The sequence below is a fragment of the Semicossyphus pulcher genome, unplaced genomic scaffold, assembly GCF_022749685.1.
Source record: "Semicossyphus pulcher isolate SPU_LCO1_2020_fin unplaced genomic scaffold, fSemPul1.0.p SCAF_10, whole genome shotgun sequence".
Taxonomy (NCBI): Eukaryota; Metazoa; Chordata; class Actinopteri; order Labriformes; family Labridae; genus Semicossyphus; species Semicossyphus pulcher.
In genome coordinates, this window is record NW_027211604.1 from 7,770,516 (window position 1) to 7,914,694 (window position 144,179).

The 144,179-nt window shown below is 41.6% G+C and overlaps 2 protein-coding genes across 2 annotated transcripts; one reads left to right on the top strand and one right to left on the bottom strand.

Moving 5' to 3' along the window:
* Positions 1-12,041: 12,041 nt before the first annotated feature.
* On the bottom strand, positions 12,042-104,521 carry LOC138605613 (roundabout homolog 1-like). The gene is made up of 28 exons (XM_069677987.1): positions 104,461-104,521; positions 81,675-82,001; positions 38,602-38,759; positions 33,000-33,120; positions 31,356-31,494; positions 31,126-31,253; positions 28,817-28,941; positions 28,544-28,715; positions 25,061-25,266; positions 24,885-24,966; positions 24,628-24,796; positions 24,363-24,529; positions 24,124-24,245; positions 22,403-22,637; positions 22,126-22,247; positions 21,836-22,007; positions 21,546-21,743; positions 20,863-20,889; positions 18,659-18,698; positions 18,317-18,471; positions 17,847-18,200; positions 17,640-17,762; positions 17,412-17,547; positions 15,633-16,213; positions 13,823-13,963; positions 13,513-13,734; positions 13,267-13,421; positions 12,042-13,177 (listed from the first exon to the last, which is right to left on the bottom strand). Exons 1-28 carry the CDS (start codon positions 104,519-104,521, stop codon positions 13,172-13,174), a joined length of 4,644 nt encoding a protein of 1,547 aa, XP_069534088.1. The 3' UTR covers positions 12,042-13,171.
* A 17,851-nt stretch (positions 104,522-122,372) lies between these two features.
* On the top strand, positions 122,373-130,715 carry LOC138600768 (protein phosphatase 1D-like). Its single transcript, XM_069672269.1, has 6 exons — positions 122,373-122,973; positions 125,254-125,482; positions 125,665-125,789; positions 126,479-126,660; positions 126,785-127,012; positions 128,261-130,715. Exons 1-6 carry the CDS (start codon positions 122,457-122,459, stop codon positions 128,696-128,698), a joined length of 1,719 nt encoding a protein of 572 aa, XP_069528370.1. The 5' UTR covers positions 122,373-122,456; the 3' UTR covers positions 128,699-130,715.
* The last annotated feature ends 13,464 nt before the right edge of the window (positions 130,716-144,179 follow it).

Here is a 144,179-nt window from a genome sequence, read left to right on the forward strand (position 1 = left end):
GGCTCAGTCACCATTGTGTTACCTCATTCGGCGATAGATAGAGACTTTGCAGACATTTATTTACATGAAAGTCTTCAAGATTATTACTTAAACCAAAATGAGAAAAATGAGAAATGAGCGTGTTACAAGCTAGTTCTTCAGTCTGACTTACGCAACACTTTGTTGTTTTAGTTGACCAATATCCTTAGTCATAAAAAGAAGAAAAAAATGCCTTCATACTTGGTCGAACAACTTTCACATTCAACTTTTTCCATCCCAAACGAGCCAAGAGAGACAGAAAGTCATTCTAGCTGTTATCTCCGGAACACCTGACAGCTTCCCCCAGCACAGATCCACACCACATTTTTTGGGGAGAATAGCCTGAGGCGATGGTGCAATGGTGCTATGCACAGTGTTGGACACCCTGTCAATATTTATATCTTGACACAGATAGACGGGGATTAGGATTGTGTGCAGATATTGTGCAGACAGGGGGCACTGTGTGCAATCCTCCGTTTAAGCTTTAAATCCGACTGGCTGACTCTCCAGAAGTGCTGCGGGGACAGAAGAATTGCTATTGCGGTTATCAATTCTTTACCCACTTGGACACAATTTGTCTGCCCTATTACAGAGACCATTCTCCACATCCCCTCCACCTCCCACCACCACCCAGTCCCCTCCTAATTTACCCAGCTTGTAGTACATGTGAATTTAATGGAAGAACAGAAATACACAGCCGAGCCCGCAGAGGCCAATTACTGGGCTCCACCTGCGTCCGCAGAGCTACAGTAATGTTTTTTATATAAAGACACAGCTTAATTTACTGATTTTATAATGCTGTGGTCACTTTATGTGTTGTGGATGAAAAAGCAGTTTCCTGTAACTGTTACTCAGAGAGATTTTTTCAGCACTCAGGGGAACAATTTGGCCTCAAACTGCTGCACTTCTTTCGACATCGGTTGTAAAAACGGGAAAAATATTTGTAACAGGGATCTATGTTCTACAGAGAGCACTGCTGGTTATAAGGACAGTAAAGCACAGAGGGCCGTGGTTATTAAATCTGTTATAAAATGTGCTTACTATTTAGAAGAAGATGATTCACTCTGCACATTAAGAGACTTTATTATAGTGGTCATGATAACAATGAGAGATAGACTAATCAGGTGTGAACAAATGGCTTTAATTCCCTTTCTTCATAATTGTAGGTAATAAATGGACTAAAAATTAATGGTGTTATTATGTAAGAGTGCATGGCTCATAGGGTGTAAGATTCTTCTTCTTCTTCTTCTGTTATAATGTAAAATTCATGCTGCTCCTATAGAGCTGCCCTGTAGCTGACCCCAACACTTTTTTGTGTAAGCAAAGCAAAAAGACAATTTTCCCCTCAAGGCTTTAATGCGAGAGTGCCAGGTTTAGGGTTTCATATGTATCATAATCAAAAACACAATACTATGGAAGCCCAAAGTGGACTTACATTTTATTTACTCTTTTTCTGGTTGTTTTCCTCGAAATCTCGACTTTTTTATCTCGTTATCTCGAGATAATAAGGTAATTTTCCGGCGGTCTAGGAAACAAAACAACAGGCTGGTCGCTGTGATGTTACACACCAGGACATGCCATGCTGCCGTCGCCCACACTACTGAGGTAAGTTAAGCCGACTTCTTCTTCTTTGTTTGTTTTGTGCTTTTGCAACTCTGGGGATACGAGTTATGATCATCTGACGCCACAGTGGTGCAGCTATCTTGAGATAATGAGATAAATAAGTCGAGATTTCGTGCAAACAAACCGGAAATCTCTCATTATCACGGGAAACAGAGTGAATTCCGTATTGGTCCGAATATGAGACAGGTTTTTTTCCCTTGATATCGGGGGCTAGACTTTTAAAAGCCAATATAAAGTATGTTTACAACAGTAAATGGCGCTACTTATCTGTAAAGTAAAGTGTACCCCTCATTACTGAGGCCAGCCGTCACTCACAACTACAGTGCCAGCCCAGCTAGCAGGGAACGTTCCCATAACATCGACTAACATTACCTACAAGTTCTAATAACGTTTGAAAGAAAAAATTTTAATCTAACATTCAAAGAACGTTTTAAGTCTGTTTATCATTTCAAATAAAGTTCTTGTGACGTTAAAACTTAAACTAAGACAAAACGTTTTAACTGCAACGTTCTGAAGGTATTTTCAGGATGTTATTGAGGCCCGGGATGTCAGAACGCCTTTTATAAAACATTTGCTCGATGTTACATAAAAACAAAGATCGAACATGTTTACTACAACGTTCTGAGGATCTTTTCAGGATGTTAGTACGGCCTGAACTGTCAGAACGTGATTTATAAAATGTTCCTGAAATATGATTTGAACACACTCACTCACTGCAACTTCCTGAAAATGTTTTCAGAGAACGTTCTCCTACTATTAAAAGGAACATTCTGGGAAACATATACAAACGTCCTCGTCAAAACATTACCAGAACATCGCACGTAACATTCTCAGAATGTTTGGAATTTCTAGCTGGGAGGGGGATGAAAGATGGAGAGACGGCTTGTCGTGGTGCTCCATGCCCCATCCTCCTGTGTTATCAGTGGGCTGAGCCCGGCCCTCCACGCCTTCGTTAAGCTCCTGGGAGTCCCCCAGAACCACTGAACCACCACATCTTGAATATGTCTTACCTAATAGATGGTAACAGAGAAAATGGTACCACGGTACTTAAAGTGGCCGCTTACAAGAGATTGACAGGAGAGTGTGTGCGTGTGTCTCTATAAATAGACCTCACTTTGATGGTTTATGATTTATTAAAAATATAAAAGGCATTTTATTTAATTTTAATGTGACAATTTAATGTAAAATATATTAAAACATGATTTTATTCAAAAGGTAAAATAAAAATAATAATAATAAAAAATAAAAATGTATGGATTCTTGTCCGCTTGGGCCTTCCGTATATATAGAATAACAATAGCAGATGTCTATGACAGATACAAATTGACATAATTACATAATAAATCTAAAGAAACTGTGAGTACCCTCTTCAGAGTGTTCCTGTCGCTGTGCTGGTGGAACTGACACCACAGATGAAGACAAAACAATTAAAGTAATCAGTCCGCGTCCCCTGCAAGAGGGCCTCTCTGATTGTGGCTGCAAAAACAGAAAAACACTCTCTGCAGACAACACACATATTTATTCAAGATATAACAACATTATTAGCATATTCACGTACAGGATATTTGTCTGTGTATTGACACCAGCCCGCCGAGGAGCCAATTTTAGACATAACAAATGTCAGGCTGGTACAGTTTCAAAGGGAGAGTAGACAGTGTGATTACAGAGCTGCACTGTATATTGAAACACCAGCAACATTATGAATTGCAAAGTAGGTTTTTATATTTCTCAGTGTGAGGCTCAGGCTAGAGACTTACTACATTATTTATACTGTGTTTTATTTAGTCTTTTAATACTGCACATAACAGCCACACTCTGTAAGAACCGCAGTAATATTTCTGCCTGTTTTTTTAGCCTCAATCTTGCGTGTAAGTCTCCCATCATGCGGTGGAGGACCTTTTCAGTATGATTATGTGTAACTTTGCCTCCAAACGCTGATTTGTGACTCATGACATTTGGCTAATTGCAGCATTTGAACGGTGTGGTGGTTAACATGAGCCCCACCTGAGACCGCGGCTCCCGCTCTGTGGCTCAGCTACCCTGAGGGTAAGCTAAAGGCCAGCGGTCTCCTGGCCCTCAGCTCCCTCAGTGACCAATTTATTTTCATCTCGCTCGTCCTGATGGTTGTTTGCTGCTTTCATGTTGCCACTTCACATTGTGCAACTGACATGATGCAGCGAGGCCTCTCTTGGTGGTCTCTAATAGAGGGCACTGAGGTAAATGCGGGAAGGAAATTAGCACGCTGATGTTGATGTGTTCCTTTATTCATACCTGATCTTACTCATAATCCAAATAGTATCCAGGTCTCACTATAACTAGCGCTGCTGTTAAATCCCTGGAGAGTGGAGTTTTACAATTGTAGCTGTGTCTTTCTGGCGAGGACAGATTGTCTCCGCTCTGTCGCTCAAAAAGTTTCCTTCAAAAGTTTCGTCATCGTTACTCCTCTGCTGATATTGTCGAGGGAATCTCATTGATAAGATCCCTCAAGCCAATCAAACAACAATCCCAATTAAAATAGCAGCCAGTGCTTTTACAAACCAGTGGTTAGGTGACAAAATGTCTCAGATTTTATCTGGAATCTCATTAATTTGAAATAATAACACCTGTCGGCCATGTTCCGCTAAGAGCCCCCCTATTCTCACAATCTGATCCGCTTATTGATGCTTCATTTTGATTATTAATGTAATTGTGCAGAGTTTAAAACCAGAAGGCAGTTTTTAAAGTTATCTGCAGAGGGGGGAAAGTTTCTCTGGGCTCTACTTAAACAGGTGATAAACACTTTGATGTGTTTTTTAACCTTTAAACTAGATAACACGACAGTCGTGTGATGAAACATATTTCGTCTGCATCTTTTAGGTTGGGTTATAAATGTCTCAATATTCCATCGACTGCTTTGCATCAGCTTTCCACCTTACAAGGCCAAGGCTGACATAGAGTCAACCATTTGCATGTTCTCCCCCGTGCATCCGTGGGCTCCTTTCAGGCTTCCTCCCACAGTCCAAAGACATGCCTGTTAGGTTGATTACTGACTCTAAATTGCCTGTAGGTGTGAGTGTTAAAGGTTGTCTGTCTCTATAGCTGTGTCCCAATTCAGGGGCTATGATTGCTTTGAAGGCTGTGCCATTTCAAAGGTTCCTTCAGATGCGGCCGACAAATGCGTCCTCTTTTTCCGTGCCATGAGGGATCTAACGGGTGAATCCCATCATGAGATTAATTGCGTGCCAATTCAAACGAGATGGCGGACTCCAAAGCGGCCGAGGAATACATTTTTAAATGTAAAAGTTTTTGATTTCAAATCAGTCAAATAACTAGTGAAACAAATGTTAAACATAAACAAAAGGGGCCTTGAAACTAATTACCTTTAGGTCACAATAGTAATGTTAGCGAGTTAGCCAGCTTGCCATCCGTGCTAGGTGACAGGAGCTCAGATGGTGACGCAAGGGTAAGGGCGGGAACAGCTGGTGACGCAGACAGTAAATCCTCGGGAGAGCAGACCGTCACATTTCAGTTTGGCTTTAGCGGTCTACACAGGCTACGAATGTAGCATCCTTCATAGCCAGTGTCCTTTGAAGTATGCAGCCCCTGAATTGAGACACAGCATATATCAGCCCTGTGATTGACTGGCGATCAGTCCGGGGTGTAGCCCGCCTCTCGCCCAATGTCAGCTGGGATAGGCTCCAGCCCCCCTGCGACCCTGAACAGGACAAGCGGTATAGATAATGGATGAATGTTTATGCCTTCTGTGAATTAAAGTTTACTCTTTACTTAAAATGTATTTTCCAGTTACCTAGGAGACATTTTTTTTAATTTTACATAAAATATGTTTTGATATTTATACATTCTGATGTTTTTAACGAAGGAGACGAAGGATTTTTAAGAAGGCAACTAAATATAGCATAATTTACAACAGACATAAACTACTTTAGAAAGCAGGTTATTTTTATGTGTCTTTAAACATGTCTCTCTGATTTCATTGCAAACTCTTTGACAAGGACGAACCACACACTAATAGCGTTGTGTATTCTATTGGCTGCATTTAACTGACGCAGCACCACAACTACTAAAATTATCACCACACCCTTATAATGCATGCGTACAACCTACTTTCTGCAAACTACAGACGTTTTACTTTTCATTAATTGTGTGACATCATACAGCTTTTTTGCCCTCTCTCTCTCAGTGTGCTTCAAATCTCACTCTAAAATCTGTCAAACTTACTGTCAGCATCCGTGCAGCCAAAGTTACCCCCCCTCTCTCTCCTGATGTCAGATAAGGCCACCGCATCCTTCAGTGCAGCTTTCCACAACTTAGCATTCCTCCCTCATGTACCCGCACTAAGTCCTCTATTGGCACCGTCGGACACATCCTCCCCCTGGTTGGCAGTCAACTTTTATAGTGACAGGCAGTGATATATCTCCATAAACTAATTTGAATTTATCGCTGCTGGATGGAGCTCCACCTCAGCACCAGATTCATTATCTCTGACACCTCCTAATTCCTCACCAACTGCCTGCTTTAAGAGAAAGTAATCTTCCTCAAACACAACTGCAATAAATCTTAAATCATAAATTTGCACTCATTACTCCCGCTCTCTCCCCCACCCCTCCTCTCATAGCGTCTCACTCAACACCAGCGTCACCTCCTTCTTTCAGACTTCAACCTTGACACCCTCCTTGGCTATGAGGACGTCAATGACGCAGGTAAACATCACCTCGCAGAGCCGAGGAACGCCGCCTATCTCTGACACCACCTGTTTGTGAAGCTAATCAATGTCTTCATCACCTCCAGACTTCAGCGCACCTCCTCAATAAACCTCCATTATTTTGAACATCCTGTTGCCTCATTGATTACACATACTAGTTCAACAGACCAGAGCGTGCCAGTCCTCCAAAACCTCAGAAGACTTTCAAAACAAAAGCAGAACCACATTTTTGGATGACTTCAAGGAATCAACATTTGGCGCGCGATAATGGGAGGAAATTGAACACCTACATGACATATGGTGCGGTTCAGCTGCTAGGTCAGAGGGGACACTTTCATTCGCAGCACAGCCTCACTGCCTCCATAGATCCGCCCTCCTCACAAAGAGTTGCTCTGGGTTGACAGCCGTCAGTTTCACTTCTCCGCCACGTTTGCCCTAGCTGTCATGGCCGCCTCTTTGTCAACAGATTGCAGAGAATCTGCTGGATAAACACAGCAAAATTGAAAATGAAACTTGGCAGCACACACACACACATTCACACGCGGTATCTTAGAAACCAAGGCGAACACTTGTGAATAACCTACTGTAGACAGTTGTCCTTGAAAAGGAGGGAAAACGGAGAAGAAATAGACGAGGATGAAGGCAGCAATTCACGGTGCAGAGGAGCAGAAAGCAGCACAACTCACGCCGCTGAATCTTAGAATTACAATAAAGTTATTGGAATAATTCATGAGGAGGCTGATTGCATGAATGACTCGGTAAACATGATGTAAAAATACTGCATATTCATGTTTTTACTCCAGTTTTACAGCAGCTTTAATGTGATAAACACCTCTGAGGCATTATGAGGAGGTTGATGTTCCTTGTTATAAAAAGTAAATAACATTTTTTATTCTGCAAGTTAGATTTCACCCACCATTTCATCGCAGCAGTCACATCAATCAAGCTTGAGCTGATAATTGCACAAAAAGGTAGATGACACCGTGTCGCAGCTGCTGACAGCCGTTCAATTACTAAAGAGGTTGGACATTTTGCACATGATGTGAACGAGCAAACATCATAAATACAGGCATCACTTTTAATAAAATGTCAGCATTTACATGTGAGAATAATGACTTTTTTTTCCCCCCTCACAGAAAACATCATCCATGTTATTATGTTGTTCCTCACAGTGTTCGGCACTTCTTTGGCTCATTGGGTTATCAGTATTAAAATTGGTAAGTTATTCTTCTGCAAGTTCTCAAATACAGCCTGACTCAATATGTTTGTGTTGCACAAGCAATTCAGCCACTTTACCTACTTTCAAAAGCAAGTGACTGAGAAAAGTTGATGGAGTGGAGAAAACAAACTGCAGCTGAGAGTGAAAGTCTGCTGCGAGAAGTGACTTGAGTGATGTGGGTTCTTGTGGATCAATGCGTCTACAGGAGGGCTGGTAAAATTCTGCATGGCTCTCCTCATTGGTTATTTCTCCAATAAACTTTTTAAACTGTGATGTGTTTATGTAGAAGTAGAGAAACCGAACTGGAACTTCACTGAGATATGATTCTTGGCAGTATACGGTGGCCAACGGGGACAGTCGTGCTGCGACAGCCCCGACAGTTTCCATCAGAAGAAACAGGCCGCACTTTCAGGAAATGATGCCAATTCAAAGACATGTGCAAAAGTCCAGAACTGATGCAACTACAGAAACGTTCTGCGAATGAAAAAACAAACATGCTGCAAAAGGCAGTTGCAGCGCAATTGCCCTTGTCGGCCACCGTAGTATAGAGATTTGAGATCCACATGTATTAGGAAGTTACGTTTCTAGGTTGATGGAACATGACTGTGAGAACTCAATTATTTACTGTAATAGTTACTGAAAAAGTATTTTAATATTATCCTCATGTCTGTGTACCGGTCCCCCCACGGTGGTAGACCTTCTGAAATGTCTGTGATGACCCTCAAGCCAAAAGAAGTCAGTCTGATGATAAAATAGTTTGAACACGTTTTATTAATGTCCTCTGAATAAGTGTTAAGGCTAAATGCCCCAAAAAATACTTCAAAAAAAGAAACTTTAAAGTGCTAATGTCAAAGATCTCAGTTTTGTTCTCTTTGGCAGCACCGGCGATCAACTGTAATTGCGGGAGCACACTTCCCAGATATCCAGACAGTGTTGCATGTGTGACGTCCACGGTTGGCTCCGGTTGTAACTCTTTTCCTGGCTGACGGCTGCTTTCCTTTTTAGACTGTTTGCCTTCATCTGAGCGTCGAAGTTTCTGAAGTTGTATCTGTAGTCATCGATCTTTTCTTTGTTTGTTCAGCCATAGTAGATTACAGTTTACTCGCAACACTTGCAGAGACCGGAAAAGCAGCCGCTTAGCTCCGCCTACCCTCTCTGGCAGACCATCCAGCAGTGGCTGATGGAAAACGCGTCACTAACTGGGCGACGCTTGTGATTTTTTTCCGCCACAGACACCAGGTTCGTAATACTGCAAATGCAAAGTCTTTCATCAGTGGGCCATAGGCTAAATCACCATTGTGTTACCTCATTCAGCGATAGATAGTGACTTAACAGACATTTAATTAAATTAATATCTACGAGATTATCACTTTAAGTACTTGCATTATTAAGGATTTATTAAGCGTAATTTTTTTGGAGGGGGGGGGGGTTGCTTTTGTTGATAGGACAGCTGAAGAGAGACAGGAAACATTGGGAGAAGAGAGCGGGGGATGACATGCAGCACAGGGCCGAAGGCGTCGAGGACTGTATCCTCTGTATATGCAACGCCTGCTCTACCAACTGATCTAAACCAGCGCCCCACATGTCTCTGTTCTCACTATGGATCTGATAGCTGCAAAAATGTTAGTTATTGCTAATAATGCATAATAAAGTTTGTATTAATTTGAATTACACAACAAAAAAATCTAAGCAAAGTACATTTTTGTGATGCTATAATGAACAATTACAAGAAATCCGTGGCCTTAATTGATTTTCTTCAGTAGTCTACAAGCATTTACCAAGTTTCTTATGCGTACTAATGTACATACAATAAATATGCTGGTGGTGTTATTATAAAAAAAGTATTTTAATGCACAGAAAGCATTTTATTCGGGCTTTTAACTGCAAGGACCTTAATATAAAGTGTTATCAGTTTGTCGTTTACTAAAAGTGTTGCTGGAGTTCAGACTTACTGAACAACCTTGGAGATAGTTTCACACACTGACAGCTTGACAAGTTAAACCTGCAAAGAAGGAATAAATGAGCCGCAAACACAACTTGTTGATGAGACGATTTTGTCAGCAAACAGTTGCATATTTACATATTCAGCAGGTATTGGAGTCACGTTTCTTGCAAATGTTACTCTAACTCTCAATCTGCCTTTTTGGTCTTCACCAGCTCCTGTGGGAATTTTGTGTCTCATAGTCTCAACAGCTTACTGCTAACTTTGTCTGTTGGCGCTTTGGTGATTGGCAGGTGGCATACAGGAGGTTTTAAGACTTTTGATGTTGATGTGAGCGGTGAAAGTGAAAAACTAAAACAGAAAAGTTGCAACCAAAAAGAAAGATCTGGAGTACACATAAAGGCTTTGTGGAGCTTTGGGGACCTGCAGAGTCGGGGGATGAATTCTCTGTGGATTTCTTAACTACAAGAGACACTTTTACTTACAAGTACATGACACACTGTTAGGAGGAGAATATTGACATCTTTATAAAACATTCTCAGTTAAATCTGCAACTAAGATCATCCTAAGTTTGTGTCTTCTCAAAGGGTAAACAATCACACATTAAAGATGGCAAAGGTCACAGTACCTACTGACCTCACACACCGCTGCTGAGTGTAGTTATCTCAGGTTAAACCTTGTTAATAAATCACAATGACGTCTATATAATTATAAAATCAGTTTGATTATATGCAGATGATGCACCCCTCACTGTGAGCGAGTCTCACACATGCACACACACATCGAAAGACATCTGTGAGAGACTTCCTTCCGTTTAACAACTCACAGCTGCTGTGTTGATGAAGGTTCATAAGTGAGGTTAATTAAACAGCGTGTCTCATCACATCATCGCCGTGTTCCCCTCTTCCTCATCCACCTCAGCGAGCAACCGCAGAACGGGACGTGCTTACCTGTGAGGCGAGCTGATAGACTTTCAGCAAGACTCGAGGAATGAAACCAGGAACTGGACCAATAAAAACATGAATGAACAAATATTTGAAGGTGTTTTAATTATAAATAATGGAGCAAAAATGTATAACTTTTTCTGATTAAATTAACAACTTTCTCATAAATGGCTGCCTTTAGGAATACAGGAATTTAATTTGCTTTTAAGCAACCCAGAGTTCATGGTCTGTTCACCGAGGGTAACAGAACATTCTGATGTTACTTGCTGAAAAAGAGTGCAGTTTTTCACATCTCATTCTCTATCCAGAACATTTTCATATTTCATAAAGCAGACACATTCAATAATGTTTCCTGGAGCATGAATTTCATGAACTGAAGTATCATTCATGAGTGGTTCAAGAAGGAAAAAAAAAGGCTGCATGACATTAAGTCTTTGAAATTGTAAAATTCTTACTGCATGTGCGTCATTTGCTTTAGAAAGTAGTTCAGGTTGTTCAGGTTGTTCAGGTTGTTCATGACTCAGAGTTTAGTGTTGTTTTCAGGCAGAGCAGAAAAAAGCAGAAGGAACCTCATCAGACGTCTCTTGTTCTAACTTCAAAGGTCCAACTTTAAAGGGCCAGTTCACTGATTTTCAGCCTCAGTCCTATCATGCTATTATGGCAAGCTAATGCCATTATGGTAGAAAAAATATGCTATTTGGCTCTGTGCCTTTGGAGGACGCTATCTGCTTCTCCAATGAGGGAAAACCTCTGCCAGACCACGGTGGAGGCCAGGGAGCTTGCTAAACTACACTTCCTCAATCTAGGACGCCCGCCTCCGTCATGTCTCATTTGAAATCATGAGGTTTGAAATGTAGACTGCAGACATGAACAATTTCTGCTCTGAGCTATTACCTGCAGCGAAACGGTTTCACTCCAGCGTCTCTCGCTGGGCTGTTCCTTGTAGCATGGGCGAAACCACGAGCTGTTTGTCGTCTTTCTCCACAGCTATGGCGCCAATTTCAAATATTACTGCTTCTATCGATTACAGAGAACACCAGCTTTGACTGACAGTAGCTTTTTCCGGGTGCGAACTGCTCCTTTAAAGAGGAGGAAATGATTCATTTTCACGTTTTCTTATGTCATTCCCATCTTCATTTCATGAGCTGGATGTAACTGTGTCTTATTATTAACAGCCGCACTGATTCACACTTGACGTGCGTCATTCTCCACAATCACCTGACAAACACTTCCTCCCCTTTAAGCTGCCAGATTTCCGCTCTCTCCCTCTGCCCTGTCATCGCCACCACTGCCCTGCATCAGTACTGCACTCATACTTTCAGCCCCACCACGACATCAGCATCCACCTACAGGCCCTGGCTAGGGGTCTTCAAGATATTACCTCATCACTCCTCAAACTTCTGCATGTAAAATAAATCTGCGAGGAGTGACGAGGTCGGAGCCGAGATGCCGAACACAAGCTATGTTCTGTGTTGAAACGTGAGTTGTCTGACTGACTTAAGTTAAAGAAATGAGTTAAAGCATTGTTTGTTGTTGCTTAAGGAACAGCAATATTTATTCAAACAGAGTAGTTAAAGTGACATATTTGTTCCATATATAACTTGCAGAATAGGGCTGGACAATGGAACCAGAATATATACCACAATGTTAACTTTACATTATATATTTATTATAAATAAACACAATGTATTTTTGCCTTCTGATATTTTTACAGTTGAGAGGTTTTCACTTAAATTATTTTGGATTCACTTTTATTTTGAAAAATTCTTAATGAGTAAATTTACATCTGAAAGAGATTCTTGATCATTATACTCAAAGTAAGGCGTATTGTCCAGCCCCACTCCAGAAATTATGGCCAAGGTGAAGGGAACACGGGACTAAATGAAATGGACTCAGTGTAGAAACAATAAATGGAACCAGTCCATGACCAGATTGTTCATCATCCCGACGCGAGGACAGAGCAGTCAAGATGTCCAGTAAAAAAAACCTCCCACAGGCGATTCTGCATGCAATTCTCTCAGTACACACAACAGATAGTTTAAATCTGAATGAAAGCAGCTCAAATGTATACGCAACCGAATGCACAATCACAATCAACAATCGTCTTCTCAGCCTGACAGGAAGTGATGACGTGATTAACAAAGACCGATTTCCTCCAGACTGAAATCCTCACAATAAAGACTTAGAATAAAATTAAGTGATTGTGCTTTTATAACCAAAGTAGAACAAATAATACAAAGACAAGATGTACATCACTTATAAAACATTAACACTGTTATATAAAATTTGAATTTGAAGCACTTCTGTGGCAGTAAACAAGTTCAAGAATTTACAAGATGGCTGGTAATGACTGAAGAACAGTTACAATAAAATAACCAGACAAGCAGAGATCATGTTTGGACCGCATCAAGCGGTCATCAAGGACGATATTCGCGTAGACACTCACAGCCGCCATCGAATGTGCATTCATCGTACTTTACCGAGCAACCAGCACGTTAGTTTCCTGGAGGCTGGCCGCAAACAAAGCAAACAATAAACAGTGCATCAGATTGAAGTCCACGGACTAAAACATGGGAGCACTTTTTCTTTTTCCAACACTTAATGGGAGATTTAAAGTAGAAAAATTGTATTGTGCAGTCAGTATCGTAAAGGTCATAGTCCTTCGTCTGAAGCAACCGGTGGGAAACTCGGTTTGTGCTTGCGTTGCTTCTTCTTCTTGCTTTTCAGGACTGCGAAAACAAACAAGTAAAAGACACATTTATTTTGGTTAAATACATTCACAAGAAATAGGTAACATGGATTCTTGATTTTTACGTACCTCTTCCATCTGTCCTATAGGTGGCGCCTGTCCTCTCTGTTTGGTCCTCGAGTCTCCACACGACATAAAGCTGGCTGAATTAGTGCCGTCAGGCTGCCTTTGAACCTGACCTGATGGGAAAGAGGGACGACTGTACAGAAGGATGTCCCCTAATTCTGAAAGAAAAACAAGACAGCAAACATTTTAGTTGGAGGTCACAGAATATTTGATTAAACTTCTGTACTGTGCAGATAATCCGCGCAGAACCTGAGTGCTCTCGGCTTTTGCTGCTCCCTTTCCCTCCAGCTGGAGTCTTGTGCTTGTCCTGGCCTTCTCTCTGCTCATGAGGAGCCTCCCTGACCCTGTGAGTCCCAGCGCTGCCCCGCCGACCCCGCGCCTCCCCAGAGCCCATCCGAGGCAGCGTGGCCCCCCTCACTTTATAGTCACCGTGGGACATCTGGCTGGAGAAACTCAGAGGCATGCAGGAGTCTGGGGACGCAGCATGAGATAAAATGTTAGAGCTCTTAGGAGATAAGAGGGAGGAAATTCATAATGTCACTTATGATTCAGCCTGCACCATCATTGAAGACGTCTTTGGGTTGGTAGTCCTGTTGACCCGCCTGGTTCTGTTTATGCCTCCTGGGCCTTTTCTGTGTAATAGCAGGACTCATGTTGCTGTCGGTGGACATGGGGCTGCTGGGGCGCTGGTGCCGCCGGCCTGAAATTATCACACACATTTATGACAAACATGAAATGCTTGGATCAGATATTATGTAACCGTAAACTTAAAGTGTCTGAATCATATTTCAAAATGGGGCTGATCCCTGACTGCTCCCGTGTTGAAGTGTCCTTGGGCAAGACACTGAACCCCAAATTGCTCCCAGTGGCATAGCCGTCGGGTATGAATGCATAGATCCTGACTGGAAATTGGCACTTAGGTCATTGCCATCAGTGTGTGAATGGGTGAATGTGACATGTAGTGTAAATCGTGGTTGGAAGACTAGAAAAGCTCTGTATAAGTACAGTCCATTTACAGTTTAAAGAATCATAATTGATGAAATATCTCTTGGAAAGGTGGTGTTTTAAATATCATATTTAATTAAACTGAAGTAATAAAGGTACCTGTATTAGCCAAATATTATCTTAATTTGCTTAATAACCTATTTTCTTAATAAGCTTCTTATTATATGAATGTGAAATGTCAGGTTCAGGGCTGCACGGTGATGCAGTGCTAAGCTGGTGCGTCACAGCTTGAAGGTTACTAGTTAGAAGGTGCTTATTTTACATTATATTAAACTTCCTAAATTAAACTGACAATCTACAGGATTTCAGTTTAGTTCTTTGGGACACCCCCTCATGGCAATATATGGTAATTTCAGGAGGACACTTCCCAATTTAAACAGACGTCCACGGTTGGCTCCCTTTGTTGCAGATGTAACTCTTGTTTACCTCGCTGACGGTCGCTTTCCTTTTTAGACTGTTTGCCTTCATCTGAGCGTCGAATTTGTTTCTTTTTCTTTGGATTTTCACTTATTTTTGAAGTTGTATCTGTAGTCATCGATCTTTTCTTTGTTTGTTCAGCCATAGTAGATTACTGTTTACTCGCAACACTTGCAGAGACCGAAAAAGCTGCCACTTAGCTCTGCCTACCCTCTCTGGCAGACCAACCACTGCTGGGTGATGGAAAACGCGTCACTAACTGGACGCCGCTTGTGATTTTTTTTAGACAGACATTTATTTACATTAAGGTCTTCGAGATTATGACTTTAACTACCTAACTCCAACCCTGTTGATGCTTATTTAGTCATGGACAATTAATTATGTTTAAGTAAAAAAACATACATTTAATAACAGGTTTTTAATTTTGTGACAGATTTGAGAATCTCCTTTTAAATCGCTTTGGTTGACTGAATAATGGAAACCAACATACATTACATTAGATTCCTTATTGTCTTACAGCATTATAATCTATTATGTAGCTGCTCTCTGAAAGATCAACATGTATTTGTCATGTTTTAAGTATTATTTTTGATGTGCTCTGTCTTTAATTCTGGAGAGTTATGATATTGATTAATTACATTCTAGAGATATGATATAAGAAAGAAGGGAAGTAAAACCTGATTTAAGCTTAGAGCAGTTTCTGTCAATGAACAAGGACATTTCTTCAAGCCAGTGAGATTATGATGATGAATGACTTGATTGCGTAATTTGCATAGCATCTGTTTTCTGTAACTATATTTTCAAGTTTAATCATCCTACTCCTGCAAAGAAATCCAACATTTAGACAAATGTGTTGCAGTCACGCTTAAGGCTGCGTGAGGATAGCATCTGTGTGGCTAACACATGTGAACACAAATAAAACCTTTCTCCCCCTCAAGCTTTCTCACCTGACTCCTCCGGGTATCTGTACATGCGGAGGCCGACAATATCCCGCGAAGAGGCCACTGCCTGGTTGAAATCGCCGTCTGTGAAGAAGGATCCCTCCGAGGTGCTGACAACACTGGACCTGCCTGATGAGATGTTGTCCTCGGATGCTGAGCCCCAGCTGTTAACCATGGACCCTGTGACCGATCTGTCCAGATCTCCCGTGCTGGAGGCCGGGGTCTGCTCCAGCCCGTGGAGGAGCAGCTTGTGTGCAGAGGGATGGTGCAGCTGGTGTTTGTGCTTCTGCTGGTTGTGGGGTTGTTGGCTGTAGTGACTTTCAGCCAGCTCCGCGTCTGTCTCCTCCTCTGCTTCTTCCTCCTCGTCCTCCTCTTCCTGTCCATCGGCATCCATGCACAGCGGGATGGAGCTGTAGGTGTGTGTCGGGGAAAGAGGGCCAGGTTGGCTTACATCGTGCAGGCCATTGCTCAGGTCTCCCTGTGCTGGTGTGGTGGATGGGTGGCTATAGGAGCCTTCAGTGGGGGATGAAGCGGCCCCTCTAACTGGTGGAGTCGGGCAGCTTTCTATTCTCTCCTCTGGATCAAACCTGATGAGAAAAGGACAACTGACGTGAGGTAATGGCTAAAGGAATGAGGGGTGCTGGCAGTCCTTACACATTAGTCACAGCCCATTAGACTTAAATGCAAATCCCTCGACTCCATTGAAAAACACAAATTTCCATCAGAGAAAAACACACAAAGATGAACAATAAGCTTTCTGCACCATCTGTTTTTTACTGCTGAAATGCAGCACTTCTATTGAATGCATGCCTGTTTACAATTCTGTGCATTTCATTAAGTGATTTCAATTATATAAAACCTGCCGTCCTAATAAACCGACTTTCTAACAATGACAAAAACCTGGACTGTATAATTAGTTTGGTTAAAAGCGTTGGCTGTGACAATAAGGCCATGTTGTTGCACAAGGTTTGCAGGCATATACAGCCCCAGTTACGCTCCTGTGAGTCTGATAATGTTATGTATGATTGTTTTTTTTGGCATACTTTGCATTGAAATAGCTGTTTAGAGGGACAGTTTGCCGATTTTCAACCTCAGTCCTATAATGCTATTATGGGGAGCTAATGCCATTATGGTAGAGAAAAAAAAGCAATTTCGCTCTGTGCCTTTGGAGGACGCTATCTGCTTCTCCAATGGGCCCTGGAAAACCTCCGCCAGATGACGTAAAATGCGTCATCTGGCGGAGGCCCAGGAGCTTGTTAAACTACACTTCCTCAATCTAGGAGGCCCGCCTCTGATGTCATGTCTCGTCCAAAATCGTCAGGTTTGAAATGTAGACTGTAGACCTGAAGATCTTTTTAGACGATCCACCGGTATATTCTCGTCGTATTTCAGATTCTGTACCGCTCTGAGCCATTGCCTGCAGCGAAAATGGTAGTGTTTCACTCCAGCATCTCTCGCTGGGCCAGTCCGTTCAGAGGGAGGGGGGCAATGCATGCTGGGTGTTGTAGGAATGTAGAATGAGCGACACCACAAGCTGTATGTCGTCTTTCCCCACAGCTACGGCACCAAATAACATTGCTTCTAATGATTACAGAGAACACCAGCTTTGACTGACAGTAGCTTTTTCCAGGGGCGAACTGCTCCTTTAACATGACACATTCAGCACACTTGCTAATTTTATTTAATGCACAAGACAGTCTGGTGTAAATAAAGCAGACATTATGCAAACTGGGGCATATTTTCGTGCATTTCAACATGCAACTGTGTGTCTTTCCCCCCCATTACCTCCTATCCATCGGTAGGCTATACTCGTCACAGACCCAGGCATTAGCATGAGCAGGAGGCGGGGCTTCCCCCCAGCTTACTGCATTATGTTTGGGGATCTTCGGGGCCCGCGTTCCCTTCTTTTGATTTTGACTCCCTGTGAAGTGAAAAGAAAACATCTAGGTTAAAGAGGACTTATTGCTTGGCTCGGTTAAATCCACCACTGTACAGAGTAGCTGTCGGCCTAACCTGAGGTGCTGCTGCTGCCTCTGTCTGAGCTGTGGTGTGAACCTCCTGTGCTGTGATCTCTGACTGTCTGGTTGTAGGGGATAGTTTTAGGGTGGATCATTCCTTCGCTTCCTTGCAGGTGATCTGAAGACAAAGAGGCGAGCAAATTCACAACACTTTTTTTTTATATAAGTGGTGCCAAGCAAAGTAAATTTAACCTGACTTTACCTTTATTTAGCATGTTTTTCTCTATTATGTTGTACTGCATCTGTGCTGCCATCTCCTTGGGTATTGGAGGCAGATTGGGGGGCTTGTTCCAGCAGGGCATGTCCAGAGGCTCTGCTACAGCCCCGCCTGTGGCCGCTTTATTCTTAATGCTGGCCTGGATGAGCTGTGTGGTGGCGTATGGGATGGGCTCGTAATCTCCTCCAGGACTCACATAGCCCAAGTTGGAGTTGGTGAACGTTTTAATCTCATTGAGCTTGTTGGAGAGGTTCACGTCGCTGTAAATGGCCGTCTCAGAGCCAAGCTGTCCGCCCTGTTTGTTTTCTGGATGGTTTCCATAGTTAGCTATGCAGTCGGCTGAGGAGGACATGGAACAAAGCAGCACATGACAAAGAATCAGTGGAAAGCAATTTTTTTTAGAATTACAAACTTTATCTCAGAGCTCCTGAGCGATGACATGAACTGGCACCAACCTGGTCGGCTGTATGTTGTCATGTTGCTGTCACTGGTGCCGTTGCCATTATTGCAGCAGTTGATGCTACAGTCCTTGTGATTGGCACATGCATTGGGCCAATTGTCTGGCAGCCACAGCTGGTTGAGAGGTTCACCCATGCTGAGAAGGCCAGGTCTGCAGAAGGAGGATCACAGAGCTGTCAATCAAAACCTGCTGTCCTCATAATCCGCTGATGAGCGGGTGTGAGGTGGCTGCGTGTGAGCCATCATTTAGAGAAGGGAGACAGCTCCCCCTAGTGTTTCCACAAAGTTATTGCTCGTCTCCTCTTTATATAACACAAAGGAACAACAATATCACTCACCTGCCAGCACTGCACACAGATTCTCCTCTTTGATACGCCACTGCAAAGAGAAGCAGACAAACATTGGAAGCTTGATGAGCTGTCAGAGAGAGATGAGCTAAAGGCTGAGAAAAAGCAGGCAGATACTCGAAGGAAAAATATTAAGTCCATGCTACACCCACAACAATGCATGCCTCTATCAATAGGACACAAAGCCTGCCTGTATGGTTAAGTATGTGTGAAGACAACAAAAATAATTGCCTGTGCCTTCACCAATCTCAGCATAATGTCAAAGCTTATTCAGGAAAGCAGTTTGAGTCGATTTTTCCTCCACCACCAGTGAAACATCAAACAAATAAAACATGTCCTGTGTTATTCATTCCATTGCTTCTTTATTAAAGCAAATGAGCCAAAGCTAGGGAGCAGGTGGGCTTTGCACACCATCGTCAAAAACACATTTATGCCTAATTAGAATCAGCTAAATAGACACAACAAATATATATTCTTATGATGGCACTGCAATCATGTACTGTTCAGATAGTAACAGTTACTACTTAAAGAAGGAGCTATTAAAGTTAGAGTCGATCGTCTCTGGGGGTCCAATCTCTGACTGCTACAGTCCACATTACAAAGTGTCCTTCGGCAAGACACTGAACCCAAAATTGCTCCCGAAAGCATAGCCTTCAGAGAGCATAGCTCCTGATGGGAGGTTGGCGAAGTAGCCATCAATGTGTGAATGTGAGTGTGTAAGGGTGAAAGTGACATGTAGTGTTAAAGCGCTTAGAGTGGTATAGCGCTATATAAGTACAGTCCAATTACCATCTACTATTGATGGTGCTTCATTTAATCTCACTTCATTCTTCTCCTAAGGTGTAAGTTATATCACATGTATATGTTCTATTTGCATTGTGTAATCCAGTGGTTCTCAAAGTGGGGTACCATAGCCTGGGGGGTCTGAGAAAGAATTATAATGAATTCATAATAAATTGTAACATTGTGCTGCATCCTTAAAAACTGCAAGTCTACAGATTAGAACATTTTGCACCAATGAAACAAGCATATTGTGTACATTACTCCCTCCCATGTTAGCTTTGGACCAATAGAAACTGATCTGATCGTCACACATCAAGTCAATCTCAATCATGAATCACTTAAACTCAGGTCGCAACAAACTGTTCCTTGCTACTATTCATTTTGTGAAAGAATCTCTGTAGTGAGGGTCGTGTGCTGTGAAGTGCTGTTTACATGTTTCAAATTGAAATGTGTTTTTTCTGTTTATCACTATGAAACAGGTCTGAAATATTTAGGTTGATAAATTTTACAATACAAATAGTTCCAATGGCATCTAAGAGTGCAACTGGTATTAAGCATATGCTTAATTAGCGTTACGATCATGAGGGGGTCCTTGAAAAATATTCTCTCCTGTAGGCGGTCCCTGGCCCCAAAAAGTCTGAGAACCCCCGGTGTAATCAGAATCAGAAATACTTTATTAATCTCCGGGGGTAAACTTGGGCGTTACAGTTGCTCTGACACAGAGAAAGCATAGAGAAATATAAATGTGGCATAAAAAAGTAGAGAAAAAATGCCAAATATGTGCATTCTATATAATAACATAAGAGATAAAGATTAAACGTTGAGAAGTGGATCTATGGTGATTTAAACATCCATCCATTATCTATACCGCTTATCCTGTTCAGGGTTGCGGGGGGCTGGAGCCTATCCCAGCTGGGCGAAGGGCGGGGTACACCCTGGACTGGTCGCCAGTCAATTGATTTAAACATGAATGCCAGAATTAAATATAATTGTCAGAATAAAGTTAAATGCAAAAATAATGTTCAATACAAAATAAGAGTTACGATGCAAAAACAGTTATATACATAAGATATATAACTTTTCTGCATCGTAACTCTTATTTTGCAGTAATCAGTAATCGGTACTATAACGACTATAGCAGTTTATGCAATGGTCCAACACCATACTTTATAAGCCTTGAGAAATCTACTTGTTTCACAAGATATCACTTCATATGGATCACAGTTAGGCAGAAGCCTGCACAGGAAGTTGCACCTTTCTGCCACCCATGAATTTGTTTTGGCTGCCACTGGCAACTACTGTTTTAGGGCGGTGAAGAGGAACTGATTTCAAGTAATTTATGACATGACAGCAAACATAAAGCCAGAGGTATAAAAATGTAAAAAATGCTCAGTAAATTGTAAAGTACATACCTGTAGGTGTGAAGGTGAAAGATGGGACTGTAGGGATAGACAAACACAGGGAGGGAGGGGGTTAATATGAGTAAACTGAAATTATTTCAATGTTGTGGTTTGCATGAACTCTCTGCTCTCTGATCTCCTCATGAAAAACTGATACAAAGATTTAAATAACCGCATGCCATCGGTGTCAATGCTGCCTCTGACTGTGACAAGGGTGTCCAGGTGAAGGTTAATGGGGGTGACAGGTAGCCGTAGACAAAGAGGGAAAATAACCGCAGTACGGTAGCAGACATGTTGACAGGCCTCTGCCTCTAAGAACCGCGTGCGTTGAGGAAATGACACTCTACAAATGAGCGACTAAAGGTCAGCCTTTGACTGTCTGCTTTGTGGCAAATGCAAATTTGTTTCTGAAGTCTTTGTGTCAGAGGGAGATTAGACCGGAGTATTTTTTGCCCTTTGATGTGATCTGCGTATCAGCGTCTATAAAAAAATCAAATCCTTAATATCACTGAGAGGAGGTCTGCTGTTTCCTGTGGAGGGAGCATGTCATGGCTTGATCTTTCCTTTAATCAAATTGACCTTCAAATGAGCGGTGACATGATAACCTGTTTTAGCTACATGTTAGCATCTTTAACATACATACATGTGTGTATCTACCTTTGAAAATTATACACACAGAAAAAGGGAACATGCACCTTTGCGGATGCCGGTGTACGTGCTGCTGAGGCCACTTCTCTTCTTGCGGTGACGGTAGAGCCACACACTGAAAATCATCAGGACCAACCAGCAGGTGGCGCCAATGCCGGCAATAAAAGCAGGCTGCCTCACCACATCTGAGATCTGAGACAGGGTGTCTCTTTCCTCACTGATATCCATCATCTGGCCTGCAGAGTCTGAGCAGTAAAAGAGGGAAAATCAGATATTATGATACCCTGTGATTTAAGGTATAGCCTTTTAACATCAAACTAAACGAGAGGTCTCTTACCTAACTGAAAGAAGGTGACATCACTCTTGACCCCAGGTCCAGCGCCATTGCTGGCCGCAACCTCTACGCTGTAACGAATTCCTGGAGCAAGACTGGGAATGAGCACAGAGAAGGTGGAGCCGTCGACCGACTGGTTTACATGATAGCGACTCTCATTGCCCAGGCACCAGATCTAAAGGAGAAGGTGAGGAAGATGAAGGAAGATGAACAAAGATCTCATTTACAGTTTAACTGGGACACACATGATTCAGAGGTAAGTTCAGGTGAGGGCGGGGGCCTTCTTTTCTTACCTTGTACTCCTGAATGACTCCTGCCTCCTCCCGTTCTGGAGGCGGTTTCCAAGCAACGAGGATGGCAGTCCCGTTGGCATCACTCTTTGTCACTGTAACGCCCTGGGGTGCTTTACTGGGGGCTAAGACAGTGACACACACAGTTAACCGTGCAGATATAAACACAGTCGTACCTCATGCTGTTTTCTGCATCTCTAACATCTCTGGATATAAAATTGCCTACCAAAGTTTTGTCAGTTTCTCTGATTTATTTATAGATATATTTAATATCAGTCACCTTCTTCCAGCGTCCTGACCACCTTCACCTCGCTGTCAGCTCCCTGGAACTCATCAAAGAACGGTCGCACTTTGAACTCGTAGATGGCTCCTCTCCTCAGCTGACCGATCACCACCCCGTCTTCCCGGGGGGCTCGCACCTCCAGGAAACTCCACTGCCCCTCTGGCTGTCCGTGCTCTGCAGACGGCCTGTAGAGCACCTTGTAGCCCTGGATGTACGGGGACTGCTGCTCGACCTAGCGGAGATACATACATAAAACAAGCTGCAAATACCGCATGTAATGAGTGTGAGAGCCTTTATTATATATCATAAGTGTCTGAATCAAAGAGATGTGTGGGTGTGCTGTAGTTTTTATTCTTGTAATGCGAGTTAAGTCCGAGCTTCACAAAAGCACTCGCATGTGAGTTAAAACAACACAAATCAAGACGGTTGGAGCTCGTGTGAGAGTGAACATCCTGCAGGAATGATCTGTTAAAACTCAGTTAATTCCTCTTTCCCTTTAGGGTGATACAGATGAACATTTCCGCATATCTGTTAAATCTCGCTGCAAAACCACAACATGAGGTCATTAATAGTTTCCCTTCAGCACGGTTCTGGTTAAAATCCAGCCGGCAGATGGATAAGCACTTTCCATTTAAACCACATGATTGTGACTAAAGATGCCTCGAAAAGATTGCTGTGGAAACACACACACAAATCCGAACAAACATTCACGAAGAAAAATAAATGTGTGTTTGGAACAAAGCGAATGTTTCACATGAGATAAATTCTCTCCTCTGTGCAGTGGATGAAAAGTAGGATGACAAATGCGTAGAGAGAAAACCACATAATTTGGACGTAAGATGAATGTTTGAAACACTTTACTTCATTTTCTACGAGACAGATTGAACCTAACATGCTCCTCCTGAACTACTCATATTTGTTGACAGTGTTTTTGATCATTCATCACTTCCTTGAAAAATAAGGGGAAAATATACCAGAGGGTTTAAGTCTGTGCTATACTGATCCCTGACTCTGTCTCTATATTAAATTCATAACCCTCTGACTTTTATATCATCTGTCGGTGTTCAGTATGTGTTTACCTTCACTGTTGAAATTGCACTATTGACCTTTTCCCATATTAGCCCTAACGGTGACATCTATCTCGTTCCCACCAAAAGTAGCGCTTTGACGCAGGATTTTCAGACTCGGGAAGACCCACTAATAAATGCCAATTGTCTCTTTTCTCATTGCCAGTGAAGTATACTCCTGTCTGTCTCTTTTCTCCATGTGACGTCACAAACATGCCCTAAACAGTACGCACAAAGCTTACATTATACTCTGTGGTAAGCAGCATGAAGGCCAGTGAAGACGGGGTTAGGTCTTTATTGTATCATTACTCATTCAGTCTATTTATCAAACTCGGTGCCGACAAATTTGAAACGATGTTCGAGCGCTGCTCGGATGGAGATGGGTGGAATTTGTAGCTGAGATGTCAAGGAGTTACATCGATGCGTGTCATAGCATCGTGCTAGAAAGGGGGCGGAGATTAGCGTGTCATTACCCGGGTCTACTGCAGAGTCATTTGACCTGGGTCTGAATCCCAATTGTAACCTTTCCCACTAAGCAAAAAAGCTGAGTGTTAGCGGGCTCTTTGACCAGTGGGAAAGCGGCTATAGTAGGGTAAAAAATGTAGCAGGAAATGTTGACTGTGTGCAGGACAGTCATCATGGTTCGCTTACCATCCACTGCACCCTGACAGCAGATGATGAAAGCACAGTTGCTGTGTGCAGGTGGATCACCACATCTCCCAGCTCCCTCTGGATGTGACGGTGGTCCACCCCCTGCATGGTGGAGGTGCTGTCTGCTGTTAAAGGAGAAAAATAGCAACATCCATTCAGTCCTTTTTCAAACACAGCTTTTCTGCAGTTCAAAATATGAAGTAAAGCTTTAAAAGGGAATGAAAAGATGACACACTGACCCTGTGTTCTGACAGAATCCGAGATGGGGCTGGGGTCACTGAGGCCGTGGTCATTCACCGCTCTGACCATAAAGAGGTAGACGGTTGCAGGCTTCAGGTTCTTCAGGATAAAGGTCTGTGTCTTTATGTGCTCGGCGAGGGTCACCCACCTGCTGCCCAACATGTAACTGCAAGCAGAGGAGAAATTAACACACTGGTTTTTAGGCTTGATAAATGTGACGTACAGTAAGAAGTTAAAACATGCTGTATGCTACATATGCCTTACCTGAACGCCTCGATTAGATAAGATGTAGGTGGTGCACCAGCACCGGTGCTCGATTTCCACGACAGAGTAAGGGATGTACGGCTGATGTCAGTCACCTCAGGTTTGGATGGAGCGCTTGGCATCAGGGCGGGGTCCAAAGGTTGATTGGTCTGAACTATAACTCCAAACTCTGCCACAGAGACACCAACAAATTCATCAAAGTACATTAAACTGAATGTGTTAACCACCTTTAAGACTACTAGTACTTGTGTACCTACCCTCCACCTGTAAGTAAGCATTCCAGGAAGCCTCTCCATTGGGGCTCGAAGCTACACATGTGTAGAAACCTGTATCTCCCAGCTGAGGAGAGGAAGTGCAGTGGCACATATTAGTGGCTTGTTTTGCAGTTGCTGTTACATTTAACGGCTAACTGCTGAATGGCTTCATCCTCTACCTTAGCATAGCGAATCTCTAGGGATCCTGTGTTGGTTACAGACATGCGGGAGTCCACAGGAGAGACCACCACACCGTCCCTCTTCCAGTGGACTGTAGGCGGTGGAATACCAGCTGTTTGGCAGCCCAGGACCACTGTGCTGTCCACAGGTACCGTCTGATTGAGTGGGCCCTGCCTGATCACAGGAGGAGGGTGGTCCGACCCAGCTAATTATCAATGAAACAGAAGCAGGGAAAAGAGAAATAATGTTAGCACTCGATTTATTGCACACTATTAATTAAATCCCCAATAAATTATAAAGAAATGCAGTTGTTTTATTTTTGGTTTGCTTTTAAAAGCACTTTCAGCTTTAACAGTTTGAAATTTTTTGTGTTGCTCAGGCAAATACAGGCAGCTGTTATCGGATGGACAAACATTAAGGTCATAATACGCACAGTATGGACACAGGTAGGTAACCAGAAACACTTGATTTGTGTCACTGGAGGTGTCTCTCTGGTTACATGCTCATTTGCTTTGTACACCTCATGTATAGAAGAAACTGGGTCCCTTAATTAAATTTGTATGACAAACAATAGGAGGACATCATCATATCCTGTTTGTACAACTGTAAGAGTACTGTTCAGGCATCCGGTCGCCAAGTGGTTAAAGCCCTTTTTTTTACATTGCAATTCTGGCACAGCGCCGTAATGAAGTTCAACCCATTTTACATTGGACCAAGCAATGCTGGCGTAAAGCTGCCCCAGTGTGTGTTATTACATAGCTTTCCGTGCAAGGTGTAAACAAACAGCGCGTGCTTCACATACACACACGGCGCTGTTCGGCCCCGCCGTTTCGCCTCAGTTACTAGCTCCAACGCCGGCTCAGAGGCGGAACGACTTCAGCGTAATAACCCCGCCTTGAACTGGCAGCGTAAAAGGGGCATAAGATTCATACAATATAGCTGCAAGGTTCCTGGTTTGATTCATCATGGTGACCTTGCCCGTCATCCCCCCTTCTCACTTCCTGCATCCTCCTGTCTGTATCTCTACTATCACAGCCAAATAAAGGCAAAATGCCAACAAACAGAGCATGGTCAACCGTATATTAGAGAAATGGAAACCTTGGATTGATGTCCTCTAAAAAAATCAAAGTTATGAGTTGAGAGAAATTAAAGTGAGAAAGGAGGAAGTGTGGAAAATAAAAATGAAATGCTGCCAAAAATGGAGGACAGATAAGATGTGAGAGATATCGAGAGGGAAATTGGTAAAAGAGAGAACAATGGCTTTAGGTGGCTGTGCAGGCAGTGGAGGAAAAAGAAATCAACTTTTCCCCTCCAGCGGAGAGCAACTAATCGTTCACTCGGCAGTAGGTTCTGCTGGAGCCGACTCCAATCACGGCGGCAAAGCCCAACTAATAACAACCCCACTTAGATAACAGAGCTCTCCTTTCTCCCTCTCTCTCTCTCTCTTTCTGTCTTTCACACATTTTAAAACCCTGTGGATGGGGGCAGGGGTTCTAGATAACTGAATAAATAAAAATACCAGAAAAAAAAAAAAAGGTGATGGAAACACGCCTTGAAAACTGCCGCAGGTAATGCGGACCAGTTATTTCCATACAAATGCACCACTCCAAACGGGGATGAGAGGAGAGTGGTGGGATGGGGAGAGAATTTGGGGGAGGGGAGAGTAGAGAGACACAGGTACAGAGGGAAGAGTGTAGACTGCTGCAAAAAATTACATAAAACATGACCCCATCTTTTTTATTTCCATTAGCTGTAACAGTTTTTTCACTAAGTGGATGCCTCTCATTTCATTTTTAAGGCTGCTGCAGAACACATTACCAACATGACCAGCAGGTAGAACTAATAGCGCTCCACTTAACGACTCAATGTGTATATGCAGGAACTGTCGGTTTAAGCCTGGAGCAATTATCTTCATTAATTTAATATATATAGAGGGTACAAAGTTACCCAGACATGTATTCATGATCACACAGGTCATTTAATTGGGAGCTTGTAGATTTTGCTGGTGGTGTGTAATTACTGGTGCGGGCCTCCGAGCACATTTAAATTGCTTTTTTTAAACAATTAACACATTTTTTTTATCACCTCGGATTAGGATGGCAGCGCCTCAGAACACTTTCAAAATAAAAGTATTTTTAAACTATAACGTGCCAATTCCTGCAATCTGAACTCCCAAATATGTACAGTAGAAACACAGATGTTTTGTGTTAATAGAAACTAAAGTTACAATGGATAATAATTAGTCAATTCCCCCCGGTCCTCTTCATTTAGAGCAGCAGTTCTCAACTGATCTCGCCTCAGGACCCACCACCACCACCTTAATGACAAATCGCGACCCAAATTTCAGATTTTTCCAACCACTCAAATGTGTTTAATGACAAATTGTGCAGTTTGGACCTGAGACCAAATTAAACATCACAATGTGTCAACATCACAAAAGACGGGGTGCTGATTTAGCTCAGTTGGTAGAGCAGGCGCAACATTTACAGAGGCTACAGTCCTCGACACACTGATCGCAGGCTCGGCTCCCGGCCTGCTGATCATATGGTGCATGTCATCCCCTACTCTCTCCTCCCAACATTTCCTGTCTCTCTTCAGCTGTCCCATCTAATAAAGGCAAAAGCCCCCCAAAAAAAGAATCTTTAAAGAAAAGACAACAGTATGATAGTCAACCAAAATGGTGGCTGTGGACACTACTGCATGCACGACATTGGAAACCCATGTCCTTCAGAATAAAAGCGCAGCATCGACTATTTGCACACATCCACGACCCACTGAAAACAGCTCCGCGACCCACTTTTGGGTCTCGACCCACCAGTTGAGAACCACGGATTAAGATGACATTGATCTCTTTTACATAGAAATGTAGGATCTGTAGGCAGCAACGGCAAGTGTTCTGTTTTCCGTTTTTAGTACGCTTGTAGCCCGAGTAATATTGACCAATCACGTATCAGCAGTCCATGCGGAGAGCAAAAGCAGGTGGAATTCTACTTGAGATGAATTCCCTGACACTGTCATGAAAGCCGTTCAGCGTTCAGATTTCCTGACTTCCTCGAATGCATCAGAAACGATCGATCTGACCTCCTTTCAACAAACGAGCATTTTAAAAGTTGTTTTCTTCTCCTCTTGAGGACAGACCTGACAAAGCTTCATTTTTAAGTCTGCAGACAAGGCCCGTTTGTAGCCTAATACAGTGAATTTAAAGGTTTTTTTTCACACAAATATGTGAGATTTTGTCCATGTCTTATCACAGAGAGTGTATGAAACCCATGCATTCTGTCATTGTGTTACTTATGGTTGGAATTATAGTCAAAGAACCACCTTAAGGACCCCACTTTGTGAACCACTGGCCTAAAACACGCACAAAGTAAAACTGCAGCAGCAAGGCACTCTGCTCGGCCAAAAGAGAAAATATTGAAGCTAGAACCGCGCTGAATAAAAGTCCCCTCATCTGCCCTCCACCACTCCTTCCCTTTACTCACAGTCTGTGACCTCCAGCAGCGCTTTTGTAATAACACTGCCGGCGATGTTGAGAGCCTGGCAGCTGTAGAAGCCTCCATCAGAGCGCTGAACATCCGTAATGGTCAGACTGCCCATCTGGGAGACGGACATGCGGCTGAAATGCTGCGGCGGCTGGTAAGAGAAGAGGAGACTCTGGAGAGGGAGAGAAAGATCACAGTTAGAAACACATACGCTGCTTTTATTTGCAGTAGAGCTGTGATTCAGTGTGATGGCAGACTCAGGGTCAATCTCACCTCGCTGCCCTCCCTTTGCCAGAAGATAGCGGGCTGCGGGTTGCCGGTGGCCTCGCACTGGAAGGTGACCGTCCTGCCCACCGCCACCACCTGGTTCCTGGGGCGCATGGCAAACGCTGGGGGCACTGCAGAGAGGAAGTGAGGCACTAATTACCTGGCAGCCTGACACATTCCGACCATCCCAAGTTTTAGATAGATGCATAAAAAGCCCAAGGAATAAAGCCTAAGTGCAAATGTAGCAAGAAACAGTCATTATTTACCTTCTTTTAATGAAAAAACTGCTTATTTTTAGTCATATACCCACATTTAACATGGATTACATACTGTATTGGTGGATGGAATAAGGCAGATAGGACAAAAACAGGGGCTCATGATTTCCTGTTGCTGTCTGATGGTGGATGAGGGATGGATGACAACTTACCAGTGTTGACTACAGGGGAAGAGACACAAAAGAGAGCAGTGTAATGAGTAAGGAAGGCAGGCACACACAGGGACATGATGCACTCAACAGTACTGCACAATGATATTAGTATGACAGAACAGTAGACAGACAGTAACACGGGGGACAGGCACAAATGTCCCTACAAGTACATTATCTTTCATAGTGTTTTTGTGTTTGTGTTTTAATGTTCTCGGAAAGAGATTATTTTGGATTGAAAACTTAAATGCCCCTTCAGTTGCCTTAATTCTAATTGCCAAAAAAAACACAGGTGTCAAAGGACAAGGCCTGCTGTTTAGCACCTATTAAACCCAGCAGACTATAGCTGACTCAGAGGTGTTAAAGAATATATAATTGCTGGTTTTAGTGACACAGCCAGCCAGCCTTGAGGCGTATTTGACAAAGATACAATCCCCTAATGAGGACCTGAACCTGTGAGGGGGTGGGGGGTGGGGGGGCATTGTGTCTGGAAAGAGGGTAAAGCTGCTAGCGCACTGCAGACGTCTGCTGTTCTAAATGTGCTACACAAACAGAGACACAAATTCAGATGGGAACTACTGTACATGTTGACATCTGTAAACTAGATTTATAGTGAAATGAATGGTTAGCTAACCAGCTGCTTTTGGAACAAATGCGAGAGGACGACTGCGGTTATTGCTCAACATTCTTGTGTTTGAAGAATGCGCGCAAAAAAACCCCCCGGTAAAGCATGTGATTTTGCAGAAAAAGCACCCTTTCTGAGAAGACGAGTATCATGTGTTATTTAATTTATCTATCTTCCAAGTTAATGTCTCAAACTGAAAAAACAGACAATTTTAATGATTGCAGCGCTGAGGAGGGATTTGATCTCATACTTGGGACCTGTGCAAACCTTCCAGTGAGTAAGCCTCTTGGCCTTCTGCATCTGTTTAAAATGGCAACTGTTTAATATCAACCAAATGCTCAGGAAGTCAGTCAAAATGACTCTGTGGTTAAGACTACAGCTATGATTGAGCCTGACAGTGGTTGAGACAGAGAGCATTTTTTTCTTATTTAATTCTAAAACACACATTCACTTGGAAAGCTCTCAGTTTCCTCCCATAACACAACTTCACCTCATCTCCCACTTATTCCTGCACTTCTCCGTTTCCCTGCCCAAATTAGCTGTGGTCCCCCTCGACGCTCGTTTTCTCAGCTTTTTTAGAGGGAGAGGAAGACTATGTAATTGGAACCATGTCATTTCCCAGCATGCATCCAGCCCTGCCTTATCTTTAATTAAGTCCTACTGTCCTCACAGTGCCGTGTGTGTGTTTGTGTTTATGTGTGTGACTTTGAGAGGTGTCTTTCTGCTCATTTCCCTCCACTGATTTAAGAGCTAAAGGGTGTCATTGTGGCAGGACAACTGCGACCAAATGAATCCATTTTCTGCGGTCACGTAAACATTTACTTTGCACGCTCTTCTCAGTTCATACACGACATTACTGTGAAAAGCGCTGTAAACAAGCTGCAGTGATGTCCTATGCTGCTTGTTATTGAGAACTGGAGGCTGCTGCAGACATTATATGACCTCCAGTCAGGAAGCAAAGAGAAAAATAACACCACAGACAAAAGCCCCGGAGATATTCTGCCTGTCTGTGCTGTCTTCAGAGCAACATCAGCCTCAGGCACAATAATGAAAACTAGGTCTGGATAAAAGGTAGAAGTCACTGTCTGCTGATTTCTGACACTATAAGGCAGAGATTGTTCCCCTGTTTGGCTGGTAGCAGCTGGATTACAAATATTTCATCCCCCGAAAAAAAAAGAAATCTGAGGCCTGAAAAAGTGTGTGATATAGAAGAGAGGTGGTGCTGCGGTTAGAGGGCGTTTCATGCGAGCGTGAGGTTGTACTGACCGTGCACATTGAGTGTGGCGGATGCTTCAGACTTCCCGACCATGTTCTCCACCACACATGTATAGGAGCCCTCATCTGTAGAGGTCACTTGGCGAACAATCAAAGTATGGTCCTCTAGGATTTCGAATCTGCAGGCAGCACGGACAAACACAATCAGGAGATGAAAGGAAAAGTTGAAACGGTGTGATTTCATGGTGAATTAATGTGTATAGAGGGCCTTTGTGTATTACCTGCCCTTAGGCAGGTCAGAATCATCTTTCCTCCAGCGGACAGTGGGAACAGGGTCTCCTTGAACGACGCAGTGGAACTCCACGCTCTCGTCTGCCAACACCACCACACTGCTGGGCCTCTTCACAAAGGTCGGACGCTCTGGAGGTCAACGGGAAAAATGTTCAGAAGTGCCATTTATATTCTGACACGTTTTCTTGTTCTTATAACATTGTTTACTTTTCTAGTATTAGAAAAAAAGGTATAAACTGCTGGAAATGTTAGTAATTACAATGTAAACTTCACTCTACCAGGTATGATTAACAATGGAAAATTGACCCCTGATCATATGTTTATTTCTTGTGCATAGTTTAACAATAACATGCACTTGACGTGAGTAACATAATGTAAGGAATTATAGTAAAATAATAAAGTTTACTGTAAAATTCACATGTTAAGTTTAAGTTTAGTCAGTGGATTGTCTTGTAGGCTTCAGAAAATGGTAAATATATTAGTAAAAAAGCAAAGTTATGTTGTTTTTTAACTTTAAAGTAGGGATGCACGATATTGGATTTTTTGCCGATATCCGATATGCCGATATTTTCCAACCCTTTTTGCCAATTGCCGATTTTGATAGCATTGTACAAAAGGTCACTTGTCTGATCATTCACGTTTCTGAGCGCACCTGAATGCAGCATCCCCCCGAAACACGGCAGTGAAGGAGAACATGCCCGGACTTGATAACTGCACCTACTACGGAGACATCAGTGATTGCCGATTGACTCTTTTTAACGTGTGTGCGTCCATGAATATGTAAGTTTTGTACTGATTTTTATGTTACACTCTGTTAGCGTCGGCTTTGGCTGAGAGTGTATTTTTGGCATGTCTGGTAAAATGACAAGAATGTGAGCTAACTGTTAGCCAGTTAAGAGTAAGAATAAAGCTTTTTAAGGGAACCATCGAGCATTATTAAAGCGTTGTTTTATCGTCGGAAAATATCGGCAGAAAAATTACATATCTGCTGATGTCGATATGTCATTTTCAAGCCATTAACTGCAGATACAGAGAACATACCGATAATATCGTGCATCCCTACTTTAAAGTAGTAGAAGAATTAGGAAAATTCATATTGCAATTAACATAGAGATCTTGGAAACACTGAATATTCCAGTGATAATTATCTGCTGTCCTCCAAAGTCATTTGTCATGCACAACCTGTAGAGCAACATATTTTAACCTATTTCTGCATTCAGCAGGATTATTCTCATAGCCTTGAAAAGCTCAATGAAGCCCTTCAGTGTATAGTCCTAACCTGAACCAAGGTCACCTAACAATGTGATACTGATAAGAGCTCTATTCTGATGGTACATGTTAGGAAAATAAGAGGAGGCATGGAGAATAAAGGCTGGGAAATGGGAGTGTTGGAGGTAGCATGGGGAGATTTGAGGGGTGGATGTTCAGCACGTGCTTGGTTGGAAACCTCTCCACAGCGGGCAGATTGGATGGTAGTGCTGCATAATCAACGTAATTAATGGGCTATTATACCCCTGTGACAAAGACCTCACATAGCGTGCTGGCAAACTAAACTGCTGTGAACTGAGAGGCTACTCAGACTAAGTGAAGCACTGCGATGTTGTAAAATGCAATCACAAAGCCGCAAATGTTACCTAGCACAGTGAGTTCAGCGATCTCGCTCTCTCTCTCTCCCACCATGTTGGTTCCGACACATATGTATTTCCCCGCATCACTCTTCCTGGTGTTGGTGATCATCAGCTTGCCGCTGCGGATCTAAAAGAAAGGAGAAAACCATGTAAGCACAGCTGTATTCATACAAGACGAGACAGAAGTGTAATTGTGTACGATATAGAGCGCTTATCATGACCATGATAAAAATGTGCACATTTTGTGATAAATGGGTAGCCAAAACAGTGATTTGCATTTACAAATCATGCAGTCAGATAACATTTACATAATGGACCTAGAAGTAGAAATGTAATCTTAAATGCTCAAGTAGTAGCATTTAGCATCTACCCTCTATACCCCATGGTGTGTTCTGCAATGTAATCATACTGACAAAAATAGCTACAGGTGGGTTAATCTTAAGTCAAAGTAAGAATGCAGATATTACATTAAAGTTGAGTCTCATTTATCATCCACAAACAACTGAGTGAAAATGACTGTTAGAAGAGCTAGTCACAAAACAGTTCATTTTGCTGTTCAGACCAAGACTTTGTGTGTGCTGCAGATCAAGTTTTTATTGACATTTGCCTGGTTCGGCACACAGCAACAGCACATGTGAAAATCAGTGTAGTGCAGGCCTAAACAGTAGTCGTATGAGGAGTAAGAAGAAGCCCTGCTATCAACAGCTTTGCTATCCTTATCATAGTTAGCTGTTAGCATACACCTGCAATGTTAGCTAATATATACCAAGTATTTTCAAAGCTTTGAAGGCAATGCTAATTGCTGGCTGTATAGCATAAGCATGTGCTATAATATTATGGCGCTAAACTCCCTTGCCAACGCTCAACACCTGCCGCCAAAATAGGTTATCAATCGCCAGAACTAACTTGGGTGCGCACTCAAAACCCAGGGCGGTTTATAATCACCATAGGATGACGCTAACGCTGGTTGTAGCTAAGCAGCAGAACAGCTGTAGTGTGACTATTCCCATGACTAGTAGGAGTATCTAAACTCTAATTTAAACCCAGTATCAGAAAGGCTTGCTGAAACTTGAATGAAAATATTTTGAATTTGGATTGAAACTTGTTTTGAATACTTTTAGATGCCTACTATTAGCCAATGTACAAAAGACCCTAAATTATATGGTTAGAAGGCTAGTGTATGGGTTTCAAGTTGCTTTAAAGAGTAATTCCTCTGTCCAGAGAGACAACAACCACTGCCACGTTAAAAAGGTCTACCACAGAGGATGTACTTGCTGGCGACAGCAACCCAGCTTGCTCTTCCAAGCCTACCGCAGATCATGCTAGCAGCTAGCAGCAGTAGGCCTACAGGTGTTGCTAGCCAAGCTACTAACATGGCCACTGACAGAAATGAGTCAGCAGAGCTTCGAACCCCGGACCTGGTTGGCATGCACGTGAGGGACAGGGAAACCACATAAAAAAAAATGATGCAAATATTATGGAAACTACACTGACTTATGAAACAGACTTTGTTAAATTCATTAAAAATGAGTTATTTTCTAATTAACCCTTGATCGAGTTGCAATTTTAGTAACAGGTGGATGTCTGAACGGGTTCACTGGTTTAATGCACAACACTAACCTCCCATAATCACATTTTTTTCTTTCATCCACATTAAAATATTCATTTTTATGCACTTGGTGGCATAGCAGTAGGGTGTACAGTTGTGTATGTATGCCAGTGTGCATCTGTATGCATTATCCAAGGAAAAGCATGCGCGCTGCCTTTCAAGCTACACAGAAGGTCACACATTATGAAATTACATAATTCATATCTGGTGCTACATTAGCACAGAACCCTGGGAACAAAGACGCTGCCTCTTTGTAGAAACTTTCCTCAGATCTTCAGTCAGCTTACTTTGTCTTTCCCAAACTTTTTACCTTCTCTATACACACGCACACAAACACTCACACGCACAACAGAGAGGTGGTAGATATATGCACTCCACGCTGTTTTCTACCCTTTCATGTCCTCTACAAGACACGCCTGCACAGACCGTGCCAGCTGCCTTTATGGTGCTTTGTATGTGAGTTACTGTATTGACAGTCTGCAGCTATGCTGTGTTAAAGGTGATAGCAGAAAGCAGCAAGCAGATGTGATACTATAGCTGGGACTGTGATTTCCAAGACCTCGAAACAAACACAAGGCCATTCCCTGCACCCAGACATCCGAAACCTACTCCCAGGCGTCGACTTCAATTAAACTTTCAGGCTCTGTATTATGATTTGGGAAAGCTCTTTTCTCCGACTCTCACAATCTATTCATATGTGCCTGTTAGAGGCACACACAGCCTATAATAAGACAGCTAGGTTTTGTGAGCAGAGGTCAGAGGTCAAGGCTGCCTACAGTGCTGCGTCCATGAAGCAGCGAGGGATTCGGCGTCATGCTAGAAAGCACCTGGCTGGGTGAGCACTCTCCTCTTACCAACCTTTAGATGGAATACATCATTAAATTGTTGCTGCAGGGACGAGACCAACAGCCTTTCATGTATTAGTCAGCCTCGTCCGGGCGAACCTTCCGCCACAAACAGCTCAAACTGTACAGAAAAATAAATAACAACTAAGAGAGGCTTAACTATGGCTGACATTCCAAATCTGTTGCAAATGATGTGGTTTTAAGAGGAAGATTCAACAAACTGTGGTTGTGTGTACTTTTCATACACAATGCTAACCGCTAGTAATCACAAGGAGCAAGTGGGGGAAATTTGGGAGCTGGTATTGCAGATTCAGCTTTTCCTGTCAGTGTTCAGTGGATTAGGTTTGGATGTTTGGAGAGTCAATAAAAAATGTCTATATATGACTTAAGACATAACTGCATGATTAAATACAGCAACAGGAGTGTTTATACTGTTATGAATGAGCCATGAATGTAATCTGACATCATTGTTGGACTTCTTTTAATAGAGAAATGCTGCCTTTTACAAACGGTTAGAGTATTTAACCGCATTTTATTAGACCAAAACAAATGTTTTTTCTTTCTTTTAAATGGATATTCTCATATTCTGCATGGGTTTCACATTTTTTGGTGTTTATTGTTCACAGTGCAAAAGTGAAAACTGCATAATTCTGTGTTTTTCCAGAATTACATTTTTAAATGGGAAATGGGCCGTTCAGAACAGCTACAGGTTTCTACATAGAAGCTTGCTTTCGCTGAAATCGACCAATCGTCATTCACCGTCATTCACCTCAGGCTGCCTTCTCGCACCAGCTTGTAGTCAAGTTGTTGTCAAGATTTCAGCTTACCATTCCAATACCTCCTGGCGATTCTGGCTTGTAAATCTTAGGCCAGATAACCGATCCTAGAGCAGCTGTGTTTTCTACAACTTTGGAGTGACAGTGCGGTGCGGCCGCTCCCCCATGTGGGGGAGGGGCTACACGGTCGCTCCAAATACTGTCACACAATCGTGGCTAAGGTCTGACCTTTGAATGGCAAGACGGCTTGTTCGTTTCAGGAGGAAGGAGAGGCTCGGAAAAATAATTTAATTAAATATGTAAACCATTTTTAAAAGAAAACAAACTTTACCAACGTGATTAGAAAACACGTTAGAATAATAGAAAATTGATTACATGGCTAAAATATGTCCCCTTTAATTTCTATAGTTAAGAATCTGAGTGGCTTATTTGTACATGACAGATAATAGACTGGCATGAAATTAAAAGTTAAACAATATAGATTGTAAATAAGGGAACCTATGACCTGTAGATAACAATAAAGGATTCCTTTCCAATTACTTAAATGTCAGAGGATAGATTTATTATAGGCTCATAGTCATTCCCATTATGTAGTTTTCCATGTCATAGAATAAGCACTAATATTTTCATTAAATGCATATTAAAATCAGCTGATTAAGGTCGCGCAGTTCACCCTGGATGAGGAGATGTGCGGCTTACATTCGTCGTGCATCCTTTGGCACTTGCACTGCTGAGTCTACCTAATAACTGTCCCTTGACGCACCGATATCATATTCTGTGGCTTTTTTTTATTGCCAGTTAAGTATTCCTCAAGGACTGCAAAGAAGACTTTTGCTCTAACCGACGCCATGACTGATGCCATACTTCTGTCCTGCAACGTTTCGCTGTAAATACTGCTGCACTCGTAACTTTAGCAGCTGATTAAAGAGCAGACCAAGAGCTTTTTTATTTCCTGCACTGACCGCTCCTCGTTTTTAGCAGCAGTTGCTCTGCTAAAACATCCAACTGTGGTTTGTCTGTCCTCCATCTCGGACACTGAAACCTCAGCTTTCGTTTCTGCTCTGTCTCAGTGTGTTCTCTCTCTTCTTCCTCACATAGCCTCAGATGCCCTGAAGGCACACATACTCTGCAGCTGCTTGTAGTGTTATTTACATGCATCTTTTCTGGCATTTATTAATCAATCCATGATTAAAATGTTTCCTGTATGTAAGCGGTTTCCTTAAAATCGTTATTAAGAATTAGCTCACACCTTTATCTGCATATCAGTATTAATAAATGATGGTCCGGGCCACTGGGGAAACTCTCCAAAGGACGGGAAGTAGCCACGCATCACTTGTGTTGGACTCCTTTGGTCTTTGTACAGTAAGCGATGTCTTTGAGTGAACTCTCACAGCAAAGACGCATTTCCATACAGAGGAGATGATTAGGAAGGACAAAGACAGGCACGCAGGAAGTACAAAGCGAAAAGCAGCCTTTGTATTTCCCTCAGAGGAGCCTCCCCCCCTCTGGCTCTGATCCACTCTCCTTAAATCAGAGATAGCTGCTCTGTCCATCACAGTCCCCCAGAGAGCCTCTACCTGTCACTCCACACTAACGTGAGCTTTGAATCTGCTCTTGTGTGTCCCCGGGAGCACGCACAGACATTCAAATAAACAAATCACAACACGCACGCAATCAGATGAGTTACTGAAGCCCGGGTGTACTCTTGAGTTAAAGGGCTGAGAGGCCTTTTTTCTTGCCGTGACCCTTCAGACGCTTCGGGGTCTGAAATCGGTTTTGTTTGTACAATATGAAAAGAAAAGCACTGCTGTGTCCTGTTGCAACTTCATGTATGAGATTATCTGCATGCTATTGCTAAGGTTTTTTCCATCACACATACAGCAATTTTCTGTGCCGTACAAATCCTCTTAGTTTCCACCTGACATTTACAGTTCTGTACGACATCTCAGAGACGACATGGGTACAGATTGTTATTTTGTAGAGTACTCATGACTACAAGGGAATTGTTTAGTTTTTGACATAACAAGCCTCCTTCTTCCTACGTTAGAAATACAACAGTGAGAGGTAAGTGGTTCTTTCGCATTCTGAAAAGGGCAACTAAATACCAACGATTTACTCTACATACATGGTGAGTCTAAACTGCCTGTAGGTGTGAGCGTGAAAGTTTGTCAGTCCCTATGTGTCAGCCCTGTGATTGACTGGCGATCAGTACAGGGTGTACCCCGCCTCTCGTCCAATGACAGCTGGGATAGGCTCCAGCACCTCTACAACACTGAACAGGATAAGCATTATAGATAATGGATGGATGGGTTATGTTTTATTTAGGTTTTTAGGTCAGAATAATATGTTATGATTGAAGTTAAATTGGTCACTCTTACTGTGATGCGTTCATCTCTGTCGTCCAAGTTGGCCCCATCTTTCCTCCAGGAGATGGTGGGCTCAGGGTGCCCTCGGGGCGGCTGGCACTCCAGCACCGCAGGCTCACCCACCGCCACCATGACGTCCACCGGGTTCTGTCTGAAGTCGTCGCGTAAAACTGGAAAACACACAGAAAATCAGAATAATCAAAAGAGTGGAACTTCATATTTGATCGTGATTTTCAGACAGTTAATACAATTATTCGCTCATACAGTTGTCATCTTCGAGTGGGTTAGTGTTTACTGTGTCACTGAGAGACTGGTGTGGTAAATGTAATCTAAGAGCTCTGAGTTCAGGAGTGACATACTGTGCACTGATGTTCTTTTTCATATGTCAGAGCAGAGGAAATTGCTTTTTATTTATTATTTTATTATTTTTCCTGACGTCTACCCTTTTCTTGCTCCTAGCATGGCAATGAAATTATGAAAATTATTGCGACTTTTTTTTATTGCAAGTCACCTAGCAACAGTGTACTCAAGACTTAAACCCCCTAAATGGCAGGATATTGAGCACTTGACTTCCCAATTTGAAAAATATGACTGTATGACTTCCTTTTAAAAGCAGCATTATGATAGATTACAGCTAGCTTTGTCCATCATATGTTTAAGAGCAGCTCTAAAATACCTAGATATCTTATGATATAATACTTTTTAACATTCATGTAAAACAGAAGTGACAAAATCTCCCAGCATCCCTCATGTCTCCCTCACTCAAACAGCGGATAAGGTCTATTGAGTCAAGCTGCTGAGAAAGCTGTTTGCCCTAATGGCTGACAGTAAGACAAGAAGATACACTGCTACAGAGAGCAACGCTGAAAGGTGAGATCCAGACGGCTCCGCTAGCAGACAGCGGAAAGCTACCACAGCAATTTATCATCTTTCCACAACGAGTAGCCTGCACGCAGAAAAACAGACCAGAGAGAAGCTGAACTGGAGACAAAGCAAACTGAACAGAAGAGTGTGATTTCTGGTGGCCACAGGCAGCTCCTTCCTGTCCGCACCATCGACAGTATATAAAGGCGTCCAGTGTAAAGCCTCAAGCTCTGAACAGCACGAGGAGGAGCACATTTGTTTAGTGGAAATTGTCAAAGAGAATCAACAAAATAAACTAAAATTAGACTTTTATTTGCAGGATTACCACAAGAATAACTGGGATTTGGATTTGTGAAGGAAAATTGTGAAAAATTGGTGCACCATAAATGAAAACAACCTTTTGTCCTTTACAACCGAGCTGATTTCTGCTCCTGATGAGGCGAAAAACATGTGCTAATGTAGACGCCTTTGCATGAGTGACTGCTGTTAAGCATTCCCAGTCTTAAATTACAGAGGGGGGCTTACAGAACCTGAACAAGCCAAGGGAGCCGCGCCAACATAGAGAGAGCAGATCAGCAGAACTCAGTGGAGCTGGGTTGGGGTGAAAAGACAGGAAACAATGAGGAAAAAGGCATAATCGCTCCCAGATGGCGGCAACCCGTTCACCTCTGGCTGCAGATTTGTACGTAACACTGGACGAGCGGGGCCCGGGACGCGCGATGAGCGGCGTGGATATGGGAGAACAAATTGGGATGACCTTCTAATTGGTGGTTTTCTGGCCCCCGCTCTTCTTTAAAGCTCCACTCTGCTGCTCTGGCCCCTGTGATCCTCTGTGCCGGGATTGCGACTGCATGACTGCAGCCGACTGAGTGCTGATGGGAAACAGCTGTCTGGCGACCCCACCCCCACCCCCAACACCGCCGCCAACACCACCGTGTCACATGATAAAAGGCATTCCTCATGGGACGCAAGAACACGGTTGAGGTTACGACAGACAGGAAGAAATTGAGACCATCACAACTGAGCGTACAGTGTGTGTGTATGTGTGAGCGCATGTTGATTGATCGACTGATGCTATCTAATAATTCCAAAAGCAATGAGGCTACACATCTGTTTTTACTATCGTGTGAGGTCCACATGTCTCCATAGGATTTAAAAAGCCTGGACGACTTCCTCAAGCCCGCTTTGTTATAGATGTATTTTCAGTGATAGCGCTGGAGTAAGTGTAAGGAATAAGATGAGGCGAGATAAGGGTTAAAAGCAGTAGTATGGAGTTTGGTTGAACGTTCTAATAAGTGTGCATGTTTTAGCGTGTGTGTGAACAAGGAAAAGTTGGCACGTTGTTGCATGTTTAACTATTGTGCACTCACATAATCTGGAACATGTGTCTGTGTAAAGCTCACTGTTTACACTCTCAGAAGGGGGAAATGTATCTGCTTATGAAGATGTAGCGAGAAATGATGCATGCCCAAGTAAAAACCGTGCAAGCATATACAGATGTACGAATGCTGTGAGGCTTTGAAAGCCAAATTAATGCCAATTAAGACAGCTGCTCACAGTCTGGGATGCCTTTTCTTTTCATCTTTCAGCTCCAAACAATTCAGATCATTTCCTCTGATCTGTACACATATCCGCACAAGCTAACATCTAGGAGGAGAACACTAAGTCGCTTGAGTCAGAGGCATTTGCAACACCAGATTCTATAAGGCAGGGAGAATAAGGGAAACATTTGCAGGATATTTGTATGTTTAAGTGTTGCAAGATGATTAACAAACTTTCTATATCAGTACGACTGTCAACTTTTCGGGGCTGCCGGTGCAGCCAGCATTTATTGAGTAAGCTAAAAAGGATATCTGGGCCTTAAGGAGTTAAATAATATTTCTTTTTTTTTAGTTTTTGCTGACTAATGATGTCACTTCCTGTTGGGTCTTATCCGGGGTCTGCAGTAAGCTCAGACAGACAGTGCATTAGTGCAGACAGACTGTGCTGTATCGTAGAGGCAATGCTGTAAGTTGTTTTATTTGACAGTAGAGGTGTTAAGGATATCAGTAGTTACTTGAACGAAACTCGACGTTTGCTCGGTTAATAGGAAAATATTCTTGTTATGAAAATGTACAATGTAACCTTTGAAAAAGAAAAAACACCAGCATGTAAATGAGGAAGTGCGACCGTAAAAAATGAAACTTACTTGAACTCTGTCGTCAGTGACGACGGTTTAACTCGATATTTAGTCTGAGCTTCGACGCACTGCATGACAGCTATAACTTCCTTAAAGTCCAACTAGCATCTTGGGACATGAGAGTGGAGTTGGACTGGTGAGAAGACTTTTAGCTGCACTTCTGTGCAGATTTCTGTTTCTAGAGATAAATAAAAAGCTAACTTATTGTCAGACAATAGCCAAAAGGGGCAGGGATTGGATTATGTCTGATGTGTTTTCACCTCTTTTGCTGTCCTGCTAATACTTTGTTGGACATGGCCACTCAGACCACAAACCAGAACACTTAAAACACCAAAAATCATGTCCCCTCCCCTACAGATTTTGCAGAATTAAGAGCTATATAAACTGCAAATATTCTGCAAGATTTCTCTGGTTTCAGACATGTTTCAACAATTGTGCAGAGAACAATCAACACAAATGAAACCTCTGCTCTAAACACATCTTCCTGATCATGCTTTGATTGCAGGATCATTATTACTTCTCCTGCATCTGAATCCTAACAGCTACACCTTTACTACTATTACACTTTCTCTCTCGCTCCTGCATCTGTATTGGAAGGCTTTGTAAGAAACCGTGTCTCTTTTGTTATTCTCAGATCACTCTTGTTTATTTCACAAGTTACACACGTGTGAATTTCACAGGTTGTCGGAGCCAGTCATAGCATGTGGGCTCTGGCTCCTAACAGCTAAGCCCACCTCTACAGCTTGAGAAGCCTTCCCAGCTTGCCTGTTTAGCTGGAGCTTTGCACCTCTCGCTGTCTTCTTTTCTCCCTCCAGATGAGAATCTCATAGCCAACTTCAAAGCATCAGCCCTTGGCCTCACTAGCCTGGATCTGACAGTGTCTGACTTGTTGTTAGTCCTCTGGAGCCTGAGCCAGAGCTTGAAAGGCCTACTGCAGCCCGGTTCCAATAATCCTCTCTGCGGAGTCCAACTGGACCAAAAGGGAACACAATCTAACCCTACAGACAGCGGCGGGATGGGGCACACAGTGTAACCTTATCACACTGCATCGCAGCATGAGACAGCCAGAGGCACCTTTTGTCACCGCAGTCAAAACTAAGCCTCCCTTGTTATTCCATTATGTATTCAAAGTGCTTTTACATGCTGCAGTTCCAGCTGTTCAGCTATGATTGGGCAGCATATATTTACATGTCCCAAAGTCAACATTACTGCAAGGCACTGATGGTGTAACATCAGTCACAGCTAAGATTAGCCAAAAGCAGGACAACAGCTGCGCATACTTCTGCTTTCAACACATATTTTAGAGAAGGAATACAATTAGCAATCAGCTTACACAAATGATCGTTTACAGAGGAGTGACAGAGTGGAGTCTTTAGGAAGAGGAAAGAAGAAAACTTTGGCATCTGAAACTCTTATTTTATATCTTTTATCTTTTATCTGAGCCGTTAAAAGCAGAGCACAAATGAATGTAGGGAAACTTGCCATGGCGTCTTAGTCAATGCTGGCTCAGAGAATTACATTTAAAGAATTAAACCACAATTTTAGAATCAGCAGGATTTGTGCATGATGAGCATATTAAGCTGCCAACTGTAAAACAAATACACTTTTCTTGAGAGAAGATTTAAATGGCAGAACTTTTAACCCTGATTGTAAAATAGTCGATTCTGATTGAGTTGCCAACATGTATGACTGTCAAAAAAAAGGTTTGGTGAACATCTACTGCGTGAGAGTCCACGAGAAAATTGTGCTAAAGCTAAAGCTAGCAGCACCTTTAAATAGCTTTAAGATTGGAATCAGGTGACAACAGCTAAACTGGCTCTTTCTAAAGGGTGAAAATCCACCTACCAGCAACACTTGCGCTAATTTATTAACACAGAATGTCTTCTTTGTTTAATCTGTAACAAAACCAATGCATACAAATTATAAACTGTGGTTTTGTGTGTGGGACTATTTCTTGGCAGGGAGCAGTGACTTTCTGGAGTCTCCTCCTGGCAAACTCATGATGATGACAATGTTGAACTGTTCCAATAGAGTTCCAGTGAAATAGAATTAAAATAAAGTTAAGATGCTTATCGCACGTTTAAACATTTGCAAGAAGTTAGCAAGCTACATGAAAAAGTACGGCCAAATAAGTAAATGTTTGGTATTTACGTAATATATAAATTATGTAGTAAGAGTTGGATGTTAATGGGAACTCTATTTAAGTCTTTTTTAAAGGTTTTCATTAGATACTATATTTGCATGGGTTCAATGGAAGCCCTTATATTATTTCATTGTGACATCCATCCATCCATTATCTATACCCCTTATCCTGTTCAGGGTCACGGGGGGCTGGAGCCTATGCCAGCTGTCATTGGCCGAGAGGCGGGGTACACTCTGGACTGACTGCCTGTCAATCACAAGGCGGACGCATTAGCTGTGTCTGAAGGAGGCGGTCTACAGAGGATGCTCCATTCACAGCCTGAGTAGACAGTTAAAGCTAAAGCTAAAACTGAAATGAGACGTTCTGGTCTACCCTTGCGTCACCAAACACAGCTCCTGTTGCCTAGCAACAGGTAGCTAGCGGGCTAACTAGCTAGCATAACTTATAAATAACCTCTTATTTTAAAGATTATTTGTTTCAAAGGCCCTTTCGTTTTCTTAAATGTGCAATGCTAGCTATTCGATTGAGTTGAAACCAAAAACTTTACTTTTAAAGTGTACTTCTCGGCCGTTTAAAAGTCCGCCATTTCATTTGAATTGGCGCACAATGAATCTCGGGATATGGTGGGCTGTGAACTATGCACCCACTGGACCCTTCGCGGCCCGGGAAAAGGAGGACGCATTTGTCGGCCGCATCTGAAGGAGCCTTCGAATTGGGACAGCCTTCGCCGCGCTTCTGTGACGCAATCGGCTGTCAAATGCGGCCTTCGAAAGGCTGCAGCCCCTGGATTGAGACACAGCTATAGAGACAGACAACCTTTCACGCTCACATTCACACCTACGGGAAATTTTAGAGTCACCAATTAACCTAATGAGCATGTTTTTGGACTGTGGGAGGAAGCCGGAGTACCCGGAGAGAACCCACACATGCACAGGGAGAACATGCAAACGCCACCGGGATTCGACCTTCGAGCTGCGAGGCAACAGCGCTTACCACTGCACCACCACACAGCCTCATTGTAACTTCTTTAAGTATATTACACATGCTGGCCTCTCTAAATGGTTCAATAGGGAGGTCAGTGAAATGCCTCAAAAAGACAAAAAGAAACATCAACTCTGTCTCTGAAAATACTACCTATACTGTTGACATGCTTTACATGTGTAGGTACAGCGCGACTATTTGTCTTGTATTCCACCAGCCTGTGTCAGTGATATGTAAATACTAAAATGGAAAAAGGACAGAGGCAGAAGCTGGAATTATGGTTCCCTCTCTGCTCTGTGGCACTCTGCACCGAGACCGCACTGAAACACATTATTCCAAGAGTAAGTATAATAAGTAAAAATAAGTACTGGCATCTATTACACCGTCCTGAAGTCTTAATGCGTCCCAGTGCTTCAGAACATTCATTTCAGCTCAAATACAAAGCAGTCCTCTCAGAGTCCTGGCTGGAAAATGTATCAATGTAATAAATACCCAAAGCTAACCTTAAAAACACAGCAATCATCCGACCCCAGCAGATATGAAATCCTTGACTTTTCTCACAGTCTATCTCCTGACCTCTCCCTACCCCCTACCTCTGTGCTTCTATCCATCTCCCCCTTCTCCTCCTCCTCCTCCACTTCTTCTTCTCCTCCCTTCTCTCGCAGAGCTGCAGTCTGGAGAGACAGAAAGCTGCAGGAGAAACAGCTGCTCCACAGAAAAACCAATATGCTCAGCCCGTGTACTGTATAGCTGGTCAGATAGATCGAAAAAAAATAAGAGAGAGACACACACTCATACTCACACTCACACAGGAGGTCCGGTGGGCTCCGTGCCCCTTTACAAGAGAAGCCAATAACATAATATGAACTGCAACGAAGCAAATCCAATAAAAAATGGAGGTCTTGCACGTATAAATTAGGATACATGCATTAGCTTAGTCTCGTAACTAAGCCTCACGAGACTTGTAGAACACACACTGGCATCCTGAAGACACTGCACACTGCTTAAAAAGGAAACAAAAATCCCCTGCCTGTCCTCCCCAAGCTCCCCTGTTTGAATTTAATTTTCTGCAAAGAAATCATTACTCAAAAAAGTCCCAGGGCAAACAGTTTTTTTTGCATACAAGGGCCATAAATCTATCTCAAGTTTGGCAAGCCAATTAACTTTACAAAGAAGCTTCACTTACCGGGGAAAGGCTCCCAGTTATAATACATGTCAAGCGGAATTTTACAACGATAGTCTTTTGGCGCCCCCCAAAACGTATGTAGTGTGTAGCGATACGGCTGTATGTTTCCCTGTTCTGTTTGTCCCTTTTCCCCTTCTGTTGTCTCAACTCTGCAGGTGATTTTGATTGTTAACGAGGTGCATCCCAAGCGGCGCCCAGTTAGTGACGCGTTTTCCATCACCCAGCAGTGGTTGGTCTGCCAGAGAGGGTAGGCGGAGCTAAGCGGCTGCTTTTCCGCTCTCTGCAAGTGCTGTGAGTAAACAGTAATCTACTATGGCTGAACAAACAAAGAAAAGATCGATGACTACAGATACAACTTCAAAAAGAAGTGAAAATCCAAAGAAAAAGAAACAAATTCGACGCTCAGATGAAGCAAACAGTCTGAAAAGAAAAAAGCGACCGTCAGCGAGGAAAATCAAGAGTTACAACCGTGACAAAGTGAGCCAACCGTAGGCGCCTGGTTAAATATATTACCATATATCACCATTAGAGAACTAAACTGAAATCTTAGAGATTGTCGGTTTAGGGTGGGGTGTAACAGTAGTCCCATTAAGAGCACCGCTAATCCAGATTTGGTAAACTTGAAAAGTCTGTATCTATATAATCGATCCAATCCAAGACAAGGGCGCCAGTTTAGCTCCGTTCGATACGATTTAAGTCTATTTTCAGGTCCCAAGTCAAGTCACTTTTTTTCCACCCAAGATACAGCACTCTTCATCCGAGTCATCATGCCTCTAGTCAAGTAAAGTCTCAGGTCAATAACTTGCAAGTCCAAGTCGAGTCTCAAGTCATTTATTTTTTGTCAAGTTGCAAGTCATCGAAACAGTGACTCGAGTTGACTCAAGTCCAAGTCACCAAGTCTCAAGTTCACATCTCGACACAGTGTTAACGAGCATGAGGGCCGCTGATAGCAGGAGTGTAAGCACTCAAAAGCTGACTCCCGCAACGGAGCGTCTGCCATGATCATCCTGCCGACAGGCTCTGTGACGGCAGCAGTGTATTTACAGGCAGATGACACAGACTCTGCAGCTCAGCGGTCAGATCACCCTGTGCTCTGGTGAAGAGCTGCACTAATGTGACAGCCTATCAGATGGACTTTTTCTGAAGAATAGTTGTAAAAACAAGAAACAGGCGAGATTTCGTTTTGCACCAAGCAACAATAAAGAAGGAGCTTGACGTGTTTCACTTAATTGTGCTAAAATAAACTTGTAAAATGCAGATATTTTGTCTTTTTAAAAGGTATTTTGTAGCTGTTGGGTGTGCTAGTGACACAGCGAAAATGAGCTATGTGCGCTAATCTTTAGAAGGCTACAGAGTTTACTGTTAACATAAGTGTAGTTTCAAATAAAGTAGCTTTTTTATGACTGTTTTTTGTGTTGTATTATTATTTTTGGCTTAATTCTAACCAAAAGTCATACACACTCACTGGACTGAATTTTGACAGGGGTTTGATGTGCTCCATGACACCCTGTGAGTGCGAGTGTAAGGACGGATGTGACGGTTCATCAGTTCTCGGATGTTCTGACACTCTAATCCCGTTGATGTACGTGCAGAACATATCACTCGTGAGGGGAACACATTAAAAGCAGCTAAAAGGATTGTGTAACCTCCGTTTTAATCTCCCCCACTCATCCTTTTCCCTCTGTACGAAGGAAGACAGGAAAGCAGAGAGAGAGAGAGAGAGAGAGGAGAGGCAATGCTGAGAATAAGGAGAGGGCAGATACAGACAGAGAGGCGGACATGAGGAAGATTAGGTGAATCAGTGAAGTGGCAGAAGAGCGGGGTGAAAACTGCTCTGATAGAGTTAGAGAAATTGTCAATCACACCAAAGTGCAAAAGGTTGACTCCCATTCTCCTGTTGTTACCGACAGAACATCACTCCCTCTCGTGTGATATTGCTTTAATACAACAGTTAATAAGCAGCAAATAGTAAACAGTAATCATCAACAATTTTTTTTTTGCTCAACTAGTTCCACAACTTAACTGATACTGGACTATTGTTACCTAGCAACACAAACTCTCTTCTCCTGCATTCTGTGTCTACAGGTTACCACAGATCGGCTACTTTATATGATATACAGTATATCTGTCTGTTTATCATCAGCCAGTGAAATGAGAGTCAGAGGTACCAGCTTGATCAATGTAGACACACACGGTCTGCTGTAATGTTAATTAACAGTATTCAGAACACCTAGTCGCCAAGCAACAGGTAGCTTGATTGAACATTTGTATCGCTAGCTATTCGACTGAGTTGAAAACAAAAACTTCATTTTAAAGTTTTTTTCTCTGCCGCTTGAGAGTACCCAATGCATCTTGGGATACGTTGGGCCACGAAGGATGCACCCGATGGATCCTGCGTGGCCCGGGAAAAGGAGGACGCATTTGTCGGAGCCTTCGAATTGGGACAGTCTTCGAGGAGCCACTGTGACGCACTCGGCCTTCAGATGTGGCCTTCGAAGGATGCAGCCCCTGGATTGAGACACAGCTATAGTGAAAGGTCCCTGTGATGTTGTGCTCTATGTCAGCACTCCTGGAATGCCTCTCGACCAATCAGATTACTTGGTTGGAACTAACTGTTGTATAAATGTCATGTCTACTTCTGTAAAACCACCTCCCGAAACCTTTTTATTTTCCCGTCATTTTATTAATGAAAAAATGTCCATTTGCAACTGGTTCTGACAAACCTCATCACTTTGCAACTTGCAGTCTCAACATTTTATACAACACTGCTGTAACATCAGAGGTATATGTTTTCTGCCCCTTTGCTGCTCATGCATACACAGTAGTTCGCCCTCTATAGCTCTGAGGTTCTGTGTGAGTGTACAACTGTATATGTGTAACCAGGTTATTGCTAAAAAAATCAGATTACTTAGTAATAAATTGGGTTTTATCTTTATTACTTCACACTCTGCACTTGCATGTCACACGGGCAATTACCACATTTAGTTTTCAGTGTCCTCTCTGTCACTGGAGTGTGAGAGTAAGCCCACAGAGGATCTACTTGTTCAGCTGAGATTATGTGGAAAAGAAACAAAAAATTAATTGAAAACTGTCGCTTTAATTATCATTTGTGTTAAACTATTTCCTCCAGCGTCAACTGAGTAAACACAATCCTTTAAATTATCCAATTTTAAAGTTTGTTTTCTAATTCATTTTGCTAGGGCTTCACCATTTCATTAAACCAAGCTTCTATTCATCAAAATAAAAGAATAGAAAGTGAATCAGACCCTGCGCTTCCTCCTGGTCCATTCAACCGGTGCGAATGCTGACGGCCAAGTGTCTCCTGCCTCAAGGCAGACCATGTTAATGTGGAAGGACATGAACATGTTAGCGAATAAAGGCTGTGAGGATGCGAGTCTTGTATGAATGAGTCCTTGTGAAGCATAAATAAGATGTGCTTACTGGATGTGTGGGTGGTGTCTGCGCCTGCCACCTGTTATTCTATAAGCATCCTACATTTATAGATCATTAGCTCTAAAAGCCTCTCGCTGTGCGAGGTTAACCATTTAAACTGTATGTTGTGAATCCTCAGCCACACAAAAAGTCTCTTTTAATTAATAGAAAATGATAAAAATGGCATTCCTTCTGGAGCGAGCAATAATAGGAGGGGAAGGAGGAAAAACTAACAATGCAAGGTGGATGCCACTAATGAGCGTCAGGCGATCGGACACACAGACGTGCATGACAGGGTGTTGACAGTAGCAGGTAAAAATGGTGATGCGGAAGGAATACCATGGGATTGTTGAACTCAAAGCACAATGACCTACATACTGAGATCTGTACTAACAATACCTCCCCCACAGGGACCTGACCTCCTGCAAGAAGATGGCTTACAGTCTGCTCCTGCGGCACACAAGCTTTATTACATCTTAAAGGCCCGATGCAGGTGTGAAGCAGTTCAGGGGCTTAATTGTGACAATCGGGATAAAGTCGGATGAAGTCAGACAAAAAACAGGCAGATGAAGCAAACACCTGAATCCTTCAGGAAGCAGGAAGTGCACAGCAATAAGCATGAGAATGGTACAAAACCAAATCAAGTCCTCTTCTTGTGAATAATGGAGCGAGCTGGAGGCAGCAGAAACGTGGCCCGTTCCTCTCCAGGGCAAGAGTCCCTCAAATGAAAGCAGCGAAAAGCCACACACACACGCACACACCACCCTTTAACCCTCTCATTAGTGTAATCCTGCATGAGAAGAGTAAATTGTCATGAATAAATCCACTTAGAAGCCAGTGAATGAAAGACTTTCACTTTGAGATGGTTGCATTACCATTTCAATAAGCGTGCCACGCTGCAAAACGTTGGCAGTGTTTGACGGAGTAATTGGGAACATTAACGAGTAGATAAAATATGGTTAGCGGAGGGAAACGTGTACGTAAGTGCGCTAGTCTGTCAATTAATTTTTTCGAGCAGACGAAGAACACATTTCTAGATTTTCTTCCCGCTAATAAGGCCGATGAATCCCCCCTGAAGGAGTGAGACAGACATGCAGGCTTTGTTTGACTAAACAAAAGAACTGGAAAGCAGACTGAGACCTTGAGACAAATATATTCCAGTAGAAACCTTTGTTTGAGCAGCACGACCTTAGCTGTGGTGTTTGGAAAATCTCCTTGGGCTAGTCTGAGATCTAAATAAGCAGCTTCTATGAACTGCACACAAGAAGCAAAGGCTGCAAACATCAGGGTATGCACAATTACACGCTGCAGACAGAGCATAAATCTGGCGCTTAGCGGGCTACTCTTTGTTTAAATGAGCATCCACCTTAATTCCAACCTGGCCTTTGTTTGCGAAAGAAGACAAAGTGGGTAGACGTAGAAATAATAAAGAGGAGAACCCAGGAGAGATGCTCCGAGGAAGGAGTGCACCCGGGTCACAAGAGGAGGCGATGAGGAGCTGTAACAAAGAGAAAAGTGAGCAAGACAAAGACGTACAAGCACGGGTAGGAGCAGAGACGCAGACACAAAGAAACAAAGAGCCACAGTGAACGCGGCGCAGAACGAGACGAGTCAAGAGTAGCTGGGATGTGTTTCTGCTTTATGGCGAGGCTGGTGCCAAAACAGGCAAAGTTACGGCCTAACAAACACACACACACATGCACGTGAATCCCACACAGCACACACGCTCACATTTACAGCTATGCTCCGCATTCTAATGTACCCCGAGGTGCCCTAGTCTTTCCCCTGTCATCAATCTGAGAGACAATTCAGGGCCCAGGAGAGAGCGCGGCTATGAGCAGGTATGTAACGCTCTCCAGTCTGACGGGGAAGAGGAAAAAAAGATAATATAAATCAGACACGGATACCCGACAGAATTACTGCCTGTTTCCACACAAATATCTGAGGCTGTGGCATTATATTCCAAGCAGCGTGCGATGATTGACAGGCTCACATTCTGCAGAAGAGATACGCAATGTAACACAATGATGCTTTTATTCAAGCGGGGAAAATTACATTCATGTGACGGGGAGGATGCTGACAGTGCAGGTACTGATAGCACGATCACATGACTCTAAGGCGTGATTATGGAGGCGGCATTTGACACTTTTCTATGCATTATTTCCTCACAAGCGATGGGTATGTGATGAGATGGAGGGTAGATTGAGAAAAATCATGAATGATTGGCTCTTTTTGGAGCAGTTTAGTGCATCATATCAGGTGTTTGATAGTGATAATGATGCGTGCAGGCGGGGGGAAGAGAATGTGGAAACAAGATCCCGCTACTTCAGAATTTAAGTATAAAACAACCATGTTTTTCAGGCCTTCTCTTGTACTCAATGCTCAAGTATTTATTACCCGTAACCCTCGAGACGCCAGTAGAATTCTAGAAAGTTGCCGCAGTTTACTGAGAACATTCTCCTACTTAATCCAAACAAACAGCTCTATCTGAAAAACAGAAAGAAAGTGACGATCACAAGATGTTTTCATTTTAAAAAACTCAACTTCCTTTTTAATTTGATACCAAATATGTGGCATGTGTAGCTTTTTAGACCGAGACAGATTTAAAAAAACACCACACCAAAGGACAAATAGCACTAAAACTGGTGTAAATAGCAATTTTTAAAAAACAATTTCCCTACTCAACTCAGGGATTAACGTTACAAGAACAGACGACAGTGATGTGTCGTGTCTTTGGCAACTTGTTTGAGAATTTATATACGAGGAAATGCCGCCGCAGCCTGGTCAGTCCTCTGTACAGACAGGGGCGCACTTCCCAGCGGAATACAACATCCGTCTCTTACAGGGAAAACCGGGTAGGTCCCGCTGTTTAGCGACGGTGATTACATGAGCAAAATGCGTCGCTTTCCATTATGCACGGCGGTGCAGGATCTGACTCGCTCAACAATGTTAGGGTTTCCATAAGATTGTAAACACGGGGACGCTGAGTCGGCAGAGCCATTTTTAGATCTGTAGAAAACTGGATGGAAACCCGTGAATGCAGACTTCAACATAACGACGTGTAATCTGTGACAACTTAAAAGTATCTACAATGCAAAGCTCATGACTTCATTTTCCGTTTTTGATACATCAAAAATAACTTTAAAATGACAGGCACTTTTGGGCGCTATAGTGACATATAAAACTGGTGCTGCAGGGCGCGATGGGTTATACACATGATGTTACCAGAAACTTGAGAGGTTATTTGGAAATAAAATAACAAATCATATGCAAAGATAACTTCACTCAACTTTATTTAAACAGTACTTTTCATACAAACCTGCAGGCCTAAGTGCCTCACATAGCAAAAACTAGAACAACAAAGACAGAAAATAAGAACAAAATTTGACACCAATAGATAAAGTATTTGAAAAATGAAAGAACTACGACAATAAAACAATAAATTAAAGTCAGCAAAATCTAAAATATGACCAAATAAACACAGGAGGAAAAGAAATCAATGATAAAAACTCTTGGCTTCAACATTCCTTCAAAATAAAAGCCTGATTAAAAAGATTTATCCACAAATCTGACGTGTGCGCTCCTTTTACGAGACAAAGCGGCCTACAACAGTAGTCTTTGGCACTTATAACCCTCTCAGCTCGTGGAGAGTCTAAAGACGGGGTGATTTAGTGAAGGAACAGGAGGAGAAATCGACTATAACGTCAAGCTTGTTTGGTTTGGACCGAACTGCACCAGGGAGGACTGAATGGGAGAGGGAAATGAACGAGGGGTGAAAGATGAAACTTTAATGATCCCTCTGGGGAAATTGGGTCATTGCAGCAGCACAGAGGAAGGTATAGATAAGAATAGAACGAATGCAGCCTGTCGGAGATAAAAACAAGTAATTAAAAGAAGATGAACAGATTTAGGATTATTGTACATATGCAGTGCAAGTGTTCTTTTAGGAAATTAGATGTTAAATTGATGCATCTGAATGTTAAATATAAGAAAATGCAAGATGGGAGAACTTGGAAAGTAAAAGCACATGTGCAAACGTGCAGTGAGAGATATTTAAATGATCAAAAAGTGCAGATGGAGCGAGCTCTAGAGAGGAAGGGAAGACAGGAGTGGAGACAGATTGAGCATAAGAGGGAGGGGGGTGTGGGGGGGCACGAGGATTGTGCTGAAGCAGTCCCCAGCCCCTTTAATTGGTAGGAAACAAGAGGTTCTCTGAATAAACACCCGCCACAAGAGAGAGCCTGGCTCATTTTTCCCCTCCTCGCGCTATCCCTCTTTTCTCCCGAGTAGTTTAACCGAAGCTAACTTGGAGTCATGCTCCTCTCAAAGCTCTTCCTCCTCCTCCTCCTCCTCTTCTCTCTGCGCTTCCCCTTCACTCGTCACCAGCTCCGGCTGTCTATCCTCCATCCTCTCCAGTGTATCTGTCTGTTGCTGGGACGACGAACTAAACACCATCTGAAGATTTCCAAATATAACAACAAAGTGCGCTCGGAGAAGCTACGATCAGCCATCTCTCTATCTCTGTCACTTTTTTTCTCTCTCTCTCTGCTAGCCTGCAGTCTCTGCCTTATTTCTGCTTTTTGGTCTTCTCCCTAATTATCTCACGGAGGACGAGGTAGCCCCCTATACCATCCCCCACGCCTCCATACAGCCCCGCTACTGAGAGACCCTGATGAATAATTTCACGTTTCTCTAGCCTTCTCTTTCTCTCGTCCTCAAATTGATTATTGTACAGAAAGCACAGCTAAAAGAGCAGCCCACTGGGTAATTTGTCTTTCTGACGAGGAGAGCTCATGGATAGGTATTGGGAGGGGGGGAGGGGAAGAGCAGAGGAGCCGAGGAGCGAAATGATATGCAGAGGAAAGAGAGAAAAACGTGATTATACGAAAAAATTGATATTGGATGCTCGGCCTGGTCTTGTCTCTGATAGCTCATTCCGTTTGATGTTGTGGTCAGGGTGCACAAACGGGGCGAGTGGACATTTGCATGTGAAAATGTTCCTGGAAAAGTGAGCAAAGTGAGAGAGGTACATCCCTGAGAAGCATCCGTAATTACATGAAGCCCTGTTTGAAAGTACAGCTAATGCAGCCTGTCATCCTCTTCCTCCAGCCCCTCTCTAAATCCCTATTACAAACACTGCTGCCTGCAGCCCTGCAGCTACAAACACTCATCTGTCATTGTGTGTCCCGCGTAAATAAAACTGACTGTTTAATGTGCTGTTGGTTGATGCCAGCCTCCAGGTGTTTCCAATCTCCTTGGCGATGACACTCCCATTGGTTGGCGTGCGAGGCTCCAGTGATGACAGGGACGGAGGGTATCATTTGGGCACCACACAAAAGATGGCAGAGTGTGTGTACAGACACCCTGCCTTATCATTAGTATGAGGTATTCAGTGAATAAGCTCTGTCGAAATACATGCGCCTATCCTGACTCAGTCCTCTGTAACATTAGGTGACTCACCTGACTGGATAGGTGCAAATTAGCAGGCCAAGATGAGGGCAATGCCGTGTGTCATGGGTAATTGTGGTTAGGGCAAGTGTTCACCTGAATATTTTTTAGCTGAACTAAAAACACATTTCTACATTTTTTGTATTTGTTCCACCCCACGGTAACCTCCAGGGGTGGGAAATTAAGCCAATGCAGTAGTGCCAAAAACTGCAGTTCCTTGAGTGGCCACTTGAGGCTGGCACCAAAAGCGAGTCAATCACCATTAGATCCCATATGAAAAGCCCAACCTTACAGCAGAATTAAACCTGTTTACAACCTGGTACAAAAAAGCTTTTACGTAACCCACCATTAACATTATTTTAAGCCTTAAAGTTTTGCACAATTAGGGGCGGGATCCCTTTGAGTGACAGGTGGATGCTGCTAGCTGTTTTCTAGACGTCACTTTAACGAATTCAGGCACCGAACTTAACCTCTCGGATGTGTTTGGGGTGTCCAACCATCCATCCATCCATCCATTTATCTGGGGTTGGGTCGCGATGGCAGGCTAAGCAAGGTAACTCAGGTGTCCCTCACCCCAGCAATGTTTTCCAGCTCCTCCTGGGGGATTTCGAGGTGTTCCCAGGCTAGATGGGATATAAAATCCCTCCAGCGAGCTCCAGGTCTACCGCAGGGTCTCCCCCCAGCTGGACGTGCCTGGAAAACCTCCACAGGGAGGCGCAGAGGAGGCATCCCGATCAGATGCCCGAACCACCTAAACTGGCTCCTTTCGATGCGAAGGAGTAGCGGCTCTACTCCGAGCTCCCTCTGGATGTCTGGATCTCCAAGGCTGAGCTCAGACGCCCTTCGGAGGAAACTCATTTCGGCCGCTTGTATCTGCAATCTCGTTCTTTCGGTCACTTCCCAAAGCTCACGGTAAATCGAAGCTTTGCCTTCAGGCTCAGCTCCCTCTTCACCACGACGGTCCGGTACAAAGCCCGCATTACTGCAGATGCTGCACCAATCCATCAGTCAATCTTACGATCCATTTTACCCTCACTCATGAACAAGACCCCGAGATACTTAAACTCCTTCTCTTGAGGCAGGGAGTCAATCCCCATCCAGAGGGGGCAATCCATTGAACCATGGCCTCAGACTTGGAGGTGCTTGGGGTGTTGGTCCGTTTATTGCATTAACAAACCTTCAAAGAAGTCTGTGCTTGAGCATTTGGGTGACTTTAAGTTATGGATATTTTAGCGCTAATTAGCAGGTATTGGGGTCTGCGCTCACCATACCTGGCTTGTTCATACACTACATTTCTCATACAACGATTTATTTGTAGAGGCTTGTTCATGGGATTCACGATGTTGGTGGCTTTCTCCAGCAAAGAAAACAGCAGGCAGTAGTGATGAAAAGACCGGTTGTTTCAAAGTTTCTGATGTTCAACCCCCCGCTCTCTCTCTCAACGAAGATGTGGTCAAGCTAGCTGAGAGCCTCCTACTTTCCACAAGCTCTCTTAGCTTCTCTATAGTCTCATCAATAAACAACAGTGGTCAGCAACCAACACAAACTGAATCTTAATCAGGTAACTAGCTCATTCACCAGCTAATTAATTAGCCTTGGGCACAGACTTTTAAGCTTTAAACATTCAGCCTTTGCTAATCCCTTGTTTCTCTCCTTTGCTGCCCTTGTCTCCAAATTTGGCAACTTCCAGCTTCAGGAAACCAACATGGTTGTGGCCAAAGTGCTGACCTCAAGGTTTCACAAACCAATAGGTGAGGTCACGCCGGCTGTGTCCATTATTCATACAGTCTATGGTTCCACCATGTAGCTCTGATTCTCCACCAGCACAAAGTAAGCTGAATCAGCCCCCCGCTGACTCCCTTCTCATCTCTTTCTTCATGTTCAGCACTGTACACCCTCATCACTTTTCACTCCTCCCTTGTGCTTTCCTGTCTTCCAACTTCAATCTCAGCTTCCTCTCATCTCCTTTGTTTCCTCCAAGCTATCTCCAACCATCTCTCAAGGCTTTGCTCCTCCCCAATCTTTCCTTTTTCTTCCCTCCTGCTTCAAACCTGCTCTCGAGTCTTTCAGCTATGCTAGATTTCCCTCACTGATTTTTTCGGGCCCTCGCTTCCTTCTCCCAGTCCTGTTGTGCATTCTCCACCCCCCAACCCCCCCTGCCGAAAACCCTTCCTAATGGATCCCATGTCAGCAGAATACCAGAGTAAACCACACAACTGCACTGTGGCTTCATGTCTGTCTCTGCTTCGACGTCTCTCTCTTCTATTTATACAAAAAAGTAGAGAGAAAAATGAATAGAAAAACTGCTGGCTTAACATTATCAGACAAGACTCCATTGAGCTTTTACTTTGTAAAGCTGGGTCTTATATTTGTAATGCATACGCATGTAGGAGCACATTCTGCTGTATGGTGGCCAACACCCATTCGTCATTTAAAGTGATCACCTGTGGTATTTTGTCCTATACTCGTGGTTAATGATAAATAGTTGGTGCATCACTGTTTTAATTGGGTTTTTAAAGTGCTGAAGTTTGAGTTTCCTTTCTGTGTGGCAATGGAAGCTATCACTTAAACTGATAATTACCCAGGGCTTCTATGTTCCTAAGACACTGCTGTTGCTTCTGGTGAACTCAGCACTTACTGTGCATGAGAAGATTTTTCCCCATATTGTGCCACAACTCGCATCCCAGAGGAAATTATAGGGAAATGTGCTTAATAAACGACCCTGTCTCTTTAAATGACAATTCTATAATTGTAATTTAGAGCAGAAAATGTGTTTATTAGAAACATCCCGCCGCCTCAGTTATATTCCTATATCAATATAATGAGGAAATGTTGTCAATTACAGTATAATTGCCTGTAACAAAATATTTGTTTTGAACATATTTGGAAAATTATCACCAATAATGTTAAAAATGTCCATTCTTCCGATCCAGAATGTGCTTGTGGTGACTAAACTAACCTCAAACCTCTGGTGTTGCAGCCTATTACTTCAATGAGACACATGCTTTTTAGGTTACACAACAATGTCAGTGTCACTTTTCGTGTTTGTGTCTCTAATTTGACACAATAATTGGAGCCATTTTGCAACACAAAGGGCTGCTGCCTTTGTGAAAACATGAGATGCACTCAGATGAGTGGATTGTCTCCCTTTGAATGCGTTCTCATGGAACTGCCTCTGACAAATCTTCTGTCGGAGGCTGAAATGAATGCTGCAAATTAAAACCATTTTACTTTTCCAATCAGTTTGTATTTTATCAACGAGGAGCTGTAGTCCTTTGCTTGGACTGGGGTTAATTAAAAAGAAAAAACTGTTGAGTGTTGTGCTCTGACTAAAGGATGCACATTATAATTTCCACTTCAATGCAAAATACAGGCCTTGGGTGTCTGTTTGAAAACCTTTCAGGAAGTGGTTTCCAAGCTTCACATAGCTCTTCATTACAGCCACAGCACAACTTTTTCAAAAGGTGTGAGCACAAACAGCAGGGAACCAAACACAGGAGTGGCTCTTTCCCTTGTTCTCTCCTTTGGCGGAGAGGCTGGAACATGCGTGACAGACGACCCGATAAGGAACCAACAGGGACAAACTGTCACGTCTCTGCTCGACTCTGCACTCCACAGGTACACGCTGCTTCCACGGCAAAGCTCGGGCAGTGACAAATGGACCCAATTTCCATTTATTTATCTATCTGTTGTGCGGACCGCAGAACACATGCCGGTCCGCCCCCCCATAAATCTTTATCCTGTTAACACAACGTCATTAAAGCGACACATTAGCCCTCCTCTGCAGCACGGACTAATCAAGCGTCACACAATCTGTGAGCTGCAACACGTTCACTGTGAAATTACTGGGAGACACGAAAAGGAGACAATTATAAAGTCACTGCCAGACAAGTGCACATGTGCATTCACAAATAATTTCTAGAGAGCAGAATGGAAAGGATGTACTCTCAGAGGATAAATGTGAGGCTAAAGCCACCTCACTTGTAACACAGTAATAAGTTTCTGCAGCAGAGATGGAGGGGGCTGGGAGAAAGCTTCAGGGAGTGATGGGGTCAGGGGCGAAGGAAGGAGCACATTTATACTGCTTAGATTCGATAAGGCCGGGAAATTGCTGAGAGAGGCACACTCTTCTGGAGAGACAAGCAGCCTGCCAGTTTGTCTCAGTGGCTCGAGCAAGGTTGGAGGCCCCGCACGACACGATATCTCCGCTGCTATTAGCCCTGCTGACAAAAACACGCCTCTTACAAAGACGTATACATCACGAACCGTACAAAAGAATTAATATTTCTACCCTTGCAGGGCCGCTCACTCCCAAACAAACTCATTTCCCAGCCTCCATCGCATCCCTTCTCTGTCGCTGTCATTAACGCACACCCACATAAACTCTCCCTGCTGCTTTTTGTCATATTACCTGACAGAACACCAACAGTTTTTTTTGCTCAGTGCCAAGCAGCCACTGGTGTGAACGGTTGAGCCGCTGGATTTAATTAGTGCTGCGCCCATATGGATCAGCCAAGAGACAGGCACACGCACAGCCAGAAAGTATGTCACATTCCCACCTGATCGGCTCTTAACATTGCCCTTGGTGGCATGCATTCACACATGCACACATGAGTACACACACCAGAGGGGAAGGAGGGGCAGGAGGGAGGGGGCTCGACAGCTTTGTAATCAGGTGATTTCTTTGCCGTAAATTTTAATTGGTTTTAGCAGCAGTGCAAAGAAAACGTTAAGGTTGGCTTGCTGCACCATGTGCACAGAGACAGCTGCTGTGATGGGCGGGAGGTAGGAGGGGGCAAAGTGAACACATTGCTAAATAGATTATTTTAAAAACCAGTGAGGTTTATAAACAACATACTGCCATCTTGGCAAAAGGAAGATACAGATGGATGGAAGGACATGCGAGCGCCTGCACCATGCTCTGTTGATATTCACTCGGCCTCTCTTTCATTTCCAAAGACGCCCACACAGATGACACATTTCTGGTGTCTGTCAACCTCCTGCAAACTCACAGGTCAGAGTTGTTACATTCTGACCCACACACCTACATGTTTAGCCAATACTCTGTTTCTGCTGCGTCACTTGCCATATGTCCCCTCACCCAGTGTTGGGGAAGCTACCAGCTACTTCCCACTGGAGGAAGTTATACGACAGCAAAGCTACCCACTGATGGAAATGTGGTTCACTTAAGCTACTGAGAAAAATTAGTTTAAACTAATCCTAATGATAAAATATAATACAATAGGAAAAAGTCAAATACCAATGTCAGCTATGGTTTTGCATTCATTATTGGGGGTGTTACACCAAGCAGTATTACTCAGTCAGCCGGGTAACTTCTACAATAGCCTGAAACAACTTTACTGAGTATTTCTTAATAAGAAGAAATATACTTAACGTGTAATATATTCAAGTTAAGTTGTAAATTTAAAGTTTCAAAACTTTAAGGTGAGGAGATCTGACTCTGGGAATACCTCTGAGATCTATCTTGTTCTAAACAGAACAAGAGGAAAGCTACAGTGAATGTTACAATATGGATACCTTATCATTTGACTACATCTATTACCGCTGAACATGTTAAAAAATAATATGTCATACTGCTTGACAAATTCAGCCCATTCTTCGGCCTTCAGCTGGTGCTCCTACTGAACAGCTGTCAACGACCCGACAGGCTGTAAACAACGCACGACAACATGTAAACGCAGAAATCTGTGGATTTTACACGAAGCTTTATTCAACATCAACAAAAGTTGTGCTGTCCCATCATGCCTTTGATGAAAGCGGCAGCAGACACCAAAGTCCTCATGGATGTCCCTGTGTTGCCTAGGTAACAGAAATGCCATGCAAAGTTGGATGCTGGAGAGCCCGCACACACATTCCAGAGCCCAGCGGATTATTACAGGAAACTGTACTTTTCAGTTCTGGATCTGCTTGGTGGTGAATTGGAACGGCGTTTTGAGTTGAGTGTTTTATTTATATTTTTGGTGGGCCATACTAATTCTAAATGTGTTCTGCGGTCCATGTCTGATACAGTAAGAAAAATATTTAACAGTTTATCGAGCCCCTTACACACACGCATTCCTGACAATTTCCGAAGTGCCCCTGGGTCTCATGAGGCAGGGAATGACATAAAAAGTACGCTGTGTGAGTCCCCGCAACTGGCAAACAACTTAGCGTAGGCCCTCACTGCCAGGCGCTGTTTCTGAATATTGCCTGCTGCGTTCTCACCGGCTGGCAGTGAGAAGTCTGCATGGAGTTGGGGTGTTCACACATGCAGCCGGACAATGTTGGGAAATTTTCAGGAGTGCAGTGCATGTGTGGAAAGGCTAATGATTACATAGTTCTTGTGTTTAGTTTCAGTAGTTTGTACAGCTAACGGAAGGTAATAGTTAAAGGTATAATAAGAAGAATTTTTCCTTGCATTTTGTCAACAACACATTCAAACTGGGCCTCTCCTCCTGGGCTCTCACACTAGCATGCTAAGCGCCGGTTAGCTTGTCCTACTTGGTTTGAGGCACCTTATGAAAATATAACTACTTGAATGTATGTAGCTCACTTCTCCTGATCATCGGCTGCCCTCTCCCCTCCCTGGAACACCTTTGCAGTTCCCGCTGCCTCAAAAAAGCCCACATCATTTCAAAAGATCCATCCCACCCCGGGCACTACCTGGTTGAACGGCTGCCCGAGGCAAAGGCTTCAGGTCAGTAAAAGCAAGGATTAACAAGCTAAAAAAGAAGTTTCTATCCAAATGCCATTACTGCACTTAACACTGCCAAAACCTGAACAGTTGCAATATTTAGGGAATCATGCAATATTAAGGAAATTGTGCAATATCTAGGGAACTGTGCAACGTATACCAGAGAATGTGAAATGTCTCTACCTTGTGATTTGTGTTACTAATATTTAGTTACGAGTCTCTACCAACTCCTTGATTTTTTTTCTCCTCTTTTATATATATACCTGTATATATATATATATTTTTTTACAGTTTATCTTGGAAGCTCTTTTGCTTGCATTTTTAGCTACTGATGTTTGCACTGACGGGATTGCATCCAATTTCGTTGTACATGTACAATGACAATAAAGAGATTCTGATAATACTGCTCTTAAGCTGCTTTATTTCATACACTACTAGAACGCTACACAGCGAGACACATTTGAGAGTGTTATTATTAATATCTTAATATTACGTCTGGTTGCAATGCAAAGTGCAAATAGAATTAATTTGATTGTGATTGTAGCTCAACACTTTAGAGCTTGTCTTAAGAGAGAAAGGGTTTAATAAAAGCTTCCTTATAACCACACACACACTTCTCATATTAAAAGAGCGCCGAGCTGGATCAATAAGACTCTGGTATTTGCTCAAATGATTACCTCCACTAAAGTGTCTGTTTGTCATCTCACGGCCAGCCCAGAAGTCAAATCATGCACTCCTCCTGGAATTAGCTCCACCGATCGATCTGCTATCTGAATGGGCCGTGCCATTTCCTCATTTCTGTCCAACAATACCCTGAAAGCACGAGCCTAATGGAGTCTTCAGTGATGCGTCGCAGACTGAGAAAGACGCTGTAATAGGTTAATAGGGTTTGGTTATTCTTTACCCTTTCCAATGTTACTTTAACTGAAATGCAGTATTCATTTCCAGCTGTATAAATAGTGAATAGTGCATAGTGATATATGCTACGTAATGTGCAGCTAAGCTCTGTATGAATAATGGCGTAATCCACAGCAATTATGGATAGATATCTTATAATTAGCTCACTGTAATCCCTCCAGCTGTCTTCCTCTTAGTACACTCAGCACCGTCTGGATCCACATAGGACGAAATGAGGGAGAGAGGGAGGGCAGTTCGGGATGGGGATAACCTTTTCTGGGGAGACATTTGCAGCATTGTCGACTCAAATGAAGTGTTGTCCTTCACAGCGTGTGGAGAGTGAGTTTCTTTGTGTCTCCAGTGGAGAAAAAAAATAACATGTGGAGGAGGGAACGTGGGTCGAGTCGAGGTCAGCGTTAATTATCATTTCCGCTTCAGTCTGTGGTGTTAGCATCTCCACCTCCCACACAGCAAACCACTGAGTTTCTCTGTCTCGCCAGGGTTGACTTCTATTTTCTTAATTTCATTGCACTGTCTCATACGGCAGCATGTGTCCAAATTAATTGGTTTGTAGTCGGGCGCACTGTTTTTTCCGCTCTGCTTGATATAAATATGCAACTGCTTGGGGGTTTGAATGAAACGCGGGAGGTCAACATACGTTTGCAGCAGTCGTACAGTAATTTACAAGGCGAGGAACAGTACGATTTACTGGGACTGAAACCCTTGATTAAACCCAGTAGGTGTCTCTGCTGAAGGTAGCCAATGTTTAATAGCATCCATTGAAGCGTACTGACTAACATGAGGTTTTAAAGTCCCGGTGTTCGTGAGCTTGTCGTTCTGTTCACAAACCGAATGGGAGTGACATGGTGGGGGGGGGCTATTAAACATGGCAGACTGTGTATACTGTAAACAACGTACAGCACATTCCCCGCTGTGTGTTCACGGGAGTGTGAAGCTTCGTGCACTTCTCCCTCCCACAAGCAATTTAGCACCGGAGTCATCTAGCTGTGCTGTTGCTCCTCACTGCACACACATGCTTAGGGAGGAAGCATTAATATCCATTAAAGCTATGTGTCTATTTTCAATATGTATAGAAGGATTAAATTATGCACAAGGTGGGGTGAAGATAATATATTTGACTTTAACAATCAGCCTCACCTGTTTTTCTTCTCTTTCTTTTCACTAAATGGCCGAATATGACTTCACTGGCCAATATCACTTTTCTATAGTGGTGGTGAGAAATGCTTTTGTTACTTCTTCTGCTACCCCAATATATGGCACATAAGAGTTTTGTTTCTGTTGCTCATAGCATTGAAAATTGACACAAAGCAACTACAGTATGTACACAAGAAGTGGACGTTTATACCTGAAGGCCGTGACCACAGTTATGGAGCCATAGGATTGGTATTTTTGCTGTCAGAGCCAGAAGTGACCATTTTTGGCTGAGAGGGCTAAGCTAACAGCTAACACTAGCGTATGTTAGGCATACTAGGTATGCTACAAGCGTACTGGGTATGCTAATTGTTGCTAGCAAAACTAACACACTTCCTGAAAACCCAAACATTGAATAACAGCTGCAGGCTACACAAGGCATATTCCAGGTGATGACTGAGTTCAAGAACGCATCAAGGAAAAGTTGAGAGTGAGTGAGTGATAAGTAGGATAATTTTCTCATAGACTTCCATAAAGTTGGGCTTCAGGGCCTTTGTCCACTAACTATGTCCACTAACTGGCAGCGTCCACGACAATTTCAATTTCAGAGCGCTTCTCATCGGCGCTTACTGTTGCATGGTTACAAAAGTTGTCTGGCTGCACCTCCGCTTCCCTTGGTAGGGACCGTTAAGTCTATTTAATATCGCTCTGTATGCTTTATGTTTGCTTTTATTCAAGGATATTTTGCAAAGAAAACATAAACAATGTAAAGGAATGTCCTGCATTAGCAGCAGCTCTAGACCTGGAAATTGTACCCTCGAAAAACCACCGCCATTGTTGTTGACAAAGTTATCACAAGTCTCGCCCCTTCTTGATTTTGATTGGTCGGTGAGGGAGAATTGACAAACACTGCAGTGTCCAAAAAGTACTGAACTATGTTCAACTGAGAGTGCAGTGAGCTCAGTGACAAAAAACAGCTGACACATTGATTTTGTGTAGAAAATAGGTGCTGCCAGGGCAAAAAGGCTGTTAGTGGACACAGGCCTTCATTGTGCGACCAGTGGAGATGCCCCCTTGTGGCCACTAAGAAGACATCGTATATACAGCCTACTGTATGAGAGCAACATGTCTTTTTGGAAGAGGTTTTTTCTCCATTACTTTGGATAATCCACCAACAATGCCTCAATAGATCTATATTTCTATATAACACTCAGTAAAAAAGCATTTAAGCTTGTGTGTTGTCCAGAGTGAAAGAGCAGTTCTTTAAAAATAGATGTTATTGAACCTGACTTTGTGCTTTATCTTCTTAAACTTTGCTGGTTCAACTAACAAAATAAAAGTTTCCACTCACCTTCATTGCTCTGTGGTGGAGGCGAAAATCTCAGATATCTGAAAACATGGGAGCAGAAAACCCAAACTATCTGAGAGGCTAGATACCACAGTAAGCGAGGATATGTGTATATTGTTTTGATTTGGAATTCAGATTTAAATGGTTATGAATGAATAATTACAAACCCACCACTGTCTCCAGAACAAGTACAGCACGATATCTCCTACAAAAACACAATTCAATTATCTCAAACCAGGAGTGTTTGTGACCGGTGGAGTCAAAGGGCTAATCAAACAGATCGGATTTCATCCATATCTGCAAGTAAATGGTGGATACTCTCATCCTTTGCCCTCTCCCCTATTTATTCCTCTCCATTCCTCCTCACTAGCCAACACTCCCTCCATCCCCCGTGGCAATGTGATGCGGGCAACAGTATCCGCTCTATTACAGAACCTCCAGAGATATCTGCCTTCTCAGCATGCAGCGGAGCTAGAGACGGTGAAACAGATATACACACACACACACACACAGACACACAGTGGATACCTCGGGTCTGAGATAATCAATGCCAACAGAGCCGCAGCAGATAGAGAGGGTGGAGAGAGGCAGACCCAAGGCCAAGTTCTACTCAAACAAGCAAAACCCGGAGAGAAAATACACCGAGAGAAAAGCAGAATGAGCGCTCTCACACAAAATATTTACACTTCTTTTGTCTGCGTAATTCGTTACAGTTTATTTATTGTTCATTAGCTTATTAAAACGATAACACATGCAGGAAAAGGCGCACTGTAAAAAGAGTGAAGAAAAAACTACACGGGAATATAAATAACAAAAACAATAGCATGAAAAGAATGTATAGAAGTGTTTAATTAAATTCGATATTCCTCAGTCCCTGATATATTTTTTGCAGGAAGAGCTTCATGCCAACAACAACAACAACACATGGCTCCGGCACGCTCTATTTTTAAATGGCACCCGGTGTGAGTGAGCGAGAAGAGGTGACAGTGGGAATATAAGACATCAGACTGACAGCGCTCCTACATCACACTCGCCGTCTCCGCGCTCGCTGTCAACAAAACCTCAAGGAAAAAGTGACAAGACGCGCAGGTGTCCGATGGCTATTAGTGTAAAAACTTCCTCATCTGTCAGCGAGGGGAACCGGTTAGTGAAGCAGCTGTCAATTAAAGCACCACTCATCTTGAGAGGCTCCTCACACTCAAAACACAGAGTGGATGAGAAAGACGCGAGTGACTGACGGCGGGGTTGAGTGTGTGTGTTTTATTGCCTGTCGACATTTTGGTGCAAGACCTTTAGGAACACATTCCTCATGGCAGATGTGACGTATATTTGGTAGAATGATATGAGCTAAGGGTTTGGTATTAAAAGTGCCAGAAGGCAATAGAGCAGCCAGCGGGAAGCAGGAGGGAAATGTATGCAGCAATCACGAGTAAGTCAATATCCTCAGGAAATGTGGCTTGAAATAATAAAAATGCACATATGATATCAACGTAAGTAGTCCTAATAAGCATCCTCAAACATCTGAATGATGTTCTCAAGACCATGTGGGCGTGGCTGCACATTTTGAGTGACATCACAACGTAGGTCAGACCGCCGGGGTCAGCCCTACACATGGGTCTGTATGTGAGTGAGTGAGTGAGTGAGTGAGTTCACAGCTGTAGAGAGAGAGAGTTGCGACATCACAATGGTGGAACATGGAGCATATTGAACCTCCACTGATGCGACTCTCTGTCTATACGGCTCTGGATACTTTGTTCTGGGACTAGGCGGGGCCTAGGCTCCTCCACTGCTCGTCCGCTGTCCTCACATACGTCCGCAGCGTGCACCTGCTTTCAAACACGTTGTCATCGGCCTCATAAGGAACGTCCTTGTAACACATTGCCCACAAAAGTGCACATTGACCTGATGTGGTCAGCAACAGGTCTTGTTTTTAGTGATTCTAAATCAGAGGAGGAAGCAGCCCTGAAATCCGATATTTATTTACTATGTATTTATACTTTTTTCAACGAGTTAATTGTGAGTTACAAAAATGCTTTGCTAATCATATCATAGTTAGCAGTTAGCTTAAACATGCAACATGAGCTAAGATGACCCTTTGTTCCTGAAGCTATGAATGGGATGCTCAATGATGGCTCTGTAGCGCCAGCTCTAGCTGAACTCCACCCACTGATGCACATCACCTTATGCATACACCCTTAAATACAAAGTTAGATGGTTATTGCTAATTTGGATTTCCAGAGGCCTGAAAGGATGATTTTGATTATTTGTGTTCAAACAAATGTATGTTAAGTCACTATTCTTGAGGTAAGAAAATTGTAATCAAGCCTTTGATGCCACTGATAAAAGCCCTTAGTATTTTGAATGGGGTCAGTGGCGACATTCCTCAGGGGCCAATCAATTGGGGCTAACAGTCAGTGATGCTGGCATTTCAAGTGAATGTTACTATGACCAATCCATTTTTTTAAAAGATCAACATCTCACTTTAATGAGAAAGAAAAAGAAACCATTTTGGTGCTCAAAGGAAGGCAAACAGTCCAAAAGAGGAAAGCAAAGGTCTTCGAGCAAGACAGTTACCTGTAGTTACCACTTATCGCCACAGGTGCCGCCAAAGAGCACAAAACAGAGATCCTTGAGATTGTGTCTTTAGAGATTTAACAAAACATAACCAACATAATCAAAAACAGACCAAATGCATATTTAAAAACAAGCTAACCATACATTTGTTGTGGGTAATAGCACTTCTTTTTAAGATTCATAGCACCACATTAGAGTAGAGAGGTCTGCAGAAATCTCAGTATCCAATCAATCCAATTATCAGTCCAGCTATGAATCCTGGTTCACTTCACTCACTCCAAATATATTCAGTGAGCCTGTAATGAACCAGCTCTGCTTTGAGACCACAGGGATAGAGTATTGGGGGAAAAAGCCTGGAAACTATATCCCTCTTATGTCTGTCTGAATTTTTCATGAGGAGATGCAAAACCAGAATGAAGGCTCGGTTTGCTTATGGTCAATAGACAAGTCAGATAAAATTCAGACTATGTTTCACCGTAATACACATTTATACCACCGAAAACATACTTCATGTAACATGTACAACACCAACAAACCAATGATACTTAGTCTGGATTTCAATATTGTTACTTTAACATTAACCAGAAGGCTGAAAGGACACTGAGGTCCTACTTTAATCAATTTCGAAGCCACAAAGGAGACAACCATTTTCTGTGTTTTTCTTAACAGAATTAATCTTCTTGCTGGAAAACCTAAATATACTTTTGTGGGTCGTATATAAAAGCAAACGACATTAGCGCCCTGCAGCCGAGGCACATTTGTGCATTAGGCTAGGAGAGCACACCTGTCATTCTTCTCTTACTAAACATAATGTGGCTGTAGAAAATAGATGTGGCCTCTAGTGCAGAGCAGACAAAGCTGCTCTTCATTTTTCAAAAATGTACTTCCTGAAAGGAAAAAATGTTCAGTGTAGAAGTATTTTGCTTCAGTGTCCTTGTGCATTTACCAGTACTAACCACCTTTCATCATGGACTTCACTGCTATATTAGATTCCAACATAACTCAAAGGTGAAATGTTTTTTTTAAGCCACATAAAATGGTAAAGAAAAATGTGAATAAAAGAAAGGTCACTCCTTTTGTGTTCTGCCTTAAAACAAGCGGTACAATATGAGCGGGGAAGAGACATTTCCTCTCACACATTAACAGGTGGTGTTTGTCTCATCTGACACTCTTACACACACATATTTTTGTGGTGGCAGACCAGTTGCTGACAGGTTGTCAAACAGTCAAATCAGCTGTTCATCCCTCTGACCTCAGTGACCTGGATCTATCAAGCTTACATGGCCCAGAAACAAGCAGAGTGCCCTAAGCAGCACTTCATCAGAGCAGGGTGGCAGCGCTAAAAGTCACACTAGACAGTCAGTGTGCTGAAAGAAGCTAACGAGGGAACTAGAAAAAGCTTAGAGTTCACTATTGTCAGCTAATATTAACTATCAATACATATTATAATGGGTGCATGGTGGTGCGGTGGTTAGCGCTGTTGCCTCACAACTAGAAGGTCTCTAGTTCAAACCCTGGTTTGGATGTAGTGGGCCTTTCTGTGTGGAGTTTGCATGTCCTCCCTGTGCGTGCAAGGGTTCCCTCTCCGTGTACTCCAGCTTCCTCCCACAGTCCAAAGACTCGTTAGCTTCATTGGTGACTCTAAAATTGCCCTTAGGTGTGAGTGTGAGCATGAATGCTTGTCTGTCTCTGTGTATCAGCCCTGTGATTGACTGATCAGTCCAGGGTGTACCCCGCCTCTCGCCTGAAGAAAACTGGGATAGGCTCCAGCCCCCCCACGGCCCTGTACAGGATAAGCGGTATAGATAATGGATGGATGGATGGATGGACACCTGTCTCTGGACACTGTCAGTGTTAATTCAATCTACATCAAAATTATGACGAAAAATCATTGTCACATTTTTTCCATGACGAAGACGAGATGTTGACGAGCTAAAAATAGGTCTTGGATAATTAAAAGTTAGTTTTGTTTCGTTAACGAGATGAGACGGGACTAAGATGTACTCAGAAAAAGGGGCGATTTACTCATCATTTGGCGCTTCTTCCGCACAAAAAGGGGCGATCACCGGCTGTCTGCTTCAGTCAGACTGTTAAAATGAGAAGTGATGATGAACATATACAAACACACTACTGCTGCAAATTAGGCAAGAGAGGAATGTGCAGTATGTGTTTCTGTAACTGCACGGCTTTGTTCTGTGGCTTTGCATGCGTAACGTTACGTTCCAGAAGTTTCCGTATACATACAAACAGTTAATGTAAGGTTGGATGAAAGCACTTTATCGCAGATTGAAGCTGTATTAGGCTGATGAAATAGTTTTGACTAAAAGTAGTGACTTTTTATTGACTAAAACTGGACTAAAATGTTTTGAGTTGTTGCTGACTAAAAACACAAGGGGTTAAAAAGACTAAAATGTGACTCAAAGTAATAAGCATTTTCATCTTAACACTAAGACTAAATCTAAAATAGCTGCCAAAACTAACACTGCCAGCTGTGAGAGTTCATTGATTGTGTGTATGTGTGCTTGTTAGTTTTAGATAAAGCTAGTGCAAGTGTAAAAAAGCAACAGATTCATTCTCATCATACACATATTTCAATTTGACCTTTGACCCTAAAGATGTTATTACATCGCTCTCCCAGAAACACTATATATTACATTAAACCAAAAAAAAAAAATGCAAATAATTTCAGCTGCATAATGGCAGATTTTTCATGCTTGATTGTGATAAATTGCTTGTAGATTGCTGTTATGAAAATGAGGTGAATGCTGACGTGCTTTGCATAAGTAGTGTTAAATATACGTGCGAGGAGAAGACACAGATTTATACCATGAATATAGCGTGAAGAATAAACACATATTTGGGTATAGGTGCATTATCTAGTTTAAAGTGTGGAGGGGGCATTTACATGTGTGTAAATGAATGAGAAGTCCCAGTGCTGAGGGCTATATCGCTGTGAAGATCTTTTTAATTATCTCAAGTCCCCCTTCAGTGTCTGTTTCTCAGTTTTCCTTTACCTCTCAGCTTTGCCCTCTCCTCCAGCTCCCAGCGCCTCTTCTCATGCCGTCTGTATTTGTGCGTCTTTGTTATACGTCTGCAATAGCCTTGGGAAGTCTGGGATAAAATGAGGGGAGTTTTCCACAGAGAAAAACATAGATTGAGCGAGGTCTGGCAAACAGAGGAGGAGGGCTTTATTGGCAGAGGAGGGTTTTGCATAATGAAATATTCCATCTTTTTCATATTCTATGGCATTTGAAGATAATAAACTTCCATGAATTTGAACGACGGAACAGAAGAGAGAGTCTTCCAGCAAACATGCAATGATGCTTGTAGGTACTCGTACCTGATTGCGAGGTAGTAAATTGAAGAAGGCTCTGATTCATCTGGCTGTCTCTGTCTGGCGTTATAAAAATGAGACCTTGAAAATTGGCCTTCGTGACACAGAAAAAAGGAATTTAGTTTCTGGGTGTGAACGGGAGCTGCCAGCTAAGCAAACACAGAGATAGTGAATATTAATTATTACCACATCCACACATAGCATCACAATTAATTGGAGAAATATTGGAATAGCGTATTTGTATTCTGCAATGTCAACATCACAAAAGGCCCTTGATGTTCAGAAGATAAAAGGTAAGAGAAGCACAGCCCCTTAAAGTGGCAGTGCTGCATTCAAATGCAGACGCAATGTTGGCCCTGTTTTTGTTATTTTTCAGGTGATTTTTTGGCATGTGGAACTGTGTGCAAATTCAAAATTAAAACAGTTTTGGGCAGCATCAGCACGAAAAAACAAAGACACACCCTTTTTTTTTTGCTCTCTGCCTCTCCCTACTATGCACCTTACAAAGATACACACACACATACAATTTGTATATAGTGTATATCATAATAATGAGGAACAGATCACTGGTCATCAAAGCTGTCTCTAAGCAGCTTCAACCACAGGAGCGCCATCACAAACCTGTCTGCACATTCCAAAGTATTCCCACAGGAGAGAGATGAAGCGGGGCTCCAGAAGGAGGTGGAGGAGGAGGGGGAGGAAAATGGCAGAAAGTATTGGATGCAGAACTGACAGCCAGGCATGCAGGCACAGAAAATGGTTGTAGTGCTTTGGAACTGTTCATCTCATTATTCAGCTTTCCATGGAGGCACCACTCCTCTCTCTCACTCTTTGTCCCCTATTCTGTTGCATGTTATAAATCACCACATCTGCAGCCTGTTACAGAAGATACCAGAATCCTTGGTTGTGGTTGGGTAAGTAGCAGGAACAATGCAGCGTAAACAGTGTTACTCTCCTGCTGCACAAGCAACTGCTTACATCTGTGATTCCAAATGTCTGTAACTGCTTGTCTGTAATTTCTGTGACACGCTGTATTGAGAAACTGTACAAAGTGAATGTAGCACGTCTTAGATTCCCGAGCAATGTTTCTTATTATTGACAGGCTTTTTTGTCATTTTTCATCAGCCACATTATTTATGAATGTTGTGCTGAAATGCTCAAGTTCAGAATGTAATGTTTAACCAATATTCAGTCCCAGTTTCAGTTCAGTTCTTGCTAATTTTACCAATCCCTGCACATTGTTCACGACCTTGTAATTTTGGCCAATCACCGCAAGCTTTCCGCAAATTTTCCCCACACTATACATTAAGTACATAATAATAAATCAAATACTCAATGTCACCATGTGGTCATTAATCCATGTTTCCGTGCTGAAAACTGTTAGCTGTCTACTTAGCCAATTCTGGATGCCTTGTGTTGAGTCTATTGACCAATCAGAGACTGTGTTCCTTACGTTCCACCAACCAGAGGCTCTGTTACAAATGTGAGTCACTACTGATCTCACATTACACTACTATGAGTTTGTACAGTGAGATAGTAATCCCCACCTCTTATCAATGCTTTTATACTGCATCCGAAATAATGAGTAGAAGAGTGCAAATGTAATAAATAACCTGTAGATTCTCCCTTGCGCATATGGATAGCATTATAATTTGCATTCGCACTGAGAAATGAGCATTTCATGACAATTTATTTCAAATTCATTCAACTTTTACACATTTAATTGGTGGCTTGTCACAGAAATCTACCGTAATTGATGTAGGAATATAAACACCTTGCTCAGCAAATGGATGGCTTTACTGGCGTGTTTGTCCCAGTTGCTTGAAGTGGATGTGTAATGTGTTACACAGATATAAAAGCCTTAAACCATAGCAACTTGAAATTGCATCTTTTTTAAAAAGCTGCTGCAAAATCAGGCATTTAATCAGCCACAAGATAAAACTGGGGGAATTAATATTCATCACTATGCAGACGATATGATGCTTTCCCTCTCAGGTACACTAATTTTAGCTCATTGGCAACATACCTGTTTAACCCAGTCGATATTTGTTTGTTTACATGCACAACAAACTGTGATGCAGATGAAGACGTTTTCATGTTTGTTTGCAAAGACGAAGAATTGAATAGGAAAGCTAACGTGGGTTGTTTGTGGCGACTGTTTGGGCTGCTGTCTGGCTATCATTGTGACTATTGTGATGGAATAGTGACGTTCCACCTTTATGAAAATGCTGTTTAATTTAAGTGATTGGCTGGCTGTACGGGAATAAAAGTTCACTCTGTGTAGACTGAGAATAAACAGTATACATATATCATAGTCTGTATGGAAATAGATGAGAAAATGAACCTACTTCTCAGTTGATTTATAACCTCAGTCAGCATTTTTGTAATGAGCTAAAGGGATTCTTACAGGCTTGATTTAATAAGAAAAGAATTACAGTTAACTTTAACCAGTTGATATGATCACACACATGCTGAAAAGGTTTGGTTTATAAAATCTGACATGAGGTTAAAATGAAGAACCGAGACAACCTTTGACTCTAGAGGAAGATATTAACCCTTAGCGCAGATCTATCTGGTGGATGCTGTTGACTGTGGCGTTTTGGAGTGACAGACAAAGCCTGGGTAAGGCTAATATCTCAGCAAACGCACCACCATCCCTCTTCTCTCTGTGACAGCAGGATTATTCAACCATGCTGTAAGCCCTTAATACTTCCACACTGACAAATTCACGAGTAAAATATAGGGCACACTAGACATTTCACAGCTTATGTCAGTACACGGTTTGCTGCAAGTTGTAACTTGATGATGGGTTTTCACTGCTAATTAATTTCAGTTGTTAGAATCACTTCTGCAGCTAAGTACATGAGTGCTGGTTATTTAGCCCTCCGGGGAAGTTTCTCTCACCATGTTACCAATCAGCAAATGAGTGATTAAATGCGCATGACATCAGAGTAACCTGACGCAGCAAGCATTGGAGTTTGATGGGGAAATGTGGCTGCATTACTGCTTCAAGGCTGCAGGGAAATGCAACCACCACTGAGGTCCAAAGGGAAATGGGCTGAGCTAAACAGCGTCTCCCCAGCAACCAAAGCCCAATAAAGAGGAGAAAAAATTGGATGGATACCCCAAGCATATGGTTAATGTCACCCATATTTTGGCACGCAGGAGAACACTGTACACAATAGTCTATCTTCAACACACAGATTTGTTGATTTGACTCTCCCAGGCTGCTTCTCCCCCCCCGTGGCACGTCTGTCTCCCCTTGTCAGCAACATATTCTCCACAGATAAGCACAAAAAGTGGGGGAGAAAACATGCACACACAAACACATTTACACACACACATGGTCAATAAAGAAGGCTGCATCTGTCTGTAATGTAGACAGTGCAGATAATTCACAATGCCTGCCAGCTTATTATCACACATAAACATTTATTTTATTCTCTTCTCAAGGCTAAAACAGATCTCTATTGTGGAAAAAAGCTTCTTTTGAAAGTGGAAAAAATGACAAAGGAAGTGATAATTAATGGTATCATTCAAAAATCTGCCAAAAGGACGTGAAGTCAGTCCTTCCCCGTCAAAGTAAGAGTTGACACAAACAATCCCGACACAAGAAAAGGGAACAGTTTTGCATTCTGATATCATTGCCACACACCCAGAAGCCATATGGTCTCTATCAGAAGCTCCTGACTGCTTCCCCCTCTTCTCTCCCTTCACCGTGCCGCTGCAAGCCAAACAAACTCTCTCCCTACGTTTCTGACACTCTGGCACAAATCAGGCTCTTGGAACCGCCGAGCCTACGGGGAATATAGCGACTAAAATTGTTTAGACAATACTTGCAGTGCACTCGCCCCAGTCTCCAGCCTGTAAACAAAAACCAGCTGTCCCCTGAGTGTGATACTTATTCACTGACTGATCTAACCGTAGGGAGAGAACAAGGGAGCGGAAAACAGGATGAGGAACAAGAGGCTGTAGCGCGGCACTCACAGGCTGTCACAGCCAATTGGAAATAAACACTGATATGTGACTTTGTGGCGGTGGATGAAGAGCAGTTACAATGTGTCGGTGTTTGTCAATCAAATAATATCGCTCCTCATCCATATGGGGAAAAATGACAACTTTTCCTGAGACATAACGCTCTACTGCCACTTAGGATCCTTTATCGGTTTATCCCGAGTGACTACAGCAGGATGTTGTCAGCGGCGGTGACAGCCATTTGAAGAGAGGAGCCATTAGTTAATGGATAGGGGCAAGCAGAGGGGGAACCTGACCTCTGAGAATCCGCCTCTCTCCTTGCTGCTTCCTACGTCTCCCGCACTCGCTCGCTTCCAGAATAACATTACAATCAAAGAGGAGCGGACAGGCAGAAGAGACCAGGGGTCCCACCTTGAGCTGTCAATCTCACAGTCTGACTGAGCCGCGCATATCCCATGATCCACTTCAGAGAGTATGTTGTTACAGAGAACATGTCTGTCATGTTAATGCATTCATGTGATTACCACAAACCATCACACGGCTCCCACTGGCTTTCTCTTTTAAAGATATGAAAAGAAAACAAAAGTGAATACATTTAGAGCGATGAAATATGAACACAGTGTGGAGAGGAAATGTTTATATGATTTATCCAAGCATAGATTCATGTGTGCCCAGTGGAGATCTGGTTTTTAAGTGGATTTGTGCACTAATAAACAATACAAGTCTGTTTATTCTGTTGTATTACTGTTGGCTATCATGATTTATACTGGGAACCCTCTAGCCTTTTTTTTTAGCCAGACTACACGAGAGATTTTTAAACATGAAGGATGAAAAAAGAGTTAAAATAAGAAACATTTAGGTTTCTTCCTGTGCTGTCTATGCAGTGCACAGAGTGTAATACATGAATATATTGTATGTTTGTTACCTGAAATACGGTAGGTGTGTATCGACACATATCTGTGTCTTTATTTGCATACTGTACGTCGCAAAGATTTCTGTATTCAGATTCTTACCAAAAGTCGGCAGTCCACCGGAAGCTTTTAGTCTAAATCAAGTCTAGAGTGCTTCATTTTTATGTTTTCTCCTGCCATTTATAACACTATAAATGTGTACATCTTACCTAGTTTACACCATGTACGTAATTATAGCAAATACTGAATTATGATGGGGCGCTGGTTTAGCCCAGTGAGCACAAGCTGGGATTTCAACGTTGAAATTTGGTTGAAAAGAGGGTGAAATCAGATCAGAACGTCTAAGACGCATTTTCCATTTTTCAACTCAGCTACGGCGTCAACGTGTCAGAAACACATTATCGTTTTATAATTAAGCTAAGCTAAGAAAGGGTGGATTAAATCCGGTCTCCACAAAGACGTTATTGCAACGCATTTTTTTTTCATACAAAAATAAATAAAACACGCCGTTTTATGGGCTGGTGATGTTAACAACAAGGTTCAGAGACGTTGTCAAGGGAGCAGTTTTAAACATTCCCCACAGAAGACGAAAAAATAAGACTGCCCAGGTACTTGGGCTGTGCAGCTCAGCTTCATTACCACCTGGCGGAAACACATACTTTGGAAGACCCTGGTGGCCAACGGTGATGAGCGCTAACCTTAAATGCAATCCAACTCCACCTATGTGTGCAAAAAGCTATGCGACTTGAAAATTGACGTTTAAACTGGTCTAAACATGAATGTTTAATCAATGTCTTCAAATAGTCATCTTTTAAACGTCCATTCAACGGAAAAATGCTCGCTAGGTACAATGAGGTAACTCATTTTATCAACTCATAAACCTTTTTTAAAAAGTGATCATGCATGTAATTGGATAAGTGCAGATTAAAAACAAGTAAGGTACAAAAGCAGGTGGTGTAAAGTATCTAGAATTTTAAGAACAGCTATTGTTAATAATCAGACAATGTTGTTTCACCATTTGGACCGTTTGAGACAGTCCCTAACTTCAGAGGCTGTAGGATTCTGGATTCTGTTCATATTCATTCTGACCATGTTATCTGCCCACTTCCTTATAATGTATTTGTTTCCTTTAGTATATACAGCCTATAATGTTAGGATTTATGTTTTCTTTTGGCTTTGGCAGATGTGTCTTGTAATTCAATGTCTGATTGGACAAATATATCTGTGTGACATGTAAATAAAAAATCTCCATGGAACAACAGAAGAATCAGAGGGGATGTCTCTTTTCTCTTTATGTATTGACGTCATCTGACTGTATCGTAGTCTTTTCCTGTGGCTCATTACTGCATCGCTGCACTGTTGTGTTCTAACCTTTAGCCCTGCCACTAGTCCCTCTTTCTTCCAGCAAATGGCAGCGTCCAATTAGCTTAAGAAAATCATTTATTCCTCTCCCTTACTGAACCTAAAAACAGGTCTACTATCCAATAACCTTTCGAGTACACAGGCTGTGACTTTGGCTTCACCTCAATAAAGCGCTCCATGATTGAATCAAGTGGCTGAGGTCAATAGGACATATGTTCATTTCCCAGGGTCCTCTAGGGTCCCTGTAGGGAGGAAAAAAATATGCTGAGTGTCTTCTGTGACATTTATTGGATAGGAATGAAGTTATATGTCTTTTTTCCCTTTTTTTTCTCCACATTTCATCTCTTTCGCTTTCAGAAAGGGCTCCGCTACTCGCCGTATGTGTGTGTCTGTGAGCGTGTAGTGTGTGCTCGCACAGTATTCCGACCCCGTGGTCACGCTTCAGGCACCAGCACATACTACATCTGTCACTGTCTCTACCACGTCACCTCAATTTTCTCCAAACAAGTTTCACTTCTGTGCCTTGAAGGACAGACACTTCTTCCTCTCTCACTTCTGTGCCCGTCTGTCTCTGTCACTCCTTCGCTGCTTCCATCTCTTTACATCTGTCAGCCTGTCTTTTGTCAGCCGTCTCCTCACTTTTCATCATCTCTCCTTTATTTCACTTAAAACATAGTGGAATAAGAAAACATTATTATGCAGGAAACTCAATTTGGAATTGAGTTAAGGCTTTTATAAGTCATTAGCTTCCCTGTAGCTTTCACAAATTACTTGTGGACAAGAGAAGAAATCATTAATACTCTGTGGGATTCTTGTCAATGTGCCGCAGTGTTTTCCCTTCCTCAGTAGGTGAGTCCATGAACTCATCATATTATATATAAAGTGACAAGATTTCCATGACAGGCAATCATGTAAATTAACTACGATTATTAAACGTGTATTTTTAGGGCAGCTTATCTGAATAACAAAGATGATGTCATGTCTTCAGTGCACTAGAAGACACGCCTTTTATGAACACAAAGAATTAGGATTTATATAATGGATACTATAGCATAGCATACTTCTGCCTATTGTAAAACTAGTAGGCTACACCACATATCTAATAGTAAATATATATTGATTTTGGACCATAAATTGGTTTTGTATTTGTTGCTGTAGTGATCTAAAAGATTCGGTGTAGAATGCTACAATTTGAAATTCCTCTGATACTGGGTTATCGGGTGTTAGCATGCTAGTCAATGAACTCATCTAATAACACAATTTATTTGCCCCGTAAAAATGTGTTTGGCTCTTTTCTAAATCCTTAGCATACACAGTAAAAATACATATGAAGGCTGCCACTAGCAGCGACTGTTTTAGAGCTGCAAACAACAGTTAGCTGCTAGCTGGGAGTGTAACGTTAGTTAAGCTAACAGAACTTTAGCAAAATCAGTGTTCCACAAATTGTTAAGGCTGCATTTAAACTAAAATAATGTTAACATAATAAAAACCAGTAAAAACAGAAAGTAAAGTTTCATGTTAAAACTGCTTAATGTTGCTTTTCTCCAAGCTCTTCAACTGACATTGGACATGACGCTGCCGCTAATGCTAACTTAGTTTGTTTCTAGGCGGTTAGCTTGTTTTTTCACTAGATTCCTTTGGTGTACTGAGCAAGGTCATACAACACTAATAGCAATTACTTGATATCCATACAGGGTTTGAAATATAAAACTGTTTAATAATAATCCTAATAATATGTTTATTCTTTTTGCACTAGTATCCAAAGAGCATTCAGTGCAGCAAATACTTAAGTCTAAGTATCTGAATCAGTTTCTAAATATCCCAAAAATTCTGGAAAACCCTTGTATAGTTGTAAAAGGAAAACTTTTTTTAAATAAAACTTTTTAGCTTGATGACGATGTCTATTTTATATTATCCCCGTGTTTTTATCAGTGTGAAAATGCTCAAAACTGATCATATTGAATGACAGCCCCAACAAGACTAAACACTGTGTTTTGGAGTCAGTTCACCTTGCGAATAAATGGGAGAAAATTTGCTTTATTTCAGTTTTCAAGGGCTTTTCAATACATATGTGGTAGTGGCACATACTCCTTTTTTTTTGTATATTTGGGCGTGGTCACACTCATCCCTGGCTGTGATTACAGAGTAGCATATGGGTCTTACATAGCAATTTATGATGCAGTTATAATTCACTTATAAAAATGTGCCTATGATGCACCCATTACAGCATAGCACATGACGTTACCATAATTGCACGGCTGTTCAGACTCACTTCAAATTCTTTATTCTGGTCCATGATTGCCATCCATAATTTTGCACTATTATTAGAATATCCTCACACAGTATTTTGATGGGCATGTGATGATACTTTATATGTGAGCGCAGGCATTTTGTCAAAGCAAAGTATTTTAAAAACTGTTGCGTTGTGCATCACGCTCCAGCTCCAAATGCAACCACATTTGAAATAATGTTCCTTTCTGTCGAAGCAACATTTAAGCAATTAAAACCTTATGCAACATTAACAACTTTCACCTTAACAAGACAAGACAAATGATCTCACCCCTTGATCTATTGACAGAGTCAGGGCAATCCTCCTTTTAACACTCCCTCGCTCCTCAGTCCTCTTCTAAACTCCCTAACTCAGCAGCATTTGCCGAAGGGGGTACTGTTTTACAATCCAGCCTCGGGATGACCCATGAATCTGTGTGACCTCTGAAGGATGAAGCAGGGAGACATAACTCATCAAGTCAGCTTCAACAAGTCCTCTCTGTATTCCCCCCTTCGACCTTAAAACCTGACAGTAAATTTAGAGAACTCCAAGTGATAAACTCTCCCCCTTGAGGCCTGAGCTTCTCAGGGTTGGAGTGCTGATCCAGCATTACCCAGATACCATTTGACCATCTCTTTCATTATAATTCAAAAGGTGAAACGGATACCAGAGGGGTATTATTATTCTAAAACCTTTGCAAAATATCTGCCCTGGAGACCAAGCCTAGGGTAGAGCTGTGCAAGCTGACGCAGCTGAGCGGAGCAGGGGGATCTGCAGTAAAGGCAGGGGAGGTTTGCAGGGTGTGGGGTCACGGCTGTGGTTGTTAACCCTTGTCACTAACACTTCCTTCTTTCAGCGCATTCTTTACTCGTGTTGTTCACCAGATACAAGTGTTTTTGGACTTGCAGAACCTCCACAGGGATTCACAGGCCATCTGCTATTCTGATGGTCGTAAGCCTTGACCTTTGCCCTCTGCCCTCTGCCTTCATTCCAACACTCTAACTAACATATATATACACACACACATATGTTTGGTTGCTGCATCGAGCCTGACAGATTCCTGTCAGAGACACACTGCAGTGAAAGGTTGTTTAACCGGCAATACCAAACAGTTGACACTGGAAACCCTGCGATTCAGCGAGTTGACACTGTCACCTGTTGGGAGCACACTCAGCACTTGTTTAAACCTGAGGACTGAATCAGACACACAGCTGCTGCATGTCTGACAGGTGGGTCGCGTAATGAACCTCCACCTGTCTGTCAACCATAAAAATGACTCGTATTGGAACAAAAGTGACAAAACAATGCAGGCATCTAGAGTTAGATGTAATGTTTCATGTTCAATTAGATCTATTTAATTGGTTGGATTAAAAGTGTTAAGATTACAGTGGCCAATAAGGGCAAACGCACTGTGACTATAGTGGCTATAGCGGGGCCTCACTGACTACTGTGCAAAAACACAAGCTTATAACATTAACAAAAAAAAACTAAACAATTTTAGTCCCTTATTTTGGTGAGACTGGATCTAATAGAGGAACCGTCAGCTGTCATTAGCTGTCAGCTAATTAGCTTAGTTAGCAGAGCAGCTAGCAGTTCTATTAGCTCACGCTCCCTGGTGTTGGACATTTAAAAGCCAGGGGAGTGACAGAGTTCACACCTTTAACTAGCACAGGAGCTTTGACTGCTGCTATATTTGCAGCTAGTTTGCGGTAAATGCATTTCTTCCAGCTTTCTGCAGCACTTTTCTTCATTTGCAGCACATTTCCTTTGTTGTATTTGTTTTGGATTTTTGTATGTGTTTTGGTTTCATTTCTACTTCGCATCCTGTTTCTCCAAGTCGAAATCTTTTAGCCATTGCAGCAAGTTTGCCCCTGACAGCCACCATAGACTACACTCGATCTACAGAAAACTTATCAATGACTCTAATACTAAAATTAAATTAAAAATGTAGTTTTTCCAAACACATTTGTTGCTCTTCTTGCTTCTCCAAGATTTTATTTACGAGATTTTCTAAAGGTTATATAGAGGACTTTAACATGTTCAAACAGCTGCTTACGTTCTTTGATGATAGGCATTAAAATCTTTGCTATCATCCTGCACATTGAGGGATTGCAAAATCAATTAAAATGTTGAAAAGAGCTCAGACAGTTATCATCTGGACATCTGCTAACTATGCCTGGGTATGAGAGATAGCATATTGGTTATTCTTGCTCTTAAGTTTAGCAGTCTGGACTTATGTTTGACTGGTGCTATTTATGTGTAAGGTGCAGCTGATGACGATCAACTTGAGAGTGGGTGCATGTGTAGTAACATTCATACACACAAACAGGACTTACTGGCTACTTCCAGCGATGCATTGTGACTGATGGCCTGGCCCAGATAGTTTCGGGCCACGCACACGTAGCTGCCATCGTCGGGTTTGCTCCGCCGTCCGTGGACGATGCGCAGGAAGAAGAGGGACCCGCTGGGCAGCAGCATGCGGTGGGAGCGGGGGTTGTCGCGGTCCGTCTCGACGCGCTCCCCGTCTTTGTACCATTCCACCGTAGGGGTCGGGCGGCCCTCTGCCTTGCAGTTGAGAGTGGCTGGTTCCCCTTTGGACACAATGAGGTCAGAGGGGTGCTCCACGATGCGGGGAGGGGAGTCTTCCTGGCGGAGACGAGACCCTGGAGAGGAAGAGGGGTGACAAAACAAGCAAGAGAGTTATTCTCAGCCGTATTAGATATATGAGACTTTGTGTTTATGTCAGAAGCATACAAAAACAAACAACACAAAGAGCCATAGCCAAATTCATCAAATAATCCTTCAATGCAATAAAGAGTAGCACTAATCAAAACAGCAGCAGCTCTAAAGGAATTAGACACGGCACATTATTATTCCTGTGCAAGTGCCCCGTATTAACAATAATCCAGTTTGACAATATAATTACTTCACAATTGCATGTCGCTCTTAAAATGTTTTGCTTTTGTTTCAGCAGTTGGAACCCCACCAGGCATTGTAAATTAAAAAACAGTGCTGACATGTTTAAAATCATCAGGAAGTAATATCTTTCAGAACACGTCTCGCCGTAAAACATGCAAAGACATTTATTTACAGCTTCAAGGCTGAATTATAGAGGGATTAAAGCGTTATCTGTGCTTCCACCGACAAAGTACTATAGACAATGTCCATGTTCACTTCACTGATTTAAATATACAACTGTGTTAAATAAGTCTGAAACTTCCTCTACTAAGCCTTAAAGTACAAGAAAGGCATGAAACATATTATGACTCTATCACGCCGAACCTTATGAAGGAACAGGGACATAAATAAGCCCTGTTATTCTGAACAAAACAGAAAGGAAACCCATTCTCAAAATGAGCCATCACTCTGTCTCACTCCTCCACCCCGCCAGAGTATACATCCATTTATTCTCCATACATGCTCACCATTTGGAGCCAATTTCCCCACAGCCCTCTGAAATCCTTAAAGCAGCCGCAGAAACACGAATCAATACCTCCAAACATGCCCACACTAACAACCCAAAAATCACCTCTAATACCTGATACATTGTTGAGACGTCAATCATGCCACTGTGCTCAAAGAAACTGTGTTACAATGAGTCCCTGTGAGGCCGAGGACAAAGCAAACCACCTTAATGAGATCCAGGTACACAACTGAAAAACCTTGTACATCTTACATTCCCTCCATCGCTTCCCAATCCCCCCAACGCAGTCAAGCCAGCACACTTCTCACCCCGTCCACACATATTCTCTCTCCTTTTCTCTAGCCAGTATTAGACATGCTACAAAAAAACTGCTGCAGAAGAATCTTGCAGAATCTAGATCAGATTCAAAGTCACCTTTAATCCTGAAAAAAATAATGGGAAAAGTAGTCCTTAAAAACTGCTAAAAACACAATAAAGAGTGTAAGTGGGAAGACACAGGAAGGATGGAGAAAACATGGCATTAATGTGAGCCATGCAACCGCTGTTTACCTGTTTTATTGCTGTGGGAACACTTTTCTGGCCTTTCATGCTGCTGCAAACACCAGCTAACACAGCCTTCAGCCGGTCACGCTTTAATGTGCCAATGGCCCTGTAAAGCAGATAATCACCAGCGTGCTACAGAGTGATGAGCTCCTACACTCCCGCTGCAACCAATAAATCGCACACAGACAAGTGTTTAGCCAGATAGATAACAGCTCACACGTCGTGAAACGAGCGAGAATTTGATCCACGGGGTGCTGTTGTACAAATCTACATTTACTGTCATTCCTAAGAGCTTATAAAGGAAAATGTGATGTAGTTAAAGAGGAACAATACAACTTCAGCACTTACACAAAAAGCCAGGATTAATAGGTGTTTGATAAGTGTGCAAGCTTATCATTAAAAGTCATTAAATAGGTATGCTGACATGTGCATGTTCTGCATCCAAGAGCTCCGTATTACCTGAAAGGCTGCAGTCTGATTAGAGTGCTGAGAGAAGCCCTCCCACTGCCTCACTACTTCACTGTTTTTCTTTCGCTTTTTACTTGCTTCCTTTGTCTCCTCTTTCTTTTATGCCGTCAAGTTGTCGACCTAGCTAAAAGTGCATATGCTAATGACTGAAAAAACAAGTTGACAACAATTGTATGACAAGGCATGCTACTTAACCACCTAAAAGGTTCCTGTCCAAGGACAGCAACTTCAGCACCTTTTAACAAAGCACTAGCAGACTTTTCTTTATGCTAGCAAAGTGCAATTGTAGCTTAAAGGTCTGGAATAATAACCCTTTATTTAGTGTTCACACTATTTCACACTTAATAAGAGCTATCTCAAAGTGCAGTTCAAATTGATTAAAATGAACAAGTTCACGTTCATTTATTGTTGTTGTTTTATTAGCTGCACTGTGCTACTCTCTTTCAGTAGTAGAAATTATTTCTTGTAGTCATCATTCACTCCCAGATATTTCCCAAGGGTGGCCAGATGCTTCAACTCAATGTGTCGCTTCAAATTCGTTGCTGATGTGTCTGACGTTCTGACATTTTTGTTTTTTGGACCTGGCAGCACAATTTGCATAAAAATTTGAGATTTTTCCAGTTGGAATCTGTACTGATTTTTCTATACAACTCCTTCAAATGTTCATAAGAACTGGCTTCAGCAGTACCGGTAGCTGCATTGTCTGAATTGCTAGCAGCATTAGCCATGCCGGATGCATGCCGGGTGCCGTAAATCTGACTTCTGCAGCCGTGCAACACAGTGCTCGGCAACTCTCTGTACTTCTCGTGAGCAGTCGGTTACTGTCTTCAGAGTGCACTAAGCTGACGTTTTCGTCCATGAGTTGCAAATTGATTTGTTCACTTCACCATTCACCAAAAATATGAGCATGTTCAAAAAATGAGCTCAATTAGCATGTTCAGGTGCAACATTGGTAGAGACCAAATCAAATCAAATTACAACAAAACACATTTTCTCTATTACCCCTGGTATACCTAGCCATGCATGTAGAATGGAATTTATTTGTCTAGGTTTTGAGATATGCCTCTGAGATTTCTGGCCTCCAATATAATTGTTGAGTTAAAGAAACAAGCAAGAGTGCATCCACCCCAAAAGCTATGTAAGCCTGTGTTTTGAGCAAAATGCTAAAGTCAGCATGCTAAAAGCCTATGCTTCACAATTACAAGGCTAACATGCTGATGATTAGCTAGTAATGTTTAACAATGGTCACCATCTTAGTTTAGCATGTTAGCATGCTAACATTTAGCACAATCTGCAAAAAGGTACGACTGATGCTGATGTCATTATTTTTTAAGGTTTTTGGCCACGACTAAATAATAAGTCAGCAAACACTGAAGCTATTAGGATTTTTATTATGTGAGCACCATAGATATCTGCACCAAAGTGCTGGACTGAAAAACAGGCAACATTTTTTGTCTTGTGAGAACATAAAGTACATTGGTTGAAGCTGTGAAAGCACACAGGCAGGTTGCAGTTAGACTGTGCCCCCAGAACTGCAACAGAAAACAATGTTGCCTGAATATCAAAGACATTCCCTGTCAGATTTAATGCAGAAAGAAGTCTGAAACATTTAGAGAGTGAGGAGGGAAAAAATGTCAGCCTAAAAAACTAAACCAACCTTTAAAAGATAAAAAAGAGTCAAAACCACTCGTGCATTTCATTTAAGTAGAGTTTTAAACACTGTCTAGACATTTAAACCTACAACAGAACAATAAAAACAAGGTGGCCAGTGTTGCCCGTGTTTACACATGCTTCCTGCCTTTCCTAATTGTGTTGGGTTGATGCCGGAGGGTCCGTGCAGCTCCCTAAGCTCCCTGGCCCTACAGGAAGGCAATATCAGCCAGCCACAAGTGGGCACCCAGAAGACCCAGCTTTATCTGCAAAGGGCCAGCAGCCAGCATACAATCAGTATGCAAAACAACGTACACAGAGGGACAATGGGGTACATACATGCGCAGCAAAGGTCATTTGTAGCACCTGTGCCCCTACAAATATGTTTTTCTTCTGTCAGTCATCCCTGAGGTAGTTCTGTTGTCTTGTGAAGATCTAGACAGAGAGGGGGAGTGAAGAGCAACAAACACAAAAGAGAAAAAGAGCATGTCTGTGTTTTGTTTCAGTCTGCAAGAAAGGAGGTGGGTAGAACGTCTGTTTTCTCCACAACTGTGTGTCTCTAGAGAATCAACTAAAATGTGCACAAAGAAACCAAGTAGAAAGCCATAGTGTTTGGGAATAAGAAGGTGTTTTGTATTTTATTCAAGTAAGTTTGGTGAATATGTAACTCAGAAAAGAAGTCATGAGGGTATAAATTATAGCAGGAAAGGAGGAGGTGATAAAGGAGGAAGGTAGGTGCTTAAAAACAACAAATCACGAGCACTGAGATTATAAAAACATGTGTGAGTGACAAATACGAGTGTAATTTACCACAACGTTGGTGGTCTTGAATCGACCTACCCCAGTGTCATTTACCGTACGGTACTGTATGTATTTACAGTGCATGAAAGGAGGCTACTGTGTCTGTTTGGATCCAAACCAAAGAAATATACAGTGGAAATATCAAATAGCACTATCAAATTAGCTTGCTGCTGTGAGGCCACACTTGCTGTCAGCGCAGCATGAAAAATTACCCTTTCCAAAGGAAAAGCTCTTCACACAGGCTGACAGACAAATGGACACACACAAGAGAATGGATGCGCATGTTTCTGAAGCATCTCTTGGAGGTAATGTTTGCAACTCAAAGCCTTTAAATTCACTTCATAATGTGTCTGTAAATCTGGCTTGAAATAGTGAAAAAGCAAATGAGAGTCTCATGAAGCATCTGCTAAAATCTGTGTGAAAATACATGCCATAACTATAATCTACGCTAGCTCAAAATGAGCTCATATTGCTCTTCAGAGAGGGCGTGGCCGATAATGTTTTGATTGACATCTCCACACTGTATGTTTGAGTCGTCTGAGTCTGATCAAGAGGAGAAAGCAGAAGCACTGCCATCTGAATAATGTTCATTTCAATTGGTCACTGAAAGTTAGCAGTCATATTTAGCAGTTAGCAAACACGTGCACAGTGAGCTGAGATGCACCTGTTTGTTCTCAAAGCTAGGAAAGCCATGCTAACTGGCTAAAATATGCCGTTAGCTATTGCTACATTAAAAAGCTAAACTTCCCCTGCTGATGAACAACACTTCCTGTAGCTGAAAATAGACAAACACAGTAAACAGTCTACACTCAAAGCAATCAATACTTAGCCCACAGAGGACGCTAACGCTGTATGCAACAGTTGAGTAGCTGCGTGTGACTTTTCTTATGATTGAATTGTGGAATTTATTGCATAAAAATATGAAAGCAAAGCCACAAACTATTCCAATCGAATGCCAGGAACGTTCACAGAAACTAAATGACAATATTTGAGTACAGATTAAAACCTAGCTTCAAGTTACATAAGGCCCTAGTTAGGAACATATGAACATAAATGTCTCACTGTAGATTCCCCAATTAAACAAGTTATATAAAACAGTGGGTGACATTTATCAATGTAGAACGCAGTGGACTGTCACCCTTTGGTGCTCCTGACAGCTGTGTGACACAATTATCTTGCTCAGTGACTCTGACGCCAAGCCTGCCAAAGCCACAGTGGCGGAAATGGTAAATCTCCACCTGCGGTACAGTGGGATTACCTGTGCTCGGGTGCCAACGCCACTGTGAAGGAGCAGCAGTCGGGCACGGCTAATAACCAGTGGGAGTCTTAAGAGCGAGCAGTAAATGGAACAGCCATGTCTTGTTAAGGAAACCCTTTTGTTTCAGTCTGTTTAAGTCATTGGGTTTCTGAAGGATCAAAGTCCACATTTTTAATAGCCAGACAGAGATTTCCGGAAGCTTCTGAGTTCACAGCAGAAGTCTTGTAAGTCAAATGACACCACATGTTTGCACAGACAACTATCCAAGGCCAGATCGACAGGGCAGATTTCAAGAGGACAAAGCTAAATGAGACAATAGAAGGATTTAGAGGCTTAAAGAACATTTGAGAGACTGCCGTAACAAGTTAGACGCTGAAACAAAAGACTAAAATAGCTCCACAGAGACAGAGAGAGAAGGAAAGTTAACTGCTGAAGTTGTTTCATGTTTAAAAATGTCAGTTTAAATTAGACTGTCCAACTGTTACATGCTGTTTGCACTTTTAACCTACATACAATAAGTCTCATTTACACAAAACAGTGGATTAAGTTTGATTTTCTGCTGCAATGAATCCGTTGTCGGAATAAGAAACGAGTGCTGTCAGCGTTTCCATCCCAAAATACACTTCACAGGCCCAGGCTAGACAGCCATCTGACGCTGTGACACTTAACTCACAGCTGCAAAGTCTTAGTGTGACAAGTTGGTGATGTTATGCAAGTCTTGGTTCTGCATCACTGCTTCACCTTTGATATTTCAGCACATCTGATCATACGGAAATGTCAGCAAAACATGCGACGAACCCTCCGCTATTAGGCCAAGCTCTGACTCATGTGCATTCAAGAGAAACCGGGGATCTGTTTGGTTAAACTGCTGAAATCTTATGTTGACTGAACATTTTAAGCATAGAATTTCGTCCAGGGCTGTTATGTAACTTGTGCAATAAGCTTTACAGTATTTGGCTCATTCACAGCTGTGTGGCTGATAACATCCAATCACATTCATGCAGGTGTAGAAATAACAACCACACATTTATCACAGTTGCTCTGTTGCTTAATCACGCCAACACCATTAGATGTTCATGTATGTGTTTAAATCCACGTCACTGCTCAGAATCAGACCCCTTTCCAACAGTGTAACCATTTGCTAAAGTGGAAGTTCCTTGACCTAGACATTACAATAAGGGCTTCTTTATTAGTTCCTGTATCTTTTCCCATTTTCCACGAGCGCCTGACACATTTTGATCAGTCATCTCTCTTTTTCTTGTAATTTAATAACTTAAAAAGAAAAAGGAATAATGCCAGACCATGGATCAGAATAGGAAAACTGAAGAAAGGCTTTTGTTGCTACACGAAGGTTAAGAATAGATGTTCTATTGTTCGGTGGTCATAGTTATGTATGACCTTTAAAACAGTGGTTTTAACGTAGGCACCGAAATACATCATGTCATAAAACTTGGACATTTGAGTAAAAAGCCACATTTCTTCATTAAAGGAAAAGTTCAAAAAATAAAAAAAGAGAGAGAAGGTCAGATAAGACAATCCCTGACAACACCTGTCAGTTAATCTCTATTTACAGATTCTATATAAAAATGTAGAATCTGTGCAGGACTGGACTTTGGCGCAAGAATTGCTCTGGTTTCTGTTTGTAGTCTGTATGTATTTCGAGTAGTATTCATCACGTATGCAGGAAAAACAGTCTGCAAGCAGAGCAAAAGCAGACGGAAGGCAATCCGCTGTAATGACATCCCGGCTCCCATTGGCTGTAATCTGACAACAATATATTAATCTCTATAAATGAATATATGCATGCAAGTGCAGCGAACAATCCGTTTTAGATCAAACATTTCAACTTGAGCGACAAGTGTCGCAAAAGCTGATCAGTGTTTAGATTTCCCGACTTCCTCGAATGCATCAGAAATGATCGATCCGACCTCCGTTCAACAAACAAGCATTTTAAAAGTAGTTTTGTGCTCCTCTTGAGAACAGACCTGACAATGCTTCATTTTTACCTTTTACTGATCTGGATCATGATGTTATTTCAGCAAATTTAGGACCCTAGTCAAGTAAATCACAAGAAAAACTGATTCTTTTTCAGGTTCATACCACGGTAAGCCAGAGTTATGCCTCTGTGTAAGTTATTTCCAGTGGAACTGAGGCGCTCTTCTTGGGGATATAATGAACGAAAAAATGACGCAGTTGATTTTGCAGACATACCTATCTGGAGGGGTCGATTTTCACCTCACTTATGACCTGAACACCTATTGCTTCTCAGGTTGCTAACTGGATTGTAAACAAAGCAGCGCACGGAAAAGGAAGTTTTGGGTGGATGTCGTTTAAAGCTAAGCACTGGCTTAACTGGAAATACAGAGAAGTTGACCAGCGTTTCCAGAGTCAGATATCGTCGCCAGGCGATAACCAATGGGTTTTGAGATTGCCTGTCAGTTAGAAATGAAGCTGGAATTTGCCATTTTACATTTCAGTCTTTGTTCAAAATAAACTTAGTTACATAAAACTTAAAAAAACAAGATATAGCCTTTAAATTTAGCTGAGCAAGCCGACTCCTATAGCTTTATCTTCATATAATAATGATAAGAGAGTGATATTGATCTTCTCATAACACTGTGCATGAAAATTAATAAGAACATCAGATTGTTCCTGTAGCAAAAAATCTAAATAAAAAGTGACTCATTGGAAAATAAACCATTTGTGTTGCTCACCCCTTGGAGACCCACTTTCCAAACATACAGACACACTCATTCATTTGCAAAGTAAAACACAGGGAACCAATAAATGCCTGGCATTCTTTCTCAGGCTGTATAAACTACAATTAAGTGGAACAGTTGAACACTGTCATTCACTCAAGTATGTGGGGGAAGGAATGTGAGCGTGTTTGTGTGCCTGTGTGTGGCCAGGACAAGGTGTCTGCAACCACATTCTCTCTAACACCGTGCTCACATATCTGATCTTTGTGTTTGTAAAGGTGATTTTAATCTCAGGGTAGTTATGAAAAAGTTTAATTACAATGCTGTAAATCAGGGTTTGTCTTCCTCTCCTGCCATCTGTCCAACAACACAATGCACGATGAGGCAATCTGCAGACAGGAGAGTCAAGGTCATGGACGTGATAACAGCTCCCGACTGCAGCACAGATGTTCAGGCCGAGATACCGACTGAGAGGAAATGCAGCAGGAATACGAGTGTAAGCTTAACACACATACTGCTGAACAAATGAAATGATTATTACAAGGTGCAGAGAAAGATTTTGAAAGATTATAACACCATGTTGTTCGATACCAATTATAATGAGAATTATTTTAATGATAAATCGATTAGTTTATAAAATGGCTGTAGATAAATGGACAAATTACAATTTCCCAGAAGCCAACTTAATGTCTTGACAAGTATCTGTTTCTTAATTATGTAAGGGATAATGTATTGTGAGCTTCGCATCAGGGACCTGCTCATCCTGTTGGAGTTCCATTCCGCTATAACAACCTTTATAGCGGTTAATTATAAATGGTTAACTCTGTAGCCTTCTTAAAATGAGCTAAGTTAGCTGTTATTACTCACATTCAAATGAGCTAAGCTAGATGTTATTACTCACATTCAAATGAGCTAAGCTAGCTGTTGTTACTCACATTCAAATGAGCTAAGCTAGCTGTTGTTACTCACATTAAAATGAGCAAACCTAGCTGTTATTACTCACATTCAAATGAGCTAAGCTAGATGTTATTACTCACATTCAAATGAGCTAAGCTAGCTGTTGTTACTCACATTCAAATGAGCTAAGCTAGCTGTTATTACTCATATTAAAATGAGCTAACCTAGCTGTTATTACTCACATTCAAATGAGCTAACCTAGCTGTTATTACTCACATTAAAATGAGCTAACCTAGCTGTGTTAACTCACATTCAAATGAGCTAAGCTAGCTGTTATTACTCATATTAAAATGAGCTAACCTAGCTGTTATTACTCACATTAAAATGAGCTAACCTAGCTGTTTTAACTCACATTCAAATGAGCTAAGCTAGCTGTTTTTACTCACATTAAAATGAGCTAACCTAGCTGTTATTACTCACATTAAAATGAGCTAAGCTAGCTGTTTTTACTCACATTAATAGGAGTTAAGCTAGCTGTTATTACTCACATTAAATGGAAACATTTAGGACAGTTCAGTTTTGTTGATCTCTCTGTCGTAGCCTTTAGTTTTTGCATCCATTTAACCTTAATTGCTTTCTTTCAGCCATTTTGTCTCTTTTCTATTTTTCCCTCTTTAAACAGACAGACATCAAATTTACCAGACTTCTTTCAGCGGATTGATATGATTACAGTTAGTCCTCTAGATTGTGCGCATCCCTCGCAATGGTCTGTTCTTTATAGCAACGGTCTGTTATCCAGAAATAACAGACCTCGGAATGTCATAATTAACCAATCAGAATCAAGTCTTTAACACCACTGTGTAATAATTTATTAATAAATCATTTATAATAAATAACTCTGTGAAATAATCATTAATGTATTCTTTTAACAAAGTCAAGCTTAAATCTTTTTTTTTACAGTGCAGTAACGCAATTCTGTGAGATAAAAATCTGCTTTGGGCTTCCAGCTGTTAAATGCTCAGTGGGAAGGTAACAAGCGCTGAAGTCCCCAGGGCAGACAGGAACCATGAACATTACTGGTGCTCGTTAAACATCTGAGCCAACTCGGTCAGCAGGACACTTTAACTGGAGAATAAATCCATCAGGCAGACACAGAGGGTTTGTCTTTTACAAATATATTGCTTTTTTTCATCGAATAAAACTACAATCTGAAAGAATCCAATAATATTTTTCTGCCTGAAATGTTTAATTGTCTCACACATGATTTTAAACCATATTGTTATATTGTTAGCCTGCATGATTTATCCACAGCCAGCTATGCTTATATTATTCACTGCTTATCCCTAATTGTGTCAACTTCCATCCCTCTACTCTACAGGTTTTGCTTTTTATATCGTGACTATAAACTGTGTATCGCTTTGATAAATGAACAGGTAAGCTGCGGTGGCTGATTGCAAGCAGCTTACCTCCTGTATTTGTGATGACAAACGCCTTCGGAGCACAACTGGCTGTAAAGGCCGGGGGTCCGTCTGAGAGGCTTATCCTCACTCCATTAAATGTTCAGTGGAAGGTAAAGTGGCTGTACAGGCCATTGATTATCACTCAGGCAGAGCTTGAAAGTCAAACTTCCCATGAAAAGAGACAGACACTGAAGCAGCAAAGAGGCAGGTTATTATTTTTGTTTTGATGTATTTGCCTTTTGATTTGGTGAACCTGCCTTATCCGCTCATTTATTAAAAGGCGCAATATAATCTGCAGTGCTTTAACCATCTGTAGTTTATCATCTTTCCTCCTCTCCATCTTCTATGATGCTTTTAACTTATAAAAAACATTTCAGACAAATTCAGACATTTATATTCCATTAGCTTCATGCTGAGACTTTTCATGTTACGAGAGCATGTCTGCACGTTACATTTATTTCTGGTCTTAATTGCGCCCCTGGTAGTGGCAGCCCAGATGAGGACGGACTGTCAAACTGTGAAGGGAGATAGACATGCCCCAGAACACTAAACCCATCTACAAAACTGAAGCCGTGTGCATGTGCACACAGACCCTTACATGTACTGTAAGGGACTATATCACAAACTCGACAGACAAACATGAATTCAAACACAGAAATTAGCTTATTTTGCTTAACTTCAATGCTGCTAAAAGCAATCATAGCATTAGCATAATAGTTCAAGAGGGCATTAATAAGAGGGCATTAAAGGTCAGTGCTGCGTAGACTCACTCATATTCTGCAGCATTGTTGAAACCCTCTGCTTATATAGCTTTGCAATGAGCCTCACTGAGTTTGCAAATACGCACTTCTATAGCATTGATACCCTTCTAGTTATAATACATTTTCATTTGACTTGTAAGGAAATAGTTAAAGGCTGTAAAATATGCTCACTTATGAAAAAAATAATTAGCTTGATGGCACTGATTTTAGGAGACGGTTATCTTCGCTGAGCATAAGTCCTCTACCCAAAGTTAGGAGACAAAATGAGTGGGTACGCAAATTTCCCAAATGTCAAACTACTCCTTTCAAATGCATCTCTAAGTTTACATAAAAACCGGTTCCTCTTTTGATTTAAAACACAGATTGCAAAGCACTTAATACCCTCTCCCAGTAGTGACAGATCAGGCTATCTGAGATAGCTGCCACCTGTTTCACTGGCGTGTGCTTCTTGGTGACGTCTCTGCACAAAGACTTCATGCAGGATGAAGAAAAATGTGTATGCAATCCATTAACATGTGCCTGTTAATCAGTTCACATCCGAGGTTGTTGGACGGACTCACTTCATCTTCTTTGCTGTCTAACTGTGTTCTCTGCGATCAAGCCTTTTAGACTTATAAGAAAGCAATAAAGGCTTTTAACCAGAAACAGATTTATTACAGCGTTGCATGATCCTGCATATGAAAACCGAATCTGTAGGCGAGGGACAAGATTTACACGAGCAGTATTGTCCATTAGCATTTCAGGAAGCTTTGGTTGTGTGCAGGAAATCAGTCTGTTTGGAGAGCAAAAGAGGCAGAATTCATTGCCCGCTACGCAGCCCCATACGCAACAAGCATTAACTTTTTCAGCAGTTTGAGCTTCAGTAGCTCATCTGTTGGATCGGACCACACAGGCGAGCATCACTGAGCCTTGGCCACCCTTGAACCTGTTGCTGGTTCCCTGGTTTTCCTTCCTGACCACTGCAGACCGGGAACACCCCACAAGAGCTGCAGATTTGGAGATGCTCTGACCCAGTCGTCTAGCCATCACAATTTAGCTCTTGTCAAAGTCGCTCACATTGTTATACTTGCCCATTTTTTAAGGCTTCCATCATTTTTGTGGACAAAATGTTCACTCGTTGCCTAACATATCCCACCCACTGACAGGGGCCATTGTAACAAGATAATCAGTGTTGTTTCATTACACCTGTCAGTGGTCACAATGTTATGGCTGATCAGTGTATATAGAGAGACACAAATGTTTTTTGAAAAATGGTTTCACTGGTTTCTCGAGGCAGCAGTCCGAGTTTTTCAAAAACAGCAACTGGTGCCTGACGCATTGGCAGCAGTCAAGCCAAGAAACCAAGTGCATATCTTGTGAAAACACAGCTGCTGGTGGCGGTGGTGCCACATTATAACCATGTTTGAAAAACAGTCCTCATTTTAAATATAAGATCTTGTAGAAACTGCTATGAAAAATGTACATATCATAGACCTTTCTAATGCAATCTGCAAGATGAGTTGCAGCCAGAAGTGTAACTCTTGACATCATCCATTGCACAGATTAATGTTTCACATTGATGACGGGAATATGAATTACTTATGAAGCCAAGAGCTTCATTTCTAAATGAAGTGTATAAGTGGAAGCCGCATACTGATACAGTATGTGTGTGCTTCTTTTTTCAGACTCCATCAACAGTGCCTGCCTGCCTGACTGCCTGGAGCAGCAATACTACAAGTGGCAATAAAGCACCGCAGTGAGAAGTCAGAGTTCAGCGTGGATGAGCACCAGCTTCTGGAACTCCATAATATCCTGACCTTTTTTTCCCACAGAAAACCTGCCTGTGTCAATCACTTCCACCGGGCAAATATCATTTTAACTGTGTTCCTGACAAATTGCTTCTCACTTCACTTTTGCAGCGAAAGATTGAAGTGTTTATGAACAGACTAGAGTCCATTTTTCCATGAAGAGTTAAAAGCTTACCCTCCATTAAGCTTTTTTCAACAGATTTTTAAAGGGTGATTAAAACTGCTCATCTGGTGGTGATTTGAGAATTTATCTGTATGAACAGCTTTTTATTTGGGTGCTGCTGTTGATCACACGTTGGCACGGGGCTCTGGGGTTGGTTGTTGACGTGGGGCGTTCGGTTAAAGCCCAGATTTCCCGCTTGTTTGTTATTTTCTGTGGATTCAGGGTGTGAGTCCAAAAGTCTCCCTAGGCTTACATGATTACAGGAGCTTTACGTGATGGTTTTTTCCTTTGTGTGTTCTAATAAATTGCTTTAAAAGTGCAAACTGAGCCTACAATCTGAAAACTTGGCAAAAGTTGTGATGTTCTTCTGGTTGAACAGAGGTTCCACTCGACTGTTAAATGTAATTGCAATGATTTGTGAAAAAGGCTGCAGGCAACAATTTGCTATAAATCTCATTGCCAACGCTGTTTGGAATAAAACAGCCTTAAAAATGTGGCTACAGTCCACGCTTGATACCTATCTTGCATGTTAAAATACAGCGGCCGTTTGAAGTGAGCGAAAAAGCTCAGGTACTTTGGTTGATTGGAGGTAAAGTGTGAGTCTGCTCCCTCAGTTCTAATTGCAGTGGAAAATCACAAGCTATGGGAACGTCTGAGAGATTAATGACTGTCTGAAGTTTCCTTTTATCTCTGTGTTCATACATACAGATTCCCAACATGACTTAATTACTGTATTTCATAACACAGCCACCAAAGACTGCAGATGTCACAGCGCTTCCATCAACATCTTGGCACTATCCCTATCCACTTTTTCTTTCCTTCTTACTCCCTCATTAACCGGAGGCGATTTTTTCCCAACATGTTATTGGCTATCATGCCACTCTGCAACCCCTCGTTATATGGACTTCCAAAAGAAGGCCTACGGCTACGATGTAACCCAGCCAGGCATGGAAGAAATGCATGTAAGTATAGCCTGGATCCAAGACGCTTCATTTTTTTTTCTTTTTTGACCATGAAAGTTTCAGTCTCATTTACATAAACTCTAGAGTTAAATTAGTAGATGGAAAATTTGAAGATTCTTGATCATCGAGGGGAACAAATGTTTTGCTATACATTGGTCAATGGGAAATCAAAAGTAGCAAGCAAATGTATTAAATGCACAGTGATACAGTGGGTGAAAAAAAAAAAGGTTTATAATATTGGCCATTTTTACTTAAATAATATCACACAAGAGGAAGACTGTTGTACTGAATATCAGCACAGCTGTGATTCTGCAAAGATAACAACAGCCCTGCTGATATTCAGTATAACAGCACAACCTAGGGTGTGATACTGCTTTTATACAACAGTTCATAAATTAGTAAACAGTAATAAGTGATAACACATTATTATCTTTTGTTTAATTAATTAGTAGTTTTGCTCCACCAACACAATTAGTTCCGCAACACGACTAGAGCTGGGCTTTTTCCAAGCAACAAATAAACATACCTGCACTCTTCTACCTTTTGTGTCTATATGTTACAATTCATAGTTAAACTCAAATGTAGTTGAGGTTCAAAGTTTGCTACAATCTAGACAACGGTCTGCTGTAACTAATTACGTAATGTTAACTCACAGTATTCAGAACACCTGAGGCAGATTGATACATATGGTTAAAAGCCCCAGAGCTGTTATACTCTATATCAGCACTCATGGGATGCCACTTGTCCAATCCAATTATTTGGTCAGCAATTGTTGTATAACACAGGCTAATGTATGCTTATGCTAAAATAATACCTCACTTGGTAGATGCTGTTCATCCCTGTAACAAATAAACTAAAATCAAAAATATACCTTTTACAAAATGATATGAAGATACTACGAATAAACTGAAGACTGAAGATATTTTCCATGGCTGATATCTCCTTTAAAATCTTCATTCACAGCGTGCACCACATCACGCAATCCCCACATAATACAAATATCTCCCATTGGCTCTCCCACTCGCTAATGAGCCTGCATTTTAAAATACTCGAGATGCTTTGAGAGGCTGAATTCCAGCGTCAGCCTCTGCTTAATGAAGGCAACATTAGGTCCTCTGCCTGTAATAACAAGGTCAGTCCTGAGGGCTCATACTGGCCTGCTGATCCACCTGCTCTCTTCATCATCTCGAAAGGAATTACTGGGTTCAGATGTGTTCTGATCAAGGTTGTCGGAACAGATGCACTGAAAGGATTTCAAACAAATGTCACAAAAATCAGAAAGCCACAACTAGATTCTTGACTCAGATATTAACACCCAATTGAACTGAACGCATCAGCAGCCCACAGATTCTGTACAAACCCAACTCACTCCGAGTATATTGATTGTATTGATTATTAGCCGCCTGGCTGGAGAGGAGTCGACTCGCACAGAGGTAACCTTGAGTAGCATCTCTGGGGTCATAGTGTTACCATGACCTTTAAAGCTGTTCTTTCAAAATATTAATTCGTCCAATTACCCGCAAACCCCAGTCCTTGAGGACTACAGTGCTGCATCACACTGAAGGAAACCACTGCAGCATTCCAATCTGTGTTAGCTTGCATGGGCGAGATGCATGGTCACATCATGGCTACTATATTTTTGTTTAAGGGACACAAAGTAAGAAAGCACTTTCCAGATTCATAAACACACTTCTTCTGGTGTCGAAACATCTTTACACTCACTTCTAAAATCTCTAAACTAAGAAGAGATTTATTTACAGAAGTTATTATACGAAGCGCCTCAGCACACAGCCGTAGCCGGACACTGACCTCATAACAGGAAACTAAGGCCAAAGGAGTTCAAACGGCCCGGAGAAAACCACAAACCCACAAGAATTTCTGAGTTTAGAAGCTCGCCTATTCAGATGAGCATGGTTATTGGTCCACTATTGAGGGCATCATTTTTTGGAAGCACTTGAAAGCAGCGCCTCTGGGAGACGAGCACAATATGTTAGAAGGATTAAATGAATCAACTTCAGGTCACTGGTTTATTGTAGGCTTTTTTTTTATTGTGCGATGTTAGTCTGCAGCCTTAATTTAGTAGACACAGACATTTTTTAATCAGCCTAAATAGTAAAACCCTCCATGGCAGCATAATTTGGTCAGTTTCAAATTATGTTTGTTTGATTAAACACATTACTGAAGTGGACGTCAGGTTTAATTTCTACACTTTTATGCTTGCAGAATGCTTAAGTAGTCGTAACGCCGAATAAAGACATTATTTTGATTTGCTTCTGTGTGAACAAATGAAACAACTGAGTGAACAAGTGATTCTTTTTTTGTAGAGATGAGTAGAAAATGTTGCAGGAAGAAGTAGAGGTGTGAAGGATCCTCCAGGCAAAGAACCTGCTCCCTCTGTGGGTCAGACACAAATCGATCCTCCACAAAATGAGGACTTGTGTGCGTTTGTTTGGAAGTGTGTGTGCGTGCCTGTGTGAAGGTGTGATGACCCGTGACCTCCGGGCCCACAGGCACTTGTTAAAGCTCTCAGTAGCTTCCCTTCCCCAGGGTTGGCAACACCACTCGGCCTCACAGCACTACAGGAAACCAGCGAGTAAACAAGGGGAGCAATCATGAATCACAGCTTTCAGCACACGAACGGAAAACACACATTAGGAAAACAAAGCTTACACCATTACGTATGCATTTATGCACATTCAGTCAGAAACAAACAATTGCAGCAACGTCTGCAGGGGATAGAGAGACAAGAGGGATGCATGCTCAGTTATTCTCAGCACTGTTCCGGGTTCTCCTGAGCATGTTTCAGGTAATAATGACCCATAAAGCACCTGTGTCAAACAACGTTCATCTGGCATGACCTCATTTTTACAGTGGCCTATCTGTGGATGCTGCTAATGACAACATACACATTATGTAAGGTTAAACCCGCTGATGCACAACATATACAAAACCTGTTAATGCGCACCATTGGTCAAAATTGACATGTGTTCATTTTCCATATAATTTAATATACAGTATTATAATGTCTCTAATACATTCGTTCTTTTGTCCTATAGGAGGCTATGATTTAGTCATGGATGATCCTTGTTATGCATTTGGTTGTTTGGTATTATTCTCTGTTTTATTTTTTCATTCACTACCCTTGTGATGCTAGCTTCCTGCCTTTGTGTATTTTCCCACCTTTGTAATTGTGTGCCCCGCCCTTATTGTTTTCACCTGTGTCTTATTAGTCTCACCTGCGTCTGATTACCTCGTGTGTATTAAGTCTCTAGCTGTGTTTCAATTCAGGGGCTGCATCGGGCTACGGACGATGAGTCATTCGTAGCCTGCATAGACCGCTAAGGCCAAACTGAAATGAGACGGTCTGCGGAGGATTTCCGGTTTGTGTCACCAGCTGTTCCCGCCCTTACCCTTGCGTAACCAAAAGCTGCTCCAGCAACAGGTAGCTAGCGGGCTAACTAGCTATCATACGTCACATGATATAACCTATTATTTTAAAGATAATATGTCTCATGGCCCCTTTCGGGATGTTTAACATTTGTAACGCTAGCTATTCGATTGAGTTGAAACCAAAAACTTCCGTCAGGAGTCCGCCATCTCGTTTGAATTGGTGCACAATGAATCTCGGGATACGTTGGGCCACAAAGGACGCACCCGATGGATCCTTGGTGGCCCTGGAAAAGAAGTACGCATTTGTTGCCGCATCTGATGGGACAGCCTTCAACTCGCCACTGTGATGCAATCGGCCTTCACATGAGTTTTTCGGAGGATGCAGCCCCTAAATTGGGACACAGCTTCTGTGTTCCTTCCCTTCTGTTCCAGTTCATGTAGTGTCAACTTTGTCTATCCCCATGAAACATTAGGCTACTTTGTCAACCTTTGAGAAACCAACTTATGTCAACCCTTTTTGTTATACTCTTGTTTCGACCTGTGTTTTCTCCTGTGGACTAGTTAAGATTTTTACCTGAACTCTTTTGGATTCTCCCTGCGGCTCCCTGTGTTTTCCCCTGTTTTATTGGACTTTTAGGTGGACCATGTTGTTTTCTTTAGGAATTTATTTCCCTGGATTTTTGCACAGTAAGCCTTTGTTTTTTGTCTTTTGTATAATTTAATAAATCATCCATCTGGGTCCTCTCCCTTTTCGGTAAATCAGAAACGTGACAGATTTGGAGTATGTTTGTGTGAAGGTGTGTTTGTTTATATGCCGAAACGTATAAACTGTAACATGAACACACTTTGTAGAAAAAGAGTGTATATGTAAATGCATCCGCATGTGGATGGATGCACTTACACATGCATGGTTGTAGCTATTGCTAATTTGCACTTGTTAACATTTTTTCTAACTTATGCAAGTTTACAGAATGATATATGTGCAAATGACATAATCTGAAGTGAAAAGAAGAAGAGTTTAACTTATATATGCTTCGAAAGTCACAGTAATTCCATTAAAAATACATCGTATAGTGATACAAAAAGTTTTTTTTTATTGGAATGCATTTATAAAACATCAAGGAAATTATGCATGTAAGATAAATAGCAAAATCATCTTGCTGCATGCATCTTATAATGCATCAGAGGGTTAAGGTGGGGTTTAACTGATGAGCACGTGCAAAATTAGCAAGCAACCAGTGCACATTCTTTCAAAGAGCAGTTTTAGCAGAGCCTCAGTCAGTGATGAAACAGCAGAAGCAACACCTTGAACACATTTCCAATCCCACATACTGGCGTGCAAAAAATAAACAACATTATGCGAGATGGTTTCAACATGAAGCTTGTTGCGGCATTATTCCTTCAGAAGAACAAAAGGAATTTGACAATTCCAGCCAACAAACAAAGGAATTCTCTTTTGAATCCAAAGAAGAGTCCTATCAGCCCCATCATCAAGAGCAGAGGAAGTCCTCATTAGCAGTGGGACTCGGCTCATCACTGTCACCACCACAAAGACGACAGGGTGTCTTGTTAGCTCGGAGGACGGCACAGCAGGCCGGCCTCCCCCTCCCAATCAAGCCATCATTACTTAAAGTCCAGCGTTCTGTAACAAGTGCCCGGCAGCATTTTGGGTCACAACAGTCACCCTCTCGCAGCCTTGAGTGTCAGTCGCCACAGCAGCATGAGTAAGTACACGTGACCTCTGACCTCTGCGCAACTAACTCCAGCTAGGCCGTCCAGATGTCTCAGTCAAACTGGTCCCTGTGGGGTTTGCTGCGCACACCAGTGATGGAATTAGGCTGCAGGTCTCTGAGTCCCTCCTGTACTTACTGCTGCACAGATAACACGTGGAGGAGAGGTCTATAAAGGTAAAATAACACTCAGAGGAGCTTGGTCACTTATTGCTAAAGTAATTAGCCTTTATTAGCTTAGCTTGTTCAGTTATTATGAAGATATTAATCCTATCAGTCCCAGTGAAAGTGATAGGGATACCTCTGCTTTAGATTCCTGTAACTTGTTTTTCTATTTTCCAGCTTTCCTTCATGTAGACAGTGTTTACAGGCCTTCAAACACAGCAGGTAAAATGGTGAGGCGAGGCACTCTGGGGACGCATAATTTAGATCCGTAGGATGAAAGGGACAAAGCCATCTCGACACGAGCATATGCTTTTAATGGCCATCATTTAGATTATTATGTATCATCCAATTACCGCTGGCAGGTTTATTATGCAGATATTAAACTCTCAGCAAAGGGGAGTCGCAGGTTTCCCTAAGACCTGAGTGCCATGAAGACACTTAACAGCTTTAAGAGCTTGATGTTTTAATGATGGACATTTTCATGCTACAGCCAAATACCATAGAAGGGAATACATTGGTATACATTAAACAGAAAATAGGGTGGTAATCATTTTAATTGCAATCTGTGAAGCATGGATCATTTTTCAAGGACAGTCTGGCAGCTCTCCCAGCTATAATGTCGAAAAATCTCTTTAATCTATAGTGGAATAAAGGGATGATGTAAACACACGTACGCCCACAGGTTCACACAGGGCCTCGGCTGTGTACGTTCGACTTCTTTTCACTCTCATATTTTGGCTAAAAACGGCAACGCTTGGCCCATCAGGGACAGATTGTCTGAAGTCTGCAGAAGGCAAAAAAGAAAGAGGAAGAAATAGGCTCCTATTGTTCAGAGATAAAGACATTAAATGAATACCCTTAGTGTCTGGGCCTCCAGTAAGGTGTTAGCTTCATGTAATGGCTCCTCAAGCGAATAAAGCAATAGCTAGGTGCAATTAAAAGATATTATTCACCTTTGAATTCTACGTTAGCCACTTGCTACGAGCAATCTGAACCGACTCCCCTTCCAATTTCAGCTCAAATGAACTTACCCGCATCAAGTAAAGGATCAGACACATTTCTTTACAATCACACAACAGCAAAACAAGTCTGACTCAAGCATAAATCTCCTTGAGTACACTTGAAACTCTCTGGATCGTGTGGTAACTGCCTCTGTCAGTTTGGAAATCAAGAGAAAACGAACTGGAAAATTGGTGTAATACACATTTTTGTGCTCTTGATGTTGGGTAGACAAGGCTTAGTATGTTTCCTCTTTCGAGTCACCGCTGAAACTCAAGAAAAGAGCTGGTAAAAGGCTGCATTATACCCACATGTTAACACTGTACACCCTCTGCTACAGACGGGGGAAGCTGGAAAGAACATTTGCTTGTGCTATGTTTGGTTTGGAATGTGTTACATAAATGAAACTTACAATAATATGTTAATTACAACTCGTGTTGTCACGCCCAAGAATAACAATAAAACCCACTTGTATGCCGGAGAGGGCAAAGTCATTTGAGCTCTAATAGGAGCAAAAACATCTGCCCGAGAACAGTCACAGAAAGTCCACTAAATAAATGCATCAGTCAGTGTCAGACACTTATGAAAAACAGCTCTGGTGCTAAAAACATATTGTTCTTTTTTCAGGCTGTGGTCACTGCTAATGTTACTGACAGCTGTCTTTGTCTTACAGGGTGGCGCCAGGAGGGGATTCTGGGACTATTACAGTTTGAAAACATTGTTGAATCTTAAGTGGCTTTGCCTGCAGCTCCAAAATCTGCGGGATCACTGATGAATATCATCAGAAACATTGACAGTTATTGACGTCAGGCTTAAGCTAACCTCTAGCCTAAAATACATCCAAGAAAATAAATAGATACTGTGTGCAGGATTTAGTTATTATAAGTATTATATTTGGTGCCCTGTTATCCCTGGTATTCAGTCTAATATATTTTGGTTGGCTATAAACTCCTCCTCGAGAGCCTCTTAGGCCTCTAAAAATCATCCAGGCTCAGACAGTTTGTGCCAAACCACATGAGTGTTTGTTAAAAATGTTGCAATCCAATATCTGGACCAAAGCTACATGGTTGTTGGTGCTACATTTTGCATGATATTGGTGAACCTTTTCAGTCCCAGTGGGGGTAGTGGAAAGTACATTTTTGCCAGCACTACTTTGCACCTCAACTTCCACAAGCATTACCAGTGTTACATCCATGTTAGGCCTGGGTTATTCTCCCTGGATGACCCTCCAACAGAAGCATCTATGGCTTGCACACAACATGGACAGGCTAATCCTTAGTGTTTCTGTGCGCGGAATGTGACGTCCCAACATTAATGTCCTAAAAATGAAATTACTGCATACAAATAGAATCAGATTTATAATTAAGACATAGAGCCTCTTTGCATCCATTTAAAGTCACACAAGCTCATTGGCTGACTGGTGCAAAGGCCAGTGTCCAACCAAAGCCCCTCTGTTCCTCATTAACCTGTACCTCATGCAATGCCCCACAGAGGAGTGAGGGATGATAACCTCTCATGTCCTCCTCTGACTCCTCAAATGCATTTGAGCAAACATTGATTTTATCTCATGCACACAACAACATCCTCGCCCATAAACCTGGCACTATCTCTCTTGTTTCCCCTTTGGACACTTATTGCAGCAATTAATTTCCACTGCTGTGATAAGAGCAGCTTGTAAAAGGCTGTTTCATTACACTGGAGTGTAGCGTGTAGATAGATGGGTCACTTTCAGCAAGCGGGCAGCGCGCACAGCATGGGTCAGGGTTCACATACAGATAATACTACACAGAGGAAAATGTGACAGAAATACCCACGGGGTGCCGTGAAGGACCAAACTTAGCTAATTCATCACCCGTTCCTCTTATTTCTCTCGCTGTTCCACCATTGCACTACTTTCTTACGCAGCACATCGGCTTTTATTTTGAAACTCCTCATCCTGAAACATACAAGAAAAGCTGCTCTTACCTGAACAAATGTGCAGAAATGCCAGAAGACAGTAAATTCCCGTCAAACAGGCAGGCATCATTCAAGAGCAGCTGGAAAACGGTGTAAATCCAGTTAGAAATCGCTTTTCTATGTTGTCTATTTCATCTAAATCACAACTTCTGCTGCAGAGCCGGTGGTGGGTCGTCCGGTTGCCGGAGAGTTCCTGAACTCCGCAATATAACAGAAAATAATGTTCAGCTCTGCCCCTCAGAAAGTGATTTTCTCTGTGAATCAAAGTTCAGATGAATCGGAGACATCGCTGCGGGTAAACTCGAGAAGTAATCCACTCCACAGCTCTTGGATTTTCTCCACTCCGGTCTGACACCTCACTTCCAAACGCTGATAACTTGGCGGAATTCATCGGTGATCAGATCCGCTATTAGTCCCACTTCAGGAGAGGCTTTCCGCGGCTGAAAAGAGAGCAAGAATCCAAAGAGTAGAAGCGTCTTCTTGCTCTCACTTTAGTGGTTTAAATGTGTAGTTTTTTAAGCAGGGTTTGGTGGGACTGGCGCTGGTTGGATGAGGCGCCGTGCGTCTCTGCGCTCACTGATGGTTTGGTTTTCCTCTCCAGTCAGAGGCTTTGCTGTTGTGCAGAGGAGATTCCTGCGAGTCAGGCACCATTTAACCGCATAAGGATCCATTCACAACACGAGGCTCCACTTGGCTTAGCATTTTTTAAGCCTTTTATGAAAAAAGTTTTGCTACTGCAGCTTGATAAATGTTGCAAAAATACGGTAAAACTATGAAATGTGGATTTTTGTATTGCTAACACCCAACAGAAGCTAACCAAGCAGTTATTGAATGGCAGCAGAGTGTAGGCTGAACCCTGCAGCAGACTATGAATCCAGTTTTCTGCACCAATTAAACGCTTTGTTTTAAGTGTCCATCATTTTCAAGTGTGCTTAAAAAAGCCTTTTATGAAGTGATCAGAATCCCCAAAGCACACATTAATATTCTAAAGTGTGTCTACTGTTAAAAGAGAACCTAATTTGACCTTGATGAATGATTTATACTATTTCTATCCTCCTATCAGGAGGGACGTGCACTTTCACTGCCTCATTAAAACCTATAGGGACCAGATCAGGTTGTTCATAGGCTATAGGAAGGATAGTGTAGCCTATTCGTAATGGGCCGGTAGAATGTGCCTTCATCCCCACCCTGCACCACCAGCAGCAGCAGCAGCAGCCTTGTGCTTCGTCTTTCGATGACAAAAATCAATGAAGTCTTCACCCTGTGACCTCTCAACACACCACTGGGAAATTAAATGCATCTTTAAGTGCATTAGAAACCTAATGCCGAACATATTACATGTTAGAGTAATAATCACGTAGCCTGAGTAATTTATAGTTAAATACAATAAATATTGAATTAAAAAAGGCTCATTAATAGTTAATGCAGTTACAGTATATGTCTGAAAGAGTGTACTTTAGAAATGTCCTTTGTTTCTCAGCATGTCAGCACGCCCTCTGCTGGCTGCTGGGCTGCAGCACAGTCTGCTGTTGAATACATTTGTAACAGGCCCATCTTATTGCTGAGACGGGGTTTTAATTAGCAGTTTCCATAAATTACAAATAAATAAAACATAAGTGTTGTTCAAGGTTAAATTTAGTTGCTTGCAAATTCACACAGAGGTTTTCAAGGCCCCGTTGGGATAAGCAGACAGGCTGCATGAAACCACACAAATATGCAAAGTATGTGCATAATTTCGACAATAAAAAGCATTCAGTCGGAAACTCCTTCACATTTGCAACCAACTTAGTAACAGAAGAGACGGGGTGATAATTATGCACAAGACAATCTCTCATAAGTCTCGCTCATCAATCACATGTAGACTGAACAAAGTTCACCTCCCTGACCTCACGCCTCAAATCCCTTAATTGCCCATCGTGGAGCGCTGGTGGCTCTGCTGCATGGAGCCTGCTCTATAAGATGAGCCAGCACAGATGATAAACAACCAGTGAGATATGGGAAGTTACAGTCCCACCAAAAACACATTCCGTCCTTTGAAAACATGCAAAGTATTTTTTTTTTCCTATTGAAGAAAACCTTTCACTCAGCTCTCTGTGTCTGCTTGAATCTTCTTCTTTTCACACTTAGCCTGTTCAGCATGTTTGCAACACAAGGCCCTGAAATATAAACTATGCTATTACGATGTTTTTTCCCCTTGTATGAAGCCGTAATTCTTTCCTGCACATTGCACAATGCTATTGTGGTTTGTGTTTCCTACAACAATCAGTGGGTCTTTGTTCGTTCACATGTCTTCCAAGTAGATATCATCCACACTATATGACACTATCTGGCAGCTCACTTGGCTGAGACTGAATGACAGTAGAGGGAAATATGGTCCTTGTCATGTAATGGCTGCATAATTAGTCTCATATTATTACATTGACAGGAATAAACTAGCTGCCACAACACAAGAGCTAAAGCACAAATAACAAGAGAACAGAGGCTCACACGTGTGGCCTCAACATAACAACAGGTGCAGCGCACACAGCTAAACGCAGGCTCTGTGAATTCTATCATTCATTTCACAATTGGGCACAATCCAAAGCATTTCCGACACCAGTATTTCCAGGAACAGATGGTGTAAAATGGACACAAAGACACGCACGTCTGCATGGCAACACAGCACAAAAAAATGGCAATGAATTCAAGGAAGCGGTGCCAAGCACAGAGACCTATTTTTATTTATTTATTTCAGTCCAAAGTAGCTCTCCAGTTGATTCTCAGCCAGGGGAGAAAATATGTCCAAAAGCACAAAGCCAAATCCAAAAAATATTTATGATGAAATAAATAATTTGGAATCTCAACAGAGAAACAAACTTGGCCTCAGCCAGTCCTCCATTTGTGGCGGTTTTGTCTGTTTGAGAAAAATACAGACAGGTTTGTTTTATTCATACCTGATATCAGGAGGAAAATGCAGATTTTGACGACGTGGGTAAATGGACTGTGAATGCAACATATCATTTCCATCAGCGGTGCCTTTCACTGTATTATTTTCCCCATTCTGGCTTTTATTTTGCGACTGAGTTTCCACTCTCCCTGCTGCCTATTATCTGTGACAGCTCTTTGGCTCTTTCATTTCCCTCCACTCGTTTATATCTCTGCCTATTTGTCAGCACCTCTCACTGCACATCACTGCAGCTGCTCAGGGTCATACAGAGTGTTCAAGGAGAATGAGAGGCAGCCTTCACGTCCACAACACAGACGGACGGGCTGATGCAATAGCTCTTCCTTTCACTCTTCTGCATCTTCCTTCCAAATTGGCTCGGATGGTCTTATCAGTCGTTAGGACTTGGACATCCTTTCAACTTCGCAAAATCACGCTGTCATCTTCTTTTTTTTTCCCGGCTGGGCTACAGAGATTTTAAGAAGGAAAAAAATGGTCTTCTTATCTTTAGAGAGGAAACAGACAGCTAAAGAATCCCTCTTTCAACCATTAGTGCCACAGAAAATCCATCAGATGGAAGCCAGTAAAAGCTCCGCATTAGACTCCCTAAAAGAAAAACACTTGTGTGGTGGAAGATTAAAAGCCAAAAGCATCATTTTTTTCTTCTTCATGATATATCTGAGTTAGCTCCAGGTGTCAGAAAGACTATAAGTTGTATTATTTCTATTTTCCAGAAGAGTATAAAGGAACTCCTAAACATTTAGTTTTGTTCTTTATCCATGTCCGAGCCCTCACCATTAGATGTCAAAGCGAAAGGGAGCAGGGATTGCACAGTGTCGGCTTTGGACGCAGAGCTCGAGGTCTACAGCTGCTGAACTGACATTAAGTAGTATTAGAGTCTTTGTCAGCAAAGGGAAACGTAGTTCTCTCTTCCTGGGAATTGGGTTCAACATTTTATCGTTCAAAGGACAAATACAGAATCAGCACAACCTGGAGCATGCCCACTAACGGCTGGCTTTGTGGAGGATTATTTCAGACAAGATCAAACCAAGGGAGAAGTAGACGGCTTATAGTAGAACAAACATTATGTTATTGTGACTAATGACACTGTTAGAAAAAATATAAAGAGACTAAGCAACATATTCTGTTAAGTAACATGCAAGTACAGAATATTCTTTGACTCGAGGAAGGTACAGCAGTGCACTTTTGATTGATAGCACCTGCTGGATTACGATGTAGGCGGCATGAAAAGTATCATAGTGCAGGACAATAAACTGAAGAATAGAGGAGAGTTTGTACTTTAAACTTCATCAACACATCATAGTTCATATTATCTTTCAAACGGGCAATGTAAATATTGCAAAACTGCCTGAATCCCATGAAGCACCTGGACCGTACCTTTGTATCCCAGGCCGTTGTCTTGTTCAGACGCTGGGTCGGCTGCAGGTGTTTGTGCGATGATGTCACGGTTCCCTCTGTGATTATCTGTGCGCATCGGGGACAATGACAGCGGGGAACAGAATTACAAAGAAAACATAGACACATTGCTCAAGTTATATTTGTGCAAGATGGACGTGCTTTTTCTTCCCCTAAGTTTAAGCATGTCAGTCAATAAGTGTCACTTATGGATGAATGTTTTTAAAGGGCCAGCCAACCTGAATAACCTTCAGCAGGCCTACTTACATGGCACCCTATCTCTACAACTATCAGGTTGAAGGTTTGCTGCTAATAGTTGGGTTGAAAAGAGAACAAAAACAAAATTAAAAACATGCACAAAATAAACATCTGCGTCCATGTCCTGCAAGCAGATCCTTCATCATAAGAGGATGAAATGCAGCTCACAACAGATGCTGAAAAGTGATATAAATGGCAGCACTTGGAATCACAACACTACTATCAAATATGTTCTACACTCTCCAGTGAAGTGGCTACTTTTTGTGTCAACAAAGCACTTTCATGAACTTTATTTGACATTGTTAAAAAAAACCCGACTTCACTGAAAGATGATGACTCATCAAGTTGAAGTTTAGTGATTGTTTTACATGAACAGCCGCGAGAGGAATACATTTGGCTCTCGAAGCACATTATAGGAGTGCTAACAACGGGAGATGTAATCACATTTAATCATGCAGTCAAAGAAAGGTGAAGTGTGTGAATGTATTTGTGTTTCAATCTCAAGTGGAATAAGATGTTGTCTGTGTACGCACAAACTAAATCGAAAGAGGCTGCGAATGAAAATTCAGCTAAACAACTTATACGCTTATGTATTATGCAAATGTGTGAATTATTCATGATATTAATAAATCAAATGCTTAAATGCACAAACAATAAGATATTCCTTGATTTACTGATGTTTTGTACACCTGCTGGGTGGTTGGCTCTGGCTGTGGCTTACACGCATTAATATATTAAACCACTAGAGGGAGCCACACGTCACCACATCACTGGAATTAAGGAGTCAAGCAGGGATGTTACTGACCTTTTGGTTTTACCAATGTGTTAGATTGTAGGTTAAAGCGTAAGTCTTTGAGAATTATAAAGTAATACCTGTTTGTGTCATCTAAATAAATGTGTATAGTGGCAAACGTACACATTTCACAAGTAAAGAAACACAGACTGTGGCTGTGTCTGTATGGAGTTAATAATCTAACTCATATTTTTTGTTGATAATGATCTTATTAAATAAGACCCTAAACCTAACTGTATATAAAAACTGCTTCTTTTCCCTCTTAAACGCAGGTACTCCGGCTTCCTCCCACAGTCCAAAGACATGCTCGTTAGGTGAATCGGTGACTCTAAATTGCCCGTAGGTGTGAGTGTGAGAGGTTGTGTCTCAGGTTATGTCTCAGCCCTGTGATTGACTGGCGATCAGTCCAAGGTGTACCCTGCCTCTCGCCCAATGACAGCTGGGATAGGCTGACTGCCCCTCGCGACCCTGAACAGGATAAGGGGTATAGATAATGGATGGATGATGAATGGATGGATCCTGAGTTATGTGTTATAACATTTTCAGCCACAAGAGGGCAGCATAACTGCACCTATGAGGTGCTGAAGGTCGGCTCTCATAATATGAGGTAAGTATATTTTTCTTGCTTTATCATTCTTTTAATGCAGAACCAAAGCTGACATATTAGTGGCACCTTGAAAAGTCAAGCAGAGTAACTTTTGAGGAAGGCTGCCATATTACCATTAAAGGAGCATTTTTGAATACCCTTTTTAGCTTTCAGAAAGACACCGTTCATGCATACTAAACTTTGTATTACAGAACATTCATAAGCCCTGACACCCTTTTGATTGGTCTGTACTGTGCAGACCAAACCAGTGCTTTATGACATTATTTTAGTGCATCTGCTCCACATGTTTCAATGATTCATTTAAAACTGTCAGCTTAAAGGAACAATAAAGTGACACAACAACATGAAGAAAGAAGAGACTCTCACCTGCTGAAATGTCGATGGCGTGGCCCGGCTGCAGCTGGTTGACTCGGAGCAAGAAGAGAAGAAACGTGATGGGTGATTGTACAGCCAGCATGGTGTCTGATGGACCGGCCTGCCTTCAAGAAGGCCTCAACAAACCTGGAAGCAAGAAACATACATGATCACATACAACATGGTTTGAAACAAATTAGCTGGACTTTTTCACACGATTCTGCTATTGACTTATTTTGACTACAGTTTCATATACAAATATATATATACATACAAATTTCATATACCACTTTAATGGAAGAAAACAGCCTCTCAACCCCATTCTGCATTGACAGAATCAAAGGTGTTTGGGAGAGAGACCTAGGGAGTGAGTGGGAGGAGGCATGGTCTGATGCAGTGGAGTCTATAATGAGATTTTTTGTGCAACAGGCTAACAGGGAGTCAGTATAGAATATTTCATCGCTTACAGCATACACCCTACTCCTTTAATACTTTCCTGACTGGGATTCATCCCCTCTGTGTCAGGGGCAAGAAAGAGGTAGGGGCTTACATGCACTGCATTTGGCACGCCCTCTGGTACATCATTTTTGATGTGTGTGTGTTCACACTTTCTGAACCACCAAAGTATCCCAGCAGACATAGTATGCAGTAACCATTGCACAGTTGCTTGGCATTCTTCATATGTCCCTGTGATGTCCAGCACTCTCTCCTGGGTGTATTACTGCTGGGCTTGTGTACTCCCTGATCCTTGTAACTTATCCAGACTTTGATTTCTCTGTATAATTTCTCCTCATGAAATGTGCATGTCCACATGTCATGCTGTTTTTATTTGCTACTTATTCCCCGTTTGATCTGCTCGTATCCTCCCGTGCTGTTGCGTGTTTATACAAATATTATCTGTCTTTCATTCTACTATTTTTAGCATTATAAAAACATGTTATTGTATAACAATAGTGTTTGTTTTAAGGACTTTTACACAATCCTTTGCACAAATTGAAATCACACAAGCTCCCTTTGCACCATCTACCCTTATGAGCACAATATAAAACCATGTTTCTGTCTACAATTCCACTACAAAGAAGAGAGGGAGACAGATGGACTTTCCTCTGAAACCCACCCAGCATGCAGCCAAACTCTGGGTCTGTCTGTTTCAGTCAGATCCAATCCTCACTAAGTGAGGAATGCAGATTACTAGGGCCCCAGTGTTGCTTTTCCTATCATATTCCAACACACGAGTAACCTTCTATCTCATAAATGCTCTCCGTGTTTTCTGCAAACCTTTGTGTGTGTATTTGTCTTCAAGTGCAGCATAAAAATTTCATGTGCTCATACATAATCCAAGTCAAACACCACAAAAATATTCTCACTTTTACCTGCTGCACATCTCAACCTAACCCCCCCAAAACAAATACACACTCCCTCACACGCGCACAAAAAGATAAAACACACCCTCGCTCTCAAGTGGGAATGGTGATGAGACGTGGTGACAGCGCCAGGCGAGAGGAATAGGAAGTCAGTTGTACTGATCAGCCATCTGTGGAACAAAAAGCTTTGCAACTCATCGTGGCTGTCTGATGGACGGCCAGATTCCTGGGATGCATTGGCACCTTGCGGCCACCGACTCCCTGCTCCACTTTAATTGTTCTGAGAAATGCAAACCACAAGCCAACACTGTGAATATGCCAAAAACTTGAGCAAAAAGTGAAAATACTGTGCAGACAGAGATGAGAAGGATGGGATAATTGTTGGTTTTGTGAATTGGATAAATGTAATATCTAGAGATATTCTGTTTGTTTGTTTGTGACAATTAAAGGAAATATTTTTATTTGTTGATCAAATGGGAGAATGTGTTACTGTCTAATATTTTGGGTTTGTTTATTTATCTTTAATCATTTATGAAATGGCTTAAAAAAGAAAGTATTTGGGCTGACAGGTTATAAATATTGGAATAGTAGATTTATTTTCAAATCAATTTAGCTGACTGATTTCAAAACTTGGAAAGACAATACCATCATATGCTTTTTATTAATTGTCTTTTCCAAAAATATCCATAATACTTAAAAAAGCAGAATCAAAATTGTACTGATATAAGGTGGATGAGTTACAGTAGTATGCCTCATTTTTAGCAGCACTAGCAGAACAGCTTTTGGGATGGTTATGTAGGTCAGTTGGTCAGTGGGTTAGACGGTCAGTCCACTATCTTATTCCTCACTGATTTCAATGACTACTGGATAAATAGCCATGCACTTTAACACGTTTAACACATTTATCTTCAAAGCTAAGTTCATCCCCTGATTTTTCCGTAGTATCATCATGAGAATGATATTCCTATAATTAGTAAAGTACTTTTGTAAGTGACCAAACACCTGCAAAAATGTTTCCATCCTAACAGAACTAAGACGTGGAGCATGGCTAGCATTTTATCTGCTGAGCATACATACATTTCCCCCCATTGTTTGCATGTTAGCATGCTAACATAAGCATTAACTCAAAGCAACACTCAGCTCAAGTACAGCCTAAAAGGGCTGTTAGTATAGCTTCATAGACTGTAATAATAACACTCTCTATCTACGCGCATTGTACTTGTTTGAAGCCAAAATACCCCCAGGCGGGCGCTGCCATCCTGCGCTGGTGATTTGGAGTCTGCGCAGTAGAGATCGTCGAGTGGAACCGCGGTAACGATGCCCCGCTCCTTCCGCTGACCAAAACACACATTTAACACACCGAAAAAAACGGCAAAGATCCCGCACGTCGGCGTATTTAACAGCAGAACCGCTTCTTGTGTAGATCTGAAGCAGACGTTCACAGAAATGTAAACTTCAACGACTGTTGTGACTGTTTTAGTTACGTCTCCTCTCTCTGTTTATCCTCCACTCTGCTAATCCGGAACAGATCGTCTGCAGGAGCCGTATTTGTCAACAGAGCTGTCAATCATGGCGTTAGACCATTTCTATAGCATCAAATAACTAATTAAAACTAAACTTGAAAAAAAGATTAACACATCACATAAATCAGCATGATAATAACAGACAGAAAGTATGTCTGAGAAAAATATTGTGGATGTGTATTTTAATTTTATAGTTTGACTCATGTCCCATCTGTTAACATGGAAGAAGCAGGCTTTATGACCTATATTGCAGCCAGTCAGCAGGGGGCGCTCGAAATGTTGTGGCTTCACTTTTAGCGAGCTGTCATGCCGTCCATCGTTTTAAACAGTCTATGGTAGTAATAGTCTAGTCTAAATGGGGGCAATCCTATTTGTTTACATGACACCACAATAAACACTTCACAACCATCCTGTGACTGCTAAATAACCTCTAGTAAAGTTTTCACAATGTTTGGCCCGTAGAGAAAATATGCTGATGTTTTTAAAGCTATGAAAGCCAGAAGCAGCAATATAACATAGTAGTATAATATTCAATATTAACACCATTCATACTGAAATCTGCTGACACAAACGTCTACACATGGATATATTACTAACATAATGAGCAATGTAATATTGCATTTTGTAGAGTGCTGAATATTAAATGTGGGTGGGTATAATAGCATTGCTTTGTTTGGTTTTATCTAACATATCTTATGGGGAATGGTCGTAGAAGGGGGGGAAAGTATATTAAATCTAAGATGTAATTTAAAAAATATGACAGTGGGAGGGGGAAAAAGACATGAATGAAACAGAAAAAACACATAAATGTCTGTGTGATATGCTACAAAATCTATCGGAAAAATGTCTAACAGACTCTAGCTCTAGTGAAAACAACAAATACACAGCCAAAGTTGCCTAACTGACAGAAATGACCATAAAATATCTGTTACAGTCATCTGCACAGGCTCTAAGCTAATGGGGGAAGAGAGAGTCTGCAGATCAAAGGAGACAGGACTGCTGATTTCCCCTTCCTCCTTTCTGTCTACGGGGGAATAATCACAACTTACCATCTAACATATTGTCAATAAGACAGAACAGGAGCTCCCCCTATATCACAGCAGACAGATCACATACTGTAGAGAGCACCGGAGCGTGAACAGAATCAGCTCCCAACATCCCCCCTTCCATCTTTTTCTCCCTCTCCTAAGTTCAATTCCCTGTACTCATAGAGACAGATACATGCAATGCAATATGTTATATCAGGTATGCGCTGTCAAAAGAGGCAGGCAGGGTACTTAAATCTAACAGATATATTTACTTTGGAGTGGATGCAAATTGCAAGGAAAAGCAGACATGTTTTCCATGCACCTGTAGCATTTGCAGGTTTAAAGCACACCTATATTTCATGTCACAGCACTATATCCGCTGGTTTTATGTTTAACGCCAAATATATTAAACCTCTATGTGTATTCTAGACCAAGATGTGATGGTTAATCAGCAGCTCTGTAGTGCATAACCACAGGGATGCTGAGGGAAAGCGGGGGGCACAACCAGGAAGTATGATTCACAGACTATTTTCCGCACAAGAGTCTAAATCAAGGCAACAGTGGGAGGCATATGGAGAAGAGGGTTTTTATATGGAGACAGACTGACTATGTGATGTACACAACACACAAACCACCTGCATATATTACTGTCAATCATGTATAGTCATATATTCCATTCTTTAACGCTATACAAGGCTCACTGTCTCCTCGTGTAAGACTGGAGAGTTCTTATCAACATCTGGCGGTTATCGCTGACATATGGCTGCGTCTTTTGGGGAAATGGATGTGGAGACAAATGCAGGCTTTCATCACCGCCACCATAATGCATTATGGGAGCTATCAGAGCACGACAAAGGATATTAAAAGTATGAGAGGCGATGTCTGGGGCACTGTCAGGGCTCGTATTGACAAGTCAGAGTCGGTTGAGTAGGCATTGTGGAGGAGAAAAACTAGCCTGAGGTGTAATGGTGACCTTTGACCTCACAGGATGAATGACCCCGATGCTCGATGATAGCCTCAAGACCTAAGAGAGCATAACATGCCGCTTCAGCTGTATTTGAACTTTCTGTCTGCATGACTGAAGAAAAAATATGTTTGGTGTATAGACTAGAAGTCACTTTGAAGTCACCCACTGGTTTGAGGTATGCTATTTTACAGCCTCAAGTTCTGCAGGCTAGGACATGTTGGAGATTACCTGCTATATTGCTTTACTGGTTGACAAGTTAGAGTCCTAGCGACTTGTCAATCACAGGGTAGCCACGCCTTAAACTTTTTTTTTTTTTTGCTTTTGCCTTTATTGGGCAGGACAGCTGAAGAGAGACAGGAAATGTGGGGAGGAGAGAGTGGGGGATGACATGCACCAAATGATTGGCAGACCAGTAGCCTGCGACCTGTGATCAGTGCGACGAGGACTGTAGCCTCTGTATAGCCTTTAAAAATATATTTTCCATTGTTTTTACCGGCGCCTGGGTGTAATGCGGTGTACAACAAATAAAGAAGAAAGCATTAGCGCCAGGTGCCATTGTGGAAGTGCGAACTTTGAAAGGTAAAAAAAAGCATATCATAAATCTACAACAACTATGCACATCACACATCACGACATTTGAGAGCGAAATAAAACCAACAGAGTTTTGAAAGAATTAAAAATCGGTCTCTTTTTCTCCTTATGTCTGCGTATGTTTGGCAGCAAGGGAGGGGGTCTTCGAATAATGGTCAAATAGTTCCCAGTGAATTTCAAATAGAATTTTTGCTTTTGCTTGAAATGCCCATCCCTGCCCCATACTGTATTGAGGAAGACTTGAAAGTAGTGTAACCATAAACATATCAGGAAAATGAATACTCAGGTAACAATTCAACCAAGCGATTTCTCATCTGCATCCATACAATTTGACTTCTTTTCACAACCAGTACAGCCGCCCCCTGCTGGCCATTAGAAAGAATGCAGTTTAAGGCACTTGCTTTCACTTTTAAAAGCGAGAGGCTATACATTCACTTTTTATATACAGTCTAAGGTGTAGTGCAGGTACTAGTTGTATTAATATTTGAGAAGAATTGCGGTGATTGGAGGGAAAGGAGAAAATATTGATGACCACACAGCGAGGTGCCTTTACTGCAGCAAACCATTGTTTCATCCCTCCTTGAGAAATACCTCAGGCCTGCTTGAAGGCATTTACAGATTAAGGGATTTAATAGTGGATGAATCCACTGACTCCTCTCAACTTGGCAATGGATTTTTCGGTCAATGCTCTCCTTATCACACGGTACCTCCTCACCAGTTTGCAGATACGTTCCCTTGATGTGGCAGCTAAGGGAAAACTCATATTTGAGTTGACTGTAGAGCCAAGTAAAATAAATCCATCAGATTCAGTCATCCATTAAGATATGAGTTTGGGTTTGTTTGAATGTATTATCAGGGACTGTTACACATCTATAGCTTAATCCCTTTTGCGGTTTAAAAACCACTGAAGGATCTCCAGAATCAGAAGCCAGGAAAAGCAAACGAAAACAGAGAGCACAGAGAGAGTTGAATCTTTGATTTTATAGAATGCAAGTGTGAGATTTGACCCATCTTCATTATAAATGTACAACACAGTCTTGGTACAGATACATCACATTCAGAATAATCAGCAGGATGGTTGACTGAGCTTTTATTTTAGATGTCTTAGTGAAATTAAGTTAGCTATTTTTAAACTTTTAATAGAAAGTAAAGTAAATGAATCCTTTGATCATTTTATTAAACAGACTTTTAACTAATTGTCAAATACTGAAGGGATATGTAAAAGAATTACAAGTACTCTCCTTGTGTGGCAACATGCAGTCAACAGAATACAAATAACAATCCCTACAGATTTGTATTAGCAGCAGATAACTTTCAGCACCAGCACGTGGACAGCATCTGCTCTGTGTGAATCAATGGGCAGTGAAAGGATTCAATTCCCTCTATAGCCACCTTTGCCAAATGAAAAAAAAAACGTGCACTCACAGTCCTGAAATTACTCATGCAACAAACCGAGCCTCACTAATATGAAAGAGCACAACTTTAAAACTTACCCCTCCAGGTTATTCCTCCAGCATTATTGTTCCATTTTCTCTTGTAAAGACAGATCTCTGGCTGTGCGAGTGTTTGAGGCATCCAAGTACCCAACAATGAGAGCGAGGACGGAAAGGAAAGGACGCCAACCTGAACAAAAAAAAAAGGAGGAAAAATCAAAAGAAGGAGCCGATGCCGAAGGAAAAGCCTAAATAATCCATCTGTGATCCAGGAGACGCTATCAGATGGGGTGCATACAAATCACAAACCTACCTCTGCAGCAACCTAGGTCCAATATCCTCAGGGTCCTAAGGCTGCACTCAGACAATTCACTACTACAGATTAAGCCTCACACACTCAAGGACACAAGAAGATGGTGAATTTCAATAATAAAATTAGCATATTGATTTTATTTTCTCTGCCTATAAATAAGCAAATGTGTTTTCTCTTACTTTCCTGGCAGTGTGTGTCTTCAACATGTCTTACACACATCAACCTTTTCTCAGCTGCCTATTATTTATCATAACACGCTGTATTGCAGAACGAGCTCTACATACCCCTGATTTGACATAATTTCAGTGCACATATGTAACTGTACATTTATGGTGGACAAAAGAAGCATCACAGCTCCAGCTACCTGCTGCAGAATCACAATGTGTGTTGTTCAATATGGGCGCACATCCCTGAATTGTTGTTCACAATCTGCAGAAAAGCATCCCACAGGGTCCACGTTCACCTGCAGCAAAACCCGCCTGCCTCTGTCTCTGTCACGGAGTGAAATTGAAATGGTTTTCGCCCATTTATTTCTGCTCTATTCAGTTATACAGTGGGGGTGATGGAACCTCAGCATGCATGGGCCACAAGGCAGAAAAACACCCAATTCATCATAGAGATAGCAAAGACAAACACACTTACACACTAGGAGATATATTTGATTTCCACTCCACCTGACTTGCTAGTCTTTGTGCCCTCTTATGTAGTCTCCTGCTGCAGACTCCTCTGTGTATTCTTCATGACCAGTTTATTCACCCCAAATAAATAGTTTTATTTCAACAATAATTGATTTTGTTCCCATTGTCTACAATGACTGATGATTGCATCTTCTTCTGTGTAATGATGCGTGCAACAAAGGGCGAATTGATCCGCAACAATGCTCCGCAGCTTTTTATTCAATTCAATCAACGAAACGTCAGTGTGATGGGCTGAGTGGATTAAACTAATCAGGCAAATACACAGGTGCTGCACGTCTAATTTTGTGTTACAATCAGTCCAGCAAGAAAAGAACAAGTTTAGCTGTGCTGTTTTTACATATTCATCCCCAACTGAGAGTAAGTCATGTGACTTAATGCATGCAAGAGTCCTGCAGAGCATCCTCCAGATGCACACTGGTGTGGTTAAGAGCGTTTCTAAGCAGAAAATGGAGCTCTTTGGCTTTGAACTTTTCTTCCATGATTCGCCTGTATGAAAAAAAAACAGAGGATGGAGAAACCTATAGAGTCTGATGCTGCAATAGAGGGAGCATCAGGGTGTCTGACCCAATACAATTTTCTTTTCACCTGCGCTCTTATCAGCGCCTCTCTTATCGAGATCCTTCATCTAACTCAGCGGCGCGGTTTTGAATTAACCTCAAGTCAATATCATGGTCATCTATCATGCTGACAGCAGCAGACTTCAGAGTGTGACATTGGAAAGATCATCGTCTCGAGAGGAACAGCGGTCCTCTCCGGCAAGAGTGTTGCAGAGGCTAACGGGTCAGGCTGACCATGTCGCTCATTTTTTGGTTTAAGCCTGGGGTGAGATTCACAAAGAGGGAGAGTTTGTGACAGCCAATCATAAATTTCACATTTGGAGGATACAGGCTGTCTCTAAACTGTTTTGTTGGGAATCACATGGCAATTACCTCCCTTGCTTTAGACTCTTCTTTTACCCTTTTCTGGTGTTGTTTCCTCAATGTTGAAACACTTTACATTAGATGGATTTAGCAGCAAAACTATGTTTGACTACTTTTACATTTATTACTACTGTTTCTCCTCCTCATCTTAATTATTTATTCAACTTGTTGCCATGGTCACTGCAATAACTTTTTACAGGATACGACACTATGTCCCATAAAGCCATTAACTGAAGGAAATGAAAGGCCTTAATGGGCCACCATGAGCCTTTATACTCTTCTTACCTCTGTGAACATGTTTGCGATGTTTCTTCTCTCTGTTAGAAAGAGAAAAAAGACATTTCGGTTATAGGTCAAAGAAACCTGTTGACCCCTGCTCCTCTCTGTGCCCTGCTCCATTATTAGACTTGGTCTTAATACTTGTTTCTTTACCCGCATGGTGCACATGTCACATAGACTAATGACCAGCCCTGAGGTCTTCTGATGTCCAGGGATAATTTATTTACCTTGCAACCTCACCAATTAATCATTACACTTTGTGAGTTGACGAGGAAACAAATCCTTTGCAATAAGACTGCTCTCTCTCACACACACACACACACACACACACACACACACACACACACACACACACATTAAGTTTAACTGTGATTGGCTCACATAAAAAAAAACAGTGGTTATATTACCATACATTTATATGGTAATACTTGAGTCCTTTTTCCTTCCTCTTCTTCGGTCGGGCTGACTGACACTTCAGCATCTACACGGGCAGGAAGCCAAACAAAGCTGTTTTCATAGACGGACCATTATACAAGAGATGCATGGGGATTCTGTGAGAATGCAATCCAGGTGTCATTGTCCCTTGGTAATCTATTTCGTCTTCAGGAATTCATTTTCTCAGCAGCTTCACTTGAAAATGACATTCTGACACCATTTACATGGAAATCACTTTGCCTCTTCATCTGTAATTGTGGCCTGTGTGCAGACAGGACCTCTCTGAGGGCTGGACTATTAATGGACATAAACAGTAAAGAGAAAAGGAAGAAAGACGGAAAGAATGAAGGAAACTAAAAATGAAAGAAAGAAAAGAATGAAGCAAAATGAAAGAACAGTGAATGAGCGAAAGAACAAACGGGTGAAAGAAACTGAAGAAGGCAAGATACTAAAGTGTGGCTTTTTCAGGGTTTAAGTCAAGGTCAGAGCTTTAGGTATTAAGGGATGAAAAAGGATGGAGACACTGGGGGAAACCATAATGAGCAAAATTCCAATTTCTCCCTTTAAACGTGTGTGTATTCTCTCTCTCTCTCTCTCTCTTTCCCCCACACAAGAGCAAGAGATAAAGATTTTCCCTTAAAGAAGTAGAAGAGAAATCCTCCAGCAAAGCACTCGGCTGAGGTGCTGAGAGGAATGCAGATTTTCAGGTTGCAGGATTTTTGTTTTCAGTCGAGAAGTATTTATGTTTTGCAAACCATCTCAAAGAAAGCAGACATTTTCAAAATGTCTGTGAACTTGAAAGACCTGCGTTTATGGAACAAAATAGCATATCAGTGCACATCTCTAGAAAAGGAGGCAAAGCCTCATATGCATCTCCATACACTTGTACACCCTTGCACACAGTGTCACATGCATACACACATACACACATTAAAAGTAGATACAGAACCAGACATAACAACTAGTTGGGATTACCTTGTCTGGTCATGAATCAATTAATATTTAAGGGGTTTATTTATACAATTCATATATCTTATGTAGAATATTTCTTGTGATAGATTGGTGCTGTCCTGGGCCATTTCAGGAAGTCCTGTTTCAAACTATTTATGTTGAATTTCTGAGGGTAAAGGTTGGAATTTGTTGGATTAACACTGCCTCCAACTGGCTTTGCTGAAGCACTACTCAATGAGCTCATGCAAAGAAAAAAAAACCTGCGCTGAATTTCATTGATATATTCTTTTAATATTATGTGTTTTACATAAAAACGTCAGACTTATATTTTTTATTTTGCATTCATTCAATGGTTTTTCGTTACAGTGTTCATTGGTGAGACTGCAATGAAGGCAGTTGCACCACATAGTGGATTTTTATGTTGGATTTATTTTTTTAAATGTGCTATGTAGCCTAAATATGTTAGAAAGACACAAGGCTTCACAGTGTTAATACTTTTCTTTCTTACTTTTGAGTTGGTTATGGGATAGCCTAATTATGATTGATGGACATCTCCCTGCATGTACGCTGTAATATCGATTCTGAAAATATGGATTCATCTGTAAACAATAGATCAATAGCGGTCACAGCCATACAGCTTGTGGTCACAAAAATAACCACAGGTTGTTTGCTTTTGAGTGAAATATGTCCTTAATTTGCTACATTAAGGTCTCCTCATTTTTTGTGTGTCGGTTTTATCAAGGTTCCCGTAAGTTATCATTACAGTGCAAAAGCAGAAAAGAGAGCAGCTAGGATTTATCTACGTAAAATAAAGCATAATATTATCAAGTGAGCCATCTTCATTGCCACATTAAACACTACTTTCGCGATCTATTTATTTTATCACTACATGTAATTCCAATGTCTTCGAGGGCCAGTGAAAGCAGCACAATTGCCAGGCGTTCCATGCGTATTTGCTGCGTTGATAGGCAGAAAAACGTGACGTCATTACGTACAGCGGGACGTCTAGGAGAAGATAAACAAAAAGGAAGGAAGCCTTCGGCCATACAATCGCGGCAAAAATCGGTTCAAATATTTAGCTTGCAAGCTACAGTTAGCAACTACATGTGCCCCTTTTATTGCTTAAATATTTATTATTAGGCGTTCACAGTCATGGACGAGGCAATAGTGTTTCGTATGAGCGCATTTTCGGAGCAAGGAGGGAGGAAATACATGGAGGATGTTGTCGAGATTAGAATCGAGTACGAGCCGACGCCGTCGACAGTCGAAGATTATCCAAAGTCGCAGAGGCATGGAGGACAGGAAAAAGCGGAGGGCGAACCTACCACACAGACTGAAAATGAGACACTTGAACACAACGTTGATGCCGAATCGGGTCCGGTGTCTGCAATGTGGGTAGAGAGTCTATCAAACGAGGACAGCGGCAACAACAGTGCACCGGTATCAGACGAGAGAGTCGGGGAGCATGTTGTCGACACTCGGAGGTCTGTGGCTTTTTTCGCTGTGTTTGATGGTCACGGGGGTCGAGAGGCTGCACACTTTGCACGAGAGAACCTGTGGGAACTGTTGAAAAGGCAGCGGGGGTTTTGGTCGAAGGATCACAGTGAAGTGTGTGCAGCTCTAAAGAAAGGGTTCATCGCCTGTCACCATGCAATGTGGAAAGAGCTACGTAAGTCATCACAGTGTTTTTTTAACCTCGCATATATTGCTGCCTAAAGCTCATAATTCATACTGACACAGTCTGGTACAGCAAACTGTGTCACCGGATGCGGAATCCGACTGATGGTCAGCTGATGGTATTATGATGCCCAATCCTCTGCCAACTAGCCCATCCCGTCACATACAAACACAGTGAGCTGGCATCTGTGCACGACACAGACTTAAGTCGTCCTAACCCCTTCAATATAATTCTGACAATTGTAAGCTTATGGACATAGGTGGATTAAATTCCCAAAATAAGGGAAAACATTAAAAAAACACAAATTACCCTCAAAAAACATAAAAATCGTAAAAATGTTTGTGTATTCTTGGTCTGTTTCTGTCAAATCAGTGGGTAATAACAGTAGCGGGTTTGTTTTTGAAACAAAATGCATTGTCATTTAATTTGAGATATCCCTGCATTGCTTACATGTATTAGCATGATTTAAGACAATCAGGATTATTGTGGAAAGCCTGACAGGAGTAACCGATACAAACTGAACCATTTAAAGCTCCTTTGAGGAGTTTTTCTCTGGTTATGAAACAGACTGACATTAATTCTGATTACTCTATATGACCTACAAAAGCAAACCAGACAATCAGCGACAAGATTGAATATTTTTATATAGTTATTTTTAATGCCTGAAACTGCTGGCGGGGGGTAGGTGTCAGACGGTGCAATTAACTGCACGCTGCCTTTGTTTACATCTTCCAGGGCAAATATCTAAATTGAGTGATATGACTGTTAAAAACCACCACTTGAGCATGTACAGGACAAAATCAGCAAAGCGATAAGAGGAACAGCTTTATCCACAGGGGGCGCCAAAATCAAAACAAACCGAAAGTTCCTCACAGCAGCTTTAAGATGAGATAGCTCTGTGAAAAGCCTGACTCAAATAAGCCCAACAAACTGTGCTATTTAATATGAGATAACCCTACAATGCATACATGTATTAGCACAATTTTAGATGACTAATATTTTGGTGAAAAGCCCAACTTGAGTAAGCCAAACAAACTAGGCAATCTAATATGAGATAACCCTACAATTCATACATGTATTAAAGACAACTAATACTATGAGTAATCTTAATGAACTGAACCACTTAGTATGAGATAATCCTGTAATACATAAATGAATCAGCAGGACTTTAGAGGACTAATATTATTGTGATACACAACAAACCGAACCATCTCATGTGAGAAAACCCTGTGAATAACCTTGAGTAAGCCTAAAAATCAATCCATCTAGTTAAAGGGCAACCCTGCAGTTCATACATGTATCACCAGATGAATAATATCATTGTAAAAAAAATTGAGTTGAGTAAGCATAACAAACTGAACCAGCATGAAACTATTCCGTAAAGCCAACACTGTGCTAATGTGACAGGCTAGTTCAAAACGTGGGTAACAACTGCTCATCGGTGACTTTAAACTACACACACCTTAGATGTTGCACTTGTATCGCATCCTTTAGTTATGAGGTAAACAAAAGGAAAAAATGGTAATGTGAAAATGGAAAAAACAGCAAAACCAAAGAGGAATTTAAAACACAACACTGTCCTTAGACATTAATACTGGTTTAGCCTTAAGTCAAGCTAAGCCCTGAAACTATCCTAAATAGCATAAAGCCCCTCTGCAGGGCTACATTTCTGACCTATTAAATCCTGCTCTATGAAACTGAATTGCCAAACACAAGCATGCGTTAGCATGGCTTATGTACCCATCATGCTGTATTAAACAGCTCACTGATCAGTGCATCTTCATAGGTAGTGTTATGTAAGAAGAAATATAAGAATTGGTTTACTTTTATCATCATCTTCTTGACACTGTAAGAAGTTTCAGGATAATTCAGTCGAGTTCAGACAACAGATACAGACCATTCCTTATGAACCCTCATTAGGTCAAAGGCTGCAGGCTGCTGAGGTGAAACAGGTTCACATGTTTGCCTCTGAGTCACTTGCAGACTTTACAAAGTTACATGTTTGTTTAAATGTGTGAGCTAACATGTTTAAACATGACTCTTCAGAGGGTTTTGCCAGCGGTACTTCCAACATTGTTTCCCTCACAAACTGTGATGAACTCAACTCAACTTTAGCCATGTAGCACCTTTGATTCAAAGCCAACATAGCTTCATATTAAAACAACAAACAACAGCAAAAATGTACAACAATAGCTACAATTCTTTCAAGACTTAAACTTCAAGGTAAGTAACATTTCATATTTCACTGTTTATGTATTTGTTCCCTCACAGCGGAGTGGCCAAAGACCATAACAGGCCTGCCCAGTACATCAGGCACCACAGCCAGCGTGATTGTGATCCGCGGAGTCCACATGTATGTTGCCCATGTGGGGGATTCAGCTGTAGTGGTTGGAGTGCAAGAAAATGACTCTGATATCCAGCTCCAGGCGCTTGAAGTAACACAAGACCATAAACCTGAGCTTCCTAAAGAAAAAGAAAGGATCGAACGGCTGGGTGGGAGGTGAGTTTGTGAACAGGACCTCATATAGAAGACTCTCTATGGAGGCATGTTCAGATCATAAGGTCAGGGGGCTGTGTCAAACTGCAAAATAACTTCTTGTGCTTGTTCCTTTCAACATTGCTGTATTTTCTGTTGAGCTTGCTATTGCATTGAAGTTTGCTGTGTAATTCTTGCGACTGTAGTGTAATGAAGAAATCTGGGGTGAACCGTGTCGTGTGGAAGAGGCCCAGGCTGACGCATAACGGACCTGTGAGGAGGAGTACCGTCATCGACCAGATCCCCTTCCTGGCTGTGGCCCGATCCCTCGGTAAAGATGATAACCTGGGATTAGTGTCAATAAAAAATATTATTATATATTTTAGCAATTCATATTTTTTGTTTGATTATTCCTCCAAAAGCGGAATTATTTTCTTAATAAGTACCACGATACGATATGTAACACAATACGAATACATATCACAATTATATGTACTGCCATCTATTTTGTGATACTGTTAGCTGGGTGATAATTAGCAGGTTTTTTTGTTGCGCAGTTGCACAGTAGAGATCATCGGGTTGAGCCGTTGTAGCCACTTCCACTAACCAAAACACACACTTAACGTACTGACAAAAAACAGCAAGGATCCTGCACGCCGGCATGTTTAACAGCAGAACAGCTTCTTGTGTTGGTCTGAAGCAGACATTCACAGATATGGAAACTTCAGTGACTGTAGTGATTGTTTTAGTTACGTCTCCTCTCTGTTTCTCCTCCACTCTGCTAATCCAGAACAGATCGGCTGCAGGAGCCAGATTTGTCAACAGAGCTGTCAATCATCCTTTTTACAGCATCAAATAACTAATTCAAAATAAACTTGTAACACCAAATGTTTGGCTTCACTTCCAGCTGTCATGTCGTCCATCTTTTTATATGTATCCAGCATTAAAACTTTTTTTTTTGTAAAGTCATAGTTAAGGTATAAAAAGACCTTTATTCAAGAGTATGTTCTCTGTTTACAGGTGATCTGTGGAGCTACGATTTCTACAGTGGGGAGTTTGTGGTATCCCCAGAGCCTGACACCACCGTGATGACCCTTGACCCCAAACGGCATCGCTACGTCATCCTCGGCAGTGATGGACTGTGGAATATGATGCCACCCAAGAATGCAGTCAATATGTGTTATAGCCACGACAAGATGGTGGTGAGTGTTTACACAGCTAGTACAATATGAACATTTTTCACACCGACAGAATTTATAGGATCGTTACGTTGATTAATGAATAATTGTTTTCCTGTCTGCCTCTGCGGATTCTTTCTGCTTACAGGGACCAAAGGGAATGTCTTGCGCCCGCAGGCTGGGATGCACAGCTCTTCTGTTTTGGAAAGAGCGTATGCTCCGTGCAGACAACACAACAGTTATCGTCCTGGCCCTGCAGGAGCGAGACGGCCCTCCTATCCCTATGCACAGAGACGAGATTGTTGTTGACATGGCTACAGGAATCGACCATGTTCCATACCCAGGAACTACTTACAACACGTGCGAGGTCCCAAAGGTCAGTGCCGTAGCTTTGCTGCATCCTTCTTTTGCAGTATTTTCCGGATGTGTCATATAAATCATACAGAAAGATGACAGATATTTTCCAAATGCAGAGTCGGTCACTGCTGGGGAAAGCACCTCAGCAGCACCACTCTGACGATGGAGAAATATGCTGAATATTTGTTTGTTGTTTGCTATTCACTGTATTGTCCTTTTTATATTCCAGCCCATTTTTTAAATGTCATTCTGTTTAATACCTTCACCAGTTTAAAATATGAAGGTTTGTGGTCAATATGGCTTTGGACATGAGGTCATGGCCACAGTTTTTATCAGTGGACTGTTGGAATCACTCTTTGTTTTCGGGGCCAACAGGCGGAGCATGAGGATGACATGTTTTTTGAAGAAGATGAGATATTTGGAGAAGAACATGAGGGATGGCCGTGCCTGGAGTGGTAGTGAGGTGACTGCTCAGTTATAAAAATGTATCAAAGTGTCAGAAACATGCCCTTTTGATGATTTAATGTATTCATTAGCTGAATAATCGGGTTTATCTTGGGGAACATGGTGGCTTAAATTCTGCTTTAAAATGACTTCCCTCGCAGCTGCTTTGTCCTCCTTTGCTTGGGAGAATTGCTTCTCTGTGCTATTTCTATCTTGCTGATACAAGAGAGCTTTAGATCCATTATTGGTTTTAATGTGTTAATCAAATCTATTCCTAAATGGAGATAACCATATTACCCTCTCCCCACTTTAGTCAATAGAGGGAGAGAGTGAATATTCATCATATCAGTAATGAGCAAATGTAAGCCAACATCTTATTTTCATAGACTCTATCTGAGTTATTTACTGTGCGCAAGTCTTATTTGGGAAGAGAACAGGATCTTTCTTATGCATTATTACTTTAATAATTCTTCTTAACGCTATTGAAAATATTGTAATAAAAAAGATCAAAGGCCCAAGATGGAGAGTATTGATGGCCGAGCTTCAGCATGTGGTCAGTTGAAAGTCAGATATCTATATTTACCTTTCTACATTGTCACTTGTATCATTGTCGCTCATCTGTGTGTCTCATTTAGATTGATGAATGACAAGTTGTGTTTCAGTATTTTTCCTTATTTTCTTGACAAAAAAAAAATCAATTTATTTAAATATAAAAGTTAATGTGAATTATTTATACCAGTAATTTGATTAAATATATCATAATTATAAGAAGTCATACATCTTCATTGTTAATTTTATTCTTATGTTTGTTTTCTGTCAGCAGAGCGATGCAGAGAGTGCTCCCTTCCCTTTCAAAGACAGTTCCATGGCTCTGGAGCAGGCCTTTGGGCTGTACGAAGCAGCTTTCTGTGCCACCGCACAGCTCCTACCTGACGTTGACTCTGTGAGGGCCACACTGGCCCCCTCAGATGGTCCTGTGAATGTTTTCGAAAAGCAAGACTCTACAACTCAACTGGACTGCGTTCCATCCGCTCCTCCGTTAAAAAGATCCCGCCGTTCTCCACACACCCAATCTGAACTCAAAGGCCCTCGCCGCCGGCTTGGCCGCTCCTCCAACAAAAGCGTCCCAGAGGAGACGCCCAATAGCAACGGACAAAGTGACCACAACAGTCAAAGCGAAGCTGAAAAGAGAGAAAGGAGCTCCTCTGAGGAACGCAGTATCCTTCCACAGCACCGCAACTCTGCCTTGTGTGTGTGCTGAGTCTTGTCATAGAAACAGTGTTTTTGCCTCTGAGACTAAAAGGAGCATTTGCATCGGGTCAACTTTGCTCATGTTTCAGGTGTTCTACAGGCCTATTCCTAGATGTATACTTTTTATACAAAGTCTTTGTTTTTGTAAATATGTGAGAAATTTGAGATTGTAAATGTGTTGCTGTTTTAACCTTCCCTTTTTGCTCTTCTTTCTGCCCCGTCTTTAAATTGTCGCGCAGATTTTTCGCAGAGATTTAAAATTTTAGATCTGTTTAATCTACGCAAACTATTTTCATACTCATAAGTATGTATAGTATATCTAAAAGACGTATTTTAAAACAGATAGATCACTACAATCTGAGACAACATCAGTGTTTCACAGGCAACCTTCCAGTTTAGACATTTATCAAATAAATCAACTATTGTTTTAACCTTCCTTGATTGGGGTCAATACCTCAGACCAGTTGCTGGAGATCTTTCCTCTTAGAGACTTGACACTCATGAGGTTCAAGTTCTTATGAATACGTTTTCAGTTATAACAGGAGCCCCTGACAGTAATACTTCCAGGTGCAAAATAATAGGAAAAACACTGACAAGCAGCTGAGGAAATTCTTTAGGTACTGATTTTATTATTTGTTCTGTGTCTTTACCAGTGGTAAATTATGTACTGTCATGATCATAATTTCTACTATAAGCTAATTGGTGTATCTTATGCATAGCATGTGAGAAGATTTAAAGGGCCAGTTCACTGAAATCCCAAAAAACAAAGTGTATTATTTTATTTACCATATCTATCTATGTTGGTACTGTACATACGCGTGTTTTAGTGAACTGACCCTTTAACAGTCTTTAGCTGGAGAGTCATACTGATCCATTCCAAGCATCTTCATGTATGATTTGGCCGTTTCAGTTTCTGTTCTTCCAACCGTGGGCCTATGTAGAAGAAATATATTAAGTGGTACAATCAGAGGTACAGGTTGTTGTGCTGATACCTGTACCTCACTGGAGGTGGTTTGGAGGCAGCTTTGACCCTGATTTGTGTTCATATAACAGTCCAGTTTATTCTAAGTGTCTTCTAAGCCTAGCATCGTTTTAATAGGTCTTCCTCTTTGTTTGATTTTTGTGTGGTTTGCATCCATAACCTGTGTTTTAATCTGCACATAAAACACATTATGGTACGTGTGTCGAATACAGGAAGTGCTTCATTCGTGATCAAAGTTTTACCTTGTGTTAATATGGCAGCTCAGTATCTGTTCTAGCTGATTTGTTTGCCTTCTTTTTACATTAAAAGTGTCATGTTTGCCTTAGCACAAATGAGTCAGAGGTGCTTTTTACATGTGTTCTTGTCGTGACTCAAACAGGTGAGATTTTTAAGTATATGTCGGTGTAAGTGGCTGTGGCCCAGCCTCAACCATTCATCATGCACCTACAGTTCAACACCCATGTCATTTTACCGTTCACACTGCAGCGTATAAACCTGGTTAATGTTTCTCATATATCTTACCGAGCAGTTTGTTAGTTTTGTACAGTACGTCAATATGCAATACAAGTTTGTACAGTACATTATTATGCAAAGTAATTGGGTATTTCAGGAGTCAGGCATGCTCAGATCTACTCTGTATGTTGTGAAGTGTTCAAAGGGTAATGGATGTTCATGAGCATGTGCTTTGTTTTTGACATTTACGATACTTGGCTCTGGCTTCATATCCACTGCAGCCGGTTTCAAGACTTACTGTATAAGTTGCATACTTTGAAAGTGAGTGATTATACAATGTCTGTGAGTTGTAATAAAGTTCTCATTTTACAATTGGTGCTGTCATGTTCGCTGTGACGTCGAAACAAAGTGTCATCGTGACTGAACAAACAAGTTTCTGCTTATTTTTACTTAAATATGGAGGCAGAGATGTGGACTCACTGTTTTGATGACTTGCGACTTGATTTGACAAAAAATAAATGACTTGGACTTGAGGCATGAAGACTCGGATGACTTGCGTGTGTTCATAAGTTTGAATGTTAGCTGTTAAATATTAAACGATAAAATTCAGTGTTGTCATGTTTCTGTCTAACTATCAGTTATGTATGCAGCGCAGACTGGGAATCATGATTGGAGGACTTCCCGCTATGGTATTGTCATGATTGGATCACTGGTTGTCAATCAAACTCCTCGCTATGGCGACACGCAACATCAAAGCCCCCGCTAACGGATGTTTTTCCCCAAAGAGAATTTTCACTGTTTTAAAAGTGATGGGGCGGGAATATTAAATAAATAAGCTATTTGTTTTTGCTTTGATTACATTTGTTTCATGGAATATCAATAATTATTATACGGATACAATTCATTGTCATACTTTTTGAACAGGTTATATATAAATTGGCCAATAATATCATTATTAGATGGGCTACTAATACCCTGTCTTTTCTCTTTATAAAGCACGGATACTACAGGTAAGAGTGCTGTATCATGGGTGGAAAAAAGTGACTTGACTCGGGACTTGACCTGCCTTAACTAAGGACTCGATTTGACTTGACTTGACTTGCCCAAGAAAAAATGACTCGAGACTTGGACCAAATGATTTCAGACTTACTTGGGACTTGAGCAAAGATGACTTGGTCACAACACTGTATGGAGGTAATACTTACTGTATTCACACTTGTGCACAAGGCTGACTTGCAGTTACATTATATTCCAGTAGATGGCGACAATGTAAAGGCATACAGCTGAGCCTCTGCAGTAACTTCTCTCTTCAGTATCATCTTAAAAAGTAGTCCATTGTTTGAATTCAACAAGTCTAGTAGAGTAATATACTTAGGAGTACATCTAGATTTTGTACAGAATGTGGCAATGAAAATAAATATTAAAATTTACACTACTGATATGATGCATTAAAGTAATACATTTCCATATATTACAAGCACCAAGCACGATGACCTCTCAAGCTCAACTTTTAAGCCAATATAGAGGGGAGGTTCAGGATATGCACAGAAAGATTTTATCATCAACAGTTGCACAACAATTGAGCAAACGACAGTAGCTGATGCAAGAAGGTCAAATGCTCCAAAAAAAGCACGCAAGCAGACCTTCAAAGCTGTTTGCATGTACATTAACTGCATACTCCAATCACTCCTGTTAAAGAAGGATAGGATTTGTTGAAAATCTCTTGACCCATCAGCAACCAATTAATCAAATGCTTTCCTGTTATATTATTACAACATATTATATATAAGGTAATAAGTCATTACAATAAGTAACCTGTCTGTCAAACCACCATCCTGCCTACTTACTCCGTCACTCTGTCTGTGCCCTCATTGTGCATGAGCTGAGTCTTCAATAAGCTACAACTAGCCAGCCAGTGGCACATTAATGCCAGGAAGGCTGTTAGATTCAGTAACAGCCATGCACTTCACTCCTCAACCTGCAGCAGTAGTCAACAGGCAGTGCACGGTCATGTGTGTTGGGGAGGTGAAATAGACGGCTTCTTACAGCTACTTGGATCAATGAAGCTTATCTGTCTAGCTTTCTAAAGCTGCCTACCCCTCGCCATTTGAACAGGGACAGAGATGTAATATATCTGATGAATGATACATTCATCTAAATTACCCACTATATAGATTGCAGTCTGGCAACATGAATTACTCTGAAACACAAGCCGTTTTACCTTCGCAATAAGTAAGGCATGATCTTATCTTGAGATGCGATGTCTCTGTGACATGTACCGTACTTTAGAAACACATTCCTTGTCCTCAGCCGTGGTCTGTTTCTGAGGCATTACAGACATCAGATCCATGATAGCAGTGTCTTGACTTGAATATTTCATTGACTGTCAGCCCAACATCTGCTGACCTGCCTAACATGCAACATTCCCCTCTTACCGCAGACAGTCTGTCACTCTACATCAGCCAGTGGAGCGTCACAGTGTCCACTACCTCTGCCTCGCCTCCCCCTCCTCGTGTAAGCATCATCACAACAGACTAGGAGGGACTCAGACACCAAATACATCCAATTCTGACACCCCGTTCCTGACAGTGCAAACAGTGAAAACACGTTCTTTTCCCTATGTCAGTGATAGTATATTGTATTTAAAGGGAAAACAATTTTAGCTTATAGGTTAATGTGTGATTTCACACACACTGCACACACCCTGAAATGTGCCAACCCACTTTTGTCTGTGTTGATTTTTTAATCACGACAGGCTCTTGTGTATGATCCCAGAAGATCACAGAGGGGGAGGTGATATACAATACACGGGAAAGAGATCTGACCTTATTTCTCGTCAAGCATTTGGTGAACCCAGTGTTTTTGGTGACCTGCAGACAAAGGAGCCAATCAGACAGAGCACGTTTTAACAGCTGGGAGCGGCTTTTTCGTATTTGTTTTCAATGAGAGGGACACTTCTTGCGCGCTGCTTTTGCGTTGCTGAGCGCCTTGCGTTTTTCGGCTCTGTGCGCCATGCGTTTTTTGAGGGCCTAAAGTTGAAAATACTTCAAGTCAAAGCCGACGTCGTTGTCGTTTTTTCTCATTATTCAGTCGGATGAATGGAGAGGCGGGCCTTCTGTCAGTTTACAATATCTGTATAGGTTAATGACCGCTAATGATTCGGTGGTTGCCTTAACAACAGAAAAAAGGCGTTGTTTTTGACCGTAGGCTTGAACACAAAAGGCAGTCAGTGCGCCGAGCATTTTGCAGCCTGCAAAACACGCTCTGCCTGATCGGGGGCCAAAGACTACAACCATACTAGCAGCTCTGTGACGCTGCATTAAGGCACAGCAATACTTTCAAATGAATACTAGCTTCAAAACTCAAAACATGCTCATAGTGTCGGGCTCTGGCAACGACTGTAGTGCCTTGAATGGCCACTGAAGGCTAGCTCCTCAATCCCTGTGAAACCCCCAGTTTAATGTGCCCAACTTTGCAGTAGAATTAAACCTACTTACAGACTGGTAAAAAGAAGGAAAAACTATTTTCTCACTGAATTCCTGACTTGTTTAATTTAAATGAAGGCTTTAAATCATGTGGAACTAAGGACCAAACCTCCTTGAGTGACATTTGGGTGCCCCTATCTATCATCTCAGATCATTTGAGTCCCTGAACTTGACCTCTTGAGTATTAGTCCTTTAATTCAAATATGGTCAATTCTGGCTCCAAAATACCACGATAGTATCGGCTATTTCTGTTTACCTTGTTCACAACTTTAGTTTAGCATGTTAGCATGCTATTTGAATAAAACACGAAATACTTGTGGCCTGAAAAAAACCCTGTGTCCTCATCCCAATACTAATACTTAACCTACCACATGATCCTTAGTGGTCACCGCAACCCAAGCAGCACTGCCAACTTCAACGGACCCAGGCTGGTACTGACATTTACTAATTAGGAACAGCTGGTTTTACAAGAATTTGTTCGAACAAATGAGAATTCATGAGAGGGAACATAAATGTCCAACCACAGTTAAAGGTAATCCATCTGGTTGCTGTTGAGAATTAACATTAAAAAAAAAAATTAAAATATGAATTTCATTGCAATACCAACTTCAGGCTGCACGGTGATGCAGCCATTGGGGCTGTCGCTTCACAGCTAGAATGTTTCAGGTTCGAATCCCGGTTCGGACATAGGCTGCCCTTCTGTGTGGAGTTTGCATGTTCTCCCTGTGCATGCGCGGGTTCCCTCCGAGTACTCCGGCTTCCTCCCACAGTCCACAGACATGCTCGTTAGGCTAACAGGTGACAGTAAATTGGCTGTAGGTGTGAATGTGAGCGTGAAAGGTTGTCTGTCTCTGTGTGTCAGCCTTGTAATTGTCTGGAGGTCAGCCTAGGGTGTATCCACCTCTTTTTGGTCTTCCACCTCTTCAAATTTTTTTTTGATAACTATATTCCAACAAGTAGATTTATGATCGATTGTGCTAATGCTACTCAAACCTTGCTTACTGTGACAGTAGCAAGCAGATGGGCTTTAATAAATGAGTGGAGAACAGTTCCTTTGCAACAGGGCACGAGGGGTCACAGACGTTTCCTTTAATTTGTCTCCCACCGGTCTAAATGCTACTGCCACTCTTTTTTTCACTATATAAACTTTACAAAAAATGTATATGCTAAGTTGTATGTCCCCCCCTAAATATGTTAAATCAACCTGATGTTCTTTTTGCAGCATCACACTCTTAGTACGGACGGCAGCAGTGAGAGCGCTTAGTGTGAGAGAGTCGCAGCCTTTCGGTGGTGCCTGTCTAACTTGTTTCTTCCCTTGTCCCCTGTCTCCTTCTGACAGTATCAGTTGTGCCTCAACAGGCCTTTAATGGCTCACCCTCTGCCACTCTTGGGAGGCTCTGGAGTAAGTGCTATGTGGAGAAAGACTCCTCCGGATGATGGGAGATGACGTGCCCTCCTTTTCTCCTCTTGCTCTGTCTCAAAGAAGGCAGGCAGCACAGCGATCAAATACTATTTTTGTCTTATTATTTTATTTATTTTCACTGTTGTAGATGATTAGACACAGACGCACAAACTTCTTTCCATTATAATTAATTTATGTGGTGAGTGTTGAGTTGAAATTAGTCTTTCTTCCTGGTCCTGCTTTGTGACACTGGTGGGGTTTATAGGAATCTTGTGATGAATCTGAATGTTTGTTGTTATACTGGTCTTCATGAATAGGGGGACTTGTTGCAGCACAGTGGGTTCCCTTTGTGGTAGATCATGAGGTACGGTTGCCGTGTTGTTCACCAAGATCACATAAAAGACATTATGATGCACACTTCTTTTATTAAGTATGTATGGCACCTTCAGTCCTAATACTGTCATCCCACTGCGTCATAGCTTGTTGGCAAAGTCCAACCTTAGTCAGTGCACTCCCTTATTTATTCACTCTCTTGCTCATAACAGAAAACTCATAGGGACACTCACAGGACCCCAAACGCCTGCAGCCCAAAGTCTGTCTTTCCTGCCCATCGCAGTTAATGTGCACAGACTGAACATAATCTAAGGAAGTGTCATACAGTGACCTTAAAGCCCCTTTAGGTCCAACAAAAAGGCCTCAGTCTTCTTTGTTATGTTATATTTTATATTCAATTGAAATCTGATCTGTTTACACCTGGTATAAGTCTTTCTGTTGTCTTAATTCTGCTGCATATTGATTAGATTTGCTAATATATTAGGTAGGTAGGGTTACCAGGTTATTAAATATGGCAGATCCCAGGTTAAGGACTCTAAACTGGAATAAATGCATGAAAATAGATTACTATGCAATGAGCGATACGTTTGTATAGACGACAGACGATATCCGCCACATTACACACTAGACCTTTAAGGGGTTCTAATTTGAGATATCTTTGTCATTGAATGGAGCCTGCAAAAATACCGACTCTGGAAACCCACCCATGAGATATATACTTAATATCCTTAAATAAAGTCCGCTGAAAATCTTTCCTGGTCTTTTTATATTATAGCATCTTTAACATGCGTCTTTGATGACGTTTGGGGGAAAGAAGCCTGTACCGTAGTTTGCCCTGCTTACATTTGCAAAAGACGAGGCCACAAACTATCCTAAAGAATCAGTAAACATGATTTCCCCTTGCGTAACTATCCGTGTCATACCCTACAGATTTCAGATAAGGGCCTGAGTAGTCCGTATGTTAGATCAGAAGACATAGTGTCACTTTTCTTCATATCTCTCAGTATACACAGTTGTGAGAAAATCTGATGATGCCATTTGCCAGATCTATGATCTTCTTGATAGAATAAACTAGTGCTCTAAGGCAGTGGTTCCCAACCTTTTTTCCTTGGATCCCCCCCTGCTTGTATCTGAGAACGGCTGAACCAAAGCCTGCACACTTGTAGACCAAAACAATAAAGTGATCAATTTCAAATTTTAATTGCCAAAAATGAACACCAATCGGCCTACAGCTCACAGAGGCGTCTGATAATTAACACTACTTTTGGAGACTCTAAAAGCTAAAGTCAGTCTGCATTCAGATATTAAAGTGTTCTTGTGGGGTAAGAGAGAACTATGAGATCTTTAAAATATTACGGTGTCTGACCATTAAGAGCTTTATAGGTGAGAAGAATTTATTAAATTCTAGTCTAGATTTTACAGGGAGCTAATAAAAAGTAGCTAACATAGGGGATAATTGATCTGTTGTCTAGTTTTTGTCAGTACATGTCCTGCATCATTTTGGACCAGATGGAGTTCAAGGTCATATCCTGATCATAGATAACTCCTAGAATCCTTACAGTGGTGCTGGATGCCAGGATGATGCCATCTAGGGCAGCTACATCATCAGGTAGATGTTAAGGGCCAATCACAATCAGTCACTTTCATCATCCAGGTCCTGTATGTCCTTCAGGCCTGTTTGGAGTTTAGTTAATTTTGGTTCCATCTTGCCTCATGCATAAATGTAATTGGGTATCATCTGCATAACATTTAAAAGTTACAGAGTCTCTCCTGGTAACGCCTCCTACAGGAAGCATATGGCGAATAATACTTGAACAAGAACCGAACCTTGCACTGCACATTGTCCAACGTTGGTGTGCGTGGAGGATTCTACGTTAGCATGTGCAAACTGGGATCGTTCTGATAAATAGGACTTAAACCAGCTAATACCAGTTACGTGTTCCAGTCTCTGTAATAGGATGTGATGGTCAGTGGTGTCAAATGCAGCACTAAGAGGTGTCCTGGGACAAGTGCAGAGAACTTTATCCAAAGTAATTAGAAGTACATCTGTAACTTTAGCCAGTGCTGAATCAGTGCTATGGACCAGGTCTGTCCCAGAAAGTCTGGGAATGATCTATGAAGCCCACATCATTTAAACACCACCTGGACAGCCAGTGGTTGAATGATATCAGGGCGCTAAACCTCTCATCACTGGTCAGATTTGGCAGGAGTCCAGAGACAACTAGAGAGAATGTTTACACTGATTCATTGAAAGTGTGTTTAAAACCATTGTTGCTAAGAGAAAGTAGTAGGAACATGATATCATAGATAAAACGAGATCATAGATACAGAGCAATTTGAAGGTTTTTTTAATGTATGACACTTTGGTGTACATTGTTTACTTCAGCACTGGATTGTTCTACTCCTGTACATAGTCCCTGAATACACCAGTGATTCTGCAAATGAAGGCTGGTAACACACAAATACACACACACACACACACACACACACACACGGATGTTCACCAGATATCCTCACCTGTTTTCATTTCCCCCTTGACCCCTGCAGTCACCTGACCTTCTGCTTGTTCTTACTTCCATTCTCAGCCAATCACTAAATATATTCATCCGGATTCTTTGGTTCTTTTTCCTCGTTGCCATCACTACCTGTTACTGGTCTAAGTTCCTGCCTGTCAGCTTTTTCCTATCGACAATAAGTCATTTGTCTTTTCCTGTCTGTATTTGGGTCTGATACCCACAATCTGAATAACTGATTTAACACCTGCAGAATTGATTCAATATTCTATTTTAAAAGGAGCAAAGGGCAGCCACCTACTTTGACCAATTAGCGCCTCGGCAAAGAGAAACCACGGAACCTGGGGTCGATCTACATTTAGGATCAACGTAATAAGTTAATTGTACAGGTGATCCGGAGGTAATTATTCCACTTAGCCACTCCGTTGGCTGTGAATCAATCTTGTTAAAAATGCCAATGAGTTCTGCTCTCCACCTTTAGTGGTAACCTTGTTGACATCATTTGGGAAATTCGTTAAATTGGTTGAAACTCCTGTCGCTTGAAATGCTGAGAGACAACCAAAAAGCAAGATACACACAGTTTGAGGGGGTAATCTCAAGGCATACTCCTCCTTCAAGGATGAGTAAACTGTAAGAAAAGACTGATTGCTGGCTGGTTACTAAATCCATTTAATTGCGAGCCAGGTGCCCCAGAATCACAACTAATGCCCGCGTTACATTATGTCCGGACGGACTTTGGCTGAACTCATAGATTACTTAAGTGAATGGTGAGTACTTTATGACAAGCCTTGATCTGTTAAATCGGCCACTTTAAAAATAAAATGAGAGCAAATAAGTTCACTGTTTACCGTGTTCGCACTTGTTTGTAATGCCTCTCATTACAAATGACTTTATCTATTCACAGTAAGCTGCCACACTGGACTTCACAGTGGGCACTTTGGCTTTTTAAACACGTGTAAATAACATTCACAGTGGCTGCGTTCCACGTCCCAGTCTGAGGCCAGTCAAGGGTCCAGGAGACAGTCTTCCTTGTTCTTTGCGTTTGTCTCGAACAATCCGAAAGAATTGTCGCAACAATTAGGGTTTCTTTGAAGTTACCCAACATTGTTTTTTCTCATTTTGGAACTGGATTTAAAGGGTTGTTAAGGTTAAGATTCTTAGCTCCCTTAAATCCCGAAGTTGTTTTCCTGTAAAATTACCTCTCACAAGGAGAAGGTTCCAGGCAGATTGACATGTGCAGATAATAACCCTTGAAGTTAAGCTGTATTTCTTCTACAAACTAGGCAGGATACAAGAACATATTTGGCTAAATGCATTAAAATGTCATAAACCCTAATCTGAGCTTTAAGCAGGCGTAGCTTTTGCTTGTCCAATTTAATGAGATTTCAGGGGGAGTTCTGTGAAACAATGGCTAGTTCATGGTGTGCGAGGGGAGGTCTCATCTTTTTGTCCCCAAATGCAACCATGGAAAAGACTCTCCAATCCACTAATGTGTCCTTGTGGGCCATCATTCTTTCAGAAGCCCATCTTACCCCCTGTTGCTCATAAGGCTCTTACTCTGATCAACCCTCTGAAGCCTGGATTATAACGCCATAGAGGGTCATCACTGTAAACCGAGGTGAAAAGTGTTAACCTGGCTGACGCCTAACCCAGTGCTCACTGTGTTTGCAAAAAGGTTTATTAGTAATCTAATTGGCCCGAGTATACAGTGTGAAGACCTTAACCTCATATACATCAGTGGCAACATATTTGGTTGTCATAAAAAATGTTGGTAAAGAATAAAAAAATAAAGTTTGCCCTTTATATGCAGTCTTACTAAAGTGAAATGTGGACACACTTTCTTTGCACCTCTATCAGACAGTCCTGTATACCACACAACAAAACGGACACATGGCCACAGATAAAGTTGTCCTGACTGACTTATTAGCACTATTAAGAAGTTACAGCTGACACCAATGTGTCAATGTGGATTATGTCTGCTTTGGTGGCTGTGCTGCATTTGGAAGCATTACAATGTTTAAAGAAAGAAGAAATATCAGCAGATAGTAGATTTTCATTTACAGTGGCTTTTCACTGTAAGAAAAGCTTCTTCTAAAGTCCATTACATTCATTCAGGTCAGGTGTTGTGATAGATCTACACCCTCTGATTTAAGAGGTGCCGCACTAGAGCGGAGGGCCATTACGCATGACCGGACTGTCCACTGTGTATTCCTTAAATAACAATAAAAAGACAGCGGGTGGCTACAAAACATCCACACAAACCTTTACACACATCAAACTGCTCTATTGTAACTAAATTTTCTGCCTTTTTAAGCAAGAGTAATTTTGCATCAGTTCCAATTAAGAAAAAAGGAGAAAAGATTCGGGCTGTTCGTGTATTTATCTTTAAAAGCATTTCAACATGTAACTCTGCTGCGTCACATTGATTAAACTAGTTGAGACTTACCTAATAGTTTTGGGTTGATACAATCGAATGAAACAATATAATGGAGTTACCAAACTTTTTTTTTCAGTATTTGATTATTTTGTTCTGCTAACTGTTAAAAAACTACAGCATATATCTCTGACTGTAGATTTTAAAGATTTTTTTTAACATTTTTAAGTTGAAAAAAAGTGAAGTAGCATTAGCAATTTTATTTATAAAGTACATTTCAAAATGTTTCCCTATATTGCCAAGATTATGTTTATTAGGGGACACAACTCAAATTCACAACATATCAGGTGGAGAATTCTCTGTAATCATGATGGGCATTTTAGTTGCTGCTAGGACGATACTAAGGTACTGGAAAACACCCAAATCTCTAAAGGTAAAGGAATGGACAAACACCATGATAAGAACAGCTTCATATGAGTGATATGCTTAACAAAATGACTAACAGAAACAGGAGTAAGGTGCCAGTGCAGGATCTTTTTTGGACATCACGTTAACCGATAAACCTGTATTATGAATGTTGTCCCCCTGATAGTTATCAATACTGCTGTATGTCGCATGGATGTACTTCCTACTCATGTTGTCAGCATGTCCCTTATGCTATTTGCTATTTTCTGTTTGTTTCTTAATGTTTGTTTATTCTGTATTGTTCTGATCTCCGTCTCTTATATTATTCAAGCTCCAACTTGTTGTAAACAAAAAGAAATGTGCCTACAAAATGTAACAATGTACTATTGTTTACCAAAGGTGAAAATAATAAAGCACATTTCATTACAGGTAAGCTCAATGTGCTTTACATTGGGGGTATAATATAGGAATACAAAAAATTCCAAAGGAACCATGAATAACATCTAAAAATAAAATCTATAAAGCATGCATCTAATGTACATCCGACACACCACATAGCAATCAAACACCAAAAAAGCATGGAGAATAAAATGAAAACAGTAGAAATATGTGGAAAGATATTCAGCTCTAAAGATATCAATCTGTATTAAAATGAGCAAAGTGAGCAAAAGTCAAATTACTATCTCAGAAGGTGATAAATACACAAAGGCATTTGTCACATATTCATATAATCCCTTGTTTATTTCATTTTCGTACAAAGGAGCACATCTGATGAGGCAGAATTGTCTGATCGTCCTTGGTGCTGCTGTCCGTCTTTTGCTGTTTTTGTCATTCTGTTCATGCTAAATCTGGATACGTTCACAAACACACGTGATCACGGATGCAAAAGCAAAAAGGAAGAAGTAAAAAGAAACAGTTGACTCATCTCATTTCTAATTCCCTGCTGGCGATGGAGGCGGCTCTCAAGCCACTGAATTTGTATTGCTAGAATATGATGTCTTTTCAGTTTGGATTAAGGTGATTGTAAAAGCAGGAGGACATTCTGGGGCCTTCGAGCTGTCCGACGCCTCCTCTGTCAATGCCAGTGTGTCTGCTGCTTTTAACACTAGCCCTGTCACATACTCAACATGACCCCCTGCGAAGGTAAGCAGCTGGACAGAGCCAAAGAACTCACAACAAACAAACAAAAATTCCAGCCAACTTGTAAAGGCTATTAAGCAGTTGACTTTGACACAACCTTTTGCAGAGTAGATGTCCTCACTGCTTATGTATTAGGACCTGTGTGTGACAACTGGCTAATGTGTCTGGCAAACAAAAGAGCCAAACAATTAAAATCCAACAAAATATGTAGGAGATTAGCCTAGCCTATAAAGCTAACAATAATATAATTTTCTTTGTGGGAGTGTACAAAATAGCAACAAGAGCCTACAGCTTATTTTTAACTAAATGCCAAATTTAGCCTACGAACAATGATCATGCTAGCATGATTTTTAGTTGGTAAATTTTAACTATGTACACTACCTTAGTTTAGTGAGTTAGCATGCTAGCATTGGCTATTGGCACTAAACGCAAGGTACAGCAGATAATGATGAAAATGTTAATTATTCAGGTATTATAATTACTGTATTAGCAACTAGGGCTGTCAAAGAATATTCTTAATTTAAATATATAAGCAAATTGTAAAAAAACGAATATTCGGTTATTAAAATTAATATTTAATGTGAAAAAAATCAGCACTACCGTGGCTCATGAGCTCTCGCGTGTTCTCGCATGTCCTTGGGAGCACTCTTTTGGTTATGGAGCATCTTTAAATGCACACAATGTCACCTTATACTATGATACATTAATAATTAACTTTAGTCTAGCTGAAAAGAGCTTGTCCGTACCCCATGTGCCCCGGCTGCCTGATCTGTTCTTCGCATGTGCTAATTTTACGACACTGCCTGATCTGTTCCATGCATGTGTCGCTCGACTCGAATAAGAATGCGCCTGCGCAGAACAGATGGGCAGCCGGGACGGATGGGGTACTGACAGAGCTAATACAACAACCTGTGCAGGGCCGTGCACAGACATTTTTGGGGGCGGGGGCTAAAGCAAAAAAAAGGTCACTTGCACCACCAAGATGCACTAATTCCCTCCCTGACGTTGTCACACCGCTGCCATCATATGCAGACTAAAACTATCAAAGCCATGCAAAATGTAAATTTGTAAGCACTGCATGACGGAGAAAGCATTGTTTTAATTAAATTAGACTAGCTTGATTGCTAGCGAGTACAGACTGCAGAGGCTAATTGAGGAAATTACAGCAAAGTCCTACTGACCTACCTTTATATTGGAAAGAATTAAAAATATATATATATTTTATTTTTTTATTTTTAATATTATTCTCATAATATTATGACTTTATTCTCAAAATTATTGAGAATTTTTAATTCATTGTGGCCGTAAAAAGGCATGTTTATGTGAAAATAAATTAATTTTGCAACTAAGTTTGTCTCTTGTTATTTTAATGCCCTCTTGTGGATATATTGCGCAAAACTAGATATTCGAGTAATTTGAACCTATGTGTTTTTTAGAAGGATAATCAAACGTCATTTTTGGCCAATTTTGACAGCACTATAAGCAAAAAACATTAATTCCTTAATTATTCAATCAATCAACAGTTTATATGTTGATTTCTAGAAAGTGCACTATATCACTGACAATATTTACTGGAAATTTTATTTTTACATCACGCTCAGGGTGGGCTGTTTAAATGTTATAGTTTCACACTGCTGTATTCCAGGTTTGCTTATCATATAAAGATACTGAATCTAACAAATAATTATCAATTCACTGCTTTCTGATAGTTCAGCAAATGAAGACAATGGATAGTTAAAATCCAGAGGGACATCAGTCCATATTTCAAGGTAAAACAACATATGATAGGCTAAGCCTTTGCTACTGTAACACAAAAGATAATGCTAGCTTCCAACCACTCCTGCTGATATTACGGTTTGATAGTGTCAAAGTATTTGATAGAAAAGGTGTAGCTTTCTAAATAATTGAAAACTAGCTAGTTGATGGGAATGTAAGCTATCAAATGGTAATGTTAATTTACGGTAGTGTTAGCTAGCTAACGGTAACTTACGCTAGGAATGATTGAATGTGTTGTTCATTTATAGTTCAGGATTCAATACCTTTGTGCCCTCAAAGCTTGACATAAAACCGATAGACAAGGGCTCAACATATCCCTGTGTGATTGGATCCTGAACTTCCAGACCCCAGGCATTGCAGATAGGCAGCAGCATATTCTCCTGTCTGCTTCTGAACAACGGAGCACCTCAGGGCTGTGTTCAGGTGTCAGGTGACAACAGCAAATTGATACACATTTCATTGGGATGGTTTGTAATGGGCCAACACAAAATAGTCCATAATTTTGAAATAGGGGAGGTTTATAAAATAGTTATACAAATAGCTTAGACAGCTTCATCCCACTAGCCTAAGACTGTTAAACAATTGAGCTCTCAAGCGCATTACTATCTCACTTTACCCGGACTAAATT

What these genes read in the sequence shown, in the direction of transcription:
- LOC138600768 (XM_069672269.1), top strand. Translation starts at nt 122,457, where the DNA reads ATGGACGAGGCAATAGTGTTTCGTATGAGCGCATTTTCGGAGCAAGGA. An exon ending in TGCAATGTGGAAAGAGCTAC is followed by an intron (nt 122,974 to 125,253) that starts GTAAGTCATCAC and finishes GTTCCCTCACAG; the next exon opens with CGGAGTGGCCAAAGACCATA. An exon ending in ACACGTGCGAGGTCCCAAAG is followed by an intron (nt 127,013 to 128,260) that starts GTCAGTGCCGTA and finishes TTCTGTCAGCAG; the next exon opens with AGCGATGCAGAGAGTGCTCC.
- LOC138605613 (XM_069677987.1), bottom strand. Translation starts at nt 104,521, where the DNA reads ATGATGCCTGCCTGTTTGACGGGAATTTACTGTCTTCTGGCATTTCTG. An exon ending in ACAGAGATGAACGCATCACA is followed by an intron (nt 33,121 to 38,601) that starts GTAAGAGTGACC and finishes CCTTTCTTTTAG; the next exon opens with ATCCGCAGCGGCAAGCTGAT. An exon ending in GACAACATACAGCCGACCAG is followed by an intron (nt 18,201 to 18,316) that starts GTTGGTGCCAGT and finishes TGTCCTCCTCAG; the next exon opens with CCGACTGCATAGCTAACTAT.